At 38.1% G+C, this 144179-nt stretch overlaps 1 protein-coding gene across 1 annotated transcript; it reads right to left on the reverse strand.

Moving 5' to 3' along the window:
* Positions 1-2938: 2938 nt before the first annotated feature.
* LOC131049068 (F-box protein SKIP16) lies at positions 2939-100998 on the reverse strand. The gene is made up of 5 exons (XM_057983076.2): positions 100588-100998; positions 53811-54503; positions 3649-3867; positions 3454-3560; positions 2939-3363 (listed from the first exon to the last, which is right to left on the reverse strand). The coding sequence occupies exons 1-5, from the start codon at positions 100783-100785 to the stop codon at positions 3285-3287; spliced, it is 1296 nt and encodes a 431-aa protein (XP_057839059.2). The 5' UTR covers positions 100786-100998; the 3' UTR covers positions 2939-3284.
* Between the last annotated feature and the right edge of the window lie 43181 nt (positions 100999-144179).

Consider the following 144179-nt stretch of genomic DNA (forward strand, 5'->3'; position numbering starts at 1 on the left):
TCAATGAACCTTTTCATCTTCAAAATATGTTCCATCATAATAACATTAGACATGAATACCACATGCAAGTTAGTCCTATTTAGACACTACCTCCAACATTAAGATAATCTTCTTTGGACACATGATCTCCAACATCCCTATAATAAAGGAATTAAAACAACGCGATAATGTTCATTCTACAAATAAGAAGTCCCCAAAGCTACATCTATAGAATCGAATGACTTATCAATCCACTGAAAAACCTACAAAATCATACTATTTCCTTGTTTCAAATGAGTATGATCGATATGAATATGTAGCTTGATGCCTCAAACAACTCCTCTCACATGTATTAGGATGAGGATGCTATAGAGATCTTTGCAACATTATCATGACTAATCCCACAACCATCCAAAGTGTATCCCAACTAGAACAATCCAACCACATCCAAAAGATGTACAAATATCCTCCTAAAGATCTTGTCTACTATTTTTTAGCATTCCCCTTGTAGTCATAGTCATTAATGACATACAACTTTAAACATCAAATAAAATATCCATGAATCAATCTCCATCTAATCCATTGAACTCTCCTCATCTTGCAAATTCATGCTCCATCAATTATTCATAGCATTGTCTTGCATCATCTCTTTGACCACCTATTAATGATGCAAAGGAATAATAGTGAGCCAAATTACGTCATATATTATCATTATGTTGTCTTGAAACCAAGGACATACTTGTCCATTTTTCCATGTTAGCCTAAACTTAAAATAGCTACAACTAACCAAGTCTAAAGTGATCATTATACGATGGATATCTAGCATTGCTTCCAATATCCTAGAAAAGGTCCATGTGACCTATATTGATGCCAAAAATACCTCTTAATCTCTTATAAATAATGATTTAGGCCTCCATGTGAATGGATCACTAAAGTGTTTCATCTAATTTGAACATCTATCACATGCTCTAACCACTTCCTCTTAACTCTTTTGATTTTTGAAATAATTTATCATACAATGTCATGTTTTACCATAACAATGACATGTATTGTTATTTTTCTTCATATTTATATCATTATTGTTGTCATGAGAGGTTAATGAAGGCTTCGATTGATTTTTTTAAGGGCAATTCATCATTGGCACTTTTGATGTTTCCATGTTATTGTTCTTTATGTAACCAATTCATTTCCCACACCTAAACATCACCTCAAGAGAAGTTATAATCCAATGTTCAAACTTGCCAATTTCACCACTACTATAACCTATGTGATGAGTTAACTTGGAGCCAATGTCTTTTGTATACTTCTCAAATATACCAATCTAAAGAAAAATAGTGATGCCATCATCAAGAACTAAGACATTGCCCAAAATAGTGATGCCATCATCAAGAACTAAGACATGGTCTCCCTAATGTGTAACTCCATTTGAATATCCTTCACAAATATTATGTATTTTTAAAAATAAGAGCAATAGTGGTGAAGGTCATGGGAAACATGTTCTATTAAAAAGGTACCCAACCTCGACTAACATTGCACATTGATTTTCAATAAATTTTTAATTTCCCCCAACCATATATGATAATTGATTGCATGCTATAACTCAATAATTTTATAAGCAACTAAAAATACTGTATTTAAAAATAAAATATAAAATATAAAAAAAATCTTGATAAACACTTAAAAAATTTACAATTCAAAGATCCTACAGCACTTTCTAGAAATATTAAATATTAATTTTTTTTTTTTTATATTTGAAAATAATATCTAAATCTATTTTTGTTTTTCATTAAACTATATAAAAATGTTGAAAATACTTCATTTTGATAGTGGTGATCTTAGAGAGACTATCAAGATACTTCTACAAAGCCATCCAATCTGCAAACTAGGAAAGCAAATAGACAAACCATAACCAATTTATTGAAAAAGTAGAAAAATATTACATTTTTTTTTCAATTCAAAACTAAAATTGATGATTTAAAAATCTTGACCAAACCTTTCATTGTTTTAAATCTCAATTTATAATTACTCCAAAAAACTGGCGACTAGTATCTTTTTCAAAAATATAAAATCCACTCCTAAAATAATTTTTCAGCCTTGGAATTTAATAACCAAAAACCTTAATTTTCATATATCACTAAACACTAAGAACTTTCAATTGTTCTTCAACCCAAAATATGTCTGATGATGACAGCCAGTCTCCACCAAATAGAATTTTATAATTCATTACATATCCATTGATCCAAAAGATTCTATCAAGCTATTATAATATTACAAGAATGAAGAAACCAACAATTTGACTTAGAGGAACCCAAATTATGAAAAGAATCTTGAAGAGTGAGGTGTTGATCTGCTTAAGTCGCTATCTCGAGCTATTACAATGGTTGCTTGCCTATATCAAGCCTTACAAAGACTACTCCTTACGATAGTAATGTCCTACTCTGTACAACTCTCTAATCTTCTCATACACTCCCAAACTGTCATAAGTTGTCAATAATAGTGCTTCTCAAGTTCTTAAAACAACACGTAGGAACTGTCCGTTCACCATGACCTCTATCAAAGTTTTTATTAAAAAAAAGTTGCAAATGAGTCAAAGAAGCAAGTTTAAATGTCAAGGCTACTAGAAAGAATCTTTTGGACATTTTGAAGCTCTCAAATCTTTTAGATATGTCTCTTTCATATAAGTGACGTGTTCAACCATGATCGAACCTGCTCTATTTTTTATGACAAGGGCAATTTTGTCTGTTATCAAACTATTTTGACAAATTCAGCTAATTTTTGGTCCCATTAATTTCACCTTTTCATTTATTAGATTCAATTCCCTTGTGTTTTAAAGGCCTTCAATACTTCTTCCTCGGTGTTTTCTGATCACCAACTTTTGCAACTTGACTAATGTGTCATACTCGTTTTCTCAATAACGAGTCTTATGGTGTGTTAGACAAAATATTAGCTTCAATAAAACTATAAGTGAATAAGGTAGCCTTCTTGACTAACTTGGTTGATCCAGTTTTTAATCAAGTATACATAGACATGCATACACACACACATAAGTATGTTAATCAAATATACATTTATATACACACTTCCACAAGTGTGTATAAGTAAATACATACATTACGTTTATGTGTATATTTCACCAAATTAACCTAAACAAGACACTGTAATCATTCAACAAGAAAGTAAGTCCTTTATAACACCAACCAAAACAATCACAAGCAATGAAAGATGTCACTTTGCTCTCCTATTCAATTAGTGAAAATCTTCCATATGGGCACCAGAAGATAACATACACTTTGCTCTCCTTGTAATCAGAAAATATACTGAGGAATCTGGAGAGGAATTGGGGCTACTCGAACAGTGAATTCTGGCCCATCAGGTTTGCTAAGCCTTAACCATAAAAAATTACATCAGAGGGTGCTCAATACCAAATTGCACAAATAGAAGACCAGGAATCTAGTGTTATTAGTTATTGCATACCTTCCAGGGACAAATGTAAAGTAACCTTCAATTGAGCCAGATGAAGTAGGCAAATAACTGCAGCTCTCATATACAAATTCATCACCACCCTCTTGCAAAAGTGGATACTGGTCAAAACCAATTCAAATTAAGAAAGACCAAAATTTAGCAACTACGAACTTTAAAAAAGGTTTCTTTTACATTTCAGAATACCACCTTTCCAATGACACCTTCACCAGCAACATCGTCTATGACATTGTTATTTGCTCGAATAATCCAATGCCTTCTAGACAGTTGGCATGAACTTAAGATTCTCTTTTGTGAGATTTTTTCTTGATGTAGAAGGCGCATACGGACTGAATAGCTAAACATATATTTGTCCTCATTTCTCCGGAAATCCTCATACTCTGGCACAAACACAGCAGAGCCACAAACCTGCAAATTTACACAGCATTCTCTCAACCAAAACAAGAAAGTGATATATGGATTTCATGCACCTAAACATAAACATAAAATAAAACATTCTCCCAGATCAATATTTTAAGGCGTTTCTGCAAAAATAATCCACAATGATGATGATAAGCTAAGGCTTAGTTGAATTCAACGAACCTCATATCATTTATCTTGCCTTCAAAAATTCTGTAGTGATGACTTTTTAAGTCAACTATTTAGTTGAAAAGACAGTTGCTACTGTGACCTGAGTGTTATTATAAGCGCAAATGTCTAAATTCATGGTATAAGCTAGTTATTACTGTAATAGCAGACAGCAGATGTTATTTTCTAGAATGGTACCAATTTATCTATTTAAACAAACTCTGATTCTGACCTAAAATGTCTATTTTATTTTATTCTTATTATCCAGTGGAATTGGTAGCCCGGCTTAAGAGGCAGCTCTAACCACAGGGCAAACCCCCAATAATATCTAGGCTGTACAAGCTGCCCCTAACATATACAGTGGGCGGATCAGGTTTCAAACCTGTAAGTTGTAATCATTGTCCATGTCTTTCAATGGCTCAACCATCCAGTCTACACCTAGGGGCTAATGCGTCTTACAATCTACCGTGGTATTTAATCAAAAAGTTTAATATTCTCTTGATAATAATATTCAAAAATATTATCTAGGTACATTGTATACAAATGCCTACATTATAAAAGCTTATATAAATGAGCCTCTAAAATTCAAAATTACCGCATCACACGAGTCTAAATACACCATAAAAATACCAAACAATTTATCTATGTACAAGTAACTGTCTTGTTGTGAATGAAATGTATACCTGAATCAAAAGTGCAGAAAATATATTAGTCAAAATTTGTTTCAATATTTTATAAATATTTTGGTTACCTATCCCATCTATTTCAGATATTTAGATTTCTGTCCATAGATCAGAGGAACATAAATCCAATACTTCGCAACTTGGACTTCTGGTTTTCATTACAAAAGAATGTATCTCAAATGAATAATCCACTTCTCACTATTATGGTGTTCACATATGGACAGAAGTAAGCAACACCCTATTCATAGAGGAATGTGATCATTATTGTACTGCTGCTTTTGATGCATGCAATGATATGTAACAACTCTTATTAGTCAGTCACCCCATGTCAACCGCTTCACATATCAATTCAAATGTTACTTATACAAATAGTGCAGAATTTTGTTTTTTTGAAACCAATATCTGTTATTGAGATGCATATGATACATCAACAATTAAATCCCAAGTGATATAGAACCAAGCAAAGTAGCGGTCAGAAGTTACACTACAATGTGTTGCAGGAAAATCTCTTCGAAAAGGAGCTACAAACTTGATTACCCACATTATTATTTTCTTTGAAATTGTACAAGCATTTTATAGGCATAAACTATGCCAAGTTTTAAATACCTTACAAAAAAGGGTCATTGAATACAACCCAAATAAGCACAAAATAGGATGAAAAATAAACAATTAATCCTAAAAACCTTACAATTGGGAGTAAAACAATCTCACTTACTACGAGGATAAAAATCGAAGTACAATTATAAAACTAGAATAAAAATTATTCTATGTACCTGTTGTCATTTTTATAATCCTTGGTCCATCAGTGAGAACCAATCAGAGATATGTTCCATGGACCAGCACTACCCCAGTTAATCAAGGACAAGGCCAATGGTCATGAAGTGTTAAGTGTTGTCTTGTTGGGAGGCAAGTTCTCAAGCCTTTTGAAACCCAGAACTCAAAATCCCGAAATTCCCAAGTTCCCAAACCTTTTGAAACCCGGAACCTTGAAATCCCGAAATTCGAAGTTCCCAAGCCTTTTGAAACCCAGAAACCCCAGAATCTCGAAATTCCCAAGTTCTCAAGCCTTTTGAAACCCGTAACCCCGAAATCCCGAAATTCCCAGCTTCCCAAGCCTTATGAAACCCGGAACCCCGAAATCCCCAAGTGCCCAAGCCTTTTGAAACCCGAAACCCCATAATACCTAAATTCCCAAGTTCCCAAGCCTTTTGAAACCCAAAATCCCGAAATTCTCAAGTTTCCAAACCTTTTGAAACCCGAAAACCCTGGAATCCTAAAATTCCCAGGTTCTTGACTCCTCTCGATTTGCGACACTTCCAGATGACGTGATCAACACTCAAGGCTCTTAATGCTCCATCAATCCCTGCGACTTGCATACTTTCATTTATGGGGCTACATGGGCGCATTTAATGATTTTGCAAGATTGCCATCAAGTGGAGTATAGGGCCATGCTGTAATATCCCTTGCCCAAACTGACTAATTTTGGCTCAAGGAATATTGTCAAACACTTTGTATGCTCTCTTTCTCTATTCTGATTTTTGTATTTCAGATTGTTTGATACACTTTGAAAGTTGCCAAGAAATTTAGGAAGTTCACCAATGATGTTGACAATACCTCTTACAATGAACTAGTATGCGAGTGCAGTTCTTTTTGGTATTTTTAATGCATATACATGAAAACTAGATATGGAATGCATACCTACAGCCAACTGACATTTCGACAAACAACTGGCATGCAACTATTATGCTGATCATATATGCTATTAAAAGGACATTTCGTCAAACAAATGGTATGCAACATATATCTCCTTTATTGAATTCATTCCTAAATACAATGCTGCTATGGATTTGCCAAGACTAATTGGCTTACAAAAAGACTACATCAATGCCAAATCTGATTCTAAGTTATCACTTACAACAGCAAAATTATATGCCTAATATTTCAATACTAGCTACTAATAGTTGCAAGAGGAACCTGATAATAGTGATGCTTAATGATGGAGATGAAAGTTGCAATCGGAATCAACCAAAATACTGTAGCGCGGCACTGTTCACGCGCACTGTAGCAGCAAGAACAAACTTGCAATCTGCTCTTAAAACCCTGAATAATTTGTTGATAATCTCTCCCAACAAGAATGATATAACTCCATGTGACGATTCACAACCAATTATAAATGTTCTCCAACAATAAACTTCAAACCCTTGTAGAAAAATTCACCAATTTGCACAAATGAAAGAACTGAAGTATTCTTTCCCACAACTGCAATAATTCAGGTGTTATTTCACACCTTCAAAATTACTATCAATAGGAAGTTTTCGTTTCTTATGATCAAAGAAGAAAATTGCGAAAGCCCTAGGCTCCACAATAAAAATCAGTCAAAATACTATTCATCAACTGGATGCCGAGAATGAACTCTTGCCTTTCCTTTTATTCTTTCCTTAAGAGAGCTCAAACACCTTCCTGGCCAATGTGGGATAAAAGATTTATTCCCACATTAAATTATTCACTTAACGCACTTTATTATATTAAAGTGACTTTATTATTATAAAGTTACTTTAGAACTTTATAATAATATTAAAATATTAAATAAATCACTAAGTCACTTTAATATCTCTTGATGTACTTGTCTGATTGCTAAGCCGTCTGAGCCAGGAGTCGACTCTCCCTGTTCTCCATGTTATTGGATGCCTGTCTAAAAATAGAAACCCTGAATAGTGACTTACTATAAATAGTAAGTATGTGGAACTGAGTCTAGAAATAGCTACAAAGGCCCAATCAAGGCCGACACTGCCAATAAGCTCTGCTCAGGTGTCTTTCTATTAATAGGAACCCTGACTCTCCCAAAATAGTAACTTACTATAAATAGTAAGTGTGCCAATCTGAGTCAAAAAACCTGTGCAAAGGCCAAAACCTGAATCCAGCTGAAGAGTAATGTCTCTAATCACCAAGTAACTGCCACACGAGGCCCTCTATCAATAATTATAGCCTACGAGGGTCAAATGATAGGCTAATTCTTACAAACTCTGATGCTCGCAAAATGGGGACATTACACATGCTTATATATGGTTACTTGATGACCTTCATGTCAGGCCTGCATGCTTTGACTTTGAAATGTCAGGCAATCCACCTTCTCGAAGCACTTTTCTTCTTGGAATTTCCTTGTCGAGGTATGGCTAGGTTGCTTGCATGTACACCATGTCAGGTTTGTGCACTTCCCTGCCTTCCCTGACTGACATTCCTTTGTGCATACTACAGTCAAGAGTTCCCCTCCTTGACCATTGGTCTCTCCTTTGCGACCAGTTTGCTACATATAGGCTATTAAGCCTCATTGTAAAGGGTTCTCCCCCTGCTGGCTTGAGCTACTCTTTGCTCTTTCACTTCTCTTGAAGATTTGTATATTTTCTTGCATTTCTGCAACTATAAGTTCAGCCATTGGCCTAAGAATGAATTGAAATTATCATTCTTGCCTTCAACTCATGCATGTTGTGTATGTTTTCTTAGCTTCATTGTAAGTGCATGTTTTGTGGCTTTCTTTCACGTATATGTTATGTTAACGTGTTTCTGGGTGTGATTTGTAGGAAACCTTCTCTCCTTTGGACATTCAGCAAACTCTAACCTCCATACATGCATTTGGGGTCATTCATGCAACTGAAGTTTGTGCATCTCCTGGGTATTTCGATTGCTTCTTGTGTCAAATCTGGGTGGCGACTAAAACATCTCTTATCTTGGTGCATCACCTCCTTCCATTTTAGCATTTCTTTCTTCCCTTTTCCTCTATAAGCTATTAGGATAGGTTTAGATTCTAGAAGTAGAATTTAGAGTGTTGAGTTGGTTCAACACCTGCACTTGGATTGAGAAGGAAGTCGGCCTTCTCCGGAGATTCAACCACTTTGTGCAAGGTCCCATACTTCGGGGTTGTTTCCATGTTTCACAAGGTTGTTGAGTTGATAGCTAAGCAAGGGTGCAAACTTTTGTGACAACAATACCATCATTTCTCATCACTAAGTTTCAATCCCTTTTGACTGGATGGCATTTAACTCATAAATGTTTTTTAAGCACATTACAAACACTTTAGATAAACCATCCCTCCTGGAGATCAAGTGTGGCTAGAGCTACTATAGACAAGCAGACAGAAAACACAGACTCAACCTGTAAATTCAAAATAAATACTGAATAAAAATCAATAGAATTTATTAGGAATTTAAATTTATAATTAACCCACATCACATCAATCTTATAAACAAAAGCATGCTTTAAAACAACAATAAAGATACCAACATCTGGAAAAGTTGTGATATAAATAGAAGAAACTAGTTTAACTTTAGCAAGTTGGAGAACACCACTCTAATTAACAATGCAATGAATGTCCGACTTAAAGCCAATTGGAGAACACCAATGCATTGAACAATCCAGTGACTGCCATCTTATCAGAGTCTCTAGACATGCACTACGTGACTTCTAGTCTTCCATAAATAGTACCACCATGGTAGCTCACTACTTATAGCCCATCACCCTATTAGAAACAATGCTAGAACACATACTTGCACATGACAATGCAATCAAAGAAACCAGTGATAGAAAATCCAACACCCAAGAGATATTCGGTAGTTCCACAAAAGCGAAAGGCAGCAACAATCCGTAGTCGATTGTGATCAATAGCTAGCCGACATCAAAACCAAACCAAGTCAAACTGCCATACAAGTTTTTGAAAGTTTTTTTCAAAAATCCACCTCCACTCATATATAGAATCCCTACTATACTCAATTTAAAGGATGGGATAGTAAGCATATAGTCATGCTTTGCAAGAGATAAGGGTAGAAACCCTAACACAAGAAAAGTTTGCATGTGTCAAGTTACAATGCCAAGTTGGATATCCAAGCTCAAGGTGAGGAAGAAAAGGAAGATGAACATAGAATCCTGTCTCTATTTTGCTCCATCTAGAAGAAGTATGACTATTCTATGAGGTGTAAAGGAAACAAGTCACAGAAAAAGAGCCAATGTCTCTCATAAACCAAGAGCCATTCTATTTTTCACTTTTAAACGCATGAAACCACATATAACAAAGAAACATAATAGAGAGAGCAATCTTCAAAAGGAAAACACCAAATTTCACACGAAAAATCCTTTTGGGTAAAAAATCACAATAGATCAATAGCTTTGCCTTTCATTAACCAAATGGGAACCAACCTAGATTACATAAGTGAGCACCAACTCTCCTTGAAACACCAACTTCATTTAGATGCACAAATCGGCCCTTGTCCTTTTGAAATGGTGAAAATTTTTGCAATAAAAAGTGTGAACAATATAGGAAATTCTCTAGACAATAAGGCACACTAACGTTGAAACCCTCACCAACAACCCAACAAATTATTGATCCATGATTCCTTCAACATATCTCCATTTCAAGGCTCGATATACTTAGTCAAATAGAAGCTTTTCTACTTAGCTGATATCGGTGTTCAAATGCTAACTGTGTTTCTTTTGGCTCACATTTTTTGACCAAATCGTACAGCCACACTAGGAGTCAAGATGCATCCTAGTCCAATATCAAACTCCCATCCCGTTGTGACCTTTTCACACATCACCCCATTGCAAATGAGGACCCTCCTTGCTATTTCTTTTTCAGGTTTTTGTTAAAGCCTCGCAATCTTCCCGGCATCAATATTTGTGCAAACCATGGTCGGAACATATTCTAGACACCATCAATGTGCCTAGAAAGTCCGAAGGACAAAGATTGCAATTAATTTGGGTCAATTTGGGTAACTTTCTATTTTTGGAAAGTTTTGTTTTGTTTTTTTCCTATTGTTTAGGAAGTTTGGTTTTTGACACTTTAAGCATGATCCCCAAAATGGCTATTTTAGAAAGTTTTTCCTATTTTTTAGGGATGCTTGCTTTTTCTATTTTTGGAAAGGGGATCTAGCGTTTGCACTGTTGGCTCTAAGTTGTATTGAAAATGATCAAGAATTCCACTCAAACATTCGAGTTTTGTTCGAAAAGGCTAAGTTCCTAGATTTTAGGGATCCAGAGGAATTCAGAGGATAAATGGTGTATGAATTTCAAATTTCAAGAAGATCTGAGTTGAAATGCATAAGTTATGAGGAATTTGAATTTAGTTCTCATGGAGATCAGGTCTCTTCAAGTCCGCCCGGCAAAGAGGTTCATAGGGTCATGAGTTTGATCAAATCCGCCCTCATGATGTATGCAAAGGGAAGAGATCTCTCCAAGTCCGCTCACCTTGGTTCCCAACTGTCATAAAGTCTGCTTCGAATCAATGCACAAAAGGAACTAGGTCCGCCCTCATGGTGCTTAAGTTTGATGAACCCCGCCAAGGAGAAGGTGCATGAGTTTAATGAAGTCCACCATGCTAGTGAAAGGTGCACAACTCCCCTTAAGTCCGCCTTGTAAAGTGCAAGGATATGAGCAACTCTGCCAAGAAAGAAGAGCAAAAGCATGTCTAAGTCCGCCTTGAAGATGGCATGAAGAGGGAATGAAGTCAACTAAGTCCGCCCAGCAAGGATGCATTTCAAGTTCACATAGAATGAACTCCTTCAAGTCCGCCCTCCATGGAGAATGTGCCTTATGAAGTCCGCCTTGAAGAAGATTGAACATGGTGCAAAAGATTGATCAAGTCCACGTAGAGGTTAAGAACATGGCAAGTAAGAGGTTCAAAGGTTTGATAAAGTCTGCCTAGCAATGGTAGAAGGCTTTGAAGAGAAGTGAAAGACTCTTGCCAAGTCTGCCATGTAGATGGAGAAGAGGTTCTTCCAAGTCCGCCCTCATTGCTTGATAAGATGGAAGACATTTCATGAATTCCACCCAAGCTGGAAAAGAATAAGGAAAATCTATGACAAGGTCCGCCTTGGCTGAGAAATAGTTTGGTTGGCAGCAAGGAAAGAAACGTATTCTTTCAACTCCGCTATGCCAAGGAAATAAACTCATTAATCTAGCCAACATAAGGAAAGGATTCTCATGAAGTCCACCCTGCCTTGAAAATCTGATCAGCAAGCAAGGAAAATATTTTACCAACTCCACCATGGTGAAGGAAAGAAAGTTTCAAAATTCGAGCTAAAGGAAAGAAGAAAGTTTTAAAAAGTGTCAAAATTTGGAAGAAGAAAGAAAGATGGAGTTCGATTCATGAACTCAAACTGAAAATAGAAACTTTCTCAAGGAACTAAACTCAAACTAGAAACAAAATCAGAACTTTCCCAAGTGATTGAGTTCAACTGAAATCAAAATAGAAACTTTCTTAAGAGACTAAACTCAACAAAGAAACAAGACATGTCTAGGTTTGATAAATGGAAGAAAAATAGAAACAAATCTAGTTCGAATTTGGAAGGACTGACAGGGTTTCTAATTGCAAAATTCAAACTCTTTAAGAATGAATCATTCATTCATTTCTCTCATTCAAGCAATTTGAATTTGGGGAGCGAGACACCTGAAGAGAGATTATTCCAGGTTTTCTAAAGCATTTTCAGAGCCTTGAGAACAATTCGAAAATTTTCTGAGGCATTGAGGAGAAGAGAAGCAAGGATTTTCATCTATTTCTCAAGGTGACAGGGATCATACATGACAGCTGAGGCGAGATCATCACAGAAAACATAAATGGAGTTACAAGCCAAATTCAGAATTGAAGACAAGTCCACAAGCAAGGTTTGTCCGAGCATAGGATGGCCAAAATTTGGCTAAAAATTTCAATTTCCTCCATTGTGGCAAAAATACAAAGGAATTCGTCTCCAAATTCAAGGCACTTGAAAGGATCCCAAAGCATCAAGAAAGAAAAGTTCTCAGACCTGGTGAAAATATAGAAAAGAATTTTGCACTTCTCAGGGGATTTCATCTACAATCCCAGACCTATGGAAGCAATCAAGACAACTTGTTGAAGGATTTCATCTCCTGAAAAATTAAAGACAAGCTCCCAATCAGAATCAAATGGTGACAAGAAGAAACAAATTTCCATACTTAGACAATCTCTTCACACAATTTGGAGAATTTAGGGAAGACATCCAACACGCTAAGGTGTCGCCTCGTCATCTTTCAACCAATCAAATTGTTCCGAGTCAACATGTCCAGGTTCAATGAACCTAACTTATCCACAAAAGCTTCTAGAGGGCACACTTCACAATGCAACAACCTTCTATTTTTATTGTTGGTTCATATTTAGCAAGAAGGACAAGTGTCCCCAAATGTAATTTTCCCATTGGTCGAGTGGTAGTTAGTTGTAACAAACCCTAATTAGGGTTTTGATCTATCAATCTAAGCCCTTGATCACTGTTCAATCTCGGCCATTCAAAACTTTTGCGTGCCTATATAAGGTTCCCTCCTCTCATTTGGAGAGTGTGAGGTTTTTGAAATATTGTTGTGAGAGGTCTTTTTTGGATAATATACTACTTGTGTGCTTCTAGGCTTTGTAATCTCTATTATCTGAATGATTAGCAAGGTTTTCAATTTCCTCAACACAATAGTTTAGATTTTATTTCATGTATGTTAGACGAATGCAAGATTTGATAAGTATTGATTTGTGGCGAATCTCCGCTCATACTTTTGATGAACTGTAATGTTCCCTGACCGCACCAGCGAGGGAGGCAAACGTATGGTAGGGTTGGAGCAGGGTCGTACAGTGGTGTGGCCGTACGGTAGGGTCAAGGAAGTTGTACGGTGGCGCAACAAGCCACACGGTAGTGCAGGGGCAGGTCGTACGGTAGCACCAAGAAGGTCGTACGGTGGTGTAGGGCTGGCCGTATGGTGGTGCAGAGCCGGCACACGGTGGTGTAGGGTTGGCCGTACAGTGGTGCAGAGCAGGCCGTGCGGTGGTGCTGAAGGTGTACGGTGAAGGTCGTACGGTGGTGCAGGTTGGGTAAAGATGGCGAGGTTTGGTGAACTGCAGCGGTTGTGTGGTGGGCTTCTGGAGTAACAAGTTCGGAATATTATGAGTTCCCCTTATGCATGTAAATCCAAATTAACAGATACGCAACTGGAGAAAGTAAGCAATGATATATTTCAAGATTTGCCAGATCCGGAACGAATACAAAGGCAGGATAGGGTGAGAGGTGAATCCCACCGAAACTGCAAGTACCAAATAGGGAGGGTCTTTCACCTCCGAAATGGCAGTAACCAGAACTCCAACAGGAATTCGCACAAGAGAAAATAAATATCAAAACTCGCATACCCCCAACAATGACTAACACGGCCAAATATATGGGCTCCGGGAAACTTCCCGAAGGGTTACAAACGAGCCGACATGACCAACCAAAACTTGCCTAATCTAATTAAATAAAAAGGGACCAAAATATTTGTTATTGAATTTGGGCCTTACAACAAAGTAATTAGATTTATTATTTAATTACATCGGGGATATCACAGTCCTCCCGGGCCAAAAATTGCTTGCCCTCAAGCAATTGCAGACTTGGATGCTCCAGAATTTGTTCGCCTTCCCAGGTGGCATCCTCAATGGGTAGATTCTTCCAGCGTATAAGGAACTCTTTGACTGTGCGTGTTCTCAACCTCTTTTCTCTGACATCGACGACCTTCGCCGGTTCCAAAATTAGTTTCCCTTCTTCGTAGATGGGTGGCAGATCCCTGGACATTGTGACGTGTTGCCCGACAGCCTTCTTTAGACATGACACGTGAAAAACATTGTGAATCCGACTTCCCTCAGAAAGCTCCAATTCGTAGGCAACTTCGCCCACTCTCCGAACCACCCTGTAGGGTCCATAGAAACGCGGCTTCAACTTCTCGTTACCACTTGTCTTCAAGGAGGATTGTCTATGCGACTGAAGTCAGAGGTAAACCAGATCACCAACTTCAAAATTTCGCTCAATCCGGTGTCGGTCAGCATACATCTTTTGTTGGTTCTGTGCCCTCTGCAGGTTTTCTTTGAGAGCTCTCAGGATGTCTAAACTCTCCTGAAGCCAACCTTTGGCCATTGGTGCACGACTATCTCCCAATGCCAGGTCAACAAATGAAGAAGGTTCATAACCGTACAGTGCTTTGAAAGGTGGCATGCCTATCGACATGTGATAAGTGGTGTTGTAACAATGTTCACCCAAATGTAACCAGCGAACCCAAGCCCTCTGTTGTGCTGAGACGTAGTTCATGAGATAGCCCTCCAGCCATTTGTTCAAAATCTCGGCCTGTCCGTGTGTCTGCGGATGGTAGCTCGTGCTGGGCGACAACTCAGTTCCAGCCAACTGAAATAACTCCATCCAGAAGGTACTCAGGAAATGGCTATCCCTGTCACTGACTATGTTTCGCGGTAAACCATATAGGCGGAACACCTCACGGAAGAACAACTCGGCTACTTGAACTGCTTGATATCTTGTGGGGATGGCAAAAAAATGTGCATACTTGGTCAATCGGTCAACTATGACAAAAATGCAATCCTTTCCTTGCACTCTGGGGAGTCTCGTAATGAAATCCATCGAGATGCTATCCCATTTCTGGTCGGGAATTGGCAATGGTTGCAACAGTCCGGCCAGCAGGTTATGCTCAGATTTGTTCTACTGACAGGTTGAGCATTCCCGTACATACTGCAGAACGTCGTCCTTAAGCCCCTTCCAAGAAAACCTTTCACGGATCTGTCTGTAGGTTTTCAAGTATCCTGGGTGTCTAGCCAAGGGGGAGTCGTGCAATTCCTTCAAAACTTTTTCCTTCATCTTGGATTCGGGTACCAGATAAATTATGTCCTTGTAATAAATGATGTCGTCAACTACCTTGTATCGGTCATCCTGTACTCGACCATCCATCAGTTCGCAGGCAAAAGTGTTCTTAGAGTATTCAACCAACAGGTATTCCTTCCAGTCCGCCGAAATCTGAGATAAAGAGCATATGGTGGGCCTTCTTGACAGGGCATCAACAACTACGTTATTCTTTCCCTTCACATATTCAATGTCGAAATCAAATGCCTGGACTTTGCTCACCCATTTTTGTTGTCGTTCATTCAGATCCCTCTGCTCCAAGAAGTATCGCAAGCTGTTGTGATCTGTTCGCACAACAAACTTTGCTCCGACGAGGTACTGCCGAAACTTCGTCAGTGCGTGTATGATGGCGAGCATCTCCTTGTCGTAGATGGAATATAACCACTCAACTCCGAGAGCTTCCGGCTCTTGAACGCAATGGGGTGACGGTCTTGCATCAACACCGCTCCAATGCCTTCACGCGAGGCATCACACTCCAAGATGAAAAGGCGAGTGAAGTTTGGTAGTGCCAGAACCGGACACATGCTCATCACTTCTTTTAGTTTGTCGAAGGTCTGTTGTGCCTCCGCATTCCAATGCAAGGATCCTTTCTTTGTCACATCTGTCAGTGGTGCCCCAAGTTGTGAAAATTCTTTCACAAACCTTCTATAAGAACTGCACAAACCAAAAAATCCACGCAACTCCGAGAGAGTCTTTGGTGGAGGCCAATCCAAAATGGCCTGAATCTTTTCCTGATGAACTTGTACCCCCTGGGCGCTGATGACGTGACCCAAGTATAGGACCTCGGTCATTCCAAATTCACATTTGGATCTTTTGGCATACAGATATTGTGATTCCATAATCCCCAATACTTCATCTAAATGCCCCATATGTTCCTTCCAAGTCTTGTTGTAGATGAGTATGTCATCGAAGAATACCAATAGGAACTTACGCAGTTGCTTGTTGAAGATATGGTTCATGCAAGACTGAAAAGTGGCTGGAGCATTGGTTAATCCAAACAGCATGACCAAGAACTCATAGTGTCCGTAATGGCAACGAAAGGCCGTCTTTTCCACATCTTGCTCCCTCATACGGATCTGATGGTAGCCGGAACGAAGATCAATCTTGGAGAAATAGATTGCAACATGTAGTTCGTCCAATAGATCATCAATCCTGGGAATGGGGTACCTATTCTTGATAGTCTTCTTGTTTAGTGCACGATAATCGACAAACATTCTGAGAGTCCCGTCCTTCTTCTTCACCAGTACCACCGAGGACGCAAAGGGGCTAGAACTTGGCCGGATCCATCCCTTATCGAGGAGTTCCTGGATCGTTTTCTCTATCTCATCTTTGAACTTCTTCGGGTGGCGATAGGGTGTGGTGATAACGGGTTTTGCCCCCTCCTCCAACTCGATGGTGTGCTCAAACCCTCTGTGTGGGGGTATACTAGGTGGAATATCAGCGAAGACCAAGCTATGCCTATCCAAAACCGACTGAAGTTCCCCATCCTGATAGGGAGTCAGTTGCCCTTTCACAGGTTTTGTTGAGATCAAGCAATGTGTTGCCCAGACTACTTCATCATGTCTGAAGATGGCTTCCATCCTTCTGGCAGAAATCTCCCTTGGGCTGCCATTCGACATTCCCCTGAGAACTACCTTCCTGCCATCAACCTCGAATGAGAACTCCATCCGTTTGAAGCTCTGTGTGTACTAGTCGAGGGTCTCCATCCATTGAATGCCCAATATGACATCCGTGTCATCCAGATCCACAACAAAGAAATCATCGGTCACCGTGTAATTTCCCATGGTGATACTCAGTTGCGGAACCAGGTGAGTGCATGATAGGAGATTGCCTCCTGCCACCTTGACATCGAACCCTTCATGTTCCTTCGTACACAAGCCCCTACGGTTGACGAGTGACGAGTTTATGAAGTTGAGCGAGGCTCCACTGTCGAGCATAACAAGAACTCATTGCCCTTGGAGTGTACCATGTACTCTAAATACACTGCACCTCGGGGTCCCTACCAGTGTGGCGATGACGCCCCCCCTCCGTACCAATGTGGAGATTCTCTTCGCCAGGCTGGTTTCTTCGGCCAATTCTTCCCTTGGGGTTTTGCTTTCTTCATGCTCCTCTTCTCCATCAAACATTACTTCAATATAGTGAATCTTTCCTTTGCCCAAACATCGATGGCCTGGTTCCCATGGTTCTTTCCAAGTGAAACACAGCTTCTTCCTTCTGAGTTCCTGTCTTGTGGCTTCATCGAGCGATGACCCCTTCGGATAGGGTTTATTATCCTTCTCCCTCGGAACAAAAGGTGGTTTGGTAGGTGCAAAACTTCTGGAAAAGGAAGATGTTGCCATGTTGCGGGCCTTTTTTATTGCTTCTGTGAGCGTGCTGGGGTTGAACCCTTTTACCCAACCTTTCAGTGGTTCCATCAATCCGTCTATGAACAAGACCACCAATCTCCGCTCTGAGATGTCGGTCACCAACATAGATAGTCTCTGGAATTCTGTGATGTAACTGTCCACAGATCTCGGCTGCTTTAGTTGCACCAACTCCTTAAAATTGAGTTTTGGGTCCTTCCCGTCAAATCGATCTATGCGCTTCTCTGTGAATTCAGCATAGGAAGTTATCTGGTCATGGCCAAGAGTGACCATTCCATGATGCCACCATTCATGCGCGACCCCTTCCAAGTGGAGTGCTGCAAACTTGATAGCTTCAAAATCAAGCATCGGGTTGAGTTGGAAGTAAGTATCTGCCTTTTGAACCCAGGCACGTGCCGAGGTCGCTCCGGCCCCATCAAAGGATGACAGGGTGATCTTGCCAACCTTCCGTTTGATGTCATTGTTATAGTGTCCATAATGGCCCCAACTTCTGCCGCCCAAGTATTTCATCCGAGGAACATTACAGTGGTATCAGAGCAGGCCGTGCGGTGGTGTTGAAGGTGCACGGTGAAGGCCATACGGTGGTGCGAGTTGGGTAAAGATGCCGAGGTTTGGTGAATTGCAGCGGTTGTGTGGTGGGCTTCCGGAGTAACGGGTTCGGAATATTATGAGTTCCCCTTATGCATGTAAATCCAAATTAACAGATACGCAACTGGAGAAAGTAAGCAATGATATATTTCAAGATTTGCCAGATCCGAAACGAATACAAAGGCAGGATAGGGTGAGAGGTGAATCCCACCGAAACTGCAAGTACCAAATAGGGAGGGTCTTTCACCTCCGAAACGGCAGTAACCAAAACTCCAACAGGAATTCGCACAAGAGAAAATAAATATCAAAACTCGCATACCCCCAACAATGACTAACACGGCCAAATATATGGGCTTCGGGAAACTTCCCGAAGGGTTACAAATGGGCCGACATGACCAACCAAAACTTGCCTAATCTAATTAAATAAAAAGGGCCCGAAATATTTGTTATTAAATTTGGGCCTTACAACAAAGTAATTAGATTTATTATTTAATGACATCGGGGATATCGCATGAACAAATGATTTTTGTTCATTGTGTAAAGTTAGTCTGAGCTTACTTTGTGGATGCTTAACTTCTATCTAGATAAATATTGTTCAATTTGAGGGTAGTTATTCATGACGCGAAAATCATAAGCACATCCCTTGAAGATTGCACCCACTTTGTGTAGTTGTCCTAAGCATTGCGAAGCAGAGCGTGGTTATTGAGTTACCTAGTCAATACCGTCTCTTGAATTCGTAGGAATAGATTAGAACTTCTAAACCCTTATCTCCTTTTCAATTTTTCCATGATCCAAGTCCCAAATGATAGAGCTTCATTGTCTAAACCTTCATTGTGAATTGAACGGGCCAAGCGTAAGTCCCTTTGTGTATTACCAGCATATCACAACGCCCATTGCGCTTATCCACGCGTCAAGACCTGACAAAAGAAACCTTGGAATCGCCATATGATCTTCTTGCGAGAGGATAGAGTGTCTTTGGACATTTTATTCTGTGTTTGGTGAATGATAAAACGTACACCAACACATCCGCAACCGCAATCATAAAGAAATTGCCCTCAATGATAGAATCCTGATAAGCCAATATTATTCTATATTTTCATCTAACAATGTTTGTCTTTTCATTTCTATATAATAGTATCAAGCTAGAAATCTAGTTATAAAACTCTAACTGAAATGCAATAAAAAACGTTACAAAAAAACAGAAGCCGCCCCACTCACATTCGACAGAAGCATCTAAAGCTATCGCATTAAAAATAGGATGAATGAGTAAATGAATTTGTTTCAAGAAAAAAAAACGCCAAGCATTGATTTCTGAAGCCGTCCAAAAACGTTGGGAATATGTGGTGAATGCACATTAAATTCAACTGCCATACATCTAAAAACTGTCACAACCCTTAATTAAGGAAATCGTGCCTCTTTTCAATGGCTTGTCTTGAAGAATCGACCTCTTGAAAAGTCATACAGTGAAATGGCAATTTGATATGGCAAGACTTGGCACAAAGAGGTAGACTAGCTAACAGCAGAGGCAAGCAAGCAAGTGAAGTAGACAAGCAACCAGCACATGCAGACAACCAAGGAGCTCAAGCAAGTAGCCAAGTAGCTCAAGCAAGTAAGCAACCAGCTCAAGCAAGTAGCCAAGTAGCTAATGAAAATTTGATGAATAATCAGCAGCTTGATAAGCATTACATTCCAATTATCTTTCCGGAAAGTCAAGCAAAGAAAAACAATGTACCTTTGACATCAATGACAAAATATTCACACATTCAACCCGTCTTATTCAAAGGCGAGGTGCACAATCTTCATAAGTCACTGCATGCGTCTAGTTGGTTCACATGTGTTTCCACTTTCCAGTTCATAATTCCTCTAATATGGTCATACTTAGTTAGAAGTCTATCTATAGCACTATGGTTGAATGGGTTATGAATAACACAGCACCGGGACTTAGATGGCTCAACATAGGTTCCTATTGTCTATATACTTTGTGAAGGGTAGGGCCACTTCTAGAAGGAAGGTGTGTGGGGGACCATTGGTTTGTGGTTGGAGGAAAAGCACTTGAATGATGCAGTTGACTAGCTGAGGCTTGTGAGATGGACACAAAATTTGAATGCAAATGCGGTTAACACTAATATTTCTTGTTTATGTTTTGTAATATTTAAGTAAAGTAAAGAAAGAAAAGATTTCATTTTCATATTGATATTTCATATGGTGCATGATCATGTTATAGAAATGTTAATTTAAAAATTGAAATTTTTTCCATGAAATTATCTTACCTTTTGGGGTTTTACCATGTTAAAAGTAAGTTACTTATAACATTCTTAAGTGGATAGGTGTTAGAAATTAGGATCTTAGGATACTAATCATTACAAACAAGATATAAAATAAATACATTATGAATCATACAACTATGAAATAACACATTACACAAGATATGCATGGGGAAAACCCTTTCGGGTAAAAAACCCCATAAAGCATCATTTTATTAAAACACTTACAAATGTAGTCTATCATAGACTAGAACTTGGGGACACTCCTCCAATACTTCCACATGGCCAATAATACCTCTTGTGCATGGTGATACAACTCACCATAAAAGCTCCAAATTCATACACCTCTCAAATGAGAGAGAACCTCCTTAAATATAGGAGGAAGGGTGGCTTCACTGGTCACTCCTTTTCAATAACCCCCCATTCATAAATAATTAATAATCTAATATTTATTAGATTATAATTATTTCAAATGGGATATACTTATAAAGCATATAATATATAAGGTTTTATAACCTTATATTAGAATATTATATATAAATGTTATTAGGATCTGACCCCTAATAACATTATGTTCTAACAATAGGATTTTGATTGTTACATGTGGTATCAAACCACTAGGTTCAACACATGGACCTAAGTGAGCTTGTAAAGGAATGGCGCATAAGTGAGCTTTCACTTTAAAAGTTTGTCTAAGGCCAAGTATTAAAGGGTGGCCAAAAGAACAAATATTGGCTTATGTTACAGAACAAGAGGATGCCAACATAAGAAATAATAGATCAAAGGCTCTTGCACATCCTCATGCCAAGAAAAGCTTGCAAAAACCCTCTAATGGCCTCACATAACCAGCTGGCCCATATCTTTTCATGCCAATGCCACTGTCTTTTGAAAAAAAGAATCTTTTGATTTCATGAAAAAGAGGCCGATTGAACAAGACTTTCAAAAATGAAGTCAGAGAGGTTGCAGATGAGAGTGTTGCTCGTTGCATTTATGGTAATGGGCTTCCTTTCAACATTGTTAGATCACCTTATAGGCAGGATATGGTGAATACCCTTTACAATACACCTCCTATTACAATAGTCCTAGCTATGAAAAGGTGTGAACCACCTTATTGGTGAAGGAGAAAGGTTCAACAAAGACAGCATTGAGAGTGGTGAAGGATACATGGTGCAAAACAAATGTGTCCATTGTTTCTAATGGATGGAAAGACTACAAAAATAGACTATTGATCAATGTTATTGTAATATCCCCTAAAGGGGTGATGTTTTTGAGGGCAATGGATTGTGAGGGGCAAGTAAAAGATGAAACTTCCATTGCCAATATCCTCATAGAATCCATTGAAATGATGGGGCTTGAAAATATTAACAACTTCATAACGAGCGGAACTTAAAATTGTAGGGCAATTGAGTCTATAGTGGAAGCTAAATATAGTCACATTTTTTGGACACCTTGTGTAGTCCACTCACTCAATTTGATATTGCAAAAGATTGGCACACAAGTTGAATAGATCAAACAAGTCTATATGGAGGGCGGAGAGATTCAAATGTATGTGACTAATCATCATATGTCACAAACCACATTCAAGACCTTCTCTAAGTTAGAGTTGTTGAAGGTAATTTCAATTTTATTTTTTAATTTTAATTTTTATTGTTGATATGTGATGTGTATTATTTTATACCATGTTAGGTTGTCGAAACACGAATTTCATCTCACATAATCGTTTTAAGACAACTTGTGAAGGTGAGAGAGGCCTTGAGTTCTATGGTCATCAACAACTTGAGGAGTGTGTGGAGGCATTCAAGCACAAAAAAAGCACAAAAGTAAAAGCATTGACCCTAGATGATGAATGGTGGGCTTGTGTGGAATATGTTTTGAATTTCACTAAGCCCATCATGACCATGATTAGGTATTTTGATACTAATCACCTATGTTCGGGTGAAATTTATGATGCCATGGACTCCATGATGGAGAAAATTGTTAATGTGATAGCATCGGTCAGAATCTTTGTGAGCCGACATAGATTATTAAATTATCTAATTGGCTTTTTGGCCTTATACAATTTAATTGCATTGATTTGCTTCTATTTGTTAATATTCCGCAAGACGTGTTCTATTCCTAACTAAAGTCGTGTTAATGAAGAGACATGATCATTATAAGGAGTCGACTTCCTAAGGAGATGTGTTGGTTGGTGCCACCTTGTGAAGGGTATATAGAACCATTCTTTCCCTCCTTCAAAGCATCGAATACATACACATCAAGCAGATCGAAGCATATACATCTTACAGCAGTTGTTGATATTCATCCTACAGCAGTTCGTGACATTCATCTACTGCAGATAGAATACTATATACTGCAGCTTGAGAGTCACTAAGGAAGATTGATTGTCAGCCATATATAGCTTCAAGTGTGAAGCAAATTTCTTGTAAAATCTCTTGATATAATTGAGACTGGGTTTTTCACCTTCAAGAGGAAGGTTTTCCTAAGGTAATCTTTGTGCAATTGTGTGAATTTTTGTCTATCTAATCTGATCACCAAAATTAACATGGTATTAGAGCCAGGGTAAAGAAAGATCGTGATCAGATTTCCCTAAACTGCGAAGTTTTCTCTCCTCTTTCATCTTCAAGAAGAAACCTCAAGCCTCGAAAATGGTGAATGGTCTTAAAGTCGAGGATAGGTTTGAAGGTGCATCAAACTTCACCTCATGGAAGTTTAGAGTGCTCATTGCACTTGAAGAAAATGATCTTCAGTTCGTGGAGGAAAAGGATTTAACCGAACCTGAAGATCATGAGGAGAAGCTCTAATTCAAGAAGAATGCCATCAAAGCAAAGAAGATATTAATCGACTCCGTGAGGGATCACTTAGTACCTCTCATCTCCAAGATGACAACTGTGAGAGACATGTTCAAGACCTTGGAAGGTCTATATGAGATTAACAACACAAGTAGGGCTCTTGCCTTGAGGCAACAACTTCATCAAGTGAAAATGGCAAAAGGAGAATCAGTTATGTCATTCTTCATGAAGATTTTAGAATTGAGAGATCAACTAAGCGCAATTGGAGACCTAGTGATTGAAAAAGACCTTGTCATGTTGGCATTGAATGGTCTTCCTCATTCATGGGAGCCATTTATTCAAAGTATAAGTGGGAGATCCAAATTACCTAAGTTTGATCGACTTCGTGCGGATTGCATTCAAGAAGAATCAAGATTGGCGGCTAGGGGAATTGTCAAAGGTTCTCAAAATGAAGAGACCAGAGATCAGATTCCACACCTGATTCAAAGAAGAAGAAGAAAGATTTATCTCACATCCAATGCTTTAGATGTGACAAGTTTGGTCACTATGCAAGGGATTGTTTGACAAGACCTAAGCAACAAGGGGCGAATATAAATGAAGTCTCAACTCAGAAGGACACTGAAGATAACTCCAACGGATTCCTTTTTATATCAGCATTATCAAGCAATGTTCCTATGGATAGTGATACCTGGCTGATTGATAGTGGAGCCTCTAGAGTGTAGACACATCACCGGCTATTGGGAGCATCTATCAGATTTGGTGGAGGAGTCTAATCTCCAAGTGATTATTGGAGATATGCACGCTATGCAGTAAGAGGGTTTGGTGCTACATCAATTCATCTAGAATCTGGAGTCTCTCTTCATCTAAGTGATGTTTTATTCATGTCGGGAATCAAGAGAAACCTTGTGTCTATCTCTGCCTTGGAGGATAAGGGCTATCAAATTGCATTTTCTGAAGGAAGATTTCTTGCATGGCCAAAGAACTCCAGCATCAAGACTGCACGTGTGATCAAGAATCGACATGAGAGTTTGTATAAGCACTCCACTCATCTTGTCCAAGCTCTTCTTCATGACTCTTCCAGTTCTAGCGAACTTTGGCATAGAAAACTTGGGCATCTTCATTTCAGGGCTCTTCCATCACTGGAGAAGATGGTGAAAGGTATTCCTAAACTTAATCATGTACATGATGGTACTTGTAAAGGTTGTGCTATGAGTAAAAATATTAAGAGTCCTTTTCATAGTAGTGAAAGCAAGTCTAAAGAAATTCTAGATCTTGTACATTCAGATTTATGTGGTCCAATGTCAATTCCATCCCTAAGTGGATTTTTGTATTATGTAACTTTCATAGATGACTATCCTAGGAAGAATTGGATTTATTTCTTAAGGTCTAAAGAGTCTGATGAAGTCCTAGGTAGATTTAAAGAGTTTAAGGCTCAAGTAGAAAATTTATTTGGAAAGAGAATTAAAGTTTTAAGGTCTGATAATGGAAGTGAGTACACCTCGGGTAGCTTTCGTGATTTCTGTATTGAGGTAGGGATCAAGAGGGAGTTTTGTGTCCCTTACAAGCCTCAACAAAATGGGGTTGTAGAAAGAAAGAACAGATCCATTGTTGAAGCTGCAAAAGCTATGATTCATGATCAAGACCTTCAGACTTTTCTATGGCCAGAAGCTTCTAGAACAACAATGTATGTTCAGAACAGATGTCCTCATCGGATATTGCAGAATATGACTCTTGAAGAAGCCTTTTCAGGGATTAAGCCTGATATCAATCACCTAAGTATCTTTGGTTGTCCTATGTATGTTCATATTCCCAAGGACAAGAGGACCAAGTTGGAACCTTCTGTCAAGAGAGGGATATTTGTGGGCTACAATGAAACCTCCAAAGCCTACCATATTTACATTCCTGGTCAGAAGCAAATAGAAGTAAGCAAGGATGTCACATTTGAGGAAGATGTTGAATTCAGAAAATCAAAGGGTTCATGCATGGAGATAGATGATGAAAATCATGAGACTCCTCAAGACATGGATGTTGATCATGCTCCTGAGATTCAGAGGGAGTCTACAGAACCTGAAGTGAATGATGATCCAGTTGAACCTTTGGATCTTACTGATGAGCCTAAAGATATTGTTGTGAATCGAAAGAGACCTCTTTGGGCAAGGAACATTATGCCAGAGGCAGAACAGTTCTCAACTCCTAGAGGCACATTTCGAGAAAGTAAAAGACCACAGAGATTTTATAGCTATGTTGCATTGATGTGTAATCTTATTGAGACTGAAACTTCCAGTGTTGAGGAAGCCTCACAACAGCAAGTATGGAAAGATGCAATGGATGAAGAGTATCAATCCATTATCAAGAACCATGTGTGGGATGTTGTCCCTAGATCTGAGGGAAAATCCGTTGTATCTTCCAAGTGGCTGTACAAGATTAAGCATGCAGCTGATGGAAGCATTGAAAAGTACAAGGCTAGATTTGTGGCTCGTGGTTTCTCTCAAAAAGAGGGAATAGACTATGAAGAAACATTTGCTCATGTTGCTCGCTCTACTTCCATCAAGACCATCATTGCCATTGCAATAGCTAAGGGATGGAAGTTACATCAGATGGATGTGAAGACGGTTTTTCTCAATGGTGTGATTAAGGAAGAGGTCTACATCAACCAACCTGAGGGGTTTGTGATTCATGGAAAAGAGTCTCATGTATGTAAATTGAAGAAAGCTTTATATGGTCTTAAGCAGGCACCTCGTGCTTGGTATGAAAGAATTGACAGATACTTAGTGGGCTTGGGTTTCTGCAAGAATGATGCTGATCTAAATCTTTACTTCAAGGTATTCAATGGTGAAATGTTGATCTTGGTACTTTATGTTGATGACCTATTTGTTACCAAGGAAGATCATCTCATCCATAGATGCAAAAAGGAGTTGACTTCAGAATTCGAGATGGACTTAGGACTCATGCATTTCTTTCTAGATTGGGAAGTATGGCAGAGGCCCAATGAAATTATCCTAAGTCAAGGAAAATACACCATTGATATCTTAAAGAGATTTGGAATGTTAGATTGCAAATCTATGTCCACGTCGATGGAAACTAACTTGAATAAATTGAGGGAAGCTCCAGCTAGTTCAGATCTTGTGAATCCTACTATGTACAGGTAGTTGATTGGGTCTTTGATGTATCTAGTTAACACTAGACCAGATATTTGCTATGCAGTGAGTGCACTTAGTCAGTTCATGTGTGAACCGAGACAAATACATTTAGTTGCAGCCAAGCATATCTTGAGATTCTTGTGTGGCACAATTGGATATGGCTTGAAATATTCTTCTAGTGTGGACCTGATTCTTGAAGGCTATTATGATTCTAATTGGGCAAGGAGTGTTACTGATCGGAAGAGCACCTCTAGTTGTTGCTTCAGTTTGGGATCTGCTATGATTTTTTGGTGTAGCAGGAAGCAGTCTTCAGTGGCACTGTGCACAGCAAAGGCAAAATACATTGCAGCATGTGTGGCAACTTGCGAAGCAGTGTAGCTTTGGAACCTCCTTGCAGGGTCGTTTGGACAGTCATTGGAGCCCACTACCATTCATTGTGATAACCAAAGTTGTGTGAAGCTTTCGGTCAATCCAGTGTTCCATGACAGAACAAAGCATGTTGAGATTCAATACCACCACATCAAAGATATGCTACAGAGGAATGCAGTTCAATTGAGATACATTTGTACTGAGGAGCAGACGACTGACATTCTCACCAAGCCTCTTGCCAAAGTGAAGTTTGTGCATTTCAAGACAAACTTGGAGTTGTGGAGAACAAAGCCCTTGCTGAGAGAGAATCTCAGCATCAGTGATTATTTGAGATGTATTATAATGCATTCTTCTCTATGAGAGAAGTTTGAGGTGCAAGCCCTTGTTAATGCATTCTTCTCTGTGAGAGAAGTTTGAGGTGCAATCCCTTGTTAATGCATTCTTCTCTGTGAGAGAAGTTTGAGGTGCAAACCCTTGTTAATGCATTCTTCTCTGTGAGAGAGAAGTTTGAGATGTAAGCCCTTGTTCCACCCTCTGCGAGTAGGTATGGTGGATCCACACTCTGGGAGTAGTCATGGTGGATGTCATGGGAGAAATACCATGACTTAGCACTTGTGTTTATTCACCCTCTGGGAGTAGCTATGGTGAATGTCATGCTGAGATGACAACATCACATTTCAGTGATGGGCACTCGTGTTTATTTGATTTCCATTCATAGGAGTAGCCATGATGGACCCATTCATGGGTGTAGCCATGGTGGTTGTGTTCATTTGTATTTCCATTCATGGGTGTAGCCATGATGGATCCACCCTCTGGGAGTAGCCATGGTGGATATCACTATGTGACTTAGATATCAAGAAGGATTCCTCCCTAGCTAAGAGGGAGTGTTAATGTGATAGCGTCGGTCAGCATCGGTCAGAATCTTTGTGGGCCGACATAGACTATTAAATTGTCTAATTGGCCTTTCGGCCTTAGACAATTTAATTGCATCGATTTGCTTCTATTTGTTAATATTCCGATTATGTGTACTCCGCAACCCTTGGATTATAAGACACATTTATTAAGACGTGTTCTATTCCTAACTAAAGTCCTAATAATGAAGAGACATGATCATTATAAGGAGACGACTTCCTAAGGAGACGTGTTGGTTGGCGCCACCTTGTGAAGGGTATATAGAACCATTCTTCCCCTCCTTCAAAGCATCGAATACATACACATCAAGCAGATCGAAGCATATACATCTTACAGCAGTTGTTGATATTCATCCTACAGCAGTTTGTGGCATTCATCTACTGCAGATAGAATACTATATACTGCAGCTTGAGAATCACTTAAGGAAGATCGATTGTATAGCAGATTATATATTCTCTATAAGCGAATTATTGTCAGCCATATATAGCTTCAAGTGTGAAGCAAATTCCTTGTAAAATCTCTTGATGTAATTGAGATAATAAAGACTTATTTCTTGCTTGGTTTTTCACCTTCAAGAGGAAGGTTTTCCTAGGGTAATCTTTGTGCAATTGTGTGAATTTTTGTCTATCTAATCTGATCACCAAAATTAACAAAAATAAAAGCGATTATAGAAGCCAAGGAACATGATCCAACAGAAACATTTTTCAAAATTGTGCAAAATTTTATCGTTGACCATTGGAACAATATGACCACCCCATTTGTAATGTCCTCATTTTTTGTCACTCTAGCATAGTAGTTAGCTCCGGCTTTCTCAATCAATACCAACCTTGTCAACCTTGTGAGAAGGGATGTTTGTGGTTGGCAGTGAGCTCAGTTGGTCTTGAGAACTCCTATGACACTTTCTGAACTGAATTCTGACTTTTGGCATGTTCTCCAAGAAAGTCACCCGGTCAATCCTTCTTATCATTATTCATCATTAGTGTCATTCCCTTATAGTCAACTTTTGATTCTGATGTTGTTCAGCAGTTTCTGCATCTCAGGTGAATTATTGAGCTTTAATTTAAATATTTCACTAAGGCTGCTTAATTTTATAAAATTATTTAAAAAGTAACTTAGTATAATAGCTCATTGGAAAGGGAATTAAAAGTTTTAAAGCATGGATGCTTGATAAAGTGACTAAAATGCTGGAAATATTGAATAATGAAATAAATCACTTTTCGGAGAAAGAAGGTTTAATAAAATTAGAAAGTGATTTTAAATTGTAATTTTTGGAAAGTTCTTGGGAAGGTTATAAAAGAGGACTCAGGGGTCTCTTTGAATTCATTCAAAAATTTGATTATTTCTTTATCTTGGAGATTTGTGCCAGTGACCAAATTCTATAACCTTATGTTTGGCATGGATAGTCCATTTTTGCTGGGGTGCAAGGTATGTCTGCTAGTGTGTGGCTTTTCAACGACGGAGTGTATGGTTTAAGGCAGACTGAACTCTGGCTAGGGTTGGCATGACTGAATAAGAGCAGGTCAGCAGCCTTAAAGTTTATATAGGTAACCATTACATGACAAAAAAGTGATGACTAGGAGTTTGGTTGTGAAATGCCTAGACGTGAGGTTAGTTTCCAACTGAAGCAGCTAGTAGAACAGTTGATTTAAGGTTTATGAGGACAATCCATCCTACAATTGGATGTGATACTTTCTTGTTGACATTGTTGTCTATTTCATTGGGGAAATAAGGCACTTTGCTGGACAATTATACTTAGATTTGTTGGGCATTGATTCAATGCTGGCATGTCAAATCTGCTGGTGGCAGCAATTTCTAATGTGGGGTGAATGCATGTTTACAACTATTTAAGGCAAGTATATAGTATATGGCTGGTCACTAGGTATAAGTTATAAGAGCAGAAGTGAAGGGTTTTCAAATGTGTTAGCAAGCAATTCTTGGTTATTGGCATGAAGCATATAAGCTCTAATTTCTAGGAGTAGATTCTAATTGGCAACTGAGTGCTTACAGAAAAATTATTGCTATTATCACTGTTCCAAGTGAGTGAATAATGCTAAAGTCAGATTTGAATTGGACACATCTCTGTAATTTTGTTTTGCCATAGTTGAATATTGTACCAAATATAGATTATTTAAGTTGTCCTTGTTATGTAAACGTTTCTCATTTCTATGTTCATGAATACCAACTTTCTTATATGAGTTTATGTAAAGTTATTGCATTACAAACCCATTCAAACAAATCACATACAGCTTGCAAATAGAAAACCTCTTCAGTGCATGCAAGCAAACTGTTTTTTATACTGTCTGAAATCTAACATTGAAAATAAATGCAAAAAAATTGGTATAGAAACAAGTATTCTTACACCCTTAGCATTTGCTTTGTCGCCAAAGTACTGTAGCAAAGAGGTACTTCCATCGCCGAGGAGGGTACCACCACCATATAGAGATGGGGAGGTTGTTGTTGGCTATAAGGCTATAAGGCTGCATTTAGAAAGATTTATACTAATGATATTTTGAGACTTGAGTATCTTCGTTTTTACAAATTATGAATATGAGGTGTTTAAATATTTTATTTATTGGCAATTATGAGTATCACTATTCTTATAATTTATAATTTTGAACACACACATTATATATATATATATATATATATATATATATATATATATATTCTCGCACCTTCACCCAAGGAAAAAAATTTCCGTACCCGAACCAACAACTTAGTGTTAGTCAATATCAAAGTCTCAGGGCACTATAAACTCCAATGTGTCTTCACATGAAATTTCCACCATCCAATGGGCCTATTTTGTGCAATAATAGCTCTATGCACCCTAGCCTCTATTTTGTTGAATGTATTACCCTGAAGATTGAAGAACTAAAGCCATTTCTCTCAATGTATGGTTGCCTGCTCACTGCTATACATCTTACAAAGGGCCTGTATAAACCCCTCCATTAACTCATCATCTTTAGAAGGAAGAATTCAATCAGCTCTAAATACATACCACTTGGTATTACACCATAGGCAGCCTAAGAGGGGTGTTCATCTTGTTCCACCTCTTTGTTATAATAGGCCAAATATGCTTCTCATTGAATTGTAATCCAAGATCCTTATCATGAATTGCTTGCTTTATTTGATCAAACATGATATCAAAAGCCTCATAAATCTCTCCAAGACTTGAAGAGTTTATATTTGTATACTTAATTACCCCCACAACAGGTAACATGATAGAGAAAATATATCTACATAAACATTTAAAAATTATGATATTTAGCCATATTAATATTGTAAGTTTAATTTTAAAATAAAAACAAAGTAGAACTCAAACATATTCATTATTAAATAAGAAAAAAATTACTTGTTATTGGACTACCAAATGCCATTAAGCACCCTCTTTCTCACCCTTCCTTCTTTTGGATTTGATTGAGCCCACTTTTTCCATTGTCCATGAACCACCATGGACTGTAGAGCATTCTACACCTCCAACATCCTCTCCAACAAAATAAAAAAGTGTCACAATCATATCATGAGGAGGATAATAACCATATTCATTGATTAAGACTTCACAAGACATACGTTATCAGCAATCTGAGATATCCTTCATAGACAATAGACTAATGGTGAAAAGCATAAGGAAACATATCATTCATGCTACCACCATTAATCCCAGAGATCAAGAATGCAGCCACGATACCGTTAACTGCCGAAGGGTCTGTTCCTACTATCTGAAAGACATGCAATTCCTTAAAGACGAGATTAAGGGATTAATTAGAATAAAAAATCATAATCAAGGAGGCGGCTCAATCAGGAAAGGTCATGTGATTTGCTAAAAGCTAAGTTACCGATTCGGGTACGGGTACGGATACAGAATCACAGAATTGGCAAAAAAAATTCCTTGGGTACAGGTATGGGTATGTCCGTACATATATATATATACTAATATGTTTTAATATTAAATAAAGTTTAAACATAAAACAAAATAAATAAATAAAATATGTTTAAAAATTTAATTTAAAATAATTATTAATATATAATAATATAAATTATGTTAGTTTAATTTAAATATTAAATTTAAAAACATACCGAATCGAATGATATAAACCATAAAGTAATGCTAAAATAAAAATAAAAAACAAAAAATTTTGGAAGTCAATCACATGAAAGAGGGAGGAGGAAGATGGAGACCGAAGAGCAAAGAAGCAGAGGAAGACAACGTACGGAAGTAAAATTAGAAAGAAAAAAAACACAATTTTTTCCTTGTTTCCATGGGGCCAAACCGGAGAAAATTCTAGGACTGGACCTGTTTTGTACCCGGACCAGGCTCAAACCCAACCTCACACCCTGCCCTCCTACCACAAATCTAGTATCTTAGGCTAAAAGACACCTCTCTGTCCAACTGTCACCCTCTTGAGGAGTAGTCACAACCATTCACCACCAAAGGAGAGGTATAAGAATCCAACAAGAAATCGAAGAAAGGCAGAAAAGAGCAAGAGATTTCAGAGTACTAAGCATCGAGCAGACAGAGTATCATTTCAGGTTGCACACACAATAAGCCAGTAAACTGTGTGTGTACGCAAATCTAGGGTATAATATGTGTATAAATTTATATGGCCTAATAATTAGCATTGATAATTATTAATCTTACAAATGTTATATATAACCTTCTACCTTGCTGATATGTTTGTAAATGTCAATATCTTTATTTTCGTGTGTATTAATGTGACACATGATAAATCCCTTTAGGATTCTCATCCATTGGGTCATCTCATTTTGGAGGGGAGACATGGTACATACAAAGGATTGCATGTAGCTAGGAAGCCAAACCATTAGAGACACCCCAAGTGGGGCTAGGAGGACAGAAGAAGGTTGTCATCCCGTGCTCCTAAGCTGGGTGGAACGACTCGAGGCGCCTTGCATGGTATCCCAGCTGGTACTCCACAATGATGATGAGATGGTTGGATAGAGTTTCAAAGAGAATTCCATATGTACATCTTGGATATTACAATAGTAAATCTGAATTCTATTTGTACACTATTGGTTTATATGTTTATTTATCTTGTGATACTAACCTGGTTGCAGGCCCTACATCAAGATACTGAGATAACAATTTCCATTGACCAATTTTAGGGCAGATTAGGTTAACTCCCAGTAGGGGGCATTACAATTGGTATCAGAGTAGTGATTCTACCACCCTGTGAGAAGTAGTTGATGCAACCTAGCCAAAGGGCTCAAAGGGCTTTAGAAAGAGAGAGAAGAAAGCTTGCATCTGCCATCCGTCTGTTATCCTTGAAAATTAAATTATGCCCCAAGTCGCGGCTTTTGTGAGTTTTTGAACCACGTCGCCCTTCTTTCGCATTTCATAACATTGTTGCGGGGTTCTAAATTTTTGAAAGTCCCCGATCATTTGACTTGTCTCTTTGTCTTGTGTTTGGTCGCTTGAGGGGAGTTCGTCTGAAGTTTGAAAGTCCCAACCATCAATTCTAAAGTTTGAGTTTTCCACGATCAAGCGACTCATGAAGCCTTGCCTAGGTTTTTGGGGTACCTCCACCTTATGAAATCATTTGTACGGACTAACCTTGATTTATCTTGTAAACAGGGACATGCGGATGAAAAGGACATTTTTTCGAGGAATGGAGTAAATGCAGCATTAAATGCATGTCACATCAATATAAGTACGTGGACGAGGTGGTGGACGATTTTTTGAACCTGCCTTTCATTTTCATTTGTGCCTTCATGAAGTGTAATCCCTAGTTCGCGCTCATGCAAAGTGGAATCCAAAATCATTGGGCAAGCATAAGAGATACAGAGATTGAGCATCTAGACTTTGAGAAATTTTTAGAGAACCTTGAGCAGAGCAATAGAACCTCGTTGCAGGATAGAATTCTTCAGAGTGGCCTAGCACATGCAGGGGGTTTTCCATCAGCCATACCCTGCACTAATTTAGTTGTTGCATGCTCGAAGAGCTACAATTCGGTGACACAGGAAATTCGGACGTAAGATGGAATGATGATCGCACGAATTACTCCTAAGAGCATTTCCCACGTGTTGTGCATTCCAAAAAAAGGAGCCCCTGAGGAGATGTTTGTTATTGCGGGAGAAGAATATTTCAAGGCCCACAAAGACTGGTACAAAAACTCTATATCCAAGTCCTGGTTAAGGTCCAAGAAAGGAGGTAAGTCACAATTGCCTGCAAAACTTAGGGGAATGCATTTCAAAGATGAAATTTCAGAAATTATTGCTTTATTGCATCGTGTGGTTGGGAATGCTCGCTCTGACACTCTCGAATTTTGGATGTGTTGCTTTATTCTGTTCATTTGTAACCCAAAGAATTATGTCAACTAGGCTACCATAATTAGTCATCTGAATGAGCAATTGAAAAACCTCCAACAAACTATGGTTTTCAGCATGTGTTCATGTCTAATTTATGTGCTAGCTAGTCAAGAGGTTGTCTGGCACGAGTTAGAATCGCGAGGTTCACCTATAGCATGTGTGCCTGTTTATCGGAAATTTCCTCAACTCACCATGTAGGCGGGAATGCAAGTTTATTCTCGGGTTAATGATGCTTTTCTGATGGAGGTGGTTAAAAGACTTGAGGGAAAACCCAGGTTAAAGATTTCACGTGAAGTTGGTGCTCTTGTGACGAAGTTTGGAAGTTTTTATACCCAATTTGATAAATTCAAATATCTCAGAATTAGGAGTTTTGAAAAAGCTCCTTTGAAGCTTCCTCAATTTCCCACTGATTTCCTTGTGTTTTTTGAGGTGTGTCGGCAAATGGCCGTTGTGAATGTTAAATATTTAAACATGGGAAAAAGGGGATATGCATTTCCATTGTCTATGCCTCTCTTTTCTTGTAAAACAAATAATGCTGCCAAAGGTGTTGAGAAAACCCTGGATGAATTTCATCTTCAATCTCTGCCAACCAGAGATAACTTCGACAGTAAAGGGTATGTGAAGCAATATTTGTATGGGGCTAAAAGCTATATGCACAGACCCGATATTGAAGATTTCTAGGAGGATTGTTTTGATGACAATGAAGTATACAAAAGAAGTTTTATGAGGCTCACTTTGCAACAAATTCGAGCTTTTGGTATCTCTTTTAATATCCCTAATAATGCAGAAGAGGATGAGGTCTTTGTTGACCCAGAATATCATACCCTTGCCACGAAAACTCCACCCAAAATTGATTGGACAGAAAATGAAGTTTTGGATTTGATGGTTCGTACTACTCTCATCTTGAAAAGAATGTTAGACTGGTTAAAGGAAAAGTGGCAAAAAAATGTCAACCCTTCCCAAGAGCAAAAATCTTCAGCTCAGAAAGAACAAAGGGTCACTTCGACCACCACTGTTAATGTGTCTACAGGCAAGTTAGCCACTAAATTGCCTAGCCAAAACTCACAATCTAGAGGTGACGGAGACAAGCCCAAGGAAATTAGAGCCAGGCTCAAGTTAGTCTATGAACAAGATGATGAATCTGTGTCGACAAAGGGGAAGATGGTACTTGTCGACTCTGAGGCCATCTATCAGCAGATAAATGATGATAATTCCTTTCCTCCACTATTGGAAATTCCCTCTTCTCTCATTCAGAATACCCCTGTGAGCACTATCAACGAGGATTCAAAACTTAAAACTACTTCTCTACTTGGGTAAAAACGGAAGAAGAGAAGAAAAGGAAAAGTGCCACCCCTGCCATTGGTGAAATTGATACTGTCACTTTGTTGCTACAAAGTTCCCGCAAACCCAAAAAGGCTAAGACGATGTCTTGGATTATTTTTTATTCTATGTTTGGTCATCAATTATTAGAAATCGCAGATCCCATAAAGGATATGAATGAGAATGAGATAACAAAAAACAATTATAAAATCAGTCACGTGGATATGGGACCATCTACCCTAGAGGGAGATGTTTATCATGCTGATTTTTCAGTCAATGCAATGATTAGGAGAGCCAAAGAGCAGAAGAAAGAAAATTTTGAGTTGCGGGCTCAGGTACAATCTCTGAAAGTCTTTATTTCATCTATTGTAAATCCTATTACCGAAGAAGCCTCGAGTTCGAGTGTGCAAGGAATTGATCCTGACACCGTGTAAAAGGTTAAGAATAACCTCAGATATGCCAAAGCTGCCACTGAATGGATGGCTGAATTGTATCAGGGAGGTATTGTTTCTATCACCAAATTCAGACAACTTTATGTAACTGTGGTAAGTAAAAGAAAAGAATTGGTGGCCGAGTTACAACAAGTTAGGAAGGAGCACAGCAATGCATATGTACTTGCAAGGGAGATCACAAAACTTCTCTCCATGAACCATACTGTGTCGGCAGCAGAAAAATTAGTAGAACATCCTAAGGAGATTGATCCCACCTGGCTTGAGGCATTGGACTGGAAGGTAACTATTTATGATTATTACATAAAGGACATCAATAAAACACTGGAACAATATTTTGAAGAACTGGTAAAGATAAAAGAAAATTTCATTGCTTTAGAAGTAGATCTCATGGATACATTTGGGGAGAATGTATGTGAGCTCAATGAGATGACAAATCAATATAAGGAAATTTATCATAGAGAAATTAGAAACCCTCAAACCACCTCCTCAAAAGCATTCAAGAAGTTGAGCCATTTGCAATCATACACAGTAGCATTTGAAGCTAAGATCGATGGCATACACAAGACCCTAGCTAAGGCAGAAAGATTGCTTTCAAAGTGGAAAACAAGGTTGCAAATCACAACCACACCAAGGGGTAAAAACATTACCACAATTGTCACCAAGTATCAAGAGTATAGGCAAAGGGTCAAAGCACAAGAGGTAGCACGAGATCAATGGGAAGTGGAAGTTATTGAAGACAAAGATACTGGAGCTGGAGCGGCGGTCATAATTTCATGATTTTCATTGCTTTTTCTCAAGAAACCATTACTTTTTATAATCTTTAAATAGTTGGACATAAACTGAATTAAGGATCTTTTGGGCAAACTTTGACTTACTCATCAGAACAAAAAAAACTTCTATTTATTTTTAAGTACTTATCTGTTTTTCTGTTTATCTCAATACAGAAAGACACTGATGGATTTCAGATATCTATGATCTTTGAATTGTGGTATATGGATTCCTTCTGATCATATTGGATGGTTGATTAGTGGATGATCTATATTGGAATGGTGAATATTTAGTAGTTTTGTCACTACAAAAGTATTGTTTGTGAATAGTACTTCTATGGTGATCTTTGATTTATTTAAGAGTCTGAAAATTCAAACATTGATTCATGTTGTATGTGTACTTTTTGAAGCTTCCTAATTAAAAGCCCGCCCTTGATTTGCTTTCTGGTTAAAAGCAATTATGAATGGTTTTGTTATTTGTTGGATATCTGATAAAGGTAGCTGCCACCTTTTAAAACAAGCAAAGAATCAGTCAGTAGGTATTTGTTAGAGACTAGTTCAACTGTGGTTACGTTTGTCACCTCTGTGGGCGTGAGAATATAGAGTTACGTGATAAATCTGTTAACCAACACCATCCTACACCAAACAACACCATGAGCCAACAGATGAGGAACGAGTTGAGAAGCTTCATGGATCAAATTGCTCAGGCCCTCATGGAACAAAATGAGAGAAATGAAAGAACCACTCAACTTCTCCAAGCCATTCAAAAAATAAGTAATAATTCTCGACCCAACCAACCCAACAGGAGGGATACTAACTCCAACCACTTCGAGAACAATAACATTTCCCCAAGGGTAGCAAACCCTAGGCCAACAAGACATCCCTTCCTACTTAGGGAGGAACACATGGAAGAAGAGGAGGCAAATGCCCCACCCATGGATAATATTGATGAAATTAGGGAAGCATACTCTAGGTTTGACCACGAAATTAGAAGAAATGTCTCTTGTAAAGATTTTTGTGATGCCGAAATGAAAGTGTCCCTAATCAAAAAAGAAAAGGGCAAACTAACAAAGACTTAAAAGATAGAATTAGCAAGATGACCCTCCCCAAATTTGATGGATCAGGGAAGACAACAACATGTTCTTGAGTCCAAAAACTAGACACCTACCTTGCACTTAGCCCAATGACTGAAGAAAACGCTATCAAGTTTGCAACACTCCACCTAGAGGGGACAACCCATGATTGATGGCATCATGGCCTCATTACTCAGGATCACCAACATATAACTACCTATGATGAGTTCACCCAAGAACTCATCCAAAGATTTGACCAAAAACATCTCGAGTGGTACATTAGGGAACTCACATTACTAAGGCAACAAGGAACTATGGAAAACTATGTCACTCAATTCTAGAAACTTTCCGTAATGTTACCTCAAGTATCCCAAAGAAGACTAGCCTACTTATTTGTCCAAAGGTTAAAGGAATTCTATTTGTGGCTTAGTAAGTGCCCTTCCAAATCAAAAGGCACTAAATGTGGATATCACACCCTCAAAAGACAAATATCCTACCAAAAGCCAACCTTCCAATGCTCATACCAAACCTTTCCATAAAAGGGAAGGACAAAAATCTTTCCTATCCTACAAGGACAAAAGGGAATGCCTGATAAAAGTATTATGTTTCAAGTGCAAGGGAAAAAGGGAACCCAAACATGTATCCCAAGAGGGAAATGCCCAAAACTGGCAAGATGACCTAAAAAGGAAGAATTTGTTCTTCAAATATGAAGAACCTTGGGAACGTGAACACATATGTGGGAAAGGAAGCGAAATGCAAAACATGGAAGCAACATCCAATGTAGAAACACAAGAAAATCCTAGCATGAAGGCAAAGTACGATGATGAAGAGCATGGAACTTTGGTAACCATCTCTCAAGCCTCCAAGCACCATCCATTCAAAATCAAAAGTACCCTCAAAGGACATAAAGTTATCACCCTAGTGGATAGTGGGGCATCCCACAATTTCATTGACGAAAAATTGGTTACAAGAATTTAAGGGATTAACAGCAGCCACTGCTACAAGAGCTATGGTTAGATGTACGAAGATTCTTCCCCTACTAGAAATCACCTTAGGGAAACACCCTATTAAATAAGATTTCTATATGGTACCTGTTATCACAAAAGCTCGCACCCTTGTTGAGCTATCAACTCAGCAACCTTGTGAAACATGGAAACAACCCCAAAGTGTGGGACCTTGCACAAGGGGGTTGAATCTCCGGAGAAGGCCGGCTTCCTTCTCAATCCAAGGTGCAGGTGTTGAACCAACTCAACACTTTAAAACTAACTCCTAAGCCTACCCTAACAACTTGCAAAGGTAAAGGAAAGAAAGAATGCTTGAAATGAAAGGAGGTGATACACCAAGAAGAGATTGTTTCTCTCCCTGCCGAAATGGCACAAGGAACCAACTAAAAAACCCAAGAGATGCCCAACTTCAATTGCATAAGTGACCCAAACACATGTATGGAGGTTAGAATTTGCTAAGTGTCAAGAGGAGAGAAGGATTCCCACAAGTCACATTCAGAAAACAAGTTAACACAGCATAGATGGAGAGAAAAGCCACAAGACATACTCCTATAATGAAGGTAAGAAAGCATACATAGCATACATAGGTTAGAAGGAGGCAATAATAGTGATTTTCAATTAATCATAAGGCTAAAAAGCCAATCTTACAGTTGCATATATGAAAAAATAATTACAAGTCTTTAAGAGAAGAGAAGAGCATAAGAAAGCTCAAGCCAGTAGGGAGAGAACCCTTTACAATAAGGCTTAACAACCTTTATATAGAAAAAAGATTACAAGGTTGATCATGACCCCTGCATGTCAGTCTGGAAGTGTAGGGAAGTGCATGCACTTGACTTGCACATGCAAGCAACCTAGCCATACCCACAAGGGGCAATTCTGAGAAGGTGGACTAACTAACCTTCCAAAGTCGGACACGACATAAGTCACCAAACATGGCCCTATACCTCCTTTGATGGAAATCCTGCCAAAAACATTTATTGCACACTTGTAGCTCCACAAAAGAAAGTGCACAAGTCACCAAAATTGTCGGAGAAATTAAAAGCCTTGAGTGCTGATCACGCCATCCGGAAGTGTCGCCAGAAGGAAGTTCGGAGACTTCGGAAGTTCGGACTCCCAAAGTGGGAAGACAAGGGAAGAACTTCGGAACCTCGGGATTTCGAAGTTCCGGGATAGGAGAAAGGAGGGCAGCAAGGAACCTCGGAACCTTGGGGTTCCGGAGAACTAGAGAGAGAAGGCAAAAGGGGAAGGAACTTCGGAACCTCGGGGTTCCCGAGTTCCGGGAAAGGGGAGAAGAAAAGAAGGAACTTCAGAACCCCGAGGTTCTGGAGTTTCGGAGGAGGGAGAAAGGCTAAGGAGAGGAGGGCTAAGCTAGGGAAGGAACTTCGGAACCTCAAGGTTCCGGAGTTCCGGAGAAGGGAAGGGGAAGGGAGAAGAACTTCGGAACCTCGGGGTTCCGGAGCTCTAGAGTAGAAGACTTAGGAACTTCGGAGACCTGGGTCACCATAGTTGGGCGAACTTCAGAGACCTAGGTCACCGAAGTTGGGAAGACTTGGGAACCTGGGAACCCGGGGGTTTCGGAGTTCCGGGGTCGAAGACTAAGGAACTTGGGAACCTAGGGGTTCCGGAGTTTCGAGGTTGAGGAAGAGAAGACTTAGGAACTTCGGAGATCGGGGTCACCGAAGTTGGGGGAACTTCGGAGACCTAGGTCACCGTAGTTGGGGAGACTAGCAACTTGGGACCTTCAGGGTTCCGAAGTTCCAAGGCAAGAGAACAAGAGACCAAGGAAGGGAACTTCAAAACCTCGGGGTTCCGGAGTTCTGGGAAAGAGAGAGGAAGGGAAGGCTTGGGAAAGGAACTTCCGACAAGACAACGCTTCATACTTCATGATTCCATCGTCTTCTCTTGGATCAACTGAGGCAACGCTGGTCCATAGAACATATCTCTGATTGGTTCTCGATGATGGACCAAGGGTGTCATAAAATGACAACATTTTTGGCGACCTCTGCGGGATGCTTGCCTGCTAAGCATATAGATCAGTAGCCTATGGAATCCATTGGGCACAGAGTCACAACTGCAAGAAAGAAGAAAACTCTCTCCTCTGTAACCTGCAAAGGATCAAGATCAGCCATTTTGAAGGGGAACAGCTTGTGCTCGTGCACTTCTTGAAAAACAAAAAACCTAACTAATATTTACATTGCTACAATAAGAGGCAACTGATGCTTTTTCCTCTGTCAAAGAGGAACCTTTTGAAGGAGCTGATCCCCCTCATACCATTGTTACATTCACCATCTAGCTGCAATGGTTGAAATCTCTTGTATGCATGCATTAGATCACACATACCACTCATGTGGTGAAAGAACACTTCAGCATTCACCTTGCCACCATAGGGAAGCCATAGAAAATAGCCACCTGAGACATCCAGGGATGCATGAAGCATACACATAGTAGCAAGGGGGGAGTTTTTTAGGAGTCGGCTAGCATCAAAAGAACTACTCCATGCAAAAAAGAAGGCATCTCTTTTATACAAGGGGGCATCATTTTTTCCACAATAGCTGACCTCCTCTTGGCATGAGTTGAAACCAAAAGAAAAGGCCTCGAACTCACATGGTGATGAAAAGTATAACATATCTCTATCTTGGCCAGCACAGGGGGGCTCTTCAGACACATCAAATTGGAAACTTTGAAGCTCGGGTATACTGTCAAGTTGAGCAACCAGAAGACTGTTGGCATGACCGACATGTTGTTGCTCAACGTCATCAAACTTGGCATGTTGGTCCCAAGTGAAACATTCAAGCTCAGGCACATCATCCCTAATGCTAAAAGAAACATCTTCACCTTGAATGAAGACCTCGTATTCAACATCATCATTTTCAAGGACAGGGGAGAACCAACATACATCATAATCACGTGTTGATATCCAACTCATCAACACAAATCTCAGGTTTATGAGACACCTCACAAGAAGATCTAAAATCTTCAGATTGTCTCTTTGTTTTTGTTTCCTCCTCCAGGCAACAAAATGCAACAACCTCAGGTTCATGGCACGATCCATCCGCCATGCAATCTGCAGCAAAATCATTACCCCCTGTGCCCTCCTCAAGACTAGCATGTTGCTCCAGAGCTATACCACCGGGGGAGGTGTAGACATATCCTTCTCCTCATGATCAAAAAAGAAAAGAAGATTGTCAAATGAGAGGAGAGTGTCCTCTTTACCTTCACACTCCTCATGTTCAATGACCTGCTGCTGCAACTGATTGTTCTCAATATCCTCCTACAGCATTGCTGATTCCTCTTCCTTTAGAGCATATGAAGACTCACCAATGGCTGATTGAACCCCTTCCTCGTGATGAGTATGGGAACCATTCGTCCTCCATACAATAGGTTCGCCCTTAAAAAGGGAGATAGCATCAAGAAAGGGCCTAGGTGGTGGGGTGTTTTGCAAAAGGCACTGAGGAGAAGGCTCCTGTATAACAACAGCTGGAGCTCCCTTGAAACTTGGAATTTTAAAACTAGGGGGGTTAGTTAAAGGCTTGGGAGGTCTCCCCTGCCTGAAGCTTGGGATTTCAAACTTAGGAACCCTAGGCACAGAAACCTCCTCCTGTATGAGCCGCATCTCTATGGCTGCTACGTACTCAATAATTTCTTTCTTCCTAGCAGAGGTAAGTTGTCTTGCAAGGAACTCCACATGTTGTCTTTGGGCTCCCATCTATTGTTGATGAAGCTGAGCCTGATAAGCAAGTTGATCCTACTGTAAATCCCACTCCTGTTGTCTCTTCAACTCCTCCATTTGCTTGGTGAAATCAAGCAACACACTTTTGATTTCTGCAATTTGCCTTTTTTCGTCATCTTGGGGCTAGTTGGGCTGCAAAGAAGGTTGAGAAGGGGTGGGTGGGTGGCAAGAATTAGGAAAGTACCCACCTACTGCTGAATTGAAGTTATTTGGCATGAAACTAGGAGTAGTCCTAGTTCAGCCTTGTTAGTAAGCAGGGGAAAAATGGTTGGCATTCTCATAGAATGGGGGTGAATAAAAGTTACACCCATGATAGGAACTCATTTTAAAGCATTTGAAAGAGATGGAGCTTGTTTATCAAAATGCCTAAAGAGAGCCGACGGACCCTCTCAACCAGAGACTGATAACATATCACAAACCCACCAAATGATTGCAAAGTCGCTAGGTGCTTGAAAGATGTTGCCCCTGAAGGCTTGATGAACTAAAGAACACACCGCATCTTCAGTTGGCTTGGGCTTAGGACTGCATGACTTCGGAACCTCGGGGGTCCAGAGTTGAGGACCTAGGCACTTTGAAAACTGGGGGTTCCGGACTTGCGAACTTCGAAACCTGAGGGTTCCAGAGTTCCAAAGTTGGTGACTTGGGAACCTGGGGGTTCCGGGGTCCCAGAGTTAGGAACTTTGTGTGAACAAGATCTGGACTTTGAGTAGTGTCGCCAGGTGCTTGAAAGGTGATTGCCTCTAAAGGCTGAAACACTAAGAATTAGCACTGAATCCATAGCATGTATGTTGAACTAAGTCCCACCGAGTGTGCCAAAAACTGTTATCACAAAAGCTCGCACCCTTGCTAAGCTATCAACTCAACAACCTTATGAAACATGGAAACAACCCCGAAGTGTGGGACCTTGCGCAAGGGGGTTGAATCTCTGGAAAAGGCCGGCTTCCTTCTCAATCCAAGGTGCAGGTGTTGAAACAACTCAACACTTTAAAACTAACTCCTAAGCCTACCCTAACAACTTGCAGAGGTAAAGGAAAGAGAGAATGCTTGAAATGAAAGGAGGTGATGCACCAAGAACAAATTGTTTCTCTCCCTACCAAAATGGCACAAGGAACCAACTAAAAAACCCAAGAGATGCACAACTTCAATTGCATAAGTGACCCAAACGCATGTATGGAGGTTAGAATTTGCTAAGTCTCAAGAGGGGAAAAGTATTCCCACAAGTCACACTCAGAAAACAAGTTAACACGGCATAGATGAAGAGAAAAGCCACAAGACATACTCCTATAATGAAGGTAAGAAAGCATACACAGCATACATAGGTTAGGAGGCAAGAATAGTGATTTTCAATTAATCATAAGGCCAAAAGCCAATCTTACAATTGCAAAAATGCAAAAATAATTACAAGTCTTTAAGAGAAGAGAAGAGCATAAGAAAGCTCAAGCCAGCAGGGAGAGAACCCTTTACAATGAGGCTTAACAACCTTTATATAGAAAAAAGGTTACAAGGTTGATCATGACCCCTGCATGTCAGTCTGGAAGTGCAGGGAAGTGCATGCACTTGACTTGCACATGCAAGCAACCTAGCCATACCCACAAGGGGCAATTCTGAGAAGGTGGACTAACTAACCTTCCAAAGTCGAACATGACATAAGTCACCAAGCATGGCCCCGTACCTCTTATGATGGAAATCCTGCCAAAAACATTTATTGCACCCTTGTAGCTCCACAAAAGAAAGTGCACAAGTCACCAAAACTGTCGGAGCATTAAAAGCCTTGAGTGCTGATCACGCCATCTGAAAGTGTCGCCAGAAGGAAGTTCGAACTCCCGAAGTGGGAAGACAAGGGAAGAACTTCGGAACCTCCGGGTTCCGAAGTTCCGGGATAGGAGAAAGGAGGGCAGCAAGGAACCTCGGAACCTCGAGGTTCCAGAGAACTAGAGAGAGAAGGCAAAAGGGGAAGGAACTTTGGAACCTCGGGGTTCCGAAGTTCCAGGAAAGGGTTGAAGAAAAGAACGATCTTCGGAACCTCGAGGTTCCGGAGTTCCGAAGGAGGAGGGAGAAAGGCTAAGGAGAGGAGGGCTAAGCTAGGGAAGGAATTTCAGAACCTCTTGGTTCCGGAGTTCCAGAGAAGGGAAGGGGAAGAAAGAAGAACTTCGGAACCTCGAGGTTCCGGAGTTCCGAAGTAGAAGACTTAGGAACTTCGGAGACCTGGGTCACCGAAGTTGGGGGAACTTTGGAGACCTGGGTCACCGTAGTTGGGCGAACTTCGAAGACCTGGGTCACCGAAGTTGGGAAGACTTGGGAACCTGGGGGTTCCGGAGTTTCGGGGTCGAAGACTAAGGAACTTGGGAACCTGGGGGTTCCATAGTTCCGGGGTTGAGGAAGAGAAGACTTAAGAACTTCGGAGACCAGGGTCACCGAAGTTGGGGGAACTTCGGAGACCTGGGTCACCATAGTTGGGAAGACTAGTAACTTGGGAACTTCGGGGTTCCGGAGTTCCGGGGCAAGAGAACAAGAGACCAAGGAAGGGAACTTCGGAACCTCGGGGTTCCGGAGTTTTGGGAAAGAGAGAGGAAGGGAAGGCTTGGGAAAGGAACTTCCAACAAGACAACACTTCATACTTCATGATTCCATCGTCTTCTCTTGGATCAACTGAGGCAACGCTGGTCCACAAAACATATCTTTGATTGGTTCTCGCTGATGGACCAAGGGTGTCATAAAATGACAACAGTATCGTTAGACGTTGATGTAATATTAGGTATTCCTCGGATATATTCCCTAGGATGCTTCATGTTTGACCTCCCAAACTTGAAAATTCGCTTCCAACATGAGGGACAAGAAGTCACCTTGGAGGGGTTACTCGACAGATCCCCAAAAGTAATCTCCTGCAAAAGAATGGAAAGGATTTTTAGACATGGGCAAGGAGAGTGGGTTGCACAATGAAAGATCCTTGACAAGACCTCCACCCATGGCAAAACAATTCACATTGACATCCAACTGATCTAGAGCAAATATAAGTATTTGATGACATTCCCCCAGGACTACCACCAAAAAGAGGATTTGAACATACAATAGAATTGGAAGAGGAGCCAAATCCTGTAATCAATACCCCCTCCGAACACCCCCATAAATTCAAAGAAGAGAATGAAAAACTACTAAGGAAATACTAGATATGGGTCATATTCAATCCAGTTCTAGTCCCTTCACATCATCAATAGTACTAGTCAAGAAAAGGGATGGTACCATGAGAATGTGTATAGACTATACGGCTTTAAACAAGAAAACAATCAAAAAAATTGCTATGATTAGGGTATCATCAAATAAGGGTGAGAAAATAAGACATTCCTAAAACCGCTTTTTGGTGTCATTATGGGCACTTTAGTTCTTAGTCCTACCATTTGGACTAACAAATGCTCCAACAACATTCCAATCGTCTATGAATCATATATTCTAGAAACAACTAAGGAAATTCCTAAGCATACTTGTGTTTGCATTTGAGTAGCGTTATTCCACCGCAACCCTTGGTTCACGAAGCCTTTCTATACTTTTGCATGGATTCAAATGCATAGCCTTCTTTAGTTGGGCATGAGTAATGGCTAGTACTTCATTTTTCCTATCAACATCAATTAGGTTGATGCCACCCTTTTGCTTCGAACAACTAGTGTAAGACCACACCATATACACAATAATTTCACTTTATTCTACTTGTTCTAATGATTTCTCGTAAAGTGTCCCCAGTCATTACACTATCAATATTGTATGATCACACATCCTCTGGGGTCATACCATATTTAATTTTGCCCTCTTTGATTTTGATAACCACCTAGAGATGCATTATGTGGCTACGATGGAGTGGAATTCTCTTCCTATGTAAAGAGTTCTTATGAATTTGGTCTTCAAATTATATGGGCACTTTTTTATTGAATGATCCATAATGTAGCAAATCTCACAAAACATTTTCTAAGGCAATTATCTTTGGTGTGACTACCACTTTTGCACTCACTACACCATAGTTTGTTAGTTTCTTTGTTGGTTTCTTTCTCCGCCTTCCATTCTTTCATTATTTAGAGCATGTCCATCTGAAGCACTTGCAATGTTCTCAATTCACTACCATTGTTGTCTTCCGGACTTCCATCTTTGTTTGATTTTCTTTTACTAGAGGACATTTTATCTTCACTTTCCATGTCCATCGCCTGATTGTAGAATTCTAAATAGGAAGAGGTTGGTACCACCTTCATCTTTTTTCTTGATGCAATTAGACCTTTGATGAACCATCTTGAGACTAATGCTTGGCCCATTTGCTAACTTTACAAGAAATTCTTTACTTCTACGATTATAAGCTCATATGATTTCATGCTAACCTTGTTTCATTTAGTAAATTTTTTCTATTATTCCATTGTCATCTTGAAGAAGTTTGAATTCCTTTCCAAATGCTTTCCTTAACATCTCCCATGTAGTTTTAGAGGCTTCTTCAAGCTCTATGTACCAATCTATTATTATACCCTCAAGGTTGTTGGAAATTATAATAATCAATAGGATTTGTCATCCTAGCCATTAGCTATCTATATTGTTTCACAAGTTTTGCAATGCCATACAAGATCCTCCAATCTATTACTTATGAATTTCGAGAATTTCTGCCTCTCCATGTTTGGACTTGACAAGGGAGTCACAAACGTTCTTCCCTGATGCAACTTTGTGACTAGAAGCTGGTTGGGGAGTTTTGACTCATATGTACCAATGCTTCTCTTGCACTCTTGACCACTTAAGAATCCTCTACTCATCTTGTTTCAAAGTTCCGCACACTTGGGTTGCCCACAAAATCTTTACTATGTTCCCTTTGTCCCACTGTTTGAGGCCCAAATCCTTTGACTATCAGTTCCTCTATGAGTAGTAGTTCTTCAATGCGTCGGGTGTTATTTTCATACTTTTCTAATTATGAGTTTGTGGACTCTCCTTCTCACTCCTATTGGTGATTGTATTGATGATTTCTCAACTTGATCTGCAAGGTCCATGTACACTTCATCAAGGAGCAATAAGTAACACTATGCCTTTGTGTATTTTCTTATTGTGAGAATCTTTTTCTCTTCCCAAATACAATTCCAACTTATGCTTCAGCTTTTACTTCATTCTCGAGATGGACTCAAACTTTTGGTTAATAACCCTTTAGTTTCTTCAACAATTCCCCTTAGCCTTATTTTTCATTGCCTCTGCTTAATGATCCTCAAAGATCATCCGATCTCTTGGTCTTGATCACATTGTGATCTCTTCTCACCTTTACTAGGGTCTAAGGGCATGGTCTCTCAAATCTGACCCAATTTCTTATAAGGTAACAACACCAAATACTTACTGCTCTATCTGATAAAATGAATACATGAATAAATTAATAGAGATAACAATGCATACAAGATACAGGAGTAAAATATATCTTAATTTACAAATGAAATTATTATAGAAGAGACCAAAGATGGTCAGCCAAGGATCAATGTCGATCCAACTAGATTATACTCTTTCCTTAACGATACACAATCTATTTAAAAGACTCGATAGTTGTCAAGAACACAACTACCACCCAATCAACACTTATGACTACCCGAAGCCAGCAACAATTAATACACAATCGGATAAACCATATTATCAAAACTTAACAATAGTCATTCTACACTAACTACATCTTTCAAAGCATGTAGATAGAATGGAATAGAAAAAATATGTTTGTAAGTGCACTCAACCATCAAACCAACTGACTTACAAACACAAGCTAAATTTGTCACAACTTGCACAACATTAGAAGACCCAACCTCCTCCATGGCTTACTTCAAAATGGCAAACTAGTAGTCAATATCCTTATGTTTCCCCAAAGCAATCAATTACTCTAAGAAAATATAAACCAGCAAGACATTTAACAATAATATTAATGAGTAGTCGATATTGAATATCAATCCATCCATCCATGACAATGGAGCAACTAGTTCTCATCCATGCAACAATGACATTAACGAATGGCCAATGCGAATATCGATCCACGCATCCATGACAATGGAACAACCCATCCTCATCCATGTTTGTATCATCTCCTCCATCAAAATATTCACCTTTGAATATTATTTATTGAGGAGGGAGGCACACAAACTATGTTCTCTAGGGGGAGTGTAAGGGAGTCCAACCGCTCTCAGCATACCTTTACAATAAGATCTTGCTAAATGAAATGGGATGGAATGAGCATAAGAAACTTTTGCCACTGAATCATCAATTTACTCACTTTTTTGCAAATTTATTAACCTTCCCACTTCATTTTCCTCACCTACAATAGAACTAGCCTTCCTCTTCCCTCTATTGCAACTCCATCCAACTAATTCATTAGAATATTCATTAATAGATTGAAATGTTTTGGATGAACGTTTAATACTAGCAATTTTTTTCTTACTCTACCCAACCAACCTTGCCATTTCAACGTATTGCTCTAATGTTATGTCTTTACAAACTCTAACCCAATGTCCACTCACTCAATAAATGGTGTGTAACCCTAATAGGCTCCCATGATACTCAATTTTGTAAATATGAATTAACCAAGCTACCCCTCGTATTTTTACCCTTATTAATGGTTAAATTTGTGGAAAATTGAAGCAAGGGTTTTTGGGGTTGAAATGGCCTTTTGCAAATTTTTGAAGAGGATGAACGACATGCAAAATGGTCTTGTGGAGTTTGAATAGAACCTACGTTTCAATTTTAAAATGAGAAGATGGACCTATTTTGTTTACTTCAACATCTTCGTTGCTTTCATTCACATTGTGATCACTACTAATATCGGTCATTTTGTTTGTGGCAACAAACTAAAACCAGAACATTTTAAGATTAATTGCAAAACCTCTCTAACAAGCTTTAAAAAAAAGGAATTTAAGTCAAAATGATATACCTCGATGCAATGGTTGCAGCTGAAACAGTTAAGGTCTTCTTTGAACCTTTCAATTCTAAGTTTCTAACTTGTTTGTAATCATTGATAAACTATCTTGAGGCCGCCAAGGCCACTACAAAATATATTCTTTCTTGACTATTTAGGTCCATCTTATGGCTTGATTTGCTTTGAGCTTTATAGTATATGAAATATTTTAATCTAGATATTGTGGCTAAACATGCATTTTGAATGACTATAAGCTCAATATTTTATACAAATTATTAATGATGCTATTATAATCCTCAATTTTAATCCTTTGGCAAGATACTTGCATCAAAACATGTTATTTGAACCTACGAAAGCATGGCAAAAGGAACCCTTGAAACTATGGAACTAAGGCTTTTTCATTGCGAACCTATATTACATGGGGAGGCATCCCACCCCTCAAACCACCATCCCTATAAGTGTAACAATGTTATTGTTGATCAATGGTCTCCAAAAACAATGATGCAACCTCCAATGCACAATCAATGGCAATAAAATCATAAAACAGAATGTATTTTTGAAGTTTTCAATTGTTCTTTTGCATATTAGGGTGAATAAGGGTCATGGGAAGCTTTGTGGGACCCATACACCCCTTTAAACCCAATAAAAATTCGACACATTTCTTCTTTTTCCTTAAAAAAAATTGAAATGTTGGTGCTCTCTTTAGTCAATGCTTGGTCATCCTCGAGATCATTGAGGGGCATCTAAGACATACCCAACCACCTCAAGGACAACCAAGCATCCCCTATGCATTTCCTATCATCCTAACTTTAAGGATGCATTCTGGGACATTTCCTCCATTTCATAGTTTGATAGGATATCTCCTAACATCTCGTCATCCCCAAAGCACCTCAAGGGACGAGAATAGGAGTACAAGGGGTGATGACACATCCCCATGTAACACAATTAAAAATTAATTGATTATTTTTTATTTGTCGACAACAAGTGGGCATTGGTAAATGATTCTTCAAGTGATTGATTTTTATATCTAGTTGAAATTCAAGGTTTTAAAATTTTAAAAATAAAACAGCCAATATTAAGTTAAAATGTTTTATAATTTTTTCTAAAATTTAGGACCAGACGAAGAAAGTCTAAAGGTCATAGAGTAGTTGTGTAATACATGGCATGAGAGCTGAGCGTGAGTTGTGCAATTGAAGATATAAAATATCGTCATTCTTTTAAATTCATTTTTTTCTATGTTCTTGTTTCACCTACTTCTTAGGAAATAGTAGTGTAAGGATTTAAAAAATTGCAGACTTCTATGAAAAGAAAATTTACAAAGTTTAACAACAATTTTAAAAATGCTTCTTCTTTTGTGTGTGTTGACAAGGGTGGGAAGGAAGTGGTACTTGAAGGGGCAGCACAGGGGCATTTTTTCCTTGGGCATGCCCACTTTGGGTTCTATTGTCACAAAAGTTTGCACCCTTGTTGAGCTATCAACCCAACAACCTCGTGAAACATGGAAACAACCCCAAAGTGTGGGACATTCCGCAAGGGGGTTGAATCTCCGGAGAAGGCCGGCTTCCTTCTCAATCCAGGTGTAGGTGTTGAACCAATTCAACACTCCAAATTCTACTTCTGAATCTATTCTAATAGCTTGTAGGAGAAAAAAGGTGAGAAAATGAAGAAAGTAAAGAGGTGATGCACCAAGATAAGAGATGATCAGGCCATCTGGAAGCGTTGTTAATCATCATAGATCGGTCATCGGGCCTTCAAGAAAACGTTGCTAAGGATGAGGAGTTAGGAACCCCGAAGTGCGAAAGACTGAGGGGAGAAGAGGGAGGCAGGAGAGGGACTCCGGGTTTTGGGGTTCAGAACGTTCGCTTAGCCACAAGAGTAAGGGTTAGACTAGTTCCCCGAAATCCAAAATCTGAGAAAGGAAAGGATTTTGGATTTCAAGGCTCAAGGAAACAATCTAACGCTTACCAAAAGAGTAAGGGTTAGACCAATTCCCCGAAATCTAAAATCCGACAAAGATAGGGATTTTGGATTTTGGGGTTCAGGAAAACAGTCTAACGCTTACCAAAAGAGCAAGGGTTGGACCAATTCCCCGAAATCCGAAATTCGACAAAGGAAGGGTTTTCGTATTTCGGGGTTCAAGGAAGTAGTCTAGCGCTTACCAAAAGAGTAAGGTTTAGATCAGTTCCTCAAAATCCGAGATCCAACAAAGGAAGGGTTTTTGTATTTCAAGGTTTGGGGAAACGGTCTAATGCTTACCAAAAGAGTAAGGGTTAGACCAGTTCCCCAAAATCCAAAATCCAACAAAGGAAGGGTTTTCGTATTTCGGGGTTCGGGGAAACAGTCTAATGCTTACCAAAAGAGTAAGGGTTAGACCAATTCCCCAAAATATGAAATCCAACAGAGGAAGGCTTTTCATATTTCGGGGTCTTGGGAAATGGCCTAACGCTTACCAAAAGTGTAAGGGCCGAACTAGTTCCATGAAATATGAAAAACGACAAGGGGTTCTCGTATTTTGGGGTTCGAGGAAACGATCTAACACTTACCAAAAGAGTAAGGGTTAGACCAATTCCCTAAAATCCAAAATTTGAAATCCTTTGGGAAAAGGGAGGGAGAGTGGGTTAGTGGACTCCAAGGTATTGAAGGCAAGATACAAGGATGAAGGGAGAAGGCCCAAAGTCCGTCTCATGACAAAATGAAACTTAAGCATTTTCCTAATTTCCTGACTTGGTGCTTGATCAATTGGGCCGAATTAGTCCATAGAACGTATCTCTGATCAGTTCTCACTGATGGACCAAGGGTGTCATAAAATGACAAGTTCATTAGGTCTTAACATGACGTCATGTTCCCAAGGAATGATAGATATGGCCAATCTTCTCCTACACCTTTCCCAACCTTCCTTTAGCAGCCATATCTCAATGAATCACAAGCCACCCAAAACATTGGGCATGCTTGAATGACCATGAAAACTAAAACAATTGTATGATTAATGATATCATATTTCCACAATCCATAATTCATTTGATGCTGCCTCTGGATTAGACTGTGTCCAAGTTTTTTGATCAACGTTTCAGATCACACTTCGTGATCCATCATTAGGATGATAGAGAGCTAAGAGATATAGAAGATGAATGGTTGCAGACCAAGACCACTTAAAAGGAGAGGGGAAAAATGAGTGAAACTATATCAATGTCAACAACAAATACCAATCTTTAAGAAAAGGTAGTCAGTATAAATACAAACTAGATGCAAATAAGGAATGATATATTTTTTGAAATTTAGAAGCTTGCACGGTAATAAATGTCAAGAATATTGTATTTAGAAATATTCTAAATTACTTTAGTAATCAAAAATAAAGTCTAGTCCGTGCAACCATCAAAATCATCATCCACAATTGCATCGCGATATTCTCCAAGTGCTGAGAGCTCTCAAGTTCTGCCTCATGTGGAATTGATAATTAGAGGCAACTAGAGGAGGCCTGCTATAATCTCATATTAGGTGTGTTGTAACAGTTTTGTCTTTTTCTGAACTTGAGGTTGATAGTTTTGTTGTTTAGGACTCAAGAAGGCATTGGAGATTGTCTTCATAATTGTTATTTTTCCTTTTATTTTCTGTTTTTGTGTTTTCAAGGGGTCACATGAGTATCCTCAATGTGGATGCCAGGACAAACACCAAGAGATAGTGGGAGGTCTCTATAAATGTCAAGCCACACCCCCATTTACACATTTGTGCTGAGACACATGAGTTTCCTTGCAGAGAATGCCTCATCGGATATCAAGAGATGTTGGGATACTCTAGTAGGTGCCAATCAACACACACATATGAATGCATATGCCCCTGATCCTACTTTGTGATTGAAGACATAGGCTCCCAAGGGGTATGCATATCCATTGGCTGGATATAAATCTCTAAAGAACAAGTAAAATGAGCTTCAATCATCCCACATGACTGTTTGAACAAAGAACAAATAAAATTCTTAAACAAGGAATACACTTACTCTAATATCTTTCCATACCAATAAGTACATAGTTTTCTTGTGCTTGTATCAAAAATTTATCTTAGTATTATTCAGTAAAAATGGCAGTAATGGGATTCACAAGACATGGAGATATATAACAATTTAAAAAATCATAATTGCCAACCTAATATCCATGTTGGTTATAAGATAACCAAACGGTTATAAGATTAATTATTAAGGTATTTGAGTTTGTGAAACATATCTTAATTCACGCTCTAGCAAAATTATGGACCACAACGATCAAAAAAGACTAACAACGAAACTAGCTTTAAAACTGTTACAGGAAATAGGCTAAAATGATTGAAACAAAAATTGTGACTAAAAAGACAAGGCAATTAAAAAATAATATAAATTTTAAGGCTGAAAAGATTGCATACTTTAAATAAGAATGAGAAATCTCACCTGTACACCATCTGTGACAGCCTTAGTACACAAAGGCTCTTTTTCAGGAAATAGACTGATACTTCGTATATTATCATCTTTGTGAACAGAAAACATTCCATCTTGCAACATTCTACCATATTCTTCTAGCCACAGAAGCATGGCATCTTTCTGGTCCATATTGTCTAACAAATTAGGGACACGAAGCACTAGTTGCTTCTGCTCCATACCATTGCCAACATAGAGTTGACCATCAGAACAGTTGAGGTAGAAAAACTTAGGCCGATAAGAGGAAACTGCAACAACAACATACTCCGATCCAATAGGAAGTTTTAAATACGGAACAGGATGTTTAGTTAGCTGCAAAATATATTGCAAGGGTAACAAATGGACATTAGCCTTGTACTCATAGAATTCATAACCCCCTAGAAGTCCCAAAGATGCCAACTGCTCATTCTGTGGAAAGTGGTGTTTCAGGGTGTTCTGGCCATTGCAAAAGCGATACAGAACCCGCATGGGAACAGGCAATTGAAAACCAAGGTCTTCCTCGACTTTGTTGATTTGCTCTTCATTTGCACCAGGTGCTAAGGTATCAGCAACTTCTGGAAAATGGATTGAGGTCCAATTTTTAATAGTATCCCAGCACTGCTTGGCTCGTTTCACAATTGATGATGGATACATATCAAATGCAGCATACCATTTTTCATATGTTTCCTAAGATGAAACAAAATTTAAATATGAGAAATGCAATTCAAGTAACAATGTTTTCATTAAGTTCAGTTATGATGAAGAAAATTTAAGAAATGAGGGAAAAACAGCAATATCGTAATAAACCAAGACTTGTGCTAATTCCCAGGTGGGTGCTATGATAAGGTTTAATATCAACAATAAAACTTATGTGAGAAACACAAGACTACCATAGATATCTTAAATACATCTATCTAAAAAAAGCTAAGAGATATCAGTTTGAAGCTATTTTATTTACTAAAAGTTATTTTATTATTAAATATTAATATTTTGACATGTAAATAGCTGTCAAAATCAAAGTAAAAGGTAAGAGTTTTTGTTAACACATTCACACAATTACACTTCTCCCCTCGCTTGCATTGTAGAATGTCTCTTGGCACTAACAAACATTCAGATGAATGCAGCAATAAACTAATTATCTGATAGTCCATGCCAGTTATGCACATCAGTTAATTACAAATGCATTGGTGTGTGTGTACCTCTATCCAGGCATTCATATGGACTGCACTCTTAATAGAAGACTCCCCTTATGCAAAGTTACCCACATTTTGTGAAATATGCCCCTAGAACATTTATTTCTTTTGAAGTGGCAGTTCCAGAGAATTATTTTAGAACAAAAAATTTTAGCATGTGACCACAACAAGAAGATAAACAAATCTACTGGGCTCATGCATCATGCAATGAAAACAATGAAATACAGCACCAGTGGTAAACATAGAACACAAAACAAGAATGACTTTATCTAAAAAATGATGGTAGAGATCAACTAGGTGAGAGTGATATGTAAAATAACTAAAGATGAGAGTGAAGCGCATGATTCTGATTAAATGAAATAAAAGAATTAGATAGATGAAGTGATAAAATGAAGAAATTCTATAGTTCAAATCTAGATGTTGAGTTTAAGTAGAGAAGAACCTTTGATGAAAAATAAAACAAGAAATCATCGTGGCAAAATGAGAATTCTAAGAACATTAGGGCCACCAGAAGACATGCACGCAGAGAAGGTGACATGGACAGGTATGGGAATGGTTATGGATACAGCTGCAGTGACATCCTTTTAAGAATTAGGATACTCATAGAGGGTACTTGGGCATCAAACATGTCCAATGCACACACACACACAATTGAATAAACTGTCAATAATATTGAATCCAAATGAGAATGAAGTTGTTCCTGACATGTTTTCTCTACTGTGCAATAACATTTCCTGCAAATCTATACTGCCCAAACCTGCAAACTTTTTATCTTTCCTGAACTGGGTGATCATCTGCTGGCATTTTCCATGTTCTCCACACTTCCTGTCAATTTCTTCATTTGAATTAGTGACGAATGAATTTTGAGAGTCCGTTGAACTTTTAGATCTAAGGTTGACTTATATATTTACCAAGTGAAGAGGACCGGTACTGGTACGGGAAACAGGGACATGTACTGATATTGCCATTTTCGAAAAAAATGGGAGATATACTTGGAAATGATGTACGTAAAAAATAAATAGATAAATTTAAATTTAGAAAAAAATACACACTGGCTATACAACTTCAAAAAATGTTGAGTGCTTAAATCAATGTTTTCACAATTCAAATGCCTTAATCAATGGTCACAAGCTTCCTATTCATGAGACCTTGGGTGGCTCAAGGTAAAAGATAACTCAATGATTACTACCTTCACCATGATGAAAGGATGTACTAACCATTGGCAGCTCTTTGGCCTCTTGGATAAGATTTAGATTTAGGCAATAAAAGGTGATAGTTTCAATGCTCTTAAAGGACTTATATCTGTCTTGAACAATGCTCCTTCTACTTAATTTCTACGTTACCTATTCATAAGTCTGCATGCCCAATCTGGGTCCACTTCTAACCAGGCCTGGATTCCAGATCAATCTACTTAGGAAATACACAGGGTCTAGGCAAAATGGGACAGATTCATCCTTGATGAACACAGGTAATAAACTCAAGAAAATCCAAATGAATCCTTGGGAAAAACACAGCATTTTTTTTTTTTTTTGTTTTTCCTTTTTTTTTTCCCTGCTTTCAACTGACCTGTAGCAACAGGTAATGTATGGTGCAACCCTTGGATTGGATCGCAATCCTGCTTGCAACATCAACATAAACACAATCGTTTGCTTTAAAAACTGCCTTCCACTATAAAGAAAGCCAATTTATATTGGCAAATTTGTGAGTTTTGAGGAAATGATACTCTTTATTTTCCAGATCCTAATCTTTCATTTAGACAGAAAACAATCATTTAAATATGAGCTGCAAAGTAAATGTAGTCTCTGAAAGCAAATAAAACATAAAGAATAAAATAGCAAATATGCCATGGACGTGTTTTATCCATGGGTTTGGGACCATAATACACCTAATAGTTTTAATAGAATATAATTAAATATTACCATTTATTATTTAATATATTTTTTTTTATCTGATATAATATTTTAAATTCATTAATATAATGTTTAGGCTAAAATATGTATATATTTATGGTTTTTATATTTCTTTTGTACGGACAAACCCAAAATGACCCGAGTCTTCTAAAAAATTGCCAAGTCTGCAAAACAAACCCTCTACTCAAACCCAAATAGGTTCTTAGTTTAACTTAAATCCATTTACTATCTTCCCTGGAGATGCATCCCCCAAGGTTTTTCCAGGTGTACTCATCCCAAGGACACAGGAACTACTCAGGAACCTCCCTTAGTCATCCCCGTTAAAAAAAATCTAGGGACATGGTGACAGGCAAGGGATGGGTAGGGGACAGCCAATTGTCCCTGCATCGTAGAAACATTTTTAAAAAAGAAGGCCCGGATTTTTAAAAAGATTGATTTATTATTATTTTTTGTGGGCCTCTACATCCCTAGCCCTAAAATAACAAAAACAAGCCTCCTTATCTCATTTAACTCATTTCTACATACCAAAAAAAAATTGCAGTCAAGTTGGAGCCAAAAAAGTTACTTTGAGCAGTGTTTGAATGTGCAGTTAAAAAAACCAACATTAGTGAGTAGTGACAAGTGAGGTAACAAAATAAGTGAAAAAAGTAAGTGAAGTTTCCATTTGTTTTTCTTTTCAAAAAATTTCCAAAGTTTAAAGGAAGAAATTTATGATATTTTTAATTTTTTTAATTTTCAGTTTCCACTTGCATATTGTTTCACAAAACAAAACAACATGAGCAGAAACAGTGAGGGTAATGAACATGATGAAATGGAAGAATGAAATCAAAATCAAGATATGAGAGTTTCAAGCTCACATGGGGGCTCATCAAAGTGTGGAAGTGCTATGGGTGAAAGGGGACAGCCACAAAATCCATTTGAGTGTCTCTGAAATTTTAAAACCTTATGCAAAAAGCCCCTTTGATCCCCAAAAACCTCCTCTAAATTGTGACAGTCCTCGACAAAGATAAAAAGAAAAATTTGGGGGTACTAGAGTGTTGTTGTGTCACATTTACAAAATAGATTTAAAAGGGAGCTACACAAGAGTGTATTGTCATCTATTATGTTTTACAAGACAAAGGGTGGAGGTTTGTCAAGAGATAAAGGAGGATGAGAATGTTGGAAATATTATTGTCATTGATGTCAAAGGAGAGAAGTGCAAATTGCTGCTGTCAAAGATAGAATTTGTATGCTTAAATGTGTAAAGGAAAAAAGCCACTAATGGCATCTTCCAATGCAAATGTTATGATCAACATCTAGTCTTGATGCCCAATGCAATCACTAAGTGCTGGAGTTATTATTTTTAATGGGCCGACCCATGAGGCATTTAATTATGATTTAATCTAAGTGCAAAAGCTGTCCAACCCCTGTTGGAGAAATCACCTCTCTTGGGTGAAGATGCATGATATGGGCATAAATAGAAGATGAAGTGGAGGTAAGACAAGCAAGCAATAAACGCGATATCATTCCAATACAAGCAAATTTCTTAAGGAGAGCAGAATAAATTTTTGATCAGCAGATTACATGGAACAAAAAATGTAAAATCATTCTATATGAGCAGATTTTTTAAGGCAAGTGTATGTGTAAAAGAATCGCATCATTTACAAGTAGATTTTATGAAGAAGATCTAAATGGTTGTCATTCAAGAGGATGAATACTTTGTTGATTTGGAGAGTGGTGCCTCCTATAGAAGAGATTGGTGTCTCTTGCTAAGTTAGTGCTTAATAGCGAGGATTGTACCTTCAATGGTTTGGTGCCTAAAACGATTTGTAAGAATCTTTTATTTTGTTGTGGCTGGATTTTGACAATAGATTCAAGCAATCCTTTGTGGTTTTCTCCCAAAAGGGTTTCCACACAAATCTTGTGTTTCCTAGTTGTTAGATCTTATGTGATAGCTTCATTGTGGTTGTGGAATTTCAATACGTAAAAGATTTGTCTTATACAATTCACTTCCCCTCTCAATATAAGTGTGTGCTCATTAATTGGTATCAAAGTGGATTCTTCAAAAATAGTCTAAGGCCTAAGTGGCGATGATCAAAGACCAAATTGGTGGTCAAGGATCAGGGATTTTCCATGCTTCATTCCATCAAAACATCAAACATATTAAGGCACATGCCTGATCTATGAAGCTGGATCAACTTGGCAAAACTTGCAAAGTGAAAACACCGTCATCGAGGGCCGGGAATCATGAATCCCTCATACCGTGTCAACAAAACACTAAACACTAAACTCATGAGAGTCGTGTTGGTGTTTGTTTTATCATCTACCAAACATTAGAATAAAATATCCAAAGACACTCTATCCTCCCTTGAAAAATCATCGCTCATGCTAATATCATATGGTGATTCCAAGGTTTCTTTTGTCAGGGCTTGACATGCGGATAAGCTACAATGGGCGTTGTGATATGCTGGTAATACACAAAGGAACTTACGCTTGGCATGTTCAATTCACAGTGGAGGTTTAGACAATGAAGCTCTATCATTTGGGACTTGGATCATGGACTTCAAGAAAACTAAAAAGGAGATAAGGTTTAGAAATTCTAATCTATTCCTATAAATTCAAGAGACGGTAAAGACTGGGTGAAACTTATAACAACACTTTGTTTCGCCCAAAGAAACGGGACTTGGACTCGGCAAGGCCGACTCGGCAAGGACTCGGGACTCGGCATCAGACTCGGCTCCAGACTCGGCTAGACTCGGGAAAGTGAAAAACTCAAGAAATTTAGAGATTTTTAAAGATTTAAAACTTGTTTCAGGCACCCTTTATTGAATACACCTTAAAGACACAATAACATCATCAAACTCGGCTCATTTGATTACATACACAAGTATACATCAATCACATAAGCATAAGCGCAAATTGTAGCTGAAGGAAATAACAAACATAGATATATGAATATTGTCAAATGTATACAATATTACAAAACTCATGGAATAAAAAATCCATGTCATCATATGATCATCATCAAATGTTTCATACAAATACCAAAGATAAATACAACTACAAGCCTATGGCTCAGAGGAGCCTTCACCCTCCGGCCCCGGCCCCCTGCGAAGACGTCTAAGATAGGTCCTGGATGATTTGACAGCCATAGCCGCTCCTCGTGACACCATGTCATGCTCACCAACATCAGGAACATCCGTGTCACTATCTGCCTCTGAATCTCCTGTCTGTGCTCGTGCTCTCCGCTCCTCCTCTGCCATGGCTACAGTCTCAGCCTCTATATCTACCTGGTCGATCCAATCAGTGTCAGACTCAGAGGTTAAATTTTCCCTACTTCTATTGACGCAGTTTCCCCCCATATTTTTCGACGGGGGTTTGGGGGCAGTGCGCCCAAGGTGGGGGTGGGGTCGAGGGGCAGTGCCCCACGAGGACAAAAAAACTTATTATTTAAAAAAGTCGTCGAGTGTTATTTTTCTATTGGCTAGCATGTTCTAACCCTAATTTTTCTCATTCTCAGGCGGAGGTTGTGGTGAACAAAGACGATACCATTCATTTTAATGTTTTTTTTTGTCATTTTACTAACCCAGCCAGTAGCCAAGTTTGGGGCTCAGGACTCGCCGAGTTTGGGGAGTTTGAACCAAACTCGCCAACTCGGCGAGTCTGGCGATTTTGCTTGCCAGACTCAGACGAGTCCAAGTCCGAGTCCCAAAGACTCGGTGAGCATGCTTCGGACTCGCCGAGTTTAGGCGATTCATGGCAATTCTCATTTCTATGGTCAACTTTCGCCACACTTAAGACAGCTACGCAAGGCATGTGCAATCTTCTAAGGTTGTGCTCAAGATTTTCACACTTATGAATAATACCAACAATTGAACAATATTACTCAAAGTAGAAGTTAAGCATCCACATCAAAAGCTCAGGCTAACTTTACACATTGAATGAAAATCATCCATCCAACAAAAGTATGAGCAAAAAGTTTCACCAATCTAAACTATCAAATCCTTCATTCATCTAACATACATGAAATAAAATCTAAACTATGATGAGGGATAAGAACCATGCAGACTCCAAAATAAGGGAAATAATCACCATCAATTCGAAAAATGTATTACTTATTATTTTGGCGTTCCTAAGAAACAATTGCTTATCTCAACATGTTTTGCAACATGCTCCCATAATTTACAAATGAGGGGTTGAGCTCAATTTATAGGCTCCCCAATTACAATTCGATGGCCAGGGTTGATTTCCAATTAACGGTCGAGATGAAAACAACCTAACCCTAATCAAAGTTTCCCAAAATAGGTCAAATATCTGTCGGATGAGAGACAAGTGGCACAAGATGCTATTTTTTAGGATTGCACCCCCTTCTTCTGCTGAGATGCAATGTGTTCAATGAACCTAGACATGCTGACTTGGAACAATTGAATGTCCTCCTTGAATTCTCCAATTTGTGCCAAAAAATTGCCTAAATATGGAAATTTGCTTGGAATAGTCTTCTTGCCACCATCTGATTCTGATTGGGAGCTTGTCTTTAATTCTTCAAGAGATGAAATCCTTCAAGAAGTCTAGAAATTTTGCCAAGCCTGAAGACTTTTCTTGATGCCTAGAAACTCTTTCAAGTGTCTTGAATTTTGGAGAAGAATTCCCCTAAGCCTTTGCCACGATGAAGGAAATTGGAACTTTTTCTGTGAAGTATTTCCCATAGCCAAATTTTGGCTAGTCAATTTTATTTTGTAACACCTTCATGTGGATCCTCCTGCACCTAGCCAGAATTTTGACCATTTCTATGCTCGAACACACTTTGCCTGTGGATTTGCCTTCAATTCTGGATATGGCTTGTACTAAGTAGAACAAACTCTACCCCTGAACAAAGATTTTATTCATTTTCTCCTTGATTTTCCCCTTTGTCTTTCTTCTTTCAACTGTTTCTTCTCTAACACTTAGTCAAAATTTAATTTTTTTGGTTGTGGAAAATTCCACACTTAGCCATTTTTAATGTGTCAAACTTTTATTTTCCAACCCATTCAATAAATTAATCCTTGATCTCATGTGCTACTTTGTCAAATTTGTTTTTCCTTTTAGCCATTTTCTCTCTTTGGCTTGGCAAGTTGATTGTCTTCATGTCTTATCCTTGAGCCATAGGCAAATTTTTATATTTTGCCTAGGCATCTTCACATATTCCATTTATGCCTAGTCCAACTTGTGTTTGATCAAACTTTCAAGGTGTTTGGACAATTTACCTTGGGAAATTTTAATTTTCCTTAGGCAAATTTTCATGTTTTCTTTGGACTTAAGCGAATTTTACCTTCCTTATATCATGCTTTTTATACCTCCTAGGCAAACTTTGATGTTTCCATGCCATAAGCGGACTTTGTCTTAGTTATGCCTTGAGCGGACTTCACACTTCATGTGCCATGTCTAAGGCAGACTTCAAGGAAACTTGGACATGCTTTCACTTTGCATTACCTTGGCAGACTTTATGATTTATCTGCCATCTTTTATCTTGGCTCGGCGGAGTTTGAGTCTTCCTGGACATGGCGGAGTTCATGAAGGTTGAGACAATCCAAGGGCATACTTGATGTGTGTCTAGCCAAGGCGGACTTGAAGTGTGCTAGGCCAAGGCGGACTTGAAGTGTGCTAGGCCAAGGCGAACTTTGTTTGTCTTTACCATGGCGAACTTGGAAGAAGCTTGGACAGATTTGCTTGCTTGACTTTATTCCTCTCCTTGTGGCGGACTTTGATCATGCTTTTCCAAGGGCGGACTTTGCATTGCCTTGGACATCTTTTCCCCTTGGAATAATGTTTGAACATCCATCTAGGCGGACTTCATGTTGCTTGTGCCACACACTTGGTAGGGCGGACTTTGTCAACTTCTTTCCAATCTGCCAAGGGCGGATTTGGAAGACATGATGCCAACTTTGTTTTGCTCCTTTTTCACATGTGTCTTGGCTTGGTCTTAGACATGTTTGCTTGGAAGAAATTCATCTTCTCTTTGTCGTGCCAACTTGGAAGACTCCATGCCAAGGCGGATTTTGAAGAGTCTTAGCCATCTTAGATAAGGCGGACCTTGATGTATCTTGGACATGCTTCCACGTCATGTTGCCTTTGCCATCCTTCTTGACCTTGGCAGTCTTGGAAGTCTATGTGCCATTCTTGAATGCGCTTAGGCTTTAACATGATTCCAAGCTAATCAAACCTTGTTCCCTTATCATGGGCAAATTTTAACTTGGACAGCCATGTGCCATCTTCCATGCTTCTAGACAAGGTGAATCCTTTGTCTGCCTTAACCTGCAAAAACACATGAAAATTTCATATTATTTTCATATTTTAATTCTGATTTTTAATCCTCTTTTCTGAAAATTTCACTTTCAGCCTGTCAAAAGGTTAAATTTCTGCAAAAAAGCGGACTGAAAGTGAAAAATTTGGTCAAGAAATTGATAAAAATTGAGAAAAACAAGACAGAAAGTTGAGGAAATTCAATCAGATTGAGTTTTTGAATCCTCTTTATGACTGAAATTTACCTCTGATTCTAAAAATCTGTCTTAAAATCAGAAAAACGTGCTTAATTTCTAGACCTTCAACACTTAGAAGAACCTACTTCTAGAAAATTCTTCTTCAAAATCCAAAATTCACAAATTTTGAGAGAAAACTTCTTCTCAATTGCTCTCCAAATTGTCAACCTGAATAATGAATTGTGAAAGTGAATGGTTGAAAATATATAGTCTAGGATTTTTAAATTTAGAAGTTTTTTTTTGTTTTTAAATTTATTTATTTATTTTTTTTTTTTTTTTTTTTTTTTAATCTTCCCAAAATGGAAAGTTTTATTTTATCTCTCAAATTCATCTTTATCAAGGAATCTTCTAGAACTTTCTTTTAATTTCCAAAATTCTTGAATTTTTTTTTTTTGAAATAATTCAAAGTGTTGAAAAATAATCCTTGAAAATAATTTTAATTTATTTCATGTGCCAAATTTATTTTCCAACTTACTTTACACTTCCATGCCTCAGTTTATTTATTATTTTATTTTTATTTTTTTTCTTCCAACATGGTCTAATCTCAAGTAGGAGTTTAACTAACTCTTGCCAAGAGTTAATTAGCCATTGGTAGGAGTTTACCATCTGTTGAACAATTTTACTTAATTATAAGGTGAGCTCGACTGAGTCTTGGACAACTTTCTTATTCTTTGGTGGACATTGATCCTACCTAAACATCTTCCATACTTGACATCCTTGGGCGAATTTGACTGATCATCTGCCATTCCATTTGTCTGACTTTGAGCCTTGACGAGCTTGTCTAAGCATCTGCCATTTTTACTTCTCCAACTTAGGCAAAAATTTCAATGTGCCATACCCAAACTCTTCCTCTATACTTAATCAACAGTGTCCATGCCATGTTGATAGCATGCTGGTTCATCTGGAACAAAACCCTAATTAGTGTTTCCACTCTGCTTTTTGCCCTTAAAGACATAATTTTCAAAATTTGAGAACATGGCTAGTAATAATTTGGCATGAAGACCAAAACCCTAATCTCGGAAAAAAGCAAAAAAAACAAACCCTTGCTTTTTATACTTAGAAGCAAAAAAATTATAATCTGAAGACATGGGCAAGACTGATATGACCTAACGAACAAAACCCTAATCTCATAAAAAAGCAAATATTTTGAAGCCCTACTTTTTATACCTAGAGAAAAGATTTTCAAATTCTGACAACATGGGCAGAGATGAAATGATCTAAGAAACAAAACCCAGATTCTAATTTCAAAATGGCAGAAAGAGCAGAAATTTCTAAAAATAGAAAGTTGTCAGAAATGACCCAAAGCAATTGTGATCCTCGTCCTTCAGACCTTCTAAACACTTTAACAACATTCATACATGCTTTTGAGCATGATTTCTCAACTTGGATTGGGATGAATTCTCAAAAACTATAATTCCTCATTTGCAAAAAGATTGGTGATTAGGGATAACATTAAGCCAAAGCAAAAACCCTAAAAAGCAAAAAAAAGAGGGTCACCATTTGCAATGGGGCGATGTGTGAAATAGGTCACAACAAGTTGAAACCCAATTCACTCTTCCAGTTTGACGTCTATGACCATAATTTCAACAATCTCATTCTTGCTTAATCAAAAAAACCTTTGACATCAACATATCAATACATCAGCATTCTTCAACATCAATGACAACATATCCAACAAACACAGCCAACATCAACCTTTGTCATCAATGAAAACATTTCCAACAATCTCCGTCTTTTTCATTGATAGCAACCACTATTTGCAATGCTCCCCGTTTCTATCACTCTCCTTTCTGTAGCTCTCCCCTTAAGTGTATCTCTCCATCTTTGATATCAATGGCAAAAGGATGTCCAATGTTGCACAACTCTTCCTTTTTATGTTCACCTTCCTCTTATTGCAACTTTCATTTTTGAAATCAAAAGCATCATTCTCACCTCCTGTAACGCTCCCATTCTCTCTAACTCTCCCCCTTTTTAGTAATTCTTCCACTCCATTATTCTTCCTCTTCTTGTACTCCCCCCCTTATTGTAACTCTTTAAATATAAAAAAATAACACAGTGATTAGCTCCCCCTGAAACCGTGCTTCTCCTTGAGCACTTAGTGACAAGAAGATACCACTCTCAACTTCTACCTGAGATACTCATAAGTTTCTTTGGGAAGGGGGCAAATATATCTACAATTTGATCTTTTGTGGCAACGTAATCTAACATGACCTATTGTTTTGCAAGTTGCTCGCTCAAGAAATGATACTTGATAGGAATATGCTTTGTCCTTGAGTTTTTAAAAGGATTCTTTGAAATATCTATTTTCTTTCTTACTTAGCCAAGACACAAGATTATTTCCAAGAAAAAATGCTCCTCCATTTGTACTTTTCCTATCATCAACACTACCCACCCAATCTACATCTGTATATGTTGTTAAGTAAAATTTTCACCTTTGGGATACCACAAACCAACATCTATATTGCCTTTTAGATATCTGAATATTCTTTTGACTGCTTGCACATCAATTTGTTTTGGTGCTCACTGCAACTATGCTACCATTCCTACTACTTACATGATCTCTGGTCTTGATGTTGTTTCATATAGTAGGCTGCCAGTCATTGATCTATAGATATTTGCTTCAAAAGATTCATCATCTTTGCTCAACTTGCAACCTATGACCATGGATGTGCTCATTGGTTTGCAATCCTCTAGTCTAAATGATGCAAGAGCATTGGTCAACATTTTGTTTTTAATGCCTATTTTGTTTGATTTTATGTTTTGTTCCCAATTTTGGTTTGCTGAGTAAGAAGCTTGGAGTTCCCACCACCACATGGGCAAAAAGTTGGGTAAATCAATATAGTTGCCTTTGGCAGGAGGAGATGAACGATTAAATATTAATGAGCAACTTTGGAGGAAAATAGAATGGGTTAAAAGAATCAGTTATGATCGGTTAGAATCAGTTATGATCGGTTAGGAAACAATCAGAAAAGGAAGGGTGAAAACGAAAGGCAAAGGGGAGAATAAAAGGAGGTTGTCAGCAAGTGCTAAAAGGGTGGTGGCCGATGAGAATAACAAAAGAGGCCAGCCAAGCCGATAAGTAGAGACATAGCTAGAAGATTGAAAGCACCTTGGAATTGCAAATAAAGGAATGGATAAAAGAATGAGTGTGGGGCTGCAAACAGAAGCAGTGGTCACACAAGAAGGGAGAATAGAGAGGTAAGAGCGCATAGGGAAAGCTAGGAATAGCCATGCGTGGGGAATAGACATATGTGAGGCTGCGAACCACAGAGTAAGGGACAACAGAATGAACACTGGCAAAGAAAGGAGTGTGACAGCAAAACAAAGGAAGAATCGACTAGTAATTGTGAAGGCAAAGGTATTAAGTGAGCGGTTGTGTGAGAGTAACGTGAGTTGTGGGAGGCCAAATGGAGGTCATGGTTGTAATTGTTAATTTTCAGATTTAATTTGAATGTAATCTTGTTAGTGTTGCATTTTAAAGTTAATTTTAAAAGACGGAGAGTCTACATATTCGTAAGGTGTTCTGACGTGGGAATTAATAATGGAATGTTCTATTACAGAATTCAGTCATTTACTGCTCAAGTTCTTGACACTATCGTGACAGGAAGCCTGTAGAAAATTGTTATAGTTTGAAATCATAGCATATGTGCGTGGGTGTGAACCATCACGTAATATCCGTGTGTAGTTGTGTGAAGGTAGTTGTCATCAAGTGTTATCAATGTCTAAAAGGTCTGGGAAGAAGTCAAAAGTCCCAAAGGTTTGGGTAAAGAAGTTAGTCATGTTCACAAATTTCTACAAAGATATGTGTGCTGCAAATTGGCAGGTTAATAAAAAGAACCTGGGTACCAATAGATTGGGCAAAAGGAAAAGAAGAGACAAGAAGAGAAGATAGAAAGATGAAGCAGCACAATAAAGAAGGAAGTCTCAAAAAGGAGGACAAGATGAGAGTTCATAAAAGCAAGCAACACACAGAGTTTGAAAGAGAGATGACAGAGTTGAGAAGAGATTTTGAGAGGTGTAAGATCACAGTACAGCAATGGCTTGAGGAGAGGAGCCAGGAATATGCTTGGTGTTGACCAATGAAGAAGAAGGTGGAGTGGCCTATCACGAAGATTGTCAAGAAAAGAAGGCAAAGGATGGTTGCCTTAAGAGTAAAAGATGAAAGTATGAGAAAAAACCTAAGGGGTTTGGATAGCAGGAAGTTGCCAAGTGCGCAACGTGCACTAGAAGAGGTGAAGGAAGTTCTCATTGTAGAGGACTTGAAGAAAAAGAATAAAGAATGGAGAAAAGAAGTGCAAAAAGAAGCACTCAAAGGATGAAGTAAAGACGAGAGGAGGGTGTCCATAAAGGAGGCACTCATAGACTTTGGGGTCTCTTGTTTTATTTGCTAATATGGTGTTTGAGTATGTGCATGCCGGTATAAGAAATCTTGGGAGGAAGGTCAAGAACAAAACCGTGAAGTTAGAAAGAGAAGGGGCAAGAAGAACACCCGTAAACAGACATGAAGATGAGAAAGAGAGGAGGCGAGTTACAGTTGTATGTCAGGAAGATACAAAGCAACAGTTTGCAGCAGAGGGTCATTGTAAAGATTTTGAAAATAAAGATGAGGATGATGTTGACTATTCTAGCATAATAAAGAAGACCTTGAAAGTACCCTAGAGTATCATAATGCCTTAGAAGATGTAGCCAGAAGGAGGGACGGAAGCCTACAATTCAGAAGAGTTGGCAAGATGTGAAGACTAGAATGAAGGAAAATCGGGACAACAACCTATTGTAGAGGTAAATCACTTGGTCCTACATAAGGACATTGTTGGAATTCATTTGTTGTGTTGAATGGGAAAGGGTATGAAGTGATATGTGAGGATTTCAGTGAAGAGGTTGTGAGTTATGATGTGAATGGTAAAGATGTAAACAATTTGTTGTTGAAGAAGATGACTAGCAGAGAAGCGTGGTTGCAACCAATAATAGGTGAAATTGTAGAATGGAAAAATGAAATGGTAAATGCAGCAGTATATCAAATTGTGAATGATTTTGTTGAAGTTGAGAGACAAATGGAAAACGTGAATGAGTTCAAAGACATGAAGCTCTTCAATATTGTTTATACTGAATTTTGTGTAGATGAAGAGGTAAGGAGAGTTTGGAGGGGAATAGTACACAGTGAATATGACTTCTGTCAAGGAAACATGGCAGTTATTCCAGAAAAAATGTGGAAGAAGTGAAAGAAAAGAACACAGTGGAACAATTTTGGTTTAATGTCCACATGTGCAAGAGCACATGCTTTCTTTAGTCTCCTGGGGATCCTGATGCAGGAGCATCGGTCAACATTTTGTTTTTATTGCCTATTTTGTTTGGTTTTATATTTTGTTTGCAATTTTGATTTGCTGAGTAAGAAGCTTGGAGTTCTTGCCGCCACATGGGCAAAAAGTGACAGGAGGAGATGAACGATTAAATATTAATGAGCAATTTTGGAGAAAAATAGAACAGGTTAAAAGAATCAGTTATGATCAGTTGGGAAATGATCAGAAAAGGAAGGGTGAAAATGAAAGGCCGAGGGAGAATAAAAGGAGGTCGTCAGTAGGTGCTGAAAAGGGTGGTGACCAATGAGAATAACAAAAGAGGCTAGGTAGGCCGATTAGTAGAGCTGTAGCTAGAAGATCAAAACCACCTTGGAATTGCAAATAAAGGAACAGATAAAAAAATGTGGGGTTGCAGACAAAAGCAATGGTCACGCATGAAGGGAGAATAGAGAGGTAAGAGCGCACAAGGAAAGCTAGGAATAGCCATGCATGGGAAATAGACGTATGTAAGGCTGCGAAGCATAGGGTAGATTGACGAAGTAAGGGACAATAGAATGCAGCAAAGAAAGGAGTGTGACGGCAAAACAAAGGAAGAATCGATTGGTAATTGTGAAGGCAAGGGTATTAAGTGAGCGGTTGTGTGAGAGGAACGTGAATTGTGGGAGGCCAAAATGGAAGGCCATGGTTGTAATTGTTAATTTGCAGAATTAATTTGAATGTAATCTTGTTATTGTTGCATTTTAAAGTTAATTTTAAAAGACAAAGTTTCTGCATATTCGTAAGGTGTTTTAACATAGGAGTTAATAATGGAATGTTCTATTATAGAATTCAATTATTTACTGTTCAAGTTCCTAACACTCTCGTGACAGGAAGCCTGTAGTAAATTATTATCGTTTGAAATAATAGCATATGCGTGTGGGTGTGATCCATCATGTGATATCCATGTGTAGATGTGTGAAGGTAGTTGTAATCACTAAACTTTTTCAACATCTCCTTGATATACTTGGTTTTGAAATGAATGTGCCTTTGTTAGATTGAGAAATTTGTAAACCAAGAAAGAATGCCAACTCACCAAGCATGGACATCTCAAACTCCTGCATGTTCTCTACAAACCCTTTGCACATTTTGTCATTGATGCCTCCAAAAATGATGTTATCAACATATACCACAACAATCAATTGATTTTCACCTTCATTCTTGATGTACATATTACTAGCAGCAATTCTTCTTTTGAAACTTTGTTGCTGTAAATATTGTTCTAATCTTGAATACCAAGCCCTAGGGATACCAAGCCCTAGGGGCTTGCTTTAGCCCATAAAGTGCTATCTTCAATCTACACACATAATCCTTAGTTTTTGATAATAGAAACCCTTCAACTTGTTGAATGTAAACTTCTTCTTTTAAGTTGCCATTTAGAGATGCATCCATTTAATAAACTTTAAAATTCTTGAAATAAGAAAATGTCAAGAAACATTCTAATGGCTTCTAATCTTGCAATAGGAGCAAAAGTTTCTTCAAAATCAATACCTTCAGCTTGAGCATAACCTTTACAAACTAATCTTTCTTTATTTCTTCTCAAATGACCTTCATTCAGCTTGTTCCTGAATACCCACATAATACCAGTCACATTCTTATCCTTTGATCTTGGAACAAGTTCCCATGTCTCATTCTTTTCAATTTGGTTCAGCTCATAGCATCAATCCAATGCTTGTCTTCTCTAGCTTCTACAAAGTCCTTAGGCTCTATTTTAGATAGCAAGGAGAAATTTGCATGTTCTAGTGCACTTGCTACTCTTCTTCTAGTCTCTATCCCAGTATTATTTCGCCAAGAATTATATTTTCTGACTAATACTTTTGAACAAATCTAGATGATCTCTTTGTATATTTTCACTCTACTTCTTTTGTAGAGTTTGATTCCTCTAAGTGATTATCCTTCTGTGATTTCTCCTACTTATCCATTTTCACATTTGCACTCTCAACTATCTTCTGCAATCTATTGTAACATCTATAGGCCTTGCTTCTTGAGGAATGGCAAGGATGATACCTTCATCAAATCTGGAATCAAATTTGCACAAATCCTCATCATCTCATCTTATGTAGCACTTACTTCCAAACATTTTGAAGTATTTGACAATTGTAGACCTACCCTTCCAAAATTCATAAGGTGTTTTTTTGTTGTTTACTCTAACCTATCCTCTATTCAAAATGTATACTACTATGCGAACAGCTTCTCTTTGAAACATGTTTGATAGCTTTGACTCATTTAACATAGTTTTGGCCACAATCCTATTTTTCCTTTCTACAACTCCATTCTACTGTGGCATCCTTGCAACTAAGTAATGTCTCTTTATACCATGATACTCACAAGGTTTTTTAAAACTAATTAGAGGTAAACTCATCTCGTCTATCTAATCTCAAGCACTTAATCTTTGAACTAGATTCATTCTCAACAAAAAGTTTAAAAAACTTTAAATTTCTCAAATGCCTCAAATTTTTCTTTCAAGAAAGTAATCCATGTTATTCTAGAGTAATTATCAATAAGCAGCATAATATACCTTTCACCTTGTAGAATCTTTGTTCTTGTAGGCCCGCAAAGGTCTCTATGAACAAGTTCCAGTGGTCGTGTTGTTGAATACTCCTTTGTCTTGAAGCTTTGCTCTAGTTTGTTTTCCAAGCTGACATTGCTTGCAGTGTTTCTATGCCATAACCAGCTTTCGTCTATATGTTCCATAAGGCAGTTTTCTCCTTTGATTTCACTAAGATTGCACAAGTTATTTGTCATTCTACTTGCCTCTACAACAGTTTTCCTATACTTGCTTTCCTAATCTCACATCCTTGAGCATGAAATGTGAGGTTAAATCCCTGATCACACATTTGACTAACACTAAGAAAACGTACTTCAATCCTTCAACATACAAAACATTTTATGTTTTTGTCTTACCATTATCGCCTAAGGCTTATAGTACCTTTACCAATTATCCTAGTAGCATTACCACCAAATTTCAAAGTGCCACCATCTACCTTTTTTAAGCAAAGAAACTTGTTCTTATGCCCTGTCATGTGGCTTGAACATCCACTATCAATGTACCAATGGTCTCCTTCATGAAGTGCAGCTTGAACAAGCATAGACTTCATTGTTTTATGATTTTCTTCCTCCTACCTTTCCAGACTTTTGCAAGTTCTTTCTTTTGTAAAGCAGGGATATCCACTCTACTATCATACTCAGGAGATTCCACAAAACCACTTCTACGAAATCTTGCTATATGGAAATAATTGTGATCTTGGACTAGGATTTTCGCTCTGCAACCTTGGCCGACTTCGCACAAGCCGAAGCCTGGGCGAAGTCGGCCCTTGCTGACCTGTACTCTCGCAATTAATTCTCTTCCCCATCAAGCGTGAGAGTGTGGTGTATGGGAGATGCAATTAATAATGATGCGGCTGGTTCCTCTTCGAAGACAATGGAAGGAAATGCTAATAGTTTTTTACAAGCGCTCGTCGGCTCTCCTGAATCTGAAAGTGCTCATTTCCTAGCGGTGCAGTCGGCTGCAAATGGAGAGCAAGCGGGAGACCGACGAAGAGGTAAGGCTTCTTCCAATGTCGTTTTGACTGTTACGCCTAATTCCCAAATGAATACTTTAAATGGTTACATAAAGTTTGGATTAACAAACTAGGGTTTCATTTCAGTTTCTGTCGTATGGTTCAGAAAGGGTTGTATATTATTTTCTTTAAAGATCCAAAGAGTCAGAAGGAAGTTATTGATAAGGAATTTTGGTCTATTGGCAATAGATGCTTTAGAGCCATTGGGTGGACTCCCAAGGCTAATCATGATGAGATTCTTGCCCTTTCGTGCCCTAGATGGGTCGCAATGAAAAATGTTCCTCTCATTCTGTGGAATTGGCTCCCTAAGGCCCTTGCTACCATCGGTAATGTGATTAGGATGGATAACTCTTCAACTCTCCTCCCTCACAAGAATGCTAGTTCATTTCAATTAAACCTGGAGTTGACATACCAAGCGAACTTCAATTTGAGTTGGAAGAAGAGGCATTTGTTTGCCCGATTGAATACCTCAATGGTATTAATGCATGCTTTCTGTGTAAAAAAGAGGGACACATCAGAAAGAACTGCCCACTTTTGAAAAACTCTAGTAATTTGCCATCAAATGAAAAAAAAAAACCCTCCTTTGTCTAAGCAGAACAACCCTAATCAGGGTGAGAAGGTGGACAATGCTCATGACTCAGGTCAGCCTATGAAAACCCCAGATTCTTTCCCTCCCTCTGGTTCTCAAGGGAAAGATGACTCCCCTTCTGAAAAGGACATGGCTAATAAAGTCGATCCTGGGCTCTCTTCCACAATATGTAAAGATAACACCCTTTCCAAATTGGATGCTCTTCATGTTGCGATCAAGGCAACTGTCAAAACCCCACCCCATCCCCCTCCATATGACATTGGTGAAATCAAGAATTTCAAAGAATCTCGGGAATCTCTTCCTATATCCAAAAGATTGGATGCTTAGCAAATTGTGATGGAAAACTTTTTAAAAATGATGGATACTAGGAAAAGAATAGAAGACCAAATTAATAATTTTGATCTTGTAGTTATCCTTGCCAAACCTATGGACAGCACCCTTGATAACCCTTCCCCTAGACCTACTGTTGAACAGTGCAAGGATGCTAGTGAGGGGAATGACATATCTGACAGCAATGGTAATTCTCAGAAAATCTCTAACTCCATCTCAGGACCTAAATCTAGTTTTGATCTAAGTCTTGGGGATACAAAGGCTTGCCCCCTCACTAGTACCCTTGATGGGCAAAATTTGATTGGTCATAGGGGAATTGTTACCCAAGGTGTTGGGGTGGATTTGGGAGGCTATATGGAAGCAGCTAACTGCAATGGCTCTCTAGAGAAGGATATGGATAACATTAAGCCTGATGATGACAAGTGGTTCTCTTGGGTAATTGTCCCTTACAACAAAGATCCCAACCAAGAGTTGTTAGCTGAAGCAATGAAAGCCTATGGCATCCAAAAAGCCCATAATAAAAAGGTTAAAAAAAAAGAAAGACAACAAAAAGAAGGTTGTCTCCCAGGATTTAGGAGTTGAGCAAATGTTTAAATTTAAAAGAACGAGGGGCAGGCCAAACAACTCCATTGCCTCCTTGCCTAGCAAGAAAGGAGATCCTAAGCAGTTGCCTAAGTGCTATAAAACCTTTAGGACACCCATGGATACCTCTTCTTAATCCTTGATGATGAAGTTAAACTATGTTTCTTGGAATGTTAGGGGGTTGGAATCCCCTGACAGGAAATGTGGTTAAGAGATTTCTCAAACTCTATAAGAACACTGATATTTTATTGCTCCAAGAGATTAAAGTTGTGCAATTCTCTCTTGACATCAATTTAAAGTGTATCTGGACGGATGCAGAGTACTTCACCACTAAGCATCAAAAGGGTAAGGGAGGAGCAGCCATTCTGATCAATCACAAGTGGAAGAATGCTATTGTGAGATGGGGATGCTCTCCTTGTAACAGGTTGGTGTGGTTGATTCTTAAGGTTAAGGAGGTCGAATTTGGAATCGGCTCAATTTATGCTTCTAATGATGTCGGAGAGGGGGTTGAAGTATGGAGATGGGCTTCTCAAATGGAAGAGGTTCCTTGGTTGTTTGGTGGAGACTTCAATATGATAGAAAGACCCTCTGATAAACTAGGAGGCAGCAAATTTGAATGGAAAGGTAATGAAAAATTCTATTGGAATAGATTTACCAACAAGTTGAAGCTCTTTGACCCCATGGCAGATATGAAGAGCGAATGCAAGGATATTTGGTTCTCATGGTGTAACTACCAGAAAGGATGCAAGAGAATATATTCCAGACTCGACAGATTTTATGCCAATAAAGAGGTTTTTCAATTCATTAGGAATGACTCAGGTCTTGGTGTTAGGGTGGTGCCATACTCCTCCTCAAACCATCACCCTATCCAAACTGTGGTTTCTCTAGGAAATTTTGCAAGAGAGGCAGATTGCAAAAGAGATATGTTTATCCTAAACTCTAATTTACTCCTAAATGATGATGTCAATCAGGCAATGATATTGATAAGAATGTTTAATGAGCATAACACTTCTCTCGGATCTGAGATAGATAAGTGGAACCAAAACGTTAGTAGTTGGAAAAACTTTTTCAAACTGTTGGAAGGAAAAAAGCCAAAGACTCCAAGAGCTTAGAATCTGAGCTGCATGATTCACTTGCAACAACAGAAGGCCAATGCCAAAGCAACCCTAGTAATGCAGCGCTTGTTGAAACTGTATGGCGGTCCAGAGACGCCCTTAGAAGGCTGCAACAAACCAAGATTCAAGGTCTCAGAACTAGGGCCAGGATTAATTGGGTGGAGCAAGGGGATAAAGGCTCTAGATACTTCTTCCAACTACTCAAGAGTAAAGAAGCTAAAGAGAAAATTGGAGATATTTGGGTAGAAGGCCACTCCATTTTGGACTCCAATGGCATCCTTAATGCATTCAAGCAGTTTTATTCCTCCATTTTCTGCTCAGAAGACATTGACCCCTAGCAAGAGATTCATAGGGCCAATAAAAGGTCCATCGTTCCCAACAGGATGAGTGAGGATAGTAACAAGCTAGACAAAGAAATTTCAGTGGATGAAATTCAGATTGCCATCTCCTCTCTTAGCGATGACAATACTGTCATGTCCCCTCCTTGATCGTTATATATCCTAAATGAAGCAACAATTATTATTATCAATATAATAATTAACAATGAATGATTATTTGAAATTTATTTATTTATTTATTAAATATTATTATTTTAATACATATTAATATTTATTATTAATAACATTTTTGAGATATTCAAAGAAAAATAAAATAATATTATATTATAAACATAATTTATATATTATAAATTATAAACATAATTTAAAATTGTAAACACAATTTATATACTTAAATAATTAATAAAATAATAAATTCTTTATTATTTAATTAATAATTTTATATTAATTAATTAGGTAAGAATAATTATTATCAATTATTAATATATTTATGATATATTATCTAATCACTAATATATTATACACTCATAGATTGAAATAAACCAATTTATTAAGAAATCGGCAAAATGCAAATAAAACCCGATTTATTAAAGAGATTTTACAAACTAATAAATGGTTAATGGAAATAAGATGTGCGATTCACTTGTTAATAAGTTACACAATACCAGTCCGTGTCTACCATCCAGGAGAAGACAGGACATTAAGAGTGCAGCACTGACCAAAGCAGTGACTAAACAATATAATCGACCATACCATATACGACAATGACCGGGAGGTAGAAACTAGTTATTGGAATAACTCAGGCCACGATACTGTTAAGCACATCAGCTACTACCAGTCGATGACACATCCCTAATATGAAGATGCTTAATACTGAAGGACTATCACTTAATTAGTTATCAATTATAATATGGGAAGGTGCGATTAGCATACAAGACTAAGCATTAATAAATAGGCACTAGTCGTATCTTTTGGAGACGCAACACCTCATATTCACTATCAAGATATAAGAAGGTATTTTCAACCATGGAAGAGAGGGGGGGAGATCGAAGAATAAGAGATTATGATCATATGCAGATCCATATTCATTGATAGGTAGTAAACATCTTTGTTCTTGGTGCTGTGCTTAATATGCATGCTTTATATATGAAGCCCGATAATGTTTTAATGCAAAACTTAATAGTAATACTAATATAGACTGCAATATGTATGGCAGCCATTCTTAAATTTGTATACAGTGGCAGACCAGATCTGACATGTGTCAGATCTGTCTGCCGTTACCAGCCAGTAAACAAATTACTAACTAGGATTGTTTTAAGTTGTAATAATATTAGTAAATTATATAAAAGGATTTAGCTGATACATAATTAATATTAGTAAATTATATAAAAGGATTTAGCTGATACATAAACAATTGGTAATATTACACTATATATATATATATATACTCAAATTAGAATAAGGAATAATATAAGGGTTATAAATATAAATATTAATATAAATATAAATATTAATATAATAATAGATATTAATATAATATCTTTTAGAAACTGCTGTGCAGTAATACATAATAATTCATGTATCTAGTATTTAATAAATATGCAAATGATATATAAATGAATCAGAATATAATAATTCATGTATCTAGTATTTAATGAATATGCAAATGATATATAAAAGAATCAGAATAAGATTAATTATCTAGTATGGTAAATTAGCAAGTACTTGATAGACTAAAGAAAGATAGAATAGACTTGGCTCTTAATCAAGTTGTTTAAGTCATAAGTGCATTGAAATAGATTAATTATAGGTTAAATAGACCAAACCCTAGTAGGGGACATTACAAATACCCTCGGACCGGATGGTCTTACAGCTGAATTCTACAAGATCAATTCTGAATGGATCGGTGATTCTCTACTGAAAGTTTATAAGGAGGCCATTTCCTCTGGCTCATTGGGCAAGGAGATAAATATTGGTCTTATCAAACTCCTTCCTAAGGAAGGGGATAGATCCCTACTCAAGAATTGGATACCCATCACTCTCTTGAATGTATCTTATAAAATCTTAGCTAAAGTACTTGCTAAAAGATTAGAAGATATTCTTCCCAAAATTGTAAACCATACCCAAACTAGGTTTGTCAAGGGGAGATACGTTTTGGAGAACTTAGTTACTTGCTAGGAGGCCATGAATTGGGCTAAAGACTCAGGGCAGCCCACTACTATGCTCCTACTTGACTTCAAAAAGGCCTATGACAGAATTGAATGGAACTTTGTCTTCATGATGTTGGAAGGGTTGGGTTTCCCAAAAAGTTTTTGCAACATGGTTAGAACACTATTGACTGATGCTAGTGCATGTGTTGATGTAAATGGGCTCAGATCTGAAAGGTTTGGGCTCTCCAGATCTATCCGACAAGGATGTCCTTTAGCCCCTACCTTTTTTATTATTGTTGTTGATGCAATGCACTATCTATTGAGAGACGGCAAGTTATCTCCCAGGGTGAAGGGCTTATCCCTATTGGACAGTGAGGAGTTGTCCAATGTACAGTTTACAGATGACACAGCTATCATTTTTTATCTTTCTGAACTCAACTTTGCATCCCTGATGAAAAAATTGCATATATTTTGTGGAGCACCAAGGAGCAAGATTTCTCTAACCAAGTAAGTTATGCTTGATTGGGATATCCAACCCCCCCATGTGGTTTGGCAAATATTCTATCCCATGGGGGGGTCCAGACCATCAAGTCAAATATTTGGGGATGCCTTTCTCAGTCAATCCCAATCTCAAAGCTATGTGGCTTTGGATTAGAGAGAAAATTGACTGCAAAATAAGTAAATGGAACAAACATTTCCTCTCTCTGGCAAGTAGGGTGCAGGTTTGTCAGAAAATCCTTCTTCCTATAACATATACTATGCATCTACTTGGCTTTTCAACAATTATCAATGGAGCCATATTCAGAAGCAAATTAGACAATTTCTTTGGTCAGATGGCAAGGGTAAAAAAGAAGGTTCATATTGTAAATGGGATTGGTGCACTATGAGCAAATCCAAAGGGGGGGTAGGTTTGAAAGATCTGCGGCTTCAAGGAATGGCTCTAGCTTCTAAATGGATCTTCAAAGCTTTCGAGGACAAGGAACCATGGAAGGTATTGATTAGAAATAATATTGTCCACTCAGTGCCTAAGCAAGGTAGGACATGGACATTTTTGCCCCTGGAGGATCTGGTTGCAGTACACTTTGCAGTCAAACCAGCAGGGTCGATAGTTTTCAAAGCCATCTGGAGGGCCTGGAAAGGAGTGAGATACCTCATTACTAACAATGGCATCATTAATGAAGACTTCTTGGTCTATGGTGGCCGATCAATTTGGTGGAATCTTTACAATAAGGGTAAAACACTTGCTCTCACTCAGGGATGTTCAGCTAAGAGCTGGGCCTCTAAAGGTATTAGATACTTCAATGACATCCTAAAAAATGGTCATCTTATCTCTTGGCTAGATCTCTGCAATAAATTTGTCATTCCTTCCTCTCAATGGAGAACCTACACCATGCTGAGAGAAGCATGCTCTACTCTATCCCTCCCTAGAGAATGTTCTAATGAGGACAAGTTCAATCAGTTTAAATGGCACAATGGCACTCCTCTTCACAAAAGGAAAGCCAGTGATATTTACACCCAGCTGGTTGACAGGGATGATATTTTGAACCACAAATAAATCTTATAATGTGAACCTGGAAATCTCTAAGTGGAGCAAGCTCCTCAGTCGTCTTTGGGCCAAACCTGTTAAACCTAAACAGAAATACTTTACTTGGTGTCTTCTTCTGCACATATTGCCTATTTATTTTTCAGATGGTGGTACTACTATTTGCTCTTGTTGTAGAGTTCCAGAGACTATGAATCATATTTTCTTTGAATGCTTATTTGCTAAGGAAATTTGGAATATGTTTGGTATTTCTGTTAATGCAAATATCACTAATTGGGAATGTGTTATTGGATGTATCTGGATTGTCAAAAAGTATCAGTGTCTTTTGGTCTGTGCTCTCTTCTGCTATATTGTGGTCACTTTGGAAATCTAGAAATAACGATTTTTTTAATGGCATTGAAAGAATCCTTACTGAGTCTCTCAAGAGACTCATATTCTATAATGTCTCTTGGCAGGTTACAATGGTTATGAAGATCTCCAAGAAGAAGTTTGAATAGCTGCTCGGGGATGGACAGGTTAGAATGTATTCAAGTGAGATTTCTCATGGATATACTTAGCAGAGATCTACAGAAGAAAGAAATGCCTTTGAGACAGGACTTGCCAATTTCATGGCAGAATTGGAGATTAAAAGGAAACCTTCAGTTGCTGTAGCAGCAACACCAGTAGCGGTCGCAGCCCCAGGTACAGCAGAAGACATGCCAGAAGCCGTCCCTCTACCAGATTTTGCTAGGATGAGACAAATTTGGATAGAAGGCCAGCAAGGCTGGGTTGCTTGGGTTGAAAATGAAAACTTCAGTCTGCTCTTTGATTAAGTTATGCTTTAGTTTTCTATATCTGCTTAGTAATTACACCATTTTTGTATTGTAATTTTGATATGATACTCATTGGGGTTGAAACCCCATCGTGATACTTGCTACTTTCACCTCGGTTACTCTGTATTTTGGCAGCTTCTGCTCTTGTTTTGACTCTACTATATTTAATATAAAAATAAAAATAAAAATCTTGCTATATGACCAAATTTGTTGCAATTATAGCATATGACATTGTAATCCAACAAAGAAGCAAATGAATTGTAGTTTCTCTTTAGGAATCCTACAAAATTTCCATTCTTGTTCAACATATAATTGTTTTTTGCATTTGCCCTACACTTTATTGCCTTATGACCAAATTGATCATAAAATAAGAAATAACTAGAGAAAGAGTATTGAAACCTGATCATAAGGGGCTGCCTTGGAGGAAATAATCTTCTAAAACCCTTGTTCTTATAAGTTTTTTGAGAAATATCATGTTCTTTTTGTTGCTTTCCTTTGAGTGCATTTGTATAGCTTTTAGGCTTTTCTACATTTGTCTTCTTTGAGGGTTTTGTAACTTTTGGATTCTGATTTTCTGACGTACCCCCTTTATAACCAAGACCAGTCTTAATAGATGATGACCTTTGAGAGTCAAGAATGTCATCTACGATCTCAGTACTCATCTCAAACCTCAAACTTCTATTCAACTTAGCATTAGCTTTCTCCAATTCAATCCTCAAGATAACAATTTCAGACTCTAACTTCTGATAATCTTCTTCCTTTGTCTTCAGCTAAATTCTTACCACCTCTTTTGTATTCTTTGCCTCTTCTAATTGAGTCTTCAAGCTGATGATAATCTTTTCTGATTCTTCAAGACTTTCTGACATTATTATTCTTGAATCATCGTCCTCTTCTTAATACTTCTACAGCTGCAATTCTCGTTTCAAAATCTTTTTCGTAAGCTTCTTGATTTCACTTAGGGCACAAATGAGTTCTTCTTCAAAATCCACTTCTCCTTCAGTTTCACTGTCTTCTTCATCTTCTAGATCTTTCACCTAGTTGTCTTCATCTTTCATGACATCAACACTTGTCTCTATTGCCATAAACAAAATTTCTTCTATGTTGCTCTCTGAAACACTATCATTACTCTCTTTAGATGATAAGTTGTCCCATTTTGAATAGAGGCTTTTCTTGTGTTTGTGGAAGTTCTTTTCCTTTCTGAATTCATGACATTCGCTTCCTTTCTTCTCGTTATGATCTTCATCATTATGATTATCATCCTTTTCTCCATATGGACACTTGGCAGAAAAATGCCCTATTTTACCACAATTAAAGCATTTGAATGGTAACTTGCTTTTCTACTTGTTGTTTGTAATTAGGGATGGCGGATTCCAATTGCCTTAGGCAACATTGGAATCCGCCTAAGAGTCTGGTCCCTCCTTTAGCGTGTAGAGCTGGGCCCTATACCTCTCGGCACATCTTAAAGAACCCCACGCTACTCCACGCCACATGCAAAGGTCCAACCCTATATACAATGCATTTCGGATTAAAGGGAAAATAATATAAATTAAAGTGTAAGCCGACATACATGGACAATGCATCATATAAATAAAGATACTTCTCACCTCAATTATACACATTCAGTTTTCATTTTTCATGCGAAATACATGTGCCTGCCAATGCGAATTTATAAGGAGCAAAATTACATCTGCAGTTAAAAGCAAATTACCTCTGTCATATCAGCGAACTACATCTGCTAGATAAGGTGCGAAACTCATCAATGAAGAGAGCGAATTAAGGAATAAGGTTGCTGTCCATCAAAGAGCAGACTTCTGATACAAAGATTGCAGACCTAGGGTTTGGACCTGATTACTGTCAAGGTGTAACAATTTGATGCTTGTGAAAGTGCAGTCTTGAGTGCAATCACCCTCAAGTACATGAGATAAGTGTTGTAACTTTCATATGAATTCAATCCATAATCAGATCTGAGGATCTTTTCTGGCTGGGTTTTTCCTCCTAGGAGGTTTTCCCAAGGTAATTGTGTCTTGTACTTATTTTGTTCTTTTCTTGGTTATGCTTAAATCTGGAAAACTATAAACTATTCATTTAATCAATTTAGTTAGTAATTAAATTCTGATTTTCTGAGTTTACATTAATCTGAAAGTGTTAAAATCAACACTACTTGTCTAATCCTTTCTTCAGCTTTGTCACAAAGTGAGCTTCCTTTGCATCTAATCCATTGCTTGTTTCAAATTCTTCATTCTTCACTTTCTTAGAGGCTTTGAATGCGGCTTCTTGCTTGAGTGGCTTCTCATTTTCAATCTTCATCTCATAAGAAGTGAGGATCCCATGCAATTCATCCATGGTTAATGTATTCAGATCCTCCATCTGTTCAATGGCAGAAAATTTTGCATCAAACCTATGAGAGGGAGATATTAGCACCTTTAGCACAATCACTGGTCCACCAACTTTTTCAGCAAGCCCTTTGATAGAGTTGACAACTACATCCACACGAAGGAGATAGTAGGCAACATTTTCTTCAGCTTTCATACTGTCTTCTATTAGTCTAAAACTTAGCTTTCTTAACCTTGCCATCACCTTCATATATGTTTTGAAGTTCATCCCATTTCTCTTTTGCAAAGTTACACTACATCACCTTAACAAACTCAAATTCAGCCAAGCACACAAGATAGCATTCATGGCTTTTGCATTGTTTTCACTAGCATTCTATACAGCTGGATCTATTGGAGGGGTTGTTGGAACTTGATAACCAGTCACAACAGATTGCCAAATGTCAAACCCTAAAGTCATCGAGTAAGTTTGCATCCTCATACTCCATAAAGCATAATTTGATCCATCAAACAATGGAGCTCTAGCAGAGGAGAATCCTTCTTGACATGCCATGTGTGCTCCAGAGATCTACCTTCCAGCAATTAGACCGTTCCTAAAGAAACCTACTCTAATAGCAATTGAAGAGCACATACTTATACTGGGGGGGTGAATTGGTATAACATAATCTTTTCAATTAATTCAAAAAATTAAAAACCATAACAGCAATAACAGTGATAGCAATAAGCAAACAACATCCACACAAGAAAGAACACAAATTTAAATGCAAACCCTTTCAAGAGAAAACCATGGTGAAGGATTGCTTGGATCTACTATCCAAATCCAGCCTCACGAAAAAAAACAATAAAAAAATCTTACAATATTTGTAGGCACCAATCCGTTGGAGACACCAATCCCCACTTATAGAATTTGCAAGCACCAACCTATTGGAGACACCAATCCCCACAACTAAGCAGCAACTTAGCAAAAGACACCAATCTCTCACTCAAGAGACACCAACCTCTTCTGCTTTCTAAAAATTACTTCTTCAATGGATGATAAGCATTTAGCTCTGCTCTAACAGTCTATTCATTGGAATGATTTCAATTTTTATTTCATATTCTGCAATTCAATCTTCTTTACAAACACCACCTCTTGCCTATGTTTGAATAATAAAGCACTATGCTTGCACTTTTTTTTTTACATACTCACACTTCCTTAGATTTCACTTCACTCGTACATATATCACATCATACGATTCACAAATATACAAGTCAACCAAAAACAAATTAACTCTCCTACAAATCAACCATCAAATAAACCTCATTCAAATATGTGACCATTATCATGTCAGCCAAACACGTTATCCTTTTTCTTTCTTAAGGAAAAATTCGGACTTGATATATACAAATCAGCTAGTGGGGAGTCAGGGGTCAGCTTTACCTCAAGTTGTCAAGCTTCAACATCCTTAGGAACCATAGAATCCCTTATCTCTCTTTCGAGATTTCAAAGTACATAGAACTTGTGTTTCTACAAAATCATCCCTTGCAAACTTTTCTTCTTCTTCTCCTTTTCGGCGAATTGAGACTCTGAGTAACTCTTTCACCGAGGACCAAGTGGTTCACAAACTTGAAACTTGGCCAAAACTGAATGTATTTCGGCAACTTAGCCTTTTGGCAAACTGAGCATATTGTGAATAATTGTTTTGGCCGAAAACACCAAACTTGCAAGCTCTTCTTTTCAGCAGATCAACATTTTGACGAACTTGGCTAAGCCAAAGGCACGAGCAGTGATAGTTGAAGACCAAATCAGTGGTCGAGGATCGTCCATGCTTATTCCATCAAAACAACAAACATATTAAGGCAAATGCCTGATCTGCAAAGCCCGATCAACTTGGCAAAACTTGCAAAGTGAAAACACCTTTATCGAAGGTCGAGAATCAAGAACCCCTCATACGGTCTGCTAACAAAAAACTGAACACTAAACTCATGAAAGTCGAAGCCCGATTCATTCTTCAGTTTGACATTTATGACCATATTTTCAACAATCTCATTCTTTCTTAATCAAAACAACCTTTTACATCAATGCATCACATTCTTTGACATCAATGACAATATATCCAACAAACACAAACAACATCACCTTTGACATCAATGACAACATTTCCAACAAGCTCTAGTACCAATATGATCTGTAAACTCTTGAGCACACCTACTTAATAGAATTTGCAAACCGCACAGCTGTTTTTCTATTTGGGTCTGGCTTAAATGACAGTCATAGAGCACTTACTTGAATGCTTAAGAGACTAGAATAAGTGTTGTGTTGTAAAGGACATAAACAATATTTGCAACATCATGAACAACAACTAGAAACAAGCAGGAAAAGATTGACATGTAGAAATTATCCTGGAAAACCCAGGGCAGGAAAAACCAACTAGAAGTGGTAGTTGCACAATTTATTTAGTTTCCTTATGGACAAATAACAGATACAAAGGGTATGAAAAAATCAATTACAACATCAACATCCCAATGTTTGCTTCTAAAATCACTCTCTGCTATTTCTTTCCCCCTGTACAATCAACTTCATTATGTAGTCACTCTTAACACTTCCATACTCTCACATTTTCAATTGCCAAGTTGCCTCCTTGTTACAGTGCCCAGGGAGGGCCTGCTCATGCACTCAAGGCCTCTGTGATGTCCCCTTCTAGCTAGTGACATCATGCTAGCCAATGATTAGCCTATAATTGGACCCTCGTAGGCTAATGTGGATGGTTAGAGGGTCTTCTGAGGATTGATTCTTCTCCAACATTCAAGGAATTGGCCTTTGTTCGATATCATTTGGACTCCATTTGCCATACTTACTATGTATAGTAAGTCAGGGGTAATAGAGATGGACCCTTTCTATTTTTAGAAAGTGTGTTTGGTCACATGGGGAATTATGAGGAGAGATTTCTATTTCAGACGGCATAGCAATCTGACAAGTATTTCAAGAGATATTAAAGTTTAAGTGACTTAAGTGATTTATTTAAATATTTTAATGTTATTATAAAGTTATAAGGTAACTTATAATAATAAAGTCACTTTAATATTATAAGGTGCAAATATAAGAAAATCTTTTATCCCACATTGGGAAGAAAAGTAAGTGAGCTCCTACAAGGAAAGAATAAATTAAATAGAGAGGTTCTTTTCTTATCATCGGATTATTGTCAATTGCATTTGATATGAAATTGGGAGAAGAAGCCAAGGGTTTCTGATTTCAGTTAGCCATTGGAGAACATCAATTCTTCAGTGTTGCAACCATTTGAGGTGGTGAAATATCCACTGAATTTGGCATTTCAGGAGAGCTTCACTCTGGAGTTCTATTTGTGCTTAAAGTAAAGGAATAACAGAAAGGGTTTGAAGAATATTGAGGACTATCGAGTGCAGACCTGAAGATTCATTGACAGCCATTAGTAATCGTTCTTTTAAAAGTTTGTTCTTGCTGCTACAGTATGCATGAACAGTGTGCATGAACAGTGCACGTGAACAGTGCCGCGCTACAGTATTTGTGCTTGATTCCGATTGCAACTTTCATCTCCATCATTGAGCATCACTATTATCAAGTTCCTCTTGCAACTATTAGTAGCTAGTATTGAAATCGTAGGCATATAATTTTGCTGTTGTAAGTGATAACTTTGAATCAGTTTTGGCATTGCTGTAGTCTTTTTGTAAGCCAATTAGTCTTGGCAAATCCATAGCAGCATTGTACTTGGGAATGAATTCAATAAAGAAGATATATGTTGCATACCATTTGTTTGACGAAATGTCCTTTTAATAGCATATATGATCAGCATAATAGTTGCATGCCAGTTGTTTGTCAAAATGTCAGTTGGCTGTAGGTATGCATTCCATATCTAATTTTCATGTAAATGCATTGAAAATACCAAAAAGAACTGCACTCGCATACTAGTTCATTGTAAGAGGTTTTGTCAACATCATTGGTGAACTTCCTAAATTTCTTGGCAACTTTCAAAGTGTATCAAACAATCTGAAATACAAAAATCAGAATAGAGAAAGACAGCATACAAAGTGTTTGACAATATTCCTTGAGCCAAAATCAGTCAGTTTGGGCAAGGGATATTACAGTGGTATCAGAGCTAAATCTTGCCATACTGAGGGTTTAGCAATCACATGCAGCCGCCTGAGGTTGGCTCTCATAGATATTACACTCGCAGGCGAGCTTTGTTTGATAGGGAACAAGAATTTGACAGGCAGTCGGGCACCATGGGTGACAGGCAAGGGGGTAGCCCACCCAGAGGCGATAGGAATGAGGAGCAAGAAACAAGGGAATTTTTCAGAGCAATGGCTACAGAACAGCAGCAGATGGCTCAGGCCTTGCAGGCACTCACCACCATGATTGAGCGCATGAACCCACAAGACAGACAGAATCAAGAGCAAAGGGATAACAGAAGTGCAGTGGGGTCACCTAGAGCTCATAGGACTCATTCCAGGACAGCAGATAGGCCTACACGTCCTACCTTCATTAGAGATGAGCCTGAGGTAGCACCTACTGGAGAACCAGGAGAGGAGATGTTCGCAAATATCCTCATGGCTGCAAATGACGAATGGGATTTATTAACTCCACAGGTGCGAGAGAGGATGACATTCGAGAAGTTTGTTAATCAGAGGAGAGAGCATTACAGGTCACTCAGACAGGATAGAGGCCTAGAGGTCAAAATAGTGAGCTGAATAGGGTTACAGGCAAGCTTACTATGCCTACATTTGATGGGAGTGGTAAGATGACAGCTCAAGCTTGGATTCATAAGCTTGACACATTTTTGGCACTGAGGCCAATGACAGAGATTGAAGCTATCAAATACGCCACTTTGCATTTGGAGGGAGTAGCACATGATTGGTGGTACCATGGTATGGTAACACTTCAGCATAATCAGGTGACAGAGTATCAGGACTTTGTGGATAGGTTGGTTGAAAGATTTGACAAGAAAGATCCAGAGGTTTACTTCCGGGACTTAGCACAGCTAAAACAAACAGGCAACTTGGAGTATTTCATTGGTGAATTTCAGCAGTTGGCAGTCATGGTGCCAAACATTTCAGAGCGTAGATTGATAGTTCTTTTCATTGAGGGCCTATCCGAACCACTGAGAGGTTGGATAAAGGCATTTGATCCTATTTCTTTACAGGAAGCTATGAAAAAGGCAAGAAGTATGGAACATGCAGTCCCAACAAACAAATTTCAGTCCAAAGGAGCATCTTCTAGTAAGGATAACAAACCATTTTATAAAAAACTAGAGAGGACTGATTTTAAAAATGATTCTAAAGAAACTCCAGCACCTTTTGACAGGGAAACATTGAATGATTTGAGGAAGAAAAAATTATGTTTCTACTGTAAGGGACCCTATGATGCAAACCATGATTGTCCTCTTAGACCAAAGGGTAAAGCTAACAGAGTTATGTGGGCATACTATGAGGAATCAGAATCAGATAATTCAGACCAGCAGTCTGATATAGAGGAAATAGATGGTGAAAAAGAGGAAGACAAGGCTGAAAACTTGTCTAAAATGGAGTCCAAGGATGGGGAAGGAGATGGGCAACTTAGGGAAGCTCGTCTCACAAGTATTAGGCAAGAAAGGTCATTCCGGATGAGAGGAGTGCTTGCTGGACAGCGAGTTATAACTTTGGTTGATACAGGTGCCACTCATAATTTCATTGATGCTAGGATGGTGGAGAAGCGTGGCATACAAACAGAGGAGTTTGGGGGAATTAGAGTGAGGGTAGCTGATGGCTATGTCCTCAAATGTGATCGTAAGATCACTGGATCTCCCATTGAAAGTTAATAATTATGACTTTAAGGCAGATTTCTATGTTGTGCCTATGGGAGATACAGATATAGTCCTTGGGATAAGTTGGTTGCATGATATTGGGGAGTTCACTCTTAACATCAAGGAGATGGAGATGAGGTTTAAAGTGAATGGGAAGACACATATTCTTAAGGCAATCAGGGACAGTGATCTCAGGATGGTTTATGGCTAGATTGATTCGACATGATCAGGTAGAGTGGGCAGCAGAGTGCATGTTGATGCCATCACAGGAGGGACAGCAGAAGACTGAATATCCTCCTGATATTCAGGAGCTTAGAGTTAAACACTTTAAGGTGTTCAGTGACATTCCACCAGGTAGACCACCAGACAGGGGTATTGAGCACATCATTGAGTTAGAAGAGGGGGCTAAACCCATCATGATTACACCTTATAGGCATCCGAAGAGGTTGAAGGATGAAATTGAGAAAACCGTAAAGGAGTTACTTGCTATGGGCCACATTAGACCAAGTAAGTCTCCTTTCGCTTCTTCAGTGGTCTTAGTGAAGAAGAAGGATGGGACATTGAGGATGTGCATTGATTACAGGGTGCTTAATAGGAAGACAATTAAAAACAGGTACCCCATTCCTAGGATCGATGAGTTGATAGATGAGCTTCATGGAGCTTGCTTCTTCTCAAAGATAGATTTGAGATCAGGTTATCACCAAATCAAAGTTAGAGAGCAGGACATTGAGAAGACAGCCTTTAGATGTCATTGTGGCCATTTTGAGTTTGTAGTTATACCATTTGGGCTAACTAACGCACCAGCTACCTTTCAGGCAACAATGAATCAGGTTTTCCATCCTCAATTGAGGAAATTTGTACTTGTCTTCTTCGATGATATCTTGGTGTACAGTAGATCTCGGGAGGAGCACTTGGTTCACCTTGACACGGTGTTGGATATATTGGGCAGAGAGTCCTTGTATGCAAAGGAGTCGAAGTGTGATTTGGGCATGACAGAGTTGTTGTACTTGGGTCACATCATCAGTGCAGAGGGCGTACGCATGGATCCTGAAAAGATTTGTGCCATTGTGGAGTGGCCTTCACCGGTGAACCTTACACAGTTGAGGGGCTTTCTGGGATTATGTGGTTTCTACAGGAGATTTGTGGATGGATATTCCAGGCATGCAGCACCCTTGACAGATTTGATGAGAAAGGGAGCTTTCTTGTGGACTCCTGAGGCACAGGAGTGTTTTGAGAAATTTAAGGAGTTGATGACTTCTTGTCCAGTGTTAGCATTACCAGATTTCAGCAAACCTTTTGAGCTACACTGTGATGCTTCCGAAGAGGGCATTGGAGCGGTGCTTATGCAGGAGAAGCACCCTATTGCTTATGAGAGCAGGAAATTGAGAGGGCCAGAGCGGAGCTTCAGCATATATGATAAGGAGATGTTAGCCATTATGCATGCTTTGGCTAAATTCAGACAATATTTGGTAGGTAGCAAATTTTGTATCAAAACCGACCATAATAGCCTAAAATACTTTTTGGGGCAGCGAGATCTCAATGATAGGCAGCAGAAGTGGGTGAGCAAGTTACAGTCCTATGACTTTGACATTACATATTTTAAGGGGACACAGAATGTAGTTGCTGATGCCTTATCACGTAGGCCCCATTTGAGCTTATTGATAGACATATCGGAGGATTGGAGACACTTGATCCTTGCAGAGTATGCAAAGGATACTTGGGCAGCTGGATTCATAGATGGGACTATTCAGGACAGCAAATACACCCTTGTGAATGAGCTCATCATTTACAAAGGGCGAATATTTTTGGTTCCAGGATCAGCAGTGAGGAGGATGGTTCTGAAATCTTTTCATGATTCACCTATGGCAAGACATCCTGGTTTCTACAAGACATACCGGCAGATTAGAGAGCGCTTCACATGGAAAGGGCTCAAAGCAGAGGTACTTCAGTATGTTAGGGAGTGTCCCACCTGCCAACAGAATAAGCAAGAACACTCCTATCCAGCTGGTTTACTTCAGCCACTTCCGATTCCTGATAGGAAGTGGGAGTGTTTGTCTATGGACTTCATCACAGGACTGCCTAGAGCCCAAGGCAAGGACTGCAAATATGTGGTTGTGGATCGCCTTACGAAGTTTGCACACTTTTTTCCGATCACTACTACATACACTGCTACACAGGTGGCAGAGTTGTTCTTCAAGGAGATATTCAGATTACATGGCTTACCTCGGAGCATTGTGAGTGACAAGGACAACAGGTTTATGAGTCACTTTTGGCAGGAGCTATTCAGGTTGTGTGCGACAGAGCTCACTCCAAGTACTAGCTACCACCCTCAGACAGATGGTCAGACGGAGATAGTAAACAAATGGGTGGAGGGATATCTCAGAAATTATATAGCAGGGCAACAGAAGGCATGGGTAAAGTGGATTTATCTCTGTGAGTATTGCTATCACATGTCTATTCAGATGTCACCCTTTATGGCCCTGTATGGGTATGAGGCACCCAATTTTATGGATCTTCTTTTGAGTGACAGTAGAGTGCCCAGTGCAGGTGATTTGTTACAAGAGAGTCAAGACATTGTTAAGACTCTCAAGGATAATATAACTAAGGCACAGAATCAGCAGAAACAGTATGTAGATCAGAAGAGGACTGAGCGGACTTTTGAGGTTGGAGATATGGTGTATCTTATGTTGCAGCCTTACCGTCAATCCACTCTCAAGAAGAGTGGTGCTGAGAAACTTAAGCCACGATACTATGGTCCATTTAGGATTATCAGGAAAGTGGGAGAGGTGGCTTATGAGTTAGATTTGCCGGCGGAGAGCAAGGTGCACAATGTTTTTCATGTGTCACGCCTCAAGAAGGCGCTCGGACATCATATTGTGCCCTCTATAGTACTACCACCCCTTGATGATGAGGGAAAACTTGTTTTGATACCGGAGGCTATCATTGATTTCAGAGAAAGGAACTTGAGGAGACGTACCATCCGGGAGTACTTGGTGAAATGGAAGGATATGCCAATTGAGGATGCTACTTGGGAGAGCGAGGAGATTTTACAGCATCCAGAGTTGAGATTGCTTGAGGACAAGCAATTTCAGGAAGGGCGGACTGTGATGTCCCCTTCTAGCTAGTGACATCATGATGATTAGCCTATAATTGGACCCTCGTAGGCTAATGTGGATGGTTAGAGGGTCTTCTGAGGATTGATTCTTCTCCAACATTCAGGGAATTGGCCTTTGTTTGATATCATTTGGACTCCATTTGCCATACTTACTATGTATAGTAAGTCAGGGGTAATAGAGATGGACCCTTTCTATTTTTAGAAAGTGTGTTTGGTCACATGGGGAATTATGAGGAGAGATTCCTATTTCAGACGGCATAGCAATCTGACAAGTATTTCAAGAGATATTAAAGTTTAAGTGACTTAAGTGATTTATTTAAATATTTTAATGTTATTATAAAGTTATAAGGTAACTTATAATAATAAAGTCACTTTAATATTATAAGGTGCAAATATAAGAAAATCTTTTATCCCATATTGGGAAGAAAAGTAAGTGAGCTCCTACAAGGAAAGAATAAATTAACGTGAGAGGTTCTTTTCTTATCATCGGATTATTGTCAATTGCATTTGATATGAAATTGGGAGAAGAAGCCAAGGGTTTCTGATTTCAGTTAGCCATTGGATAACGTCAATTCTTCAGTGTTGCAACCATTTGAGGTGGTGAAATATCCACTGAATTTGGCATTTTAGGAGAGCTTCACTCTGGAGTTCTATTTGTGCTTAAAGTAAAGGAATAACAGAAAGGGTTTGAAGAATTTTGAGGACTATCGAGCGCAGACCTGAAGATTCATTGGCAGCCATTAGTAATCGTTCTTTTAAAAGTTTGTTCTTGCTGCTACAGTATGCATGAACAGTGCACGTAAACAGTGCCACGCTACAGTATTTGTGCTTGATTCGGATTGCAACTTTCATCTCCATCATCGAGCATCACTATTATCAAGTTCCTCTTGCAACTATTAGTAGCTAGTATTGAAATCGTAGGCATATAATTTTGCTGTTGTAAGTGATAACTTTGAATCAGTTTTGGCATTGCTGTAGTCTTTTTGTAAGCCAATTAGTCTTGGCAAATCCATAGCAGCATTGTACTTAGGAATGAATTCAATAAAATAGATATATGTTGCATACCATTTGTTTGACGAAATGTCCTTTTAATAGCATATATGATCAGCATAATAGTTGCATGCCAGTTGTTTGTCAAAATGTCAGTTGGCTGTAGGTATGCATTCCATATCTAATTTTCATGTAAATGCATTAAAAATACCAAAAAGAACTGCACTCGCATACTAGTTCATTGTAAGAGGTTTTGTCAACATCATTGGTGAACTTCCTAAATTTCTTGGCAACTTTCAAAGTGTATCAAACAATCTGAAATACAAAAATCAGAATAGAGAAAGACAGCATACAAAGTGTTTGACAATATTCCTTGAGCCAAAATCAGTCAGTTTGGGCAAGGGATATTACAGCCTCCCACATTCCAGAAACAAAGAGACATTGTGATGCTTGGTTGTTATTACTCTGCCAGTACAGATTCAAGAAAAATTGCTGCATTATCCAAAACAGCAACTACGCATTTGTCCCGACAATAACAAAACTGCTGCCTACATCGAGTAAGCTACATCTGTCACTTTAGCCGCTGCATGAACTACTAGTTGCGAAACCACACCTATGACAACTAGCAATTATGAAACCACTACTTGCATTAATGATCTAATCAACGGTTTGGTGATAGAATTACGTTATATATTATTCCAAAATGACCCAAGGTGCATTGCAATTGACTTACCACATGGAATAGTTGTCAATTTTGTTCCACTGGTCCACATAATCCCACTTTTTCCTCTTCTAAACAAGCATCTAATGTTCCCCAAGAAAGTGGGTTAAGCTTCATGTTTTTTCTGAGGTGATTCCATGTTATCGAAAAAAATACTCCAGCGGGAGGAATAAATTAATAACACAATCCTAACATAAAAAATTTAAGCAATTTTTTTGTAGAAAACCTAGATAATGGATATTCTACAATCTGAATGTCAACGGATGTTGTAAGCTAAATTACTAGGAAACACTGATTTTCTAAAAACTCCTGGAACAAAATGACATGTAAACGTTCATACAAAGTAAGAAAAGATATTAAAATATAACTTGGATATAAATATTAACAAAAAATACACATCACTCACTTTCATGCATAACACTCACTTCCATGTGTAATAAACATAGAATTCACAAAATTAGGGTAACGACATTCAAAAATCTTATATAATTTATGAAGTTGCTTGACAATCTCGAAAGTATATGACTAGAATAAATCATACGCTCTCAAATTCCAACAAGAGCACCAATCATCCTCGATATCATTAGAACTAATGTATGATTGGCAGTGTTGCTCCCACTAGCACCACATTGTGGCCACTGCTATAGAACTTCCTAGCTAATCTTCATCAAGTAACAAAAAAATCAAATTATTTTGGAGGCCAAAACATTCAGAAATTTGGAATTTTCAAAAAAGTCAGTAAAATTTCTATGGCAATTGAAAAATCCAGACCAATTCTCACAAATCAGACCAGTCCAAAAAATTCAGATCTGGTCAAATTTGGTAACAATGCCAAACATCCAAAAGTTAGCAATGTTGAATATCCAACAGCTAGTCAAAATTTCTTATAGTTCTCTCTCTTGTGATAGGAAGCGCAAATTGGAATGCACATGAACAAATTCCTTTACGTTCTTCAATGCCTATCTATTGTATTGTCGATGTTAACAATATTTTATATTTTGACATCATTTCTTTTTGCGGGAAGGTGAGGAGAAGGGAGGATCGGAGATTGGGTTGGGTTAGGTCAGTTCCTTTTCCTCTTAATAAAAGGGCATGGGATAGATTTAGGGATTGGGTTGGGTTAGGTCAGTTTCTTTTCCTTTTATTAAAAGGGAATGGGAGGGCCCCTAAAAATCATTCTGTTGATTTCGAAAACAGACTAGTTGCTAGGTCATATTCATTTCAGCTTCTGTTTCATAAATGCAAAATGGTGAAACAGAGTGTACCATAGTCGTTTCATAGCAATTAAGGTTAGAAGACAATATTTAATAATTTATCAGACAATTTATCAACGTAGAAATTATTATAGCCCCATAACTTTTGTAATAATTATTTAACAAGTGTAAGAGGTCAATACACCCACTTATGTGTTAGATGGGTCATTGGAGTCATTACATGATGTAAAGGTCAAGAGCGTAAAGATTCAATGCTTCATAAAATCATAGGATCCTTATGTGGAACTGCTATAATGTGAAAATAAATGGAGACTTCAATCCTACACTTGCATCCCATTCTATTCAGCATTGAAGTCTAGTCCATAGGGTTTGTAGGAGATATAGAGTAGCTACCATTGGAGCTTTTGAAGTCTAGTCCACAAAGTTTGTAAGAGGACTTGGGTAGCCACCATTGGCGCCTTTGAGGTATGATGTATTATGTACTCTTAATATAGTGAGTTGAGCTATAATTCGCTCAAATGGGCAACATGAGTTTATTTTACCTCAATCTGGTGGGATTCCCCACAGTATAAATCTTACTCTCTCTTGATAACATGCAAGTTTCAGTTTATAGGTTATTATGTTGTTTTATCTGAATTTTGCACAAAATGTGAAAGTTATTATTAATTCATTTAATCATTAGAAAAATACCAAATTATCTAACAAAAGAGGATTTGTAACTCAGAATAATGGGTTCACAAGACAGTGCAAAGTTAATTCCAGCCATAAAGAGCTTTGATAAAGTCTCAAATCAGGCGACGCATCTATGGAGAAAATTTACTTCAATTCCACCCAAGAACAATCCAAAAACCTCCTCAGAGGAACAAGTCATCCACAAAGAAGCTATATTACCAACCTCTTTAAAACCTCCCATACCCATCTAGTCTAGGTTCAGGCCTTGGTTCAGGGCCGAGATGGCTTCAGGTTTGCCCAGGATGGACACTGGGCGAATCCAGGAGGACCCACATGTCCCCATGCAAAATACCAAAAAAAACATCAAAACCTTATTTTCTTCATTTGTTTTTTAATAAAAAGCATTTGCCAAACTTAGTTTTACCATAAAGTGATATTTATTAACCTATTTAAAAACTATGTGGCCCTCATCATTTTAACTAGTTAGATTCTTCAACTTCACTGTAAATTTTCTAAAGAACGACAATTTGGTTAGAAATAGTAAAGAGATAGTGTTGCAGAAAACACAATGATAAAATTGTGAAAATGGTGTGCACCATAAAGGTTTGTGTGGTTTCAAAGGCCTTAATTTGGCTTGGTGACAGAGGCTCAGCCTCTTAACCCTGCCCTATACCACAACAAGGACCATGCCAAGGGTGCTGCCCCTTGACCCATTGGGGGTCTACCCCTGCCAACTACCATCTAAGCCCTTGGTTTTTGTGCACTCTAACTTGTGTCTCGTGACTCGTCACATCAGAAACTTGATTACAACAAAGGGGTAACAAGGACTTGGGATCTAACTCTTGAGTGTTCCCACTTAGACGCTATTGCTCCACAGCTTCCCAAAATTTGCATAGATAAAGCAACTTCTACATATGACATGGCTACTAGGAATGGCACTGCAGTTGATTCTGGTCCAAATGAAAGTAAACCAAATGTTGACCTTGACACTCTCAATGAAGAGCCATATGAAGATTATTGAATATTGACTGTAATTTTAATTTTGTACTGACATTTGACAAATCACTGAATTATGAATTGGTAAGTATTTTCTTTGTAGCAAATTACGAGGCATTTAAATATTTTGTTTGTAGGCAATTATGAGTATTACAAGTTTTATTATATTTAATATATATATAAAATTATATATTACACGCACACGCACACGCACACACACACACACACACACACACACACACACATATATATATATATACATACACATACATATACATATACATATATATATAAACCACGTATACATATATACATTTATGTGTGTGTATGTATACACCCAAACCCAGGAGGAAAAATGTCGTACCAGCATACCCTAGCCCATACCAATCCCGAAGCCAAGACTGGCAACATAGCATAAAAGGAAAAGGCTTTGGTTTGGAATGAAAAGTGGTCTACTTGAGAGCTTTAGAGAAGGAGCTTGTAATCGAGGTCAAGTGGTAAGATGTTGATCTAAAGATGGAAACTTACTCAATACAAGCTTAGACACATTCATTAGGATTGCAGGGAATGAAAAATTCTCATTTTCTTTTCGCAGCAGCTTAGTTGCCTAGCTTTGTCTCCAAAGAGGATCATGCTGCAGCATTTGAAAGGGAACCAGGTTTTATGACAACTACAAGCTATTCATGAAACCATGATGCCCGAGGCCATGTTGACCCTTCTTTAACTATTCTCATGAAGAAACAAAGGATATTCCTGATTTGGTTAATTTATTCAACAAATCCACTGCATAAATGATTTTGCTCAGAATTTTATGAGTCGTTTGGGAGAAAAATATGGCTACAAAAACCTACCTTTCAGTGTCGCCATTAGGCCAGTGACTGATGTCTAAACACCAAAGAAAAAAAACCTTGAGATCATCAAGCCTTATTTCTACAAAATTTCATCTTCTAAAGAGATAATAATCTCTTAGATTGACTGGTTAGTGCTACAAAATGAGAACCTTGGAACCTAAATTTTGCCATTCCTTGGCATGGTTGCTATCTATACTGCATGCCGGAAACTCTACAGACAATTTAACCCCAAAAAAAGTCAAGGCGGATTTGTGTCGGAGATTATTACTATTAGGTCATCAAAACTTATATCAATGCCCTGAACAAAACAAGGCACATAAATTGACCTCCATGTGACTATCATAGCACTAGTGAGGGCTTCACAAATGTATTATGCACAACATACTCCATGATTTCTTATGTTCTATACCCACATAAAACAAATACATTCGAAATTCCAAACCAGGGTGTAATGTCCCCTTCTCATTGATGCTCTTTCAGTGGTCCATTAGCCTATTCCTGAGACCCGTAGGCTAGGTGGAATGAGGAATGAGGGTCTAGCATTGATGAAACGAGGACTTACTATTTTTAGTAAGTCAGGGAATGGCCATTTTGGTGTTACTATACTACTGAGCTCTCCATGTTCTGCCTCTGGACACGATGATCATGCTTTTCTAAGCATTAGTTCTTGACTTACTATTTTTAGTAAGTGGCAGTGTGGCACAATTCTATTATTGGCAGTAGACGGGGTTCTGATTCTGCAGCAGTTTTGGTGGTCATCCTGACTCAGTTTCATCCTAGCAGTGTTAATAATCAGTACCAGAGCCATATGCGAAATAATTGAATATTAATTCCTTATCCTAAGGTTTAATATTTAATTAATTTGATTATTGACGACTGATTTATTAAAATGGGGATTAATGCCTATTTTTCCTAAGTTCTTGGCGAATTCATGTTTATTAAAGAGATATTGAAATATTGAGAAAGATATTGTATTTTTTATAACTTGTCTCTAATATTTGCCAAAGTACGTGGGTCCTTGCTTTAGCGTGGGAGTTGACTTGTGGGGAATGGCGCCACTCTTGGGGTCCACATGTAGTGGAGCGAAATGCAAAGGAAAAACGCTGAAATTCAAGGAAATGGCATTTGGGTTTGAGGTGTGTGGAGTTATAAGTATGAGACTTGGGCTCCCATTTGGATATCTTTGAAAATTGCATCGTTATGCTGCCGGTTTGGCTACTGAAAATCTGAGCTTCGAAGTTGGCTTCCTAGCTGAGTCTCAGTTTCGTACTTGCAATATAGTACCTAGCTGTGCCCTTGTGTTCCCATTGCTGATTGGTTAATGAGTTGCAAATTATGGAGTGTTCGATGTTGGATTTGAGTGTTTTTGGTTGCTGGTCGCGGGATTGCTGAAAGTGAATTTTGCTCATCTCTTAACCAGGCGACTCCATCCATCTAGGTACCGGCTCATTCTTCCTTCCATGCCATGGCGATACAATGTGTGAGTTTTTAGCTATTTTGATTGAGCAATGATTTCATTAGACAAAATCGAACTTCCAGGGTATAGCATGGGTTTTTGCATTTGCCTTGGGATGCATGCCAAATGAATAGTGGTTTGTTTGAGTTGTAATTTGGTTGGGATGTTATTGTTAGAGTTATATTGGGAGATTGGGATTGATTTCATGTGATTTGGGTAAAAAATGAGTGAGTTATGAGTGTTTTGATGTTTCCATAGGCTGCTGAAACTGTACTTTCAACCTGCAGATCAGTGTAACAAAAAATTACAGTCTTGTTGTAGAAATCTGCAATTAATCTTCTCATCTCATCTCTATATTGTATGGTTGTTTCAGTAGTACTGATCATCCCTTCTTTCTGCTTTCATTTGTAACTCCCACTGCATAAGTGGAAGAGGCTGGCTTGCCGCCTTCTAAGTTTTGTAATTCAGTTTTTGTACTCTGTCCTCCTGCTGAATAAGTGGTCGAGTGATAAGTTCAATATAATGGTCCTCCTGTTGAAATATGCGGTAGAGTGATAGCTTAATGTAATGTCCTCCCGCTGAAATACGCGGTAGAGTGATTGAACTTCAATTTCTTGTAATTTTCCTTGGTCGGTTTACCGCCAAGAGTTTGGTTTCTACCTTGCTGGATAAGCAGAAGGGGCTGGCTTGCCGCCCATGCATTGTAATTTTCAGTTTGATTATTGTTGCTAACGATCCCCAGAACACCGTATGCTCTCACCCTCCCAGTCTGGGCTCTTGGTGAACAAAAGGTGGAAGGGTTCCCTTTCAATTGTTTGGATTATTCCTCTAACCTTAATGGGTTATTTGTTGTGGATGAATTGTTATTGGTCTAAAAATCAAAAAAAAATTAGTGGGATATTACACAGGGCCAATGTAGGAAGTATATATCTTAAAAAAAATATCATATGCTAAAAAGGTTAGATGTAAGCAACAGTACGAGCAGATTTGAATAAAGGAACTTAATTCAAATGTGTCGCAGTTAAAAGCGCTTATAAAGTTTGACCGAAAGGATGTCTCAAATGATAAAAGCATTAAGAATACAATAAAGATGTCCCAAGTCCAAGATCCAAGAGAGATGATAAAGAGCTAAAATTACATAAAATACCTTATTGCTTGTCTAATGCAACAATATTGACAGATGAAACAAGGTACAACTTCAAGCTCAAATCCCAGGTGAAAAAATAAAGAATTGAAATTGGGTAAAAATACTGCATCCAACTCGTTGCTCGCATCAAAACCCCACCGTCATGGCCATGGGCAAGTCCAAGTTCAACTGCCAAGAGACATGATAAAAGGTTCAATTTGGTTATCATGTCCAACTTGATGGGAGAGTCATACCCAACAGACAAGGCCAAATGCAAGTCCAAGATCAATTCCCAAAAGACATGGTAATATATTAAATTTGGGTAAATCACAGTATTTAATTCATTCAGTGCGCCATACGCCAAACAAGATGATCCCAGGTACTAATCCTCGGTGAAACTCAGAGTAAAGGGTTTCCCAGAAGGGAGAGTTTACAAGATTAATAAAACCAGAAGGAATATTCTCAAATGGGATGAACTTGAAGGGTAAACATATTGGGTTTTTCATAATGGATTGTAAGAGTAAATCCCAGAGAACATTATAAGTGATGAAATAAGTAAAATGCCGTATGCATTTCATCGGGTGCAGCATGCTCAAGAGGCAAGTCAGGTGCAAGTTGTGCAACCTTAAGTTCGAATTCGAGGAAAAACAACAAAATATAAATTCTGCATTAAAAAACTGCACAACTCGCCAGATGCTACACACAAACAGACAAGGTAAAACGAGGCCAGGTACATGTCCAAGTTCAAATTCCAGGGAATATTATAATGCATTGAAGTAGGAAAAAATACCATCCACTATAAAACTAGATGTGCATAACACAACAGACGTGTACAGGTGAAACTCCAAACCAAATCCAAGGTGATATAACAAAGTGTTGAAATTGGGCAAATAGGTGCACATTATCCAAAAGGGCAAGGTCGGTTGCAAGTGCAGTTCCAATCCTAGGAGACATGATAAAGCATCAAATCAGGTTAAAATCCACATCTAACTTGCTGGTTGGGTGTGCAAGTCTCGGGTGAATTTGACATAAGAGATACTTCTTTCTTATCCAGGTAAACCATGGGTTACCCTAGCAGAGTGAAAATTTAACAAATAAAAAAAAATGTCGAGCTAGATGATCTAAAGTGAATCAACTATTGGGATTATCATGACATAGTATGAGTTTCATCGCTGGTAATATGATTAATTTGGGCTATATACAGTATCCTGCCAGATGGATGCAAAATGAGGTTGGGTGGAGGTCCACGCTCAAGTCTCAGGAGACGTAATTATATATTAAATAAGGTATCCAACTTGCAGGGTGCTGCATCGGCAACAGAAGAGGCAAGGTACGAGCCCAGTCTCGAATCCCATTGTATTAAATTTGAGCAAAATGCCATATCCAACAGGATAGGGCATTAGATATAAGTAAAAGACCATATTCTACTCACGGATCCCAGCAGAGGAGTCCAGATGCAAGTGACCCAAGAGGACTCCATCATATGTAAGCTAGGCCCAGCGGTAACCAAATAAAGGAAAAAATAAAATTAAAGAATTTGTAATAGAGATAGTTACCTTAAAGCTTGAACACGGATTCCCTAAAGGATCGACGGCAGTAGAAACAGCGAAATCTTGAGAACAAAATCGAGACCAAAGAAGATCATCCGATGCTACACAACGCCATTGTTTACTCACACACCCAAGTGTAGCTGTCACTTTTGCATCTGTTTTGACTACAATTATCCGTACAATTGAGCCCGGCAATTCCTCCATCTCTTTAATGGTTACTGTGGTTTTACAGGCATACAAGCCTCGTCTCACTGTCCTCGGAGCACTGTCCTCGGAGCCTTGTAAATTATATATGTTGAAATATGTGAATGATTGTTGCTAGATATTTAAGACAATTGTTTTCTTGCTTTTCATCTTCCACTGAGACTGATACAAAAGCTCGCTATTGCATGGCAGATAGCGAAATTTTTATTATAGCTTTTATGGCTAGTATAATTTTTATTAAGGTTGTAATACACCATTTATAGGGACTCGAGCATTTTATTTTTATATTCGTAAAATTTATGTAAATATTTCAAATCACTTTCAATTTTATATGATTATTCATTTTTAAATTTTTTATTTAACTAACAATTGTATCAAAAAGAGGTACGATGGTTAGGCTGATTATAATTTATATAAAATATTTTATAAATTTGACAAGAGGGATCTTATAATTGAATTTATAATTATTTTATTAAAAAATTATTACAATATCAAATTGTGAGTCATCGTAGCAACCTTGGATGTCATGTCCACTAACATGTTGATTGATTTTTGGTTGAATATAGAATTGATGTCCATATTAATATACCCTATCTAACCAATAATCGGACCTTATTTTTCCAAAGAGTCCAAATTTATTAAATATTTTTTCCATATCTTGTTTGATTCAAACATATTCATACTTTAAAAAGAAAAATTGCTAAATCTAAACAACAATTTTTAAAGAAATCCTACATGAACTATAAGCTAAATTTGAGGCCAAATGATATTGTAGTTTATATACCACCATTTATTAGGTTTGGAATGAAATATGCATACATTGCAGTAAAACAATGAAGTACACCAAAATTAAATATCTTCATATTTTTTAAGTGAATTGTAAAGCCTTTTAGAGTCCAACCCCCATCTTATATGAAGAGTTGTATAGTATAATAACAAATCTATGATTCTATACTGAAAGTATGTACATATCATAAGAATAGAGACACGCATAACATACAAGAGAAAAAACTAAAATTACTAAAAAGATTAATCTAACCCATATCTTGAGCAAATCAACAAATTTTGTGTCTTGATTTGTTTATGATTAGATCCTTCTTGGTATTGCAAAAACTCCAATCAATAAATGAGATGCCTAATTTGTTTTCCCAAATTGACAAGGAAAGCATGAAAAAGGAAGCTATAATTTCTTGTTGATATTTTAATGATTTTTGTTTTCTTTTTTTCTCTAGTATTTCACTAAACATTGTTGTCCAAGTTTGAGTGTCAAGACTTGGTGAACCTTGCAATTTTGGCAAACTTGTCAAGGCTCAAATTCGACTATGTAGGCCTTTTCTTATTGGATTGCATTGAGATTTAGTGAGTCTATTGAGTACCAAGTGACACTTGTGTCATTGCTTCAATTGCATGGAGGATATTTATTATATTTGAAGAGATTAACTATACATAATTCATCAATCTATAATTTAAAAAAAACACGCACACATAATAGAAAAGAAAACAAATCTAGCAACTCACCTAAAAAAATTCTACAATTTAAACCTTTAATCAGTGTAAAAACCATAAGCTTGCAGTTAAACTATTGATTTATTAAAATAAATCACCATTTTGAGCAAAGGGCAAAAAGGGTATGTTATGCGAGGCAAAATTAAATTGAAATTAAACCACAATGCTAATGTCTTCAATTAACAAATGACAACAGAATTGCTTTAGAATGAAATATTACATTGCAAAAACTAATCAAGCATGTACATATCCTCAATTAAAAAACTCACAAAAACCATGGCAATGACTTGCCATTTGCAGAAATCTTGTCATGCTATCAACCATGCCAATGAGGAAAAATGGGAAAAAAAAATGTGGGGATTATAATACCTTATCAAAGCAAATAAATTATAAAAATGAGATAAACCATGTATAAAATGTGTCATATTGTCAATGATGCCAATAAAAAAAGGGCAGAGTTTGTAGGAAAATTTTGTCAAACCCTACCACAACAAAAAAATTGAGATGAACCAAAACCAATATCCCTGCAACTATTGCTTCAAGCTATTCACTTTAAACAAAAAGTCAAATTGAAAATTTTGGGGTTTTACGCGTTGAAAAATAAATAAAATAAAATAAAAAATATCTAACCACATACAGATTTAGAAATATAAAATTCATTGAAACCATGGCAAGTGACTGTATCCAAGATTATGTGTGTTGTGGTATCAATGTTGTTGATGAGAAAAACTGGGTAGAGTTTGTAGGTCAAAGTTACAAAACCCTAGCATGGCCAAAAAACTGAGGTGAACTAAACCGATCCCTATACAACCCTATTCCAATATGTTTGAATTAAATAAAAAGTGAATTTGAAAGGATTTGAATATTTTTTGTGAGTTAAAAAGTTTATAGTCAATCATGGAGCAAGGAATGTTTCAACTGATCAATAATGTTATTTTCCTAGCATAAGAAACTTTTTCAATGTGAGACTTTCAGCGTGATGATACTAAATCATTGTGGGCAATGCCCATAATATATAGTCTATCAACTAAAAAATTTGGTTTCAAGTTCACATGCTCAAATATGATGCCACATCAACATTTTTTGTTGAGTTGTCCAAAATAACCTTTAAAAAATATAAGATCGATAGTTGTGCACTAAGTCATGTTTATTGATGTGTTGATGTGACATCACATAATTGGTTGTTTCTTTAGAATTATTGAATCTTTTTAGGGATAAGTATTGGCATGACTCTTGTAATGCTCCACTAAAGGGCTCATTTTTCCCAACTACTATTCCCACTATTGGACTTTCTCCTTATGTCCTCATATAATGTTATATTTTTGTTCACACAACATTTCAATTACTATTTTAAAAAATATATATCTTTAATTTATGAAATTTAATTGGCGTAATTAATTGACAATAATTTATTAAAAGATTAATATATATTGATTGATTTAGTAATTTTTTTGTAATATAAATTCAAAAAATAATTTAATCAATTTGCTTATAATCATTATTTTATAATCTCGTTGTTAATTAAAATTTAGTGCACTTTCATAACATTTGCTAATTTTTAAATATTTAACAAAGTCAAACAAAATGTTATGATTGTTAAAAATCATGTCAATTTGAAGGTAAAACACAATTATGAAGTCGAGCACAACCTGATTGGAGCATTGAAGTGCAAAACGTCCAATTTCGATAAGTTTAACCAAACCTTGGACTTATAATATAAGTAATATTGCTCACACTTGCTAAATATTTTGGATACTAAATACTATATTTGAATACTGACATTTGAATCAATATAATACTATAGCATCATAAATTGTACTTCTTTAATTATGGAGTCCAATTTCACACTCTCCCTTGTACTTATTTTAATTTTCCCATTCTTTTATGCATTACAGGACCTTTTGTTGCATTAAATTAATACTTAATTCAATATTATGAATCCTATTTTACTTTAATACATCAACACTTTATTATTTGGACCCTTATTTTAGGTGTGCCCTTTATCTTATTTCATTTTAAATTTATATGGGTCCTATACCATTTTAAAGTTCAATGCACTTTTTCCAACACTTAAATATTGCCATTTTTCACTTAAATTACATTTCTAGTATCAGGGTCCTATTATCTCGCAACCCTAAAAAATTGGGCCTATTTTGTCAAGACAATGTTGCCTATCCCCATTGTCTAACGCCTTTTGGACAAAATTTTGGGAGGATAATACAATGCTCTTGTCATTTCTAAATCTATCCTCAATATGTGAAAATGATTATTTTAAGTCAGCCAAAAGGTCATTTTACTTTGAGATCCTTGTATAAGGCATCACCCTAATTCATCTCATTATTACATCTACAAGTTTCATTCTTACAAAAAATATTATTATTTTGGAGAAGATATGAGTCCAAGGAGTAGAAAGCTATAGCAAGGCATCTTCAATTTTCATGATGAATTTTATTATGATTTATCATGTTAATGCATAAACACATGTAGGACTTATCCTAATAGCATTGCATCATCAATTAAAGGTATAGTCATTACAATTAAGCGTTTTCATTCAAGCATTTCAATTCCGAAATCTATTTCCTATTCATCATTATTGTGGGGATGATTCATAACCCAAGGTTTGACTAAGGAAAACCTCTATACAACCCAAACACCATTATTGTCCTCTTGTGCACATATATTAAGGTTCAGCTATAGGTTTCCAACAAAGAATGAAGAGCAAAAATTGCTCAGGACCTAGAGATAGAGATCTATTGCAGATTTTATTAGAAAACACCTAGACTAAGGTGCCTGGCACCTTTGTCCATTAGTACTAAGGTGCCTAGTGCTCTTGTCCTCCTAATTTAGGTTCAAATTTGGCAAAAAGTAGGTGTAGAGTTTCAAAATCCCAGGTCCAATCTTAATGCTCAATGATTCCTCAGTCAAACAAGGACACCTAGTAATAGTGTACACCCAATTTCAACTTAGTTTTTTGATGCAAGTTCTTCTCTCCATCCTCTTTCCAAAACCCAGATGGTCATTGCCAAAAAAACTAGACCATAAGCACCGAACATCAAAAAGGTGCACTTGACACATACAAACTCTATACTTCCTATCAATATAGTTATTTCAACATTGTGATAACAAAAACAAAGAAAAAAATAGAGTGAGAAGCTACTTTGTGCCTAGCATCCATTTTAGTCATTTAGCAGCGAGACATCCATGAACACACCACCCCCACCACCATGGCTTGAGCCAGGCAGATTAGTAGTGACCTCAATTGACGCTTCATCTTTGATGATTGGCCCAAACACATCATCACTATCTTTGATCATGCCTTCAACACACTTATATCTTGATCTGGTCACCACCCTCATTCAACATCAGCCCAAGCAGCTTCTTCAAAAATGTGGTGTTCCTTGAAATGATGGGTTTACAACTTCTGAATGCCTTTGGATCAAAGAAAGAGAGTATAGGGATTTTGGGAACATCTTTGCCCTAGCAATCAACCACAAAGTAATCATAGGGGTTGAAGATCCTCATCCACATTTTCCACTACTAAGTCCAACTCCCCAATGAATGACTCCTTAAATATCTTCTAGTACAATTGCTTAGCTCCCATTTTAGATTCACCCATCATCAAAGAAACCACCAAGACATGGCAGTGATGTTTGTGTTCACCCTATAAAAGTGGCAGGTGAAAATTAATTCCCCTCCCACAACCTTCCTCACTGCATGAATGATCAATCCATGGGAGTAGTTGGACACTACTTTGATCCATTTCTCCTTGCTTTGTCAAGAAAGGGCATTTTCCTCTTATCTAAAATAAGTCCGATAGGGGTATCCATAAGAGCCTCCATCAAATTCTTAAATTGAGCTAAAAGACCATATAGAATGAGAGAAGAAAGATGATGGGATACGGAAATCTTTCTCTAACTTGCCATTTAAGGGGAGAGTTTAACTTATCGTGATTGTGTTTCCATATCCCAACTCAAAAAATCATCAAAAAGAAATTTTTTATTTGGGAGTGAATACATTCAATGCTTGAGTGTGTCTTTGGCAATGGCAAGTGTCCTTTGCCATCGAATTCATCTGTTGTAAATCAAGCCATGTGACTAAATCTCCTTGGAGTGCAAAATTATCATTACTTATTATTTAATAATATGTTAAGGTGGTTATCATGCCCAATCACCCCATTGCCAAAGTCAAAATGGAGATGAAATCCCATGCAAAGCTTGTGTGGCACCTTCCAACAACATGCAGGAAATCAATGTCCATTGAGGCATTCTTTGACAATTCATCTGCCTTCCCATTGCCTTCTCTGAAAATATGAGTCAACTTAAAATCTTTGAATGACTAAATTAATTCATGAATTGACTTTAGCCAACGATCGAGTTTCCAATTGGGAGTGGCACTCTGTCTTATTGCATCAACTATTAATATAGTCTCCTTCTAGATGAAGTTGCCTCATGTTCAAATCCATGGCCATTTGCAATCCCAAAAGGGTGACCCTGAATTATGCAATTTTGTTTGTGCTCACCCCTGAGTATTATGCTATTTCTGCAAGAGTGTTTCCATTATGGTCTTGCATAATACATCTGACAACACTGGCCCTCATATTTCACTTAGATGCCCATCAAAGTTGATCTTTACCCAACCAGTCTTAGGGGCTCACCATATCATATTGGCCCGAGGATCCTTAGGAAGATCAACCTACATAGCCCCATCAATGGGGGGCACTCTGAGTCCACCAAAGAGCTTAGTCATGTCATCATCCCACTTAGTGAAGATATTCCCTTTCAAGGACCTCTTATGAACTACCGCAATAGCTAATTCCACCATTTGATATTTTATCTTCTTAATCAAATTTTCACAGGACATGGCCTTATCCTAAAAAATTCAGCGGTTTCGCTCTTTCCATAACTCTCATACCATTGTCAATGGGATTATTTGCCATAGGCAATTGAATGTTCCCTTTTAGACCTTCCTTGGCCACATGAGGAACCAAGCTTCCAAATCTTGTGGTAGAGGACACTAAATATTTAGTTTTTTCATGAAGTATTTCCAACGTGTCTCTGCATATGGGTAGGCCAAAAGTAGGTGATTTGTTGTCTCCTCCAATTTCCATAAGCTCTGTCTCCCAAGTTTCAAGATTTACAATTTGCTAAATCTATCTTGAGATAAGATCGTTTTCTGTATATCCATCCATGCAAAGACACCTACCTTGGGCAAACAATGATTGACCCATAGTATGTTTAGTTGGACAATCCTACTTTTTTGAGACCACTTCTTCCACCTTGTAACCAATTTTGACTTTGTAGTCCCTCATGGCCAAGACACACCATCTGATGATATCAGCCTCATTGAATAGGATAAAGGTTTTGTTAAATCTATTATCTTTTGTAGTGCATCCTTTTGGTCTCTTGGTACCTCTAGGTCCTCCAAGGACCATCATTTCTAGCTCAAAAGGTCATTCTCTGATATATGTTGCCCATAGTTGCAAACTTTGCTTCCCCAAGCTTGTGTAGTCTCCTGTTTTATGTCTTCCAAGCCCGGGTTATTTTTAGAGGTTCCTAGCCCTCCCAAGAATCCATACAAAAATTGTCCTACCTCCCATTCTTGAACTCCCAAGCTATATGTTTTGTGATGATATCTCTACATTATAAAATGTAGTTCCAAATTCTTGAACCTCTTGGTGGATTCCTTGTGAGAATTTGGATTGGGTCATCTGGTTCAAGGTACTTCCTTTTGAGTATTTGCACCCATTTTTCCTCTCCTTTGGTGTATAAGTGTCAAACGAGTTTGGCCCCCATGACCATGTTCATTATGTTTAGTTGCATGATCCCTGCTCCACCTACATCCTATGGCCTGTAGATCTTCTCCCATGGCAGTAGTGGGAATTCCTATTTATCCTCTATCCCACTCTAGAAGAATCTTCTCATGATTCGGATTAGATTGTCCTCAACTACTTTTGAGATTTACATACATGACATTGAGTGTATTGGAATGGTTGAGAGGACACCTCTATAACGAGGATTATGCTTGGTTAGGTGAGCCACTTCCCTCTCCATGTTTCCAACTTGTTCCTGCAACCATTTATTAGAGTTTCACAATATCTTTTTTATTGATTCCAGAAAAAAAGTTGCATTTCAGGAAATCTCTCTAAAAAGCATGTTGCTCTCAAATATAGGATTCTCACTATGTCTCTCTCTAAGTGGGGTTGGGTATTTATAAAGAGGACCTTTGACTTCTTCTAGTTGATGCTTTGAGATGATTTGAAGTAGTTATCCAAGAGAGTTATAATTCCTCTTGCTTTAGTTTTGGTTGCAGTCCCAAGCAACATTATATCATCAACAAACTTTAATGTGTTACAAGGTAGACGCATGCTGCCACATCCATCCTCTTCCACCTACCCTATGATTGTAGGTGACTAATTATTATACCAAGTACCTCAACCATTAAAATGAATAAGAAATGAGAGAGGGAATTGCCCTATCTTATCCCTCTTGTAGATGCAGAGAATACCCGCATCTCCATTGACCAGAACTGATAATTTTGGTGTATTTATGCAGTTGCCTATCCATTTCTTATCAATTCAATCCATTTTCCACTAAAACAAAACTTGTTCAAGACCTTTATGAGAAAACAATTATCAACAAAATCATACGTTTTTAGAATTTCAAGCTTTCTTATCATACTAGTAGCTCTAGCCTTTCTAGCAATATGGATTGCTTCATGTGCCACAATTATCCCTTCCACAATCAATCTTCCCAGAGAAAAACTAGTTTGTTCAACTAATTTTTTCTTAAGCACCTCCTTCAATTTGTTTCCTATAATCTTGGTAATTATTTTACTGTGTTGCATAATGCAATTGGTTTATATTCATTCATACTTTGAGCATCCTTTTTCTTAGGTATTTGCACAAGGGAGGTATGGTTCAATGCCACTAGCATTGTTGTTTTTTTCTTGAATTCCTCTTTTGCCCTAAACAGATCCTCCCCACAATATCCCAAAAATATTAGAAAAAATTGGCAGGGAAGTGTCACATCTTGATCTTTGCTACCTTTATTTTTGTTATATATTTGATGAGACTATTGGACATCATCTTATGTGTTTGATTAAGTGGTTATTTATATGTGTGCAATTGGTAAATTAGTTGATTAATTTCAAATACATGGAAGAGAAATTGATATGGAAATGATGTTAATTATCATGTTATGGTTATGTGTTTAATCTTTTGTATGCTTTGATTATGATTTATGGTATTGACCTATTGATGTGAATCTGAGTACCATCAAAGACGAGAACTTGGTTGAGGTAGAAGTGTCCTAGCCATTTGGAAATAATATACATGATGGTACCCGGTGTATACACACACACTCACTTAAGATATTCATAATGCATTCATGATGTTTGTGCATATTAAGTTCTCATGATTACATAGATGATTATACATGATTTGCAATGATGTTATGTTTAACCTACTTCTTTGAAATAAGATGTAGAACAATTTTAAAAAATAAAATAAAATTACATCTTTTATTAATTTCTCTTAATTACGTAAATAAATTATTTTAGAAAATAAAATTTATTTATTTGTAATGTAATTATTTTTCTTGAAAAAAATAAAAAATAAAAATAAAAATAAAAATTATTATATAATGTTTATATTTTAATATATATATTTTTAGATTGAATAATATATATGTGATTTTATTAAAATAAAATTAAAATTAAATAAACTTAAACAAAAACAAGAAGAGAAAAAGCCAATTTAGTATTACAATGCATGTTTCTACTTTATTAATTTTATATATTAAAAATCCTTATTTTATTTAATGCATGTTTTAATAAAACAAACAAATTAAAAAATCATAATATTAAAATAAGAATTAATTAAAAACTAAAACAATCGATTTCCTTATAATTAAAATAAAGCCTTTTTTAAATTAAAAACTAATGCATGTGTTATATTATATTATAATGCATGTGTTATATTATTATTATATTATAATCGCATGGAGTGAGGGAAAAGTAATATGTTTTATTAGTGAAATAAATTTCTTTATTTTTAGGAAAGTCTAGTCTTAGTTTGAAATGACTCCATGTGTTTTTTTAAGAGTTGAATTTGAACTTAGATTTAATAGAATACAAGTTTTTACGGAGGAAGGAAAGACATAGTTAAAAAAAAGTGAAATCGTATGAATGATCAAGAAATATAATAAAAATTTTGAATGGTAAAATATGGAAGGAAAGCAAGCGATATGTAAGGGAATGTGCTTTTTCGCACAAGGAATCTATTGTAGTTTCGAACTACCAGTTTACGTATTTATAAGGAAGCAATTGGCTTTGTTTTGAAAAAAAAAAAAAAGAGCAGGATATAGCAGGCAAGGGCGATACACATGCATTTTTATTGCAGCGATACCAATTTACTAGTAGAGATCACGATTGTGAATAGAAGGAATCACAGATTGTTTGGTTCAGAGCATAGATCAAATTAAGTATATTAGTGTTTCAGTATGCCATTTTATCTTTCTATTTTATATTATGTATTCTGATTTGGTATGTGTTTGTTTCTATATGACATACATAACTAGGAAAATAAATAAAATGGTATTTATTTTTGGGCACTAATGTATCTAGAATCGCTATATTTAGGTTTAAATTCTGATATATATATATATATATATATATATGAAATAGACATAGTGTATATTTATGTGACTAAAACGAAATTGAAAATTTCTTTCTTCCAAGCCTTTTTCTTTCATGACTGAAAAACATAATCCGTGATGTTAAGTTAGAAATTAATGGAATTTTCAGTATTCATAATAGAGTAAGCATGTTTATTTTACATTGCATGTAAGATTAAACCCTTTTAAATTTTCTTTTCATTAAAAGAGGGTATATGGTTCTGTTTAGATGCATGATTTTGGAATAGGAAGGATTTTGTGTAGAATATTCATATATATGAAAGTGAAAGAATTGTGTTCATTATAAGGTATTTGCATGACAAATTTATCTATTTATTTATTTATTTTAGCAAATAGTTTTCTTTCTTTTATTTGGGTTTGTGTTCTTGGGAATGGGTGCCAAATATGGGTAATAGAGAAGGATGGTCCTCTTTTCAGGAACTTCCGTTATATTAAAGGTACTTTGATCAAAGTCTTGTATTCATTGAAATAGATGAATTAGCCTAGCAAATTTATTTATCATATTTCTCTGCCATATCCTGATAGTAGGACATGTAATTCATACAAACAAATGCATGTAGATATATCAGGTTGCACTGGGTTTCCTTCTTGCCTATTGTTTCCAGGTAGCTAGGCATTTCGCGCAAGGCTGGGTATCTTTTGTTTCATGAAAGATTCTGGGGGAGCGTAAGCTTCGTGGTTGGGCGGAAAAGCACTTGAGCCAAGTTCTCATCTCTCGAGTTAACAGTTGACTGTTGGGCTCGATGACATTCAGAGACTTATTGTCTATATTCTATTTATCTTCTCTTATATGTATCATGTATTATACTTCAGGGTATTGAGTTGGACATACGGCATGTGATGCCTCATTATGTACTTTGATATATTATTTTCATGTGCTAACGTCTGGTTTAAGCACCATATCATTGTGATGTATTTGATATTTAACATGAATATTGATATATTATCTTTTGCTTTTGTGTTATTTCAATTTATGAGCATTTATTTATTGTGAGATGTAGTTTAAAGGAAAGAGTCCTTACATTTGGTATCAAAGCTCTAAGTTTAACACTAGGGCCTATTTGTCCATGATGCTAAATGCAGACTTTGATGCAGGACAATCCTAACCAAGTCAAATGGATACTAGAAACACCAATCACAGTGCATCTAGTAGTGGGCCAAACAATGAACAAAATCAAAGGTTGGACCAGATTCTCAACCTGCTGACCCAACAAGGTACTAGGATGGATAATCTTGAGCAAGAGGTTAGAGGTATTAGAGATGGTTAGAACCAGAATGAGAATTCGAGGGTCGAGGAGCAAAGGAACAATCAAGAAAATGTTGGCAATGAGAACAATCGAGATAGGATTGCGGTGGAGCTGGGGAAGGACCTGAAGAAGGTTGCTCCTCCTAAATTTGATGGCAAGATCATTGGAGATGGAGCAGAGGCATGGGTTATTGAAATAGAGAAGTATTTTGAGCTCCGAAACTTGTCTAATGAGACCAAGGCAATGCGGGGATCATATCAGCTTACTGGAGATGCAGTAACTTGGTGGGATAATGAGAAAGTTGAGAAGAAGTTGCAACTAGGGGAGATTACTTGGGGTGTTTTCCTCCAAATTTTTAGGAAGAGGTGGCCACCCCAACACTTCTTTGACAAGAAGATGACTGAGCTCCAGAACTTGTCCCAAACTACTATGTCAGTGACACAATATTGGGAAAAATTCTCCCATTTGCTCAAGTATGTGCCACAGTACCAGATGGATGAACGATTCAAAATTAGGAAATTCATCTTGGGATTGCAACCATAGATTGGAGGAGAGGTGGATATCCATAACCCACAGACTATGGATGAGGCTTTTGAGAAAGCAACTAAACAAGAACAAAGGCTTCAACAAGCAGCTACCTATCGTAAGAATCGTGAAGCCAAGTTTGGGAATAAGAAATTTCATAACAACCAGCAGGGTGGTAACGACCTATAGATTCAGAATGTGAAGAGGGGTAATAATTATTAGGATAGGCCAAAAGGGAATCAAAATGAAAGTAACAAAAGGGCCAACAACAACAACAGAAAGGATAGACCAAAAGGACCCAGAGTACCTCGAGATGGGTGTTATGTATGTGGAGGTGAACACTGTGCCAACGCTTGTCCTCGATGTTTAACTAGGAGCTCCACAACACCAGATACATGTAGTAGTAGACAACCATCAAGCTGAGTTCCAAGCCACACCTATCCAGTTTTTTGGGTAAGCTCTATGGGCATGATGTTTCTATATTAATTGATACTGGAGCCACATAATGTTTTGTTGATCCTAGAATAGTTGCTAAATTACCTATTAGACCTGGTTATATGGATAATCCATGGATGGTATAATATGGAAATTGGGCAAAAAAGAGGGTAGACTCATGTCTTGTTTGCAGTGAGTTAGAGCTTCCCAATTATCAAACACAAGTCAACCTATATGTTGCACCCTTAGGGTCATATGCCGTGATTTTAGGGATCAATTGGTTGGCTGAACATAAGTCTCTAGTCAATTGTGAAGATAAGGTAGTGAGGTGCTTGGATGACTTTGGGAATCATGTAGAGATTCATGGATTTCAGAAAGCAATTGAGCTTAGACAAATTTCAGCTATGCAACTTAAGAAGGCATCAAGGAAGGGTTGCTCCATTTATGCAGTCACTAACAAATGGAGTCCATGTTAGTGATCTAGAAAACACAAATCCCTATTTAGATGACTACCCTATTCTCAAGAAGTTTCAAGATGTGTTTCCAGAAGAGGACATAATTGCCACCTAAGAGGGAGTTTGACTTTTCAATTGAGTTGCTACCAAGGACAGAGCCTCAATCTAAAGCTCCCTATAGGATGACCACAACAGAGTTATATGAGTTGAAGGCACAATTACATGAGTTGTTGAAGCAAGGGTTTATTAGACCTAGTGTATCCCCCTAGGGTGCACCAGTTATTTTTATGAAAAAGAAGGATGGGACCTTGCGTTTGTGTGTTGACTATAGGATGTTGAATAAGACAACTATAAAGAACAAGTATCCACTCCCAATAGATGAGATTTTTGATCAAATAAAAGGAGCTATAGTGTTCTCTAAGATTGATCTTAGATCTAGCTATCATCAATTGAGGATCAAGGATGAGGACATTTCAAAAACAGCTTTCAAGACTCGCTATGGTCACTACGAGTTCACAATGGTGCCATTTGGGTTAACTAATGCTCCATCAGCTTTCATGAATTTAATGAATAGCGTATTCAGGGATTGCTTAGAGGACTTTGTGCTAATATTCTTGGATGATATCTTAATTTACTCAAAATCAATTGAAGAGCATGATAAGCATTTGAGGATAGTTTTACAATGCTTAAGGGAGCGAAAACTTTTTGGTAAGCTATCCAAGTGTACCTTCTACCAAGACAAGGTACACTACCTAGGCCATATCATATCAGAAGAAGGCATTGCAATTGATCCAGAGAAGATTAAATCAATTGTTGAGTGGCCTACACCACAAAGTGTGACTGAAGTTTGCAGCTTCATGGGACTTGCAGGTTATTACAGAAAGTTTGTGGAAGGATTCTCTAGAATAGCAACACCTATCACTTCACTCCAAAAGAAAGGGAAGAGATTTGAGTGGAATGAGGTGTGTGAGAAAGCTTTTCAAATTTTGAAGGAGAAGCTCACATCAGTCCCTATCTTGAGTATACCTAATCCTAATGGGAATTTCATAGTGATAACTGATGCATTAGGTGAAGGTATAGGAGGAGTATTTATGTAGAATGGAAAAGTGGTTGCCTATGAATCTAGGAAGTTGAAGCAACATGAGTTGAACTATGCACCACATGACTTGGAGTTGGTAGCCATAGTTCATGCACTTTAGATGTGGAGACACTACCTTTTGGGTAAGTCATTTGAGTTGAAGACAAACCACCTAGGACTCAAGTATATATTTACTCAGCCTAATCTCAATGTTCGCCAGAGAAGATGGCTAGAGTTTCTCAGTGAATATGACTTTGGGATTGAATACATCATGGGTAAGGAGAATAGAGTGGCAGATGCTCTTAGTAGAAGGAGGCATCTTGCAGCTATGGTTACAACTAGGTCCAATTTGAGGCAACGAGTGATTCAAAATCTATCAGAAGATGATCATTACTCCAAAGTGAAGCAAGCTTTGCAAAAGAACCGCAGAGACCGTCGGTTTGATGGTTACGTGTTTGAGTTAGATGGATTATTGAGGTACCAAGGGAGGATGTACATTCCAGACATAGGATATTTAAGGAAGCTAATCTTAAAGGAAATCCACAACACACCTTATTCAGGGCACCCAGGAGTGACCAAGATGGTTGCAGATTTAAAAGCTTTATATTTTTGGCTAAGAATGAAGAAGGATGTCATTGAATTTGTGGCTTGATGCTTGGAGTGCCAACGAGGCAAGGCTGAGCACATACATCCAACATGACTTTTATACTCTCATGACATACCTAAGTATAAATGGCAAGTAATTAGTATGGACTTTATCCAGGGGTTGCCTATGTCGAAGAATAAGCATGATGTTATCTTGGTAGTGGTGGATAAATTGACCAAGGTTGCACATTTCATTCCAAGGAATCTTAAGGATGGATCCTAACTTTAGCTAAGAAGTTTGTCGAAGAGATCTTTCGATTGCATGGTGTGCCAAAGGCGATCATCTCAGATCATGACACTCGCATGACTTCCAGGTTTTGGAAAACTTTGAATGCAAGTTTAGGAACAAGGTTGAATTTTAGTACAACGTATCACCCTCAGACAGATGGGCAGACATAGAGAGTTAATCAGGCAGTAGAAGATCTCCTTAGAATGTATTGTATGGACCAACAATACAAGTGGGAAGAGTACCTTCCATTGGTGGAGTTTGCATATAATAACTCCTACCATGCATCTTTAGGTATGGCACCATTTGAAGCTCTTTATGGGTGAAAGTGTCGTACACCAATCAGCTGGGATAAGGTGGAAGATAGGATTGTGATTGGTCCAGATATGCTTAGGGAAATGGAGGAACAAATGATATTGATTAGATAGAGGCTGAAGGAGGCATCGGATAGACATAAGAGCTATGCAGATAGGAATAGGACTTTTAGACAATTTTCTGTAGTAGACAAAGTGTTTTTGAGGGTCAAACCTCATAAAAGTTCCATATCATTTGGAAAATCATCGAAGCTTGCTCTGAGATTTGTGGGTCCATTTGATGTGTTGGAAGTGATCAACCCAGTAGCATACAGACTTGCCTTACCTCCTACTCTTGCCCATATCCATGATGTGTTTCATGTGTCTTTGCTTAAGCCATATCATTCTGATGCTTCTCATATACTTGATTGGCATGCCTTATAGGTTCAGGATCCGAGAGTGGTGCTGGTGGAGCCCATCCAAATTCTGGATCAGCGCAACGTTAAGTTGCGTAATAGAGATATTGTTCAATATAGGATCCAATGGGACCAATATTCTGTGGATAGTGCCACATAGGAAAATACTGAGGAGATAGATCATGTTTTTCCTTATTTGAGGACTTAGTTTGAGATTCTTAGTTTCTAGTTGAGATACTTGGATGATAATTGGTTGGAGAAACTTGATTGATACTATGTTTTCTTGTGTGTGTTGCATTGATTGCACTAGTGTGCTACCTTATTATTTCAGTATGTAGGTAATAAGACATCGAGACGATGTCTCTTCCAAGTGGGGAAGGATGTCACATCTTGATCTTTGCTACCTTTATTTTGTTATATATTTGATGAGACTATTGGACATCATCTTATGTGTTTGATTACGTGGTTATTTATATGTGTGTAATTGGTAAATTAGTTGATTAATTTCAAATACATGGAAAAGAAATTGGAATGGAAATGATGTTAATTATCATGTTATGGTTATATGTTTAATCTTTTGTATGCTTTGATTATGATTTATGGTACTAACCTATTGATGTGAATCAGAGTGCAATTGAGTGCAGGTACTGTCAAAGACGAGAATTTGGTTGAGGTAGAAGTGTCCTAGCCATTTGGAAACGATATACATGATGGTACCCGGTGTATATACACACACTCACTTAAGATATTCATAATGCATTCATGATGTTTGTGCATATTACGTTCTTATGATTACATAGATGATTATACATGATTTGCAATGGTGTTATGTTTAACCTACTTGTTTGAAATAAGATGTAGAACAATTTTAAAAAATAAAATAAAATTGCATCTTTTATTAATTTCTCTTAATTACGTAAATAAATTATTTTAGAAAAGAAAATTTATTTATTTGTAATATAATTGTTTTTCTTGAAAAAAAAAATAAAAAAATTATTATATAATTTTTATATTTTAATATATATATTTTTAGATTGAATAATATATATGCGATTTTATTAAAATATAATTAAAATTAAATAAACTTAAAAAAAAGAAGAATAGAAAAAGCTAATTTAGTATTACAATGCATGTTTCTACTTTATTAATTTTATATATTAAAAATCCTTATTTTATTTAATGCATGTTTTAATAAAACAAAAAAACTAAAAATTCATAATATTAAAATAAGAATTAATTAAAAACTAAAACAATCGATTTCCTTATAATTAAAATAAAGCCTTTTTTTATTATTACAAACTAATGCATGTGTTATATTATATTATAATGCATGCGTTATATTATTATTATATTATAATGGCATGGAGTAAGGGAAAAGTAATATGTTTTATTAGTGAAATAAGTTTCTTTATTTTTAGGAAAGTCTAGTCTTAGTTTGAAATGATTCCATGTGTTTTTTTAAGAGTTGAATTTGAACTTAGACTTAATAAAATATAAGTTTTTATGGAGGAAGGAAAGACATACTTAAAAAAAAGTGAAATCGCATGAATGATCAAGAAATATAATAAAAATTTTGAATGGTAAAATATGGAAGGAAAGCAAGCGATATGCAAGGGAACGTGCTTTTTCGCACAAGGAATCTATTGTAGTTTCGAACTACCAGTTTACATCTTTATAAGGAAGCAATTTGTTTTGTTTTGAAAAAAAAAAGAGAGCAGGATATAGTAGGCAAGGGCGATACACAGGTGTTTTTTATTCTAGCGATACCAATTTACCAGTAGAGATCACGGCTGTGAATAGAAGGCATCACAGATTGTTTGGTTCGGAGCATAGATCAAATTAAGTATATCAGTGTTTCAGTATGTCATTTTATCTTTCTGTTTTTATATTATGTATTCTGATTTGGTATGTGTATGTTTATATATGACATACATAACTAGGAAAATAAATAAAATGGTATTTATTTTTGGGCACTAATTTATCTAGAATCGCTATATTTAGGTTTAAATTCTTATATATATATATATATATATAAAAGTAGCTTACGTACACATATCTATATATGAAATAGACATAATATATATTTATGTGACTAAAATGAAATTGAAAATTTCTTTCTTCTAAGCCTTTTTCTTTCATGACTGAAAAACATAATCCGTGATGTTAAGTTAGAAATTAATGGAATTTTCAGTATTCATAATAGAGTAAGCATGTTTATTTTACATTGCATGTAAGATTAAACCCTTTTAAATTTTCTTTTCATTAAAAGAAGGTATATGGTTCTGTTTAGATGCATGATTTTGGAATAGGAAGGATTTTATGTAGAATATTCATATATATGAAAGTGAAAGAATTGTGTTCATTATAAGGTATTTGCATGACAAATTTATCTATTTATTTTAGCAAATAGTTTTTTTTCTTTTATTTGGGTTTGCGTTCTTGGGAATGGGTGCCGAATATGGGTAATAGAGAAGGATGGTCCTCTTTTCAAGAACTTCCGTTATATTAAAGGTACTTTGATCAAAGTCTTGTATTCATTGAAATAGATGAATTAGCCTAGCAAATTTATTTATCATATTTCTTTGCCATATCCTGGTAGTAGGACATGTAATTCATACAAACAAATGCATGTAGATATATCAAGTTGCACCAGGTTTCCTTCCTGCCTATTGTTTCCAGGTAGCTAGGCATTTTGCACAGGGCTGGGTATCTTTCGTTTCATGAAAGATTCTGGGGGAGCGTAAGCTTCGTGGTTGGGCGGAAAAGCGCTTGAACCAAGTTCTCGTCTCTCGAGTTAGTAGTTGACTATTGGGCTCAATGACATTCAGAGACTTATTGTCTATATTCTATTTATCTTCTCTTATATGTATCATGTATTATACTTCAGGGTGTTGAGCTGGACATATGGAATGTGATGCCTCATTATGTACTTTGATATATTATTTTCATGTGCTAACACTTGGTTTAAGCACCATATCATTGTGATGTATTTGATATTTAACATGAATTATGATATATTATCTTTTGCTTTTGTGTTATTTCAATTTATGAGCATTTATTTATCGTGAGATGTAGTTTAAAGGAAAGAGTCCTTACAGGAAGCCATCTAGCCCTGGGGATTTACCAAGGTTGAGTTGGAATGTGGCTCTCCTCACTTCTTCTTTGGCATTTTCTTGGAGCAACCAAGAATTATCTACCTCATTGATCAGAGACAAGATGTTTCCCAAAATACTCCCTCTCTCTCTCTCTCCACTTCATGATTCGAAGCATCCCTATTTAGTATTTCTTCAAAGTATCTCTTTGCTTCTCTGTTGGCCTCCTTCATCAATAGCATCATTGAGTCATCTTCCTTCTTGACTTCAATACTCCTCTTTCTGCATTTGTTTTTTATTATGGGAAAAATAGGTTTTGAGGGGACCCGAAACCCCTTACAACAGGTTTTGGAGGGACCCAAAACCCTTAGATTTTACCAGGATCTGGAACCCAATGAACAATGCTACCAAAGAAAATTAACCAAGAAAACCAGCAGCCCAAACAAAGCTGAGCCAACAAAAGCCAAAAAAAGCTAGCAAACACCAGCAGGAAGAACCAACCAAACACTTAAGATATAATCAATATAAATCAAGTTGGCTACACCAACTAGGCTAAAGATTCAAACTATGATGAGGGTTAGCATGCACCCTCAGCCAAACAACAGGGATGTTTTCGACTCCCTTGACCTGAGACAGAGACTTAAAACTAGCTTTTGAAATGGCTCCCAGAACCACTTCAAAGGGTTTTGAAATGGTACCCTCAACCACCTTGAGCTGAAACATAGGCCCGATCAGGAAAGCATCCATCCAAACAAGCACCGCCACACTCTCCACCTCAATAGGAGAAGATAGAAAAGAGCTTGAGAGAAAAGATCCAACAGCCGAAAAATCACTAGCCTCAAGAGAAAGGTCCTCCAAACCAGGAGAGGAAGCACCAAAAATCCCCTTAACCACCCAAACACCAAGCAACCACTCCACCTCCATAGGAGGGCACAATGCCTCGAGAAGAGATCCATGGGACTGAGTAGTAAGAGAAAAAATCCTCAAAAGGAAACCAATAGTGGAAGCACCGAGGGCCCACATAGAAGAAACAAGACCACCAAAAGTGTAACCAAACTCCAACAACAAAGACACAACCCCCAACTCAATAGGGAGAGAAAAAAATTTCTACAGAAGGAGAGACCACACCAACTGCAACCCAATACCAGAACAACCTCTGCCCAGCAAAGCCACCTCAGAACAAGAGCATCCAACTCCTTCCACGAAATATATCTCAACCTCTATAGGAGATAAAACCTTCTTAACAGGCACATAGAGAGAAGAAGGGTGCTGAGAAACTGCCCAAAACCTAGGCATTTCCACCCAAAGGGCATCAAAAGAGCTCCATAAATCCCAGCCTGAGAGGAGGGAAATGAAAAAAAGAAGCACTACAAGCACAAAATCCTCTGACCCAACAGGGGAAAGGGCGCAAAGAAGGGACACAAGCTAAAGTAGAGCAAAATGGCCTAACAAGACCGACCCAACAGACAGGAGAGGAAGAGAGAGCTGCCAGAAGAAAACCCCATTGGCTCTGAACCACTAAGCCCATAGCAGCAGTAGCCCAAACAGTCGCCTCAGCAAGAGACCCCAAAAGTCGATTCACTAGAAAGAGGGAGCGAAGGGGGCATTGCGAATCATCCAGGTCAAGCCAGGCAATGATACCTATAGACACCCAAAATTGTCATGTCTAATTAAATAAATATTTTATTTATTTAATTATCTAAGCCTAATTCTTCTATTAATTAAATAAATCTTTATTTATTTAATTAATTCATTTATCCTCTTCTAGCCTTATTTCTCATTTAAATAAATACATTTATTTATTTAAATTATCCTTTTCCTAAATTAAATAAATATCTTATTTATTTAATTATCCTACTTCTTCTATTAATTAAATAAATATGTGTTTATTTAATTAATTCATTATCCTTTTCTACACATGACACATGTCACTCATCTCTTAATTCCTACACCATCTGCCTCTTTCATTATTTTATTATTTCTTCTACCTACCCTCTAATCATAGCCGACCTCCTTTTTACACCTCTCAAGCTTATCCCTCCATTTCTTATAGTGTCTTCCATTTAAGGAGATGCTTCCTTCATTATCAAACCCTAATGAACTATTTTTGATCACTTGACTACACTACGATCCTACTTGCAACCACATTCCGTTCTTTGTTGAGCTCTTGTGCACATAAAATTTGAGAGCAAATATATCAAGCAAGATCAATGGAGATAGGAAGAATGGAGATCAAAACCCTACTGGACATGTGATGGTATAATCTTTGTGATTTCATTTGATTTGCATTGTCTTAGGTAATCTTCATATGTTATGGTGGATCTTTGTTGATTGTTAGGCTAGGGTTTTGTGGTTGAATTCATTTAGCCTTTCAATTTTGTTATTGTTGTTATCCATTTTCACCATAAACATTTTGGCACGCCCAGTGGGACTCTTGTCCCTTTGCATTTGACCTCCTTGTTGCAGGTCTTGTGTTTTTGAAGTTGCAGATCGGACATTTTCGGCAGCATTTTTGGTATTTTCGCGTCTGCGCACTTTCGGATCGCGTTTTTGATTTTCTGGCGCGTCTGAGACAGCTGGATCCGCGTCTGTGTTTTGGTCATATTTCATTTTGCAGGTTCCAGGGAGGCGCGTTTGTGTTACTGAAACGTGTCTGTGTCGTTTTCACCCACGTCTGCGTACAGAAAGCGTGTATGTGGTTTTTAATCGCGTCTGTGTCTCACAGAACCGCATTTCTATTACGGAGTCGCGTCTGCGTAGGCGATAATCGCGTCTGTGTATTGCCTGTTTCAAAATTTTGGAAATTTTATTGATTCGGTTTTTGGATTTTGCATTTAGGGTTTCAGATCTGGTTTATTTTTGGACTAACATTTTCAGATCTAGCTAACACAATTGGTGCAGCTTGCCTTGGAAGCTAAATCGTTTGGTTGAAGGCCCCTATTTTCACAAAGTCTTTTGGGTTTTAAAATTTACCTAACTTGTGTGTTTGCAGGAAGGGGTGATTATTTCAAACAACCCAAACTACTAACAACTCTTTGTTGCAGGTCCTTGGCAAGAGTTTTTGATTTTTATTGTGTGCCTTGTTTTCATAGACTAGCAAACACTTCCATTGGTGCACTAAAATTGAATCATTGTCTTTTGTGTCTTGAGCAATAGGCTCTTTTTGTTTAATCTTTAAAGGGCCTGTCTTTTGTGTGGTCATTAGGACTACTAGTGAGAAGAGAACGACCCAAGTGGTAGCGAGGAAAACCCACCTCTTCCGAACCACTATAATCAAATGTATTCATGGTGAAAACTATGAATAACGTGTGCTAATTAGTTCATACCGACACTATGTCTCCCCATAAACCCGTTTGATCAAATTTATTTGATCATTTGTAAGGCGTAACCCCTACCGGCTGGGAGCCTTCTGTATTTATAGAGCTGAAAGTGCCACATGTATGGCCACACGAGCGGATGCCCTTACTAGCACCTTTTAGTTTTAGAAGCCCAAATCCTTCTAGTTGTTGGGGCAGGAGGTCGGACCTCTGGTAGCGGCCCACACACATACGGTTCTTAGTAAAGATACAAAGTTCGCCATGGGGAGTTTTCATGGGGACTGATGCTTGGCTGACCCGAGAAGTGAGTGCCAAGGGTGGAGCCAGTGAGGTCAAGCATCTAAGTATCCGCTCTGAATAGCGTAGCCTCGGGGGTAAAACCTCATGTGGGATCAACAACTATTGTCTTGGCCAGCCATAAGAATTGTGCTTGACTTATTTAAACATTCAAACATTCAAGACCAAACAACAAAACATTGTGTCTTTTGTGTCTTCAAGTGTATGCAAAACATTTTTACATCAAACAACACACTTTTCTTGGAGTCATTTTGGAGTCTAAACACTTGCAAACATTGAGTCCTCATCAACATTGTGTCCTCTTGTCACGAAAAATAGTCAAACAGTCAGATTTGGTCACAACAAAACGACTTCACAGATTGGAAAAAATTGCACAAATTTTACAGAAACGTGTCTGTGTCTGTTTTAACCGCGTCTGAGTCATATAAACGCGTCTGTGAAGGGCAGAATAGCGTTTGTGTTGAATAGAAACACGTCTGCGTCAGATAACCGCGTCTGTGCAGTATACAGGCGCGTCTGTGTTCAAAATTGCAAGAAAATTTCACAGTCTAGCAAACAAAAGAAATCAGTTTCGGAATACTTGAGCTTCCTAGGTTGTTTCTTCAGGTTTCATCTAGCATTCAACCTGTCTTTGGGTCTCACATAGTCCATCATTGCTTCACATCTCATTTTACATTCATACTTGTCTAAACTTGGGTCAAAAGGTCACTTGCTTGTCCTCATCATACTTTGTCAACACACTACATACAACAACACTTTGCTAGGTGGTCCCTCATCAAGGTTTCTTACCTTTGGGTCTCATTTGGTCTTACTTAGGGTCAAGGTCAGCTTACCTCATCAAGAGAAACTATCCTCTCTTTGGAAGTCACACCTACTCTACCACATACATACTTGGTCTTACACTTTGGACATTTGCAAGTACACCACCTCAGATTCATTTACATTCCATCCAACTCTTGGTCTTCCATACTTTTTCCATTTTCATCTAGTCTTACACATCTTGGTCAATACCTAGTTCATGGTTGAAACCCGTCTTCAAAAATCTAGGAGAGAAACTAAAGAGGCTCAAGAGTCCGCAAACATGAGTTCTTATGAGTATGACAATGATTTATTTTTCAACACTGATCACACTACATTACCTGACATGGATGTCTATAGAAACATTCCAAATGTTGAAAACACAGGCACTACAAACAACAATGTTACACACAATGACAATTTGGACAACTTATCAATACATTCAGCAGATGTGGAAGAATCCATTATGAATCCCCATTTCAATCGATTGGTTGAGGAAATAATGAGGAGGGATAGACAATATTTCTTACAAATGATGGCACAAAGTGGAGCCAAGATACCTCATGATTTTGACATGTCTCAAATAATGGAAAATAGGCCTTTGCAACAAACTCACTCCAACATGGATCAAAGGAGACCTAATAGTGGAGGAAATAGAGGACCACATATGGTACCTGAATCACCATCAGCTTTGCTTCAAAAACCAGAGGTCCCACATACACATGGTCAAGTATATGATACTCACCTTCGCAGACCATTATGGAGGTCTTATACAGACAAATATGCTCAATCACATACTCAAGCTACGGATCAACCAAAGCAATTGGATATTCAAAGGCATGCTCAAAATTTGGACACAAGGAAACCCCGTGTCAAATTTGGGGGCAACACATTAGAACAAGACATACCTGTAGAGTATGACATACATGCACAAAATAAATATGGTGTTCCTCAACATGAATCTATACCAAGTGCTCCATATATGCCACATCAGTATAGACCTCCTCCATATGAACATGTGTATGATCAATATCATCCATATATGCAACAAGCTCGTCCTCAAATTGGTGTCTCAAACATGGGGTATGGTTCAAGAAGTCGATCTCCACCTAAGAGCAATTTGGAGCAATAAATCAGAGACTTACAAAAGAAAATGGAGGACATAAATGCACCGAAGCCAACATACACAATGAGAGACATATGTCCTTATCCATTTGACAAGAGAATTCCAATGCCTCCATTTCCTACACATTTTGTGACGCCTAAATTTGACAAGTATAGAGGAAAAGGGGATCCTAAGGCACACATAAGACAGTTTTTCACAGCTTGCATTGAGGTAGCAGCAGAAGAGACATATTTGATGAGATTATTCCTACAAAGATTAGGCGATCAAGCTATGGAATGGTTCTCCCAACTCCCACCTGGTATTAAGTCATGGGGTGACTTAGCAGAGGCATTTATTCAACATTTCTCCTACAATATAGAGACAGACATATCAGTCACTACTTTGTGCAACACCAAGCAAAAAGAGGGAGAATCTTTTGCATCGTTCTTACAAAGATGGAGAAATCTAGCCAGCAGATGCTCTTGTGAAATTCCACAAAAACAAATGGTAGAAATGTTCACCTAGAATGTTAACAAAGACATTGGTTATGATCTAAGAAAAGCTTGTTTGTCCACCTTCAAGGACGTCATTGAAAAAGGCTCAGCGACATAAAAGGTCCTAATTGAACAAGGAGTCATTAAAATATTCAAGGAAAACAAAGATGACTTTAAAGGAAAAGACAAGCCAAGATTTTGGAATAAAAACAAGAACACAGTCAATGATGGTGTTGTTGATGCCAACACGGTGCGACCCAAACTCATCTTTTCAGGATCAAGTTCTACAAACAATCAAGTGAATACTCAAACAACTTCTAGATCACGAAGGAAGTACACTCCATTAGGAGAACCACTTGAGTCAGTCTTCAAAAAGCTGGTGGCAAACAAGGTAATCACAGTTCCAGATTTTCCTCCATATGAACCAAAGGTTAAACCAAATTGGTGGAATGATGTTGAGTATTGTGAATTTCATAAAAGCAAGGGTCATAAAATAGGTAATTGTCATCGACTGAAGAATATTGTGCAAGATCTCATTGATAGAGGTGACATTGAGATTGAGGGACACTCATCCAATCAAGAACATGAGATGTTTAAGGAACCATTCCCAAAGCACGACAAGGGAAAAGCTAAAGTCACAGATGATCAAGCCAACTATACTAGAGCACCTTACAACTATGATTCAACTATCAATCATATCTCGATGGACAATCATATCTCTACTATTACCATCAAGAACAAAAACCCTGAGAATCCTCCTCAGCAACCCAAGATTGTCCTAAGAGGTGTTGGATCTTCTTCCGAACCTACTTTTGAATGTCATGTTACAACTCGTCGAGGTAAAATTACTTTGCCAGGTGCTTCAACTAAAAACACCGCTTCTTCATCTACCAAACCTGAGTATGACCTTGTAGAACAGTTAGGGAAGACACCCGCGCTCATCTCCATCCTTGAGCTCTTACGCATATCCCTCGCTCATAAAGCTATTCTTGACAAAATCTTGAGAGACACCGCCATTCCTACTGATCTGAACGTGGACCAGTTTCAAGCCATGGTGGGATACCTTTCCATTCCACATTCCCTTACATTCACAGAAGCCGATGACGCCTTCGTAAGTCAGCCACATAATGCACCATTACATATTGAAGCCTTCATACACAAACATCGAATAAAGCGAGTCCTGATAGATGGAGGAGCTGGTCTAAACATTTGTACATTGAGCACCATTAAACAATTGGGATATTCCAATAAAGCTGTGAATTCAAAAAATCAAATCACCATCAAGGCATATGATGATGAAGAACACTCATCCAAGGGCACGGTCACCTTACCTCTAAGAATTGGGCCAGTTACAAAGGATGTGGTTTGTCAAGTCCTGGATTTAGATCTCACTTATAATATATTGCTAGGACGTCCTTGGATTCATGAAATGAGGGCAGTCCCATTGACATATCACCAATGCATTAAGTTTCCTCACAACGAAGTCGAGGTAACAGTTAACGGCGATCCTAATCCGTTCATATATTGCAATAACTTGAGATCACATACTGAGATCATCATTCCCAGTAATCGTGAAGCTGTTCCTTCTTCGGTATACATTGACCCTGAGTCATTGAAACCTTCGACATCAAAACAGGGTGAACTTAAAGGCAGATTTCAGGACAAAGGCATGGGAGAATACACTTTAAATCAGACCATGTATTTACGACAAGTCATGAGCTCTCCAAAAGAATATGGAAGGCCACATCCTAACAAGCAAATATCCATCATAGTATTCAAATGGGATCCTACAACCTTTCAAAGATGGGGCGAACTGGAAGAGGAAGGTTTATACAAAATGCTCTACAAAGACATTGAAGATGACACACAAGATCAGATCAATATACCCTATGAGAAATATGGCAAAGGCTTTAAGATTCTACAAAAATTCGGGTATGATGGAAAAAGCCCTCTTGGGTTACGAAAAGAAGGCGTTATGGAGCCCTTACAACCTGAATTGACTGTAAAAAGGGAACGCTCGAAGGGACTTGGTTTTCTGACTTCCAAGATCCACACTAAAAGGACAGAAGAGGCATCACGAATCAAAATTGCCAAAATTCAACAAGAGGATCACTATTCCACAGACTCCAACGAATGGGAATGGGGTTCGGACAAATCCTCCAGTGACTATGAGTTCACCGAGACATTCAGAGAGCCAGATGAACCCACAGAAGAAGAGGAATTTTATAAAAAGTTCAGAATTGGTCAAGAAACAACCCATGAGGATTCTGCACAGTCTTCGTCTCAAGGTTCTAGGCCGAAATCACATAGGATGAGAACACCTATCCCAGAATGCGCTACTAGTGATGACAATTTGGATTCGCTTGTGATCGAGACTGATGAGGAGAGTGCCATCGATGACCTCGATAATTACCTCGACATACCCGAATATAACCACATCTTCACTCTTGACCCCGCAAACTCCGAAAACATTAAAGGCCTTCCCCTTGTTCACCACCAACTCATTGACTGGGATTATGAAGGACCAGCACAGTTTGACACATTCCAAAATGATGAAGCTGTTATTGACTATCTTGGCATATGAGATGATCTTCCCCTTGGGGACCATAAAGCAGGATACACTATAGAACTCAACAACATGGCATATTTTGGTGAGGGTGTCGGACCTTCCAGTCGCAAAAATGTGAAAATAAGAACAAATCAAGGGTCTTATGGCGAAAACCACACTGTGGCACTATCTGATCCCAAAAAAGTAAAAAGAAAGGACGTATCTGAGGGCGAAAACCTCTCTGAGGCACCCGAAGATGGAAGGCTCGACATTCTCCCAGCCTCGTATGAGGAAAAGTCATCCATGCTGGTAGAGGAGACTATCAAAACAAACATTGGTACGGAAGAGGTTCCACACAACATATTCCTGGCTAAATCATTGACAGAGTCCGAAAGGTCACAGTTCATAAGTTTCTTCAAGGAACAACAAATCAACTTTGCATGGTCATACGCTAATATGCTTGGACTAGATCCGGATTTGGTAATGCATCATTTGACAGTCAAACCGGGGGCAAAGCTAGTGAAACAGAAATTAAGAAAAATGCATCCACAAGTGGCATTACTAGTCAAAGCAGAGCTGGAGAAGTTATTGGATGTCGGATTCATACGCCCAATTGATTATCCTGAATGGATCTCCAATTTAGTACCTGTCAGTAAACCAGATCGCAGTATCAGAATATGTATAGATTTCAGAGACATCAACAAAGCTTGTCCAAAAGATGACTTCCCATTACCAAATATTGACTTGATCATTGATCTCACAGCAGGTCACAAAATGTTATCATTAATGGATGGATTTTCTGGTTATAATCAAATAAGGATCGCACCTGAAGATCAACACAAAACATCATTCACTTGTCCTTGGGGAACTTTCTGTTGGAATGTCATGCCCTTTGGGCTAAAAAATGCAGGTGCTACATATCAAAGAGCAATGACCACTATCTTTCATGATCTCATGCACATAACTGTGGAAGATTATGTTGATGATCTCTTGGGTAAATCAGTAGACAGAAATACACATTTGGACATACTTTCAGTCGTCTTTGATTGGTTGGAAAAATACAAAGTAAGATTAAACCCCAAGAAATGTGTCTTTGGAGTAACCTCTGGGAAGCTCCTAGGATTCATTGTGTCCAAAAGAGGAATCGAAGCCGATCCAGCAAAAGTCAAGGCTATCTTGGACATGCCGCCACCCAGAAATATCAGTCAACTTCAATCCTTACAAGGGAGACTCCAGTCTATACGAAGATTCATAGCACAACTTGCAGATAAGTGTAATCCTTTTCAACACCTGCTACATAAAAATATCAAATTCAAATGGGATGATAACTATCAACAAGCTTTTCAGACGCTCAAAGATTATCTTTTGAATCCGCCAGTTTTGATGCCACCAATTCCAGATCAGCCTTTGCTACTATACATATCAACTACTCCAACAGCACTGGGGGCACTCTTAGCGCAACAAATTGCTGGGGGCAAGGAAAAAGCCATATACTATATCAGTCGCACATTGGTGGGATATGAGCTAAACTACACACCAATCGAGCGTGCATGTCTCGCCGTGGTCTTTGCTTCACAAAAATTATGACATTACATGCTTACTCATAAGACTAAGTTAGTTGCAAGGATAGATCCATTGAAATACCTCCTCAATAAAGCAACACTTACTGGGCAGCTGGCCAAATGGGTAATGATCCTTAGTGAATTCGACATCGAGTATGTGGACAGAAAAGCAATAAAAGGACAAGCCATCGTGGATCAATTAGCAAATGCCCCCATGATTGATGATGTTCCTCTAAATTCAGAATTTCCAGACGAATCCATTTTAACAATATCACATGCAAAGCCATGGCAACTATACTTTGACGGCTCATACACACAACATGGGGCAGGAGCTAGTATTCTCTTTATAACTCCTCAAGGAGATTCTATACCAAAATCATACCGCTTATCATTTCCTTGCACTAACAATATAGCGGAATATGAGGCATTAACAACTGGATTACGAATTGCAGTTCAGTGGAAGATCCAGGAACTTCATGTTTTTGGGGATTCCCAACTTGTCATCCGTCAAGCAACTGATGATTACCAAACAAAAGATGAAAAATTACTGCCTTACAAGCAAATGGTGGATGATTTGAAACAACACTTCATAAAGATAGATTTTGAGCAGATACCAAGAGAGCAGAATCGTGCTGCAGATGCCATGGCTACAATTGCTTCACTGATTGATCTACCTCAAAATGAGACCTGCTATGAGTTCTTGGTGGACAACCTGTTGGTTCCTTCATATGAGATCACTCCTACTGAAATGATATGCATTGTTGGTCTCGAATCCCAGTTATATGGTTCCATCTTCACATACCTTCGCGACAATACCCTACCTCCTGATCTATCAAATAACCAACGTCGCACCTTCATTCGCCAATCCTCTCGATATGTCATTTTAGCTGATATCCTATACCGGCGAGGTCTAGATGGCACTCTTTTTAGATGTTTAGAAAGCGACGAAGCTCAGATTGCGTTACGTGAAGTGCATGAAGGGATATGTGGTCCACATGCCAGTGGTCCTACCTTGGCCAAGAAACTTATCAGGACTGGATATTACTGGCCCAATATGGAAAAAGACTCATATCAGTTTGTCAAGAAATGTAAGCAATGTCAAATTCATGGAGACCTCATACATGCACCAGCACAAGAACTACAACCACTTGCGTCTCCTTGGCCCTTTTGTCAGTGGGGACTCGATCTCATAAGTAAGATTCACCCTCCTTCCTCTAATGGTCATAAATTCATTATCACAGCCATAGAGTATTTCACAAAATGGATTGAAGCCGTGCCTCTCACACAAGTCACTAGAAAATAGATTGCTACATTCATCCTTAACTATATCATATGCCGATATGGTATTCCTGTTTCCATTATTACTGATAACGAGCGTCCCTTCAAAAATCAGGATGTTCGCGAACTCTGTGACCGCTTCCATATTTCCCATCGTTTCTCCACACCGTATTACCCCCAAGGTAATGGCCAAGCTGAGGCGTCTAATAAAACAATCCTTAAAATCCTCAAGAAGACAGTCGACGACGCTGGCCGTAATTGGCATATCCAACTCAATCCTGCACTTTGGGCCTACCGCACAAGTGTCCGCACACCTACAGGAGCTACACCCTATTCACTTGTTTATGGCACTGAAGCCATCTTGCCTATTGAGGTCGAGTTACCCTCTTTACGGGTCTCTTTGCAAAACATCATCACTGATGAAGATTACAGGGTCTCTCGCTTACAAGAACTAGAACTGCTGGATGAACGGAGACAAACTGCTTTTAATCATCTCAAGGCTTACCAACAATGAATGAGTCATAGCTACAATCACAAGGTCAAGCCTCACACATTTGAGGTAGGTGACTTGGTTCTCAGAGAAAACCCCAAGAATTAGCAAGACAGAGAGAAGAAGGGCAAGTTCAAACCAAATTGGCTTGGTCCTTACATCATTACAGCAGCATATGGATCTGGGGCATATCAGCTCTCAACTACAGAAGGTGAACCTTTGGAGGATCCTATCAACAACATGCACCTTCGCAGGTTCTACACATAGCTCTTCAGAATATCCTAATTCAAAAATACAAAAAAAATCATAAACACACAAAAAAAAAAAAAAAAAAATTGAAAAATCGAAAAAAGTAAAGAGAAATAATTTCGTCCAACGGTGAAAACCACTTTGGTGGTGCCCTAGGCAAGTACCATGGTGAAAACTGGGTCACCAGTGCCATGCGTAGAGACATTGCTCCTCCCTCCTTCAGGATTCACTTTCATCCTTTTACTTTGCACACACTCACGACCAATTCATCCATAATAAATCAAATCCTATCTATGGCTATGGCAAATCCTATGTCTAGTGATGGGTGTGGAACTGAGAACATCAAATGTTTCGAGGAGTACACTTTCTTCCAGCTTCCTTCAGTCTATTCGCGCACAATCCGCAATAAAGCAACATTTGCATTGCCAGTCCGCAATAAAGTTTCATCTTCTCCGCAATAAAGTATCAGCTTCATGGATTCAGTCAGTTTCAGATGAGACAACAGCAACAATGAGCTTCAACAAATCAAATCTTTCAACAGACTCAGACAACATATGGTTCAGTGCTATCTATCCTTTTTGTGAAAGTAAACATTGTGACCACAATCGAATAAGACTTATACAAGTGACAAGAGACACTAAACTTGAGGACTACAGTGGACGTTGGTGTCGAGTCTTGGTTTTCTTTTGATTTTATCTTTTGGTGACATGTCTTTTAGCTTTTTCGGGATGTCTCTGACTAGAGATTCTATCTCCAGGATGTCTTTGACTAGAAAGGCGAGGATGGGGTATCGTCACCTATTTGTATTTGCTATCTATGGATTGTCTCTTAGTAATGCTATGACTTGTCCAAGGATATGAGGACACTATGAGTCTAGTATGAATTGGGGCATTCCTTGTTTGTGACTGTCTTATCTCCATGCAAACAAGTACAATGACTTTCTGGGTTGGACAAATGCCTCGATTGTCATAACCTACTTGCCATAATAAAGCTCAATGATGATAATGCACAAGAAGCTCTTTCACTTTCATATCTTCTATCTTTTATCCCCCTTTCTTGATTGACTTCCATCGTCCTTCTTGAGTCCGTGTAGCCTGCTATCACATGACTGAGTATAATGACACACCAAAAACATTTGCATTTCATGTAGTTGCACCTGCATTACCACATATAAGCATTTCATACATACATATAGATATCACAACTGCATCACATCCTGCACACAACACCTGTTAGCACAATTTACATTTGCATTATCATATTCATCTGCATTACATACATTCACATTTGCATCATGCATACGCATATAAAACATAAAAGAACAAAATATATTGCATTGCATCATATACATATTTGCATCCATATTATAAGCATCACACAAAACATACATCATTAAACATCTCATCACATAGGTACACATGCATATAGCTGCCCCAAAAATGAATCATCTCATATATATAATCATAAGTGTCATGATACAATGATGTCAAAAATACATATGGCTACAATCACCCGAAGGTGTCTACATCATCATACAAAAGAATGGTACAACACTGATACAATGGGAGCCCTCTATGGCTATGATGAACTCCCTCCCTTGGAACCGCCTGGCCTCGGTGGAATCTGAGCCTCTGAAGGACCCACCCCAGGATCATCCCTCCTGTCTCCTCTATCTGGTGGTGGTGGAGGACCCATGACCCCACCACTAGATGCCTGCCTCCTCCGACTCCCTCCCGTAGCTGTCACTGTACACGATGGTCTATGGAAGCTCCTCGCCTGCTGATCTGCTGACACTGCACCGTAGTAGAGGTCCCTCCAATACCCTATCTCCTCTCCAGCCCGCAGGACATATGCATATCCTGCCCCTGTGTCCTCCGCTGCCTGTCTCCCTGCCCTCAGTGCTGTCTCAGCCTCTGTATAGTGCTGGGTAGCCTGATCTCTCTCCCGCTCAGTATCTCTGAGCCTTGTCCTGAGCTGATCTCTCTCCCTCTCCAAATCCTGTATCTCATCTGCCTGGCCCTGGCAGATCTCCCTGAGCTCAATCAGCTCATCCTCCTCTGGGTCAGCCCCCTCTGGCTCTGCCTGTGGCTCCCCCTCTGCGGGTGCCTGCCCCTGTACCTGTACCTGTACTAGTGCCTGTACGGGTACCTGTCTCTGTACATGCCTATGTGCCTGTACCTGTCTCCGTCCCTGCTCCTGTGCCTGTACTGGCACCTGTCCCTGTACCTGTCACTGTCTCTGCACCTGCCTGGGACCCTGTGCTGCTGGTACCTGTAAGGGCAATCCACCGCGACCCCTCACCACCTGAGCCTGTCTCTCCTCCCCACCCTCCCTCCGAGGTGCAACTCACCTCTCCCCAACTACTCCCCTCTGCCTCCGTCGGCCTCTACCCCCATCACCTCCACCATCATCATCATCGTCCCCACCTCCATCTCCATCCAATAGCTCCCCTGGATCTGTCAATCGTGGGAATGGATGCTCTGCCCAATATGCTGAATACTCAGCATCCATCCCGACGTCCTCAATCTCAGGCCACATGTCCCAGGGTAGGGGCACCATCTCTGTCAGCTGTGTAAGCGCCTGATCATATGACAGTAGCGGCCCAAACTGCGCCTGATCTCTGACTGTGCGGGCATACATGCCCGAGCCCCGTGGCATCCTTTGAATCCTGCCATACTACCTGCAAACCCTGTCCACAAGCTGCCTCTCTAGCACATAGGGCGTCCGCCCAATCAGGTACCTGCTCCGGAAGCTGTAGGGCAGCTCCACTGCATCATCCTCCCACTCCTCGCAGCCTAGATATGGTCTCCATCTGACCACATCGATATCATCTAGCACCCGCCGGCAATGCTCCAACCTGCCAATCCGTGGCTGCGAGGTGATCATATCGTACAAATGCACAAAACTGCATCCATGTCCCCTGCCTCTGAAGTGTATCGACCTCGTCACTGGCAGATGCTCGTAAGCCCAAACCTGCAATAGTGTCACCCCGCAGCCCAATCCCACTGACCCGTGATAAACAAACTGGTGAAGATCGTAATATAAATGGGTCAGCACACATGGTCCCCAGGCATATCTGGTGTGCTGTGTCACCAGTGTCTCCAGTGCTCCCCCCAGCCCACAGCTAATCCCCATGTCGCCCTATCTGGACATAGGAATCCACTGATCGCTCCTTCGATCACGACCGGCAATGCTAACCCTGTAGCGGTCATGGTGTCCCATGCCACGTGTCCTGCCCTCATCTCTAATCCAGGGTCCTGAAATACCCGTCTCAGTGCCTCCCGGTCTCCATCTCGATCGTAGGGAATCAAATCTCTATCGATCGGCACCCGCAGAATCCTATATACATCCTCAAGGGTGACTGTCATCTCACCCATCGGTAAATGGAATGTGCACGTCTCAGAGTGCCATCTCTCAGCAAGCATAGTCAGCAAACCCATGTTTGCCCGAAACTCAGGCACATACAATACATGTCTCAGACCCATCTCCTCGATGGCAGCTCTGTCTCCAACCGACAGCTCAGGTCGCAACCTCTGCGTCGACGGGAATCTCTCCCGTGACTCCAACATCGGCAAGTACTCCTGCAGTCAAGCAAATCAAATCATGTCAGTCATAGTGGCATTCACTATTTATCACAAAATGCTACTCGTTATCTAAATGCACATAGCTATTTATTCTAGTGACACTCACTGTTCATCACAAAGTGTTACTATCTATCCTAGTAGTACTCCCTGTTCATCATAAAGTACTCCGTGGGTGACACTCACTGTTCATCACAAAGTGTTACTCACATTTGCACTCCCTGTTCATCACAAAGTGCTGCTCATACTTTGGGTACTCCCTGTTCATCACAAAGTACTCTATCTTGGTACTCACTGTTCATCACAAAGTGTCTTGATCTATCCTAGTCTTCATAGAGGACCTGCTTGAGTGTATCCTCTCAGCAGCTTATCCAATCGACAGCGTATGTTCATCACAGAACTGTCGATTTGACCTAGAAGACCAAAACTTGCATTTTCCAGACGTAGACGTGCCTGGCAGACACAAACGCGCTTGGCACCGACACAGACGCGTTTCAACGGTTTTTGACATTTTTTTAACTCTACTTCTAAGCGCATTTATTGCTCTATTCGACATGCATTAATGACAAAATTGAATGCGTCAAAGTACAAGGAGGTTTGGTGGTACTTACCGACTCTCCTGCCTTTGCTGGCCTCTGAAATCGGAGAACACGATCGAATCTATGCACGAAAGCCATCGCTGCTGACTGCTTCTGCTCTTTTCTCGCTCTGCACTTTGATCTCGTGAAGGTGTAGATGACAATGAGGATGCATTTTCCCCCGTGGTCTATCTTATAGACTGCCCTAGCCCTCGTTTCCCGAGTTAGTCTTCATTATCCCGTGACTCTGTCACTTTATCCAGTCAGTCCATTCTATCCTGTCTTTCTTATCGAGAGATTGTCTGCAATCTTTTTAGACATTTTCATCCAATCTCTCGAGGGGGCATATCATTCCCATCTTGGGGCAACTCTGTATCAGTTCATATTATCTTCTTTGAAACAACGCGACAAGCTACATTGTCTCAAAGAGGGGCAAAATGTAGACACCCAAAATTGTCATGTCTAATTAAATAAATATTTTATTTATTTAATTATCTAAGCCTAATTCTTCTATTAATTAAATAAATCTTTATTTATTTAATTAATTCATTTATCCTCTTCTAGCTTTATTTCTCATTTAAATAAATACATTTATTTATTTAAACTATCCTTTTCCTAAATTAAATAAATATCTTATTTATTTAATTATCCTACTTCTTCTATTAATTAAATAAATCTGTGTTTATTTAATTCATTCATTATCCTTTTCTACACATGACACATGTCACTCATCTCTTAATTCCTACACTATCTGCCTCTTTCATTATTTTATTATTTCTTCTACCTACCCTCTAATCATAGCCGACCTCCTTTTTACACCTCTCAATCTTATCCCTCCATTTCTTATAGTGTCTTCCATTTAAGGAGATGCTTCCTTCATTATCAAACCCTAATGAACTATTTTTGATCACTTGACTACACTACGATCCTACTTGCAACCACATTCCGTTCTTTGTTGAGCTCTTGTGCACATAAAATTTGAGAGCAAATATATCAAGCAAGATCAATGGAGATAGGAAGAATGGAGATAAAAACCCTATTGGACATGTGATGGTATAATCTTTGTGATTTCATTTGATTTGCATTGTCTTAGGTAATCTTCATATGTTATGGTGGATCTTTGTTGATTGTTAGGCTAGGGTTTTGTGGTTGAATTCATTTAGCCTTTCAATTTTGTTATTGTTGTTATCCATTTTCACCATAAACAATACCCATTGCCAAGGCTCCCAAGCAATCATCCTCATCCTCATCTGATTCGTCCCCTTCCTCAACAACATCTGAAATCCTAGCTCCCGCACTCGCGCAACTCCCGCTCTTGCTCCCGCTCTCGCTCCAAACACTTGTTGTGTCTCTAAGACATTTTTCCTCTTTCTGCATTTGTTGGCCACTGTTGTTTTGTTGAAAATTTTGGTATTTCACTCTCTGTTTTTTATCCAAATTTCTTGAGATTTTTTTGCGCCAAAAGCATTCCTTTTTTTGCCATCAGTTTTGCTAGTTCTTATTTTAACTATTTCTTGGTTTCATAGTCATCCTAACTCATAACCTTTTCAGTGACTACTTGATTTAGTGTTGTTGGATCCATCTCCACTCTCTCCCTTTGTGTGAATATGTTCTTAAAGAGTCCCATGTTCCAAACCTTGAGCTTGCTCTTGATGTGTGCTAGCTTTTTTATGGGACTAATATAGTTTGGTCCGATCTCTTCGCTTGACTTCTTCCCACTATCCTTTCATCATATCATGCAAATTTGCATCTCTATGCCACATATTCTCAAATTTTAAAGGACTACCAATAGGTGAATCCTCAGGTCTTATATTAATCTACACAGGGAAGTGATTAGACCCAGTGACTTCTAATGTGTTTGGTTGGCTTTCCCAATCCCCAAATAGGAAAAAATGATCCAATCTTTCAGCAATACTTGTGAAGCCTTTTGTTTGGTTTGTCCATGTGTAGGTTCCATTCATTTTCACCTCCCTTAATTTGTTCTCATCTAAAAAGGTTTGAAAATATAGCTCCACTTGAGAAGGGTTGTGCAATCCTCCCCATTTTTTAGAATTGCTTAGTGTCGCATTAAAACCGCCTCTGGTTACTCCTTTATTTCCATCCAAGTTTCTCAATTTGTTCGAGATGCTATTCCAAGTTTCTCTTTTCCCCACTATTTAGACTAGGCCACACACATTCATCACCCAAAACACCTTGTTTTTCTGTAGGGACTTGCATTTTTCTATCATCCAATTATGATTTTCCTCTTCCACATTACAAGTCATTCTCAACGGGTTCCAAATGATAACTAAACCTCCTGATGCACCTCTTGAATTCACAAAATATCCAATCCATTTCCTCATTCTTTTTGTGCTTTCTTCCTTGCTCCACTTTGTCTCCTGTAACAAAATTATGTCATATTTACTTTGATCAATTTGGCACTTGACCAAGAACCACTTATTAAGGGCATTAATGCCCCTAACATTTCACATTATGATCTTCATTACCTCTCGAGGAGTATCTCCTTCCCTAATCTAAGTTTGCACTACCCCTTAGCATTAGCCACCATTTCTAGTTTGACTTTGTTGGATTTTGGTCTCCTCTTTCCCTTTGGTTTGATGTTTGGTTTGGCCAAGTTGGACTATGTTTTCTCAATACTTCTCTAAATCAAAATCTCCCCTTCCTCTTCTTCAAAATTGTCCTCATCATATGAGTCCAGATTAAGGCTATCCTCTTCTTTTTCCACCTAGTTAGGGTCCCCTAGTGGAAAATTGGGAGATGGTATGCTCTTCCCAATGTCCTCCAAAGGAGAAATTGGCTCCCCTTTAACTTCTTTCATCTCTTGATCCTCTACCATGGTTTTATCGGTTTACTCTACTAGCCTATCACCGCCCTGTTGGTCTGTTTCCCCTTCCAATAATTCACTGTCATCTTCTTTCTTAGCAGAATCAAGGCCCTACTCTTGAATGGGGTAAGTTACAATGTTTTTGGTCTATGATCCTACTTTTGCAATCTCATATATCACCTTTACCTTATGTAGGATCAAGTATGTCATTTTTGCATGGTCTAAAGTTTACATTACCTCACCTTCTACTGCCCACATCTTCTCATTCTTGTTTGACGGTTATTTGATTGAAATCTATGCCTCTTCCTATCTAGGCTTATCTCTTGTCCTATTTCATATGAGCCTACCTTATTGGCTTTCACCAAATTCCAACACTCCAATTGTCCATGGCCTTTAGATTTGCATTTAGGGCATAGAACCAACTGGTCCTCTCTTTCCACCTTTTGTTTCCATATTCCCCAATTATTTGTGTAGATTTCAATCTCTTGAGGTACTGGTGGGAATGGCATCAAATTGCGGCAAATCCTAGCATACACCTATCATCCATTTTTTTATCCACCTGAATTAGGGTTCCAAGGTTTCTCCCTATATCCGCTATAACATCCTTATCCCAATATTCAGTAGGGAGATTGTATAATCTAATCCATGTAGGCCCTAGATCTAACTTTTGTTTACAAGGGTCAAAATTAGGGCACCATTCCTTCATGTATAACATTGTTTCATCCATCATGTATGGTCTACTATTTATAATCCTCCATCTATCCTCATTAGATGGGAATCCAGCTAGGAAAAATCTATTTGGCAAGGCCAGGATGTGGACATACCCACCCTAGTTTTTATCACACCAATTTCTGATTTTGCTCATTATTGATCATCCTTCTCCCCATTTGAAAAAAATCCCTACATTTTTAACCTGACAACTTAATTTGGCATTTGATTCCCTTTAAAAAATATACATTTGAATTGCTTGCTTTGCGATTCTGGTGGACTCTTCTATTGATCCATTTTTGGATTGATCTTTCCTTTGCCCTTCCATGGTTTGTTGGTTTGATTCTTGTTGCCCTTCTCCCATTTTTTAGGCTCCTTTTACTGCTAGTTTCTTGAAATTACAACTCTCTCCTTGTTTTTTTGCCGAAACCATCCATACCCCTACCTTTTAAATTCATTATGCTTAAATACTTTAGCGAATGATTTGCATTGACTTTTCTCTAGATTTTGATTGCAAGGGAACACCTTTCCCAATCCTAGATGTGCCCTTAGGTGGCTATGGTGTGTTTTTCTCTTGGGTCTATTCTAGTTGTCTCACCAATTCCCTGCAGTCTTTAGATACCATTCCTTTTGAATCCCACCCTTCACGTTCCTCTAGGGATGCTAATCGATCTTTCCCTTAGCTCCATGCTAATGACTTTGTGGGATTCTATTCACCCCCAAAATAAGATTTAGCACAGGTTGTGGGTTCTTGAAAGCCTTCATCCCTTGATCAGCTCATGCTTATAGTTCCTCCATAGGAATTGTTAGTTGTACATCCTCAACCCATCTACCATTTTAGAGGGGTCTCCTTTACCAGTTCTCGTTGCTTGCAACCTCGCTCTTTCCCTGCTCTATCTTATGAAACTCCTTGTGTGCCATCAATCCACCTTCATGTCAATATTGTATCACTTAGCTCTAGTTCTTTACATCCATCTCTATTCACTTAATTCAAATCAATCAATATGAGAACAATCAAAACCACAAGTGCTCAACTCTCATGAATAGCCTAATTGGTTGTTTTTGGAGACAATGCAATGGTTAGGATGTTCAAATGCATATAACAAACATAAAACACAAAGCAAACATCAAATACATAAATGAAACCTGTATACCTTCGAATTGAGCCTTTGGTGAAGTGGAAATGCACCCTTTGTCCACTTGATTGGATTGGCTCCTTGATTGGATGTGGATTGCTCTCCACTACACAATAATGATGGGTATAAAATGGGTGTATTGATGAGATGATTTGGATTTGGCTGTGTCGGATGAACTTAGCATAGTAAGAGTGTTATGGACGATTTCTAAAGAGCACTTGGACAACATAAGATTACTTGATTGATGGATATGGAAATGATGGGAGGAGACTCCAATTTATAGATTGGAGGAGGTCCAAATGAAGGACCAAGATTGATTTGAAATGGAGGGTGGAGATTGAAAGAAGGTCGGAGAGGATTGAGAGGACAAGGTGTGTGGTTCAAGAGATTTGCCATAAAGGCATTTCTTGTCTCCACATCCTACAAGGTACATGGGGAAGAGGTCCCCAAGTACATTGGGAGGAATATAAAATTCCTTGGAGAATGAGGAGAGGAATTAAAAATTCCAAGAATAAGGGATGTGTGGGAAGAATAAAAGATATAGGAATTAAAAATTCCTTGGGAAGAGGGGGTATGGGGATGTGTAAAGGATTTGAAATCCTTCGACATGACCAAAGTTGGTGCATTTAAGGTTTGGAAGGTGAGAGAGGAAATCCATTTATGGTAAATGGTTGACTTGTTCCTAATCAAGGTTATTAGGAATGTACAAATGTGCAAGATGAGTGATTAGGTGAGTTAGTAGAGAATTAGAGTGCAAGTGGGAAAGTTAGGAGGATGTGACATGAGGAGAGAGAATGAGTGGAGGAATATAAAATTGAGAGATAATGCTAAGAATAATTATAGAAGAATTAATTAGGCTAGGTGAGGATTAGAGAAAGTGATTTGTATGAATCACATTGGTTAGGTTAATTAATTGGAATTAATTAAGTGAAAATTAGAAAAAATAATGATTCAGATGACTTTAGAAGAATAGGGAAATAATTAATTTATTGTCAAACTAATTATTGGATCATAGAGATAAAATTAATTAAATCAAATTTAATTAATTTTAAGAAGAATGGAAATAAACATAATTAAATTAATTAATTACGTAGAAAGGCTTAAATTAATTAAATATTTAATTTAATTAATTTTATATGTCTACATTTTGTCCTTTTACATAGCAAAAAAAATGGCAGTGGGTAATGTTGTCACAAAAGTTTGCACCCTTGTTGAACACTTGTGCTCAACACCTTGCAAAACATGTAAACAACCTCCAAGTGTGGGACCTTGCACAATGTGAGGTTGAATCTCCAAAGAAGGCCAACTTCCTTATCAATCAAAGTGTAGTGTTGGACTAACCCAACATTTATAAAACCTATTCTAAACCTATCTTAATAGGGAAAAGGGAAAAAGAGGTGATGCACCTAGATTGAAAATTGATCTTCCCTGCCCATAACTACACAAGATATCAAAGAAAACTACCCAAGGATATACACAATTTACTATCCTAATCAGCTCTTTAAGAATATGAAAAGGCTAGAATCCTAGAATATGAAGGGAGGAATTAAACCAATTCACAAACAACATTTACAGGGGTATTAACATAGTTACATAAGCTGAATCAGAAAAGAATGCATTCAAATAAAAGATAATATGCATTACACTGAATATTTGAACTGAAAGAGACGCAAAAAAAATAATTTTATTGATATAAAGGTAAGGCAATTTACAGTCACAAAAAAAGAATATTTTTGTAAGAGAAAAAGGGAGAAGATCCTTTAAAGAAGGTTACAAAATTGCCTTTATAGGTTAGGCATAACTTAGATGGAACACCAGTTTTAGAAACCCTAACCTGCTAGGGTTAGGTTACAAAAAGGAGAGGAGAATCAAATCAGATAGATGATCTAATGGTTGTGTTCCTGAAGATCCTTGCTAAACTGAGAAAGAGTAGCAATCCTTGAAAATAAGGGAGCCCATACATTGGAATGGCGTCTGAACGACCTCTGTCAAACCCAAAAAGTCTTCATTCTACATTAAATGAGCATGGCAGCCTAAAGGAAGTGTTTGCAGGAGCCAAATGGAGTAATGGCACTCGTGCCTTGGTCTTTTTGAGTGGTTGGAGTGGAATTTGATCTGATTTGGGCAATCAACGGGGTCATAAACTAATTTTTGATCCATTAAGTCGGCAAGCACTATGCACAACTGTTTGAATTTCAATGCTCACTTTAGGTTTAAATTCTAGCCATTAGATCTTCCTTATTGCGCGTGGATGGACGACCGAGATCGTGCCACAAAGTATTCAAAAGGGCCCAAAAAAGAGTTTAAAACAGAGTCGTTGATCTCCCCATTAAGTGAAATTGGATGACCGAGATTGGTACTTAAACCAACTAGCCCTACAAGACTTATTGTTTTTTTGTAGCCAAACATAACTCTTTGCATTTGACCAGTGCAAAATAGTGATAATCCTCCTTTGATCTACCGCATCACTATTTCGCGAGGTGAAATAACCTCTTTACATTAACTATCGCAAAACAATGATAATACTTCGCTCGGCCAACCTTTATCACTATGTCGCAGGGGTCAAGCAGAGGTTAGCTGTAACTGCTGTGACCCCACGATATCCTTATTTTCTCTTTATACCATTGGCCATCGATGTTTCACCATTTGAACCAGGTGGTCAACCTTGACCACCACAAAATTGCGATAACACTTCTTAACATCACCACCAATGGCCCACATCATTTTTTCATAGGGGAGGACCAAAAGGGAAGATCAAACCTCTACAAAATAGTGATAACAATATAAACCCCGCCAATCGGTAGTGGGTAAGAAGCGGGTGATAACAATATAAACCCCGCCAGCCGGTAGTGGGTAAGAAGGGGCTAGCTCCTAGATGGAAAGAGGACCCCAATAGATTTTAAGTGAAATGATCACCCTATCCGGTCAACAAATGAAAATAATAAGGTCGAGAAGGGTTTTAAGGAAAAAGCCTTAGGGTTTAGGGTTTTAGGCTTTAGAGAAATAGACATGGTTTTAGCTAGTAGATGATTTCTCAGATTGATTGTCTACATGGCTAAGGTTGACACACAAATGGTCAATAGGTAAAAGATGAAGAAGGGTGCCCCAACATGAAGATGAGGGTGGTGTATGCCCCCTCGAAAATTTAACCGAAAAATTTTAATTTTTTGGGGGAAAATTCTAGAAAAAAGAAGAAAATAACAAGAAAGGGAGAAAAATGAATGAAAAAGGAGAAGGTGAAAATAATTTTCGAGGAAAAAGGAAGAAGGACAGAGAAAGGGTGAGAAAAGGGCAAAAGGAGGCCCTATATAAGCCACATGCTTCTTTGAAGGGGTCATTGTCACACACATAGTTCACCAAGCCCATAAAGAGCAGAGCGTTGGCACACATTCCACACCATGAGTGATGAGACATAATTTTATGGTTCTTTTATAGATAGTTTGCCATCTTCAGGGGTTTCTGTATTTGCTAATGGACTTCATAATAATACTTTAATCAACCTTATATGCTTTTTTTGATAAGTCTTATTATCTGTAGCTGAAAGCTTTATTTTGATAGAACCATGAACCTTATAAATGCAATTATAAGTATTTACTATTTTTATGTGTGACTAATGAATATGTTCAAAATAATTGATCATGATGTGACACAGTCAAGGCAGGGAGATCCAATGAAGGATGACCCAACCTTGTAGCCTAACACATAAACCATGCAAAAATACCAGTAACCGGTAACAAGATGCCAGAAACAACAAAAAGAACATCTGGTAACATAACAAAACACATAACTGTAAACAGTTTGAATAAATCTTATTACAA

The sequence above is a fragment of the Cryptomeria japonica genome, chromosome 4 (genome assembly GCF_030272615.1).
Source record: "Cryptomeria japonica chromosome 4, Sugi_1.0, whole genome shotgun sequence".
In the NCBI taxonomy this organism is placed as follows: Eukaryota; Viridiplantae; Streptophyta; class Pinopsida; order Cupressales; family Cupressaceae; genus Cryptomeria; species Cryptomeria japonica.

Bases quoted from the DNA above. Each gene is read 5' to 3' on its own strand.
- LOC131049068 (XM_057983076.2), bottom strand. From the start codon at position 100,785: ATGGAGGAATTGCCGGGCTCAATTGTACGGATAATTGTAGTCAAAACA. The intron at 3,868-53,810 runs GTGAGATTTCTC...GTAAATTTGCAG, and splicing joins CTGTCACAGATGGTGTACAG to GTTTGTGGCTCTGCTGTGTT. The intron at 3,561-3,648 runs GTGGTATTCTGA...GGTTTTGACCAG, and splicing joins GTGAAGGTGTCATTGGAAAG to TATCCACTTTTGCAAGAGGG.